Here is a 109,528-nt window from a genome sequence, read left to right on the forward strand (position 1 = left end):
CCACGAGCCCAAGTCACATGTCACCAGGGAAGGAGCAATACATTACTGGTGCCATTATGAGAAAGTTTGGTCTTTGCTATCGTGTGTTCGTTGGCTTATCACCTCTTGAACCTGCAAAGCGTTTACTTTGCATTTTGTTTCACACGTTAACCCCGCACATTGGGCTGTGGTTGGACGTGCCTGCCTAGCGCACATTTCTGCAAAGTCTTAGTGCTGGCAGGTTTTCGTTGGCGTTCGTCGCAGCAACGCAGGCACGGCATGATGGGGAAAATATAAAAAGATTTGACGCAAGCGCGTAGGAAGTGCCAAAAAGACACCCTAGAATGACAGAGGCGGGGGGGTGCTATATATCAAACTTTGAACACGAAGGGCTCTCTTTTCTCCATTTCCTCACTCGCATCTCTGGAAAGCTGGAGTACTTCGTAGTGAGAAATGGGCGTATGTAGCATCTATACTCACATACGGCATCGGCCATTGAACTTTGACGGCCGCTAAAAGGCATAGAGAAGGGCACAAGGAGGGAGCAACACAACCAGTTGTTTAACCCAAAGTTAGACCAGCCCATTTATCACATATTTTCCAATTCCTACTGTTGAGCTTTTCGTTTTAGAGTCCTTGGGCTGATTGATTCCTCGATGACGATCAACTCTGCGACCTCAGGCTAGGCCGATAGTACTAGTAAACTGGTCCTCGCAGTCATTCTCGATTAAGGAAATCGTTGCGTTTTCAAGCGCTGACGTGTTTTGAAAGCGCCACCCGAGAAAGGCTTGCGCCTAGAACGATGGATGGCTTGGCTCTGGAAAGAAGGATGGAAAGTAGACTGCGTAGAGGATGGAAAGTAGACTGCGTAGAGGATGGAAAGTAGACTGCGTAGAGGATGAAAAGTAGACTGCGTAGAGGATGAAAAGTAGACTGAGTAGAGAGGAGCGCAAGGCTTTAATATTGGTAGAATAGCCTACTTCCGGCGCCCGCGGGTCTCTTAGACCACCTTCCGATTCTCGTCATTAGGCTACTGAAGGCCGTTGTCAAGGTTAGGGAGTGACTTGGTTGCATGTAAAGCGGAGTCCACTACCCGTGGTAGAGGCTCGCTAGGCAAGGTTCCGGGAGGGGGAAGATCTTGGGTAAAAATGCCGGGGTGATAACGGCGGGGCCTTGATGTCTCTTCCGCGAGCATCATCGATGTCGATGTCATAGCATTAGCTAGGATCTACTCTCGATCATGCTCGAAGAAAGCAATAGTCTCGCCTTCAAGCGCTGACATGTCCCGCTTCCGCTTGCGCTCGTTGGCCTCCCAGCGCTCGCGTTTGCACCTGAGGACCTGTGTCGTGGCGGCTCCGAGGCTCTTATCCGAGACTGTCCAAGCCTTGACCTTGTCGTACGATTGGGCGCAGATGGAAGTCTCTTGGATGTGCCCGACTTGGTTGCCGAACCGCCGCGGCTGCGCTTTGGGTTCGGGTGTTCGTACTCAGAGTCGCCGTAGTACTCCGAGCACTCGTTAGTGTTCTTGACGCTGCCCTTGCAAGGCGTGGTGTTTGCGCAGAGCGTGATGCTAGCATCCCGGCATGTGACTCGGTTCTCCTCATCGCGGGCTCTCGTGGGTCAGTGGACCTAATCGAGTTGCAGCCCCTCGATGTAATATGGGCTGGAAAGGTTGAAGAATTATTATAGTCAAGGGCACAAGACGCTCCCTTTTTAGCTGGTATGATTGAGCGCTGTGACTCTTGAAAGTACTTGCCCTCAGTCTGATTGCTCACTGCTTCAACTTTTGACTCCAAGTTAAACAAAAAAGTAAAGCTTAAGAGTTATCTAGGCAATCAGACGTGGCAAGAACAAACCAGACTAGATTTCAGAAACCTCTCCGGCGGTTCCAAAGTCACAAAGTCACTGAAGCACACATTCCGACTACCTGGAAGTAAATAATACTACCTCAGAGTTTGCTGCTAGGGATGAAAGCCACGTCTACAAAAGGATATTTACTCCTATACGGATAGATTGGTAACGTCACTATGTTAGTTCAGGGCACTGTGACAGCTTAATGGAGATGGAGAATTGGGGGGGGGAATGGCCGCGAGGTCCCACAATGGCATGGTCTCTCAATCGGCGACCAAGTTTCTAAGTAGAGCAAAAAACTATTGGAGTTTAGTGCATTGGTCTATCTAACTATGTTAAAGCCCTTTCGGTCATATCGCTTAATGAAAATTTGATATATGTACAACTATAGCCCTCGATTTCCTCTTTCCCTCCCTATTTCGAATGTTTCTTAGCCATGTGGACCTCGCTTCAACCAATACCTGGATTTAGCCAGCCTACCCTATTTTCCTACCCTCTATGAGTAGAGCTGTTCAATCTAGCTTTCTTTGCGAGCCTTTAGTGTATTAGAACCCGGATCGCGACAACCTTGGCAGTTTTAATGTATTTGGATTCTGTGCTGTCATTTTTCAGACCCTGTTCACCCCTAGTTTCATCAACCTGATCCGGGTTAGAATGGTCTTGATCTCCGACGTTTCTGCCAATTCATAGCCCACTTTCTCGAGCGCCTGGCACTTTTTTTTTCTAGCTATCGAGTTCGAAATTCTGCTCTTCTTTTTTCGAGCTCTTTGATCCCCTCCTTCGCCGCGCTGAGCTCCTCAGTTATGGACGTCGTGGTCTGTGGTTCCTTGTATCGGATATGACCTGATTTCGCCAATTCACTCTTTGCCAACCCACAAGCGCGCCAGTGCTAGCCTCAGTGAACTGGGCAGCAATGTGCTCGTCCGTTCCACTCCCTGTTTGGCTTGTCTGTGGGTGCAGGGGTACATTAGCCGCCGCCACCGTATCCAACACCAGGAAGCCTTGACCGTCCATTTCTTCCTTGTTCGTTCTGCGCTAAGCTGGTCCTGGATTCTCCGCTGTTTTACGGCAACGTGGTTCGCGTTCATGACTTTGGATCTCTTTCTGTCATAACCTGTAGGGTAGACAAAGTTGACAGGATCAATCCCGCAGTACCATGGATGGTTGAGCACGTCTGCAGTTCTCAGAGGATCCGTGGGTATCGACTGCCTAATCCAAGGCGCGTGGTACCGGGCAAAGCATGCGTAAAGGTTAGTCTCGGAGTCGCGGCGATTGGAGACCAACCGGTATGCTGACGGTGCTTCATTGTCAGACTGCCTCGCTGCCAGAACTGACACACCGAAGGGTGTGTACTCCTCGTGCGAAACGAGTCTAGACCCGCTCAGTCCGGGATTGAGGCCCAGGTTGTATCACATGAGCGGCGGTTGCCCCGTCTCACTCTCCATCACCACCAACGGCGCCCTGTCCTCGTCCAGACTTGTGCGATGTTGGACCTGAGTATCTTCAACGTTGAGGCAGTGCCGTTCTCTGAGGACCTAATGGTCTACACCGCGAAGAAACAATATATCCTTCAGCTTGACACCGCCGCCAAAATTTCTGTCACCTTGCGAGTCCTGACACTGTTCTTGTTGTAGATGTACCACGTTGTCCCCGGGGCGTCATCAGGGTCTGTCACCTTCTGGCGGGAGATATGTCTCAACTTGCCGACAATATGTAGCATTCGCGACAGGAACATCTCAGGGGTTGGCCGATGTTGTCGGCCGACTAAATCTGTCAGAGGCAGGCTAAAGGGCTTGGCAGCTACTTGGCGCTAAAGAGATTTCATTGTATGGTTGTCGGCCCAAATTGGCCAGGACCTGAATGTTTAGGGAGGGACCTGAATGTTTAGGGAGGGATCTAAATGTTTAGGGAGGGATTTCCTGAAGGTACGTAATAGCTGGATGGTCACTGAAAATGGGGATGTTTTTGGCTACCGAGATGCCATCCTCGGCACGAGAATTGTTCTATTCTTTTTATAACCATCCAGTGCCCACGCTATTGACTCCAGTCCCGTACTTCTCACATTGTCTTTCGTATAATTTCAATGCACTGCAACCCCTATCTGAACTATCTCATCTCATCTAACCCTTACGGTCCCATGAACTACTAAGCCAAGCTCTAATCACAGGAGCTTTGGATACACATACCAAGCAAAGACGGAGCCGCAAGGCTCTCTCCGGCTCTACATTTAGGTAACTCTCTATTTGCACTGTCTATGTCTACTTTTTCAGTACTCGCAAGTACTCAATAATTATGCCTACCGTGTAAGGTGCGCGTCGTAATTCGGTGAGCAGTGCTCCTATCTATCTAAGTGCAGGTAAGTCGCATAATCAAGGTCGCCCCCTAGTTTTAGAAGCTTACAATGTTCTTATTTCGAACAAGAATGAGTTAAATGAAGACACCCACTCCGGTTCAACGTAGAACCTTGATTCTGGAGGATCCTTTGGGTAGATCAGCTACCTCTGTTAGATACCCGACGTGCGCGCATCAGGCGTTGTTGTTTGTCCCCCACGCGGCACATAGCATCTTATGGCTACACGGCAAGGGCCGGCAAGAGGCACAGCCCGAAGATGTATCCAATTCGGGAATCTGGTTAATATAGTGTTGCACGCGATCGAAGTTGATAGCGCATTGAATTGTCCGCTCAATAGGTCTAAAAGTACAGAAAAGAACGCTTCCTTATACTCATGGAGAGAAGGCAAGGGAGGCGTTGTAATCAGCCCGAAAGAGGGCATTCCGAATGAAATGAGGACATTCCGAGTCAAGAATGAAGGAAATAACAAAGAATGAAGGAATCTCAGAGGCATGTCAACCAGGGCCTGTCCAATTCCATGAAAAGTGGGTCAATTCCAGACGACATATCCCTTCGACCGCGAACGTGCAACAGTGACAAATCGACAGGGGTTTTCGGCCAATCAGACCACCTTTTGGAAAGGTACATGAGTTTACTAGTAAATTTAGCTGTGAAATAAGTACCAGCACAGCCCCACTATACATAATGCTACATCACACTAGCGGCAGCCCTTCCTCGTCATTTTGCGCTGCGCATTTCCCGATACTTCCCCAAGAGCCTGGCTCTTGTGACGGGCCCCTTTCGAGCAAATGACGCAGCGTGAGCTTGCCGCGATGTACGAATTCATGCTGCTCAACGGGAATAGTTTCATTCCGGTTGTCCAACGGTGTGCCAGCCCGAGCCTGCTTCCGCGTCTTGACTTGTAGCCCAAAGGTCCCAATTAGCTGTTCAGAAAGCAGCTGCCGTCATTCTAGATGACTGGCGGCACAATCCCAGTTGGGCTCCCCTTGGTCTAGTAAAATGAAGGTATTCACCGTAACGACGTTTAGTAGGTAATCCCACGCGAGGGCCTGCCATCCGCTCCGCCGAATCGACCGCCCCGAGGCGTAATACGCCCTCATCTAATCCCCAACGTCAACGCCGTTCATATAATGATTATACTCGTCGATGAAACTCGGGATCGGCAATTCTTTCCGGGCGTCGGCCCCGAATACCTTGCGGGCAGCCCGTCCAGCAGTAGATGAAGCATTCGGGCGGCGTCGGTTGCGATGACGTAACTGGTGCCGTCGTGTACGGTCGAGAGCGCAAGAACGGCAGCATTATCTTTCCACGCAAACTGGTTAACCTAAAACACGGGGAACTTATTAGGCAAATTATAAAGAAGCCGGAGAGAAGCCGGAAAGAAGCTAGAGAGAAGCTAGAAAGAAGAGATACCTGTCCATCGGCTGTAGGGATGATTCTGAGTTCCCCCCACGGAAGATCTTTCATTTCGGACGCCTTAAGTGCTACGAGGGCTGCGTGAATACCGCTATTTGTACGGCAGGTGCCCGCAGCACCAAATCTGTGACTACGAAGGACTCGTAGCAAGTTTGGAGTTGGAAAGAGGTTATCTAGGAATACTTGATATTTAGCTTTTTGTAGCAGATTCAATAAGGTAATAACCACGGCTTGGGTCGGATTGAGGCCTTTATCTTCTAAAGGAACAACCTGTGTAACGGGGATAACGGCTGCTGTGGCCAAAAATGTATGTAGGAGGCTTCTCCTTTTTTTCTCGGTCAATTTGACGTACCGCGCTAGCGACAGGGGTGGTGTGGGGCCCAAGATGTCACTGTTGCACGTTCGCGGTCGAAGGGATAGCAAATGCATTGCCAACCGACCGAGCCGCTGAGCCTCAATTCTACAGCTGGTTCCATCATACCTCTAGGGGCAGAGTATCTGGTACACTTTTGAGTAACCAATTCTCCCAGGAAAACACCGCCCCGATACCTCCTTCCGTTGAGCGGCTCTTATCAAATACGGGGGCGGCTTCTTGCTGTTGGATTTTACATTCAGACCGAAAAAAAAAATGAAGTGTTATCTTCTGTTCAATTTCTCTTCTCCTCCCCTCTGGCTATGCCAGAGGTGCAGGTTTTATACATATGAGTGGTGGCGAGCTGTGTGGCAATTTTGGCTCACATCAGCTGAATAATCTAGTATTTATCATCCACTAGAAGATTCCATATGGTGAATTCAACACTTGCAGCTCTGCGGCGTTTCCAGACCAATCGCCACTTTGGCCGGTTCCATGGATTGCGGTACGCCACTTTGGCCAACCCCATGGATTGCGGTACGACACCGGGTGACGGCTTCACTAGTCCTCAGAGTGCTCCAGGTCCGGGACGGTCGAGGGCGCGGCTGACTTGCCTACGGATCCGGGCAACAAGATATGCCTTATCTGACGACCTCCATGTTTATTTATGGATCAAAGGCGGATGTGGAATCGTCCCGGGCCGTAGGGGACAAGATCCGCAGACCGGCGACAGTGCTCTGAACTGGGTCAGTATATTCGCCGATCAAAATCCCCGATGGTTCGGAAGGCTCACTAGCTGCCGCGTATTTGTTGTTTGTGATTAGAGAGCCTGGAGGTGGGTTACTTGATAAGAAGTACTTATCGTGGAAGAAGGCTTTTCGTCTTACTAAGAAGTGAGAAATAGTATGTTGATTGGTTGTCTTTGGCGTTATCAAGCTCGTAACGGGGATACTTCGGACCAACTATGGTGGCTTACTGCAATGTGGGACGAGTAGCGGTAATGGAATGAGAAGAAGCCACTATTCGCGTGTACCCCTGAGGAGGAACCGAACTGTTGGTTGGCGCGGTTGCTGGCTTTTGAGGTAAAGCAGATGTTGGGTTGACAATGTGTGATATGCATTCGGTAGCTAATTCTAGGAGGGGAAAATCTCCGTACTAAATGTGTGGGCGAGAACCCGTGCACGGGTCTGCAGCCCATGCACCTACCAGCTGGGGCTAAGCCCCGCCACAGCAGACGTAATGGAAACACGCTGCTAGTTGCTAATTGCTCCTTCCAGTCAAAGGCTGTACATTCTCACTCGTCCACCGTCAAGAATTGTACGATATGTGATATTCTTGTTAGGCTCATTATCAACGACGATTCCGGAAAGATACGAGCGGTGAATATGGACACTTTCACCAGATCACATATCATTGGATCACATCGCAAGATGTTTCATCGCTCAGCGTCACACACTCCGCTTGAGACAGGCGCGACCAGCTTCTCCATCCCAGAGCTACTCTTCGAGTTGACTGTCCCAGCAACTTCATGCGGCGGATCCGGCCCCTGAGCGTGTCCATCCTGTGCGCCACCGGCCCCTACACGACGCTCGCCGCCACGCTGTCCCCGACCGCGCACCGTTACCGCCTAAGCTCGGCCGCCTCGGAAGCAGCAGCTCCTACCTCATAGGCTCGGTGGAGAACGGGCCGTTCCGGAACGATTCGGTGCCTATTACCCAGGGGGCTATCAGGTCCGAGATGCAGGGCAGTGGCACGTTCTAGCTCAGCTTTGGCGAGAACACGCAGCAGTTCCAGCCGTTCAAGGGCGCCGGGGCCGTCAGCTCGTGGAAGCAGGCGCTGCCGCGACTCGTCGCGCGGCAGTTCGACTACACGTCCGTCTCAGACTTGGTGCTGCACCTGCGGTGCACGGATGTCGACGGCGGGCCCATGCTGCGGAGCGCGGTCACGGTGGCGTTCTCGCTCGTGCCGGCCCAAATCGCGCACGTGGGCGCCCGCGACGGCCCATGGGTAGGTCTTAGTCTTTGTCAACGTTCGCAATGGAGCTTCCAAAGAGTGGCTCTCGTTCCGCGCCGTGCTCAGGGTCTTCAAAATTGCTCCCGAGTGATCCCGTCCGGCTGTGCGCTTCCCACTCATAAAATCAATATTGCCTACCATTTTGCTAGCGGTCGTCCAAACAGCCCAACCTGTCAAGTTTAGCGGTCAAGTTCAGCGTGCTTGGTGCTTTCTGCGAAACAGACTGCCGGGCGCTGATCTAAGCACATGCATGTCAATACATGGCCGCGGTTGATCGGCTTGTTCGGGTGCCACCCATCCTTGTTCAACTAATTCACCCCTTTGGCCAGGACAGACCTGTGACGGCAGCCCAAACACGTGCTCCCGGACGCCATTTCCTAAATTCGTCTTCTAGGGAATTTTCATCAGCTTGAATCACTGGAGGACGAGATCTCGCACCGCCTCTCCGCTCGCTGCCGCCTGCCCGGCCATGACGTGGTGCACGAACGCTTCTCCAACCACGGAGTAACGGTCCGAAACCTCGCTGGACCGAAGAATATAGGGCGTTTTCGCTCCGGCTAGCACCCATATCTCGTCGCCCGGGCGGGCACACTCCGGCACCAGACTCATGCCCAGGTCGTCGTTGCGGGCGACTCGCCTGTCGGCCAGCCCCACATTTATGTACCGCGCCAGCTCCTCGCCAGAGACGACGGCCATGGCGTGATGCTCGCCGCCATGCTCGCCGCCATGGTCAGAGGCTTTTGCAGTCTGGCTACTGTCGATTACAACCTCGGCTTGGTTCGTCTCGGCCAGCTCTTCGGCAAATGCCAGTGCCAGGTCGAGCTTGACGGGCGACAGGAGGGGCTCGGTGCTGAGCAGCGCAATCAGGGGGCGGAACAGCGGCATGGGTGGCCAGTCGTCCGAGTTCTCCCGGACCCTGCGCTGCCAGTCCCACTCGTCGCGAGGCCGGGGCTCCAGCAGAATCTGGTCGTCGACCAGCGTGGCCTCCACGTAGCCGAGATGCAGCTGCCACAGAATGTAGCCGAGTGTCAGGGAGTGGGCCTGTGTTGGTGAGAGATTCAAGGAGTTTATCTGGTCCCGCCACAGCGTCCTCGATAGTAACTCCAATCGGCTGGACTCATCATGAGGGGCGTCTTTGTCTTCAAACCTGTACAGGGTGCCTTAAGTCAGCAAATCCATTGCCGCCTCGTAATTAGACCGGATCGCAGAATCTATATGCTTTTGCCACTCACCGTGATGGATAGCTTGGAGCCATGCCGGCCGCCAGCGGCGCGAGACTAGCCCAAAATTCGATGGCAAAACTGGAACCGGCCGACAGTGCGGCGACAGAGCCTATCCGCACGCCCCGAGCCGGCAGGTGGCGATTGCGTTGCACCGGCGGCAACAGGAAATGCAGCCCTGCAGACGCGTCCCAGGCGGCGGCAGTGTCGTCAGAGTCGAGAGGGGTATGGGTGTGCGGGGCCGACCAGTCCGGAACCCAGGACGGAAGACCCTTGACACGAGTCTCGTCTTCCTGTTCCTTGTGCTTGAGGATGGCCAGGTCATGCGAGGACTGGATGCTAGACCACGCGACGTCGAGATACAGCTCGGGGACGGGAACCTCGTAGTCGACGCGACGGATATCCGGGCACGCCTCGAGCTCGGGCGAGTTCTCATCGATGATGCTGAGAACGGAAAAGACTTTGTCTCTGGGATCCGAGCAGAGGCTGCTGCGAAACAGGCGCAGGCACTCGACCAGGGCGATAGACCTGCCAGCCTCAGCAAAATACTGGCGTGCGTAGCGGACGACCATGGCCGAGTCCTCGACGGTATGTCGGTCCGGGTCCAGGAAGCGCCGGTACCTACCTGGGATCTCGCTCGGGGCGAGATAGGTCAGGAGATAGGACGGGGTCAGGATTTGGAGCCAGCGCGTGTCGTGCAGGAAGGAGTAGGCGGCCGAGAAGACGTGCCAGGAAAAGACATGGGCGCCGCAGAGGAAGACCAGCTGGCGCGCCTTGACGACCTCCTGGATAATCCAGGCGCGGCGAAAGTAGTTGCGCTCGACAAAGGCGATCCAGCCAAGCCACTCATGCATGGGCACCGGGTCCATGGCCAGCTGCCGGCTGTAGACGCCGGGGTTGCGGATGTCGAGCGGCAGGCTGCTGTCGCGCACCGCGGCCAGCGCGCTCTCGGGGACGGCTGAGAGCCGATTCAGGACCCGCATGGCGTCGTCGGTAGTTGCGTCCTCGGGGCCGAGCCACACGATGACCGTCTCGGCCCGGCCGTAAACGTCGCCCATCATGGCGACCTGGGCGGCGCGCTCGGCCAGGTCGTCTTGGTTGATGCAGATGGCATCGATCCAGATCAAGGCCTGCCGGGGGATTCCCAGTCTGCCCGGTGCGGAGGCGGGGGCGCGAAGGGCTCGGAGGGCGCTTGCGAGGTTTGGCCTGACAGCGAGTGGCTTTCCGTCGCAGAGTATGTAGGAATCTTCCATCGACATCTCTGGCGGGAAGGCCAGTGGGGAGCTAGGATCACCCCAGGTGTACGACAGAGCGTCATATGGCGGTGCCGTCTCGAGTTGGTGAGCCTGGATGGATATGGACACGGCCTCGTCTTCTGGCCCGAGCTCGACGTCGACAAGACGGATGCATCGGGGGCCTGGAAGCGGATGCATGCCGCGCCTCGCGCCTCGGTGAGCAATATCGGTCTCCTTCCGAGTCAGGGGCTGTGTGCATGCTTAGGGTAATCTGGTCCCCAGGTGCCTTCTAGTGTGGCAACCATTGGGAGGAGCGGGCGGCTGGCGGGTGGCCGTCGTGCAGCCAGGCGGCCAGGCAGCCAGGCAGCAGCCAGCACTGAGTGGCTTGCAGCAGTGCGGGCATCCATTAAGGTTGAGTGCGCAGAATTTCACCCGTTTCGGATAGCCCTAACCCTGCATTTCTTTTTTTATTTTTTATTATTTTTATTAATTTTTTTAGAAGGAATGGGGCAGAGAACTCGTTTTCTCCAAACGCCAACCCCACCCCCACCAACCTCATTGACAAACTCCACTGTGGATGACACCGTCGTTTACAGGCCTGTCAGGCACGCGTTTCAACACTTCTATTCCTAGCAGCCGTCCGAGACCACACAACACTTCGCTCTAGTCGTAGAGCTCTTATTGCAACCCGTTCGAATCGATAGTATGCTCTACTCTACGGCCTCCTCATTGGCCTATTGGTCTAGTGTAATATCATGTATGAGCGGCTCCGCGCGCTAGTGGATTTTTCGAACGCTATACCCGACGCGATTATCAAGGTTAACTATTCAAATATTCGTTAGAACTAACGTAGGACGTCTAATATACTATGAAGAGTATCGAACAGCCGTGGAGATGCTCCAACAATGTCGTTGATATCCTACTGCCCCTCGACGCAATGGGAGTTGCCACGAGCTCACCGGCTCGAGAGGGATAAGGCGGGTCCGATTGAAACAGAGCGATATGTTTGCACCATGGCTCCAGCACCATCCTCCCTGCAATATGTGAATTGTGCTGAGCTCCTCTTGACCGCAGTTGCACGTCCTCTTTTCGTTGCCTCGCACGGACTAGAAGGCAAAGGCCACAAAGATATGGGTCGCAGTTCACCACGAGGACCAGAAGAGAGTGCCAATTATTTTCCTCGCCGGCGGTAGCATTCATTGATTTGACATAGTCTCTAGTTGCATCTTGATCTGGTGTGGGACGCCATAAGGGTGCGGCGGCGGAGTCAGGATCTTCCGCCTCAATCTCTTTGTGCTGGAGCGCTAATACTTCTTACCGCAATTTAGAAACATGGAACAGGTGAGTATTCTTGTTCATCATGACCCCTTCGCGCATTCAATCAGGTTTACAGTATACTGCAGAAGTCCACGAGAGCCAATTCATGGTAAGCAGCATAACTCCCTTCATGGCTATCATACAAACATAGACGCGTACTTCTCGTTTAGATGTAAGCCTGATTATTATTTTGTACCTTAGGAATCGCAGGAGGAACAATACAGCTCCAGGTACATTTCTTCTAGATATGCCGAGTCGAGTCGCAGTTGTTGGGTTCCTAACTTTGACCAGGTAGCTCAACCATGACGCCATGTCGATCAACGCGGGCGCCAGAGTAAGCTTCGCTAACTATCCTAATCCAAGTTACCTTACCTTATTTAATTTAGTCTAGAGGGTTACTAACCCACGATTAAGAAGCTCCGCGCTGACAAACGTAAGAACGAGCTTCACTCCGTAGCCCACTTCACAACTATTAACAAAATCACTAGCCACGCAGAATGAAGGTTGCAGAAAGGAGCCGTCGATGATGGCAAAGCAGGGAGAGCCGAGGGGTTGGCAGGGAGAGCCATGCACGAAGTCGTAAAGAGTGGCATTCTCATTGTGTGGCGCACTAATTAGTGCGTCGGGGAGTGTGCATTGGCGCGGTGAGGCTACGGCAGCAGTAGACCGAGCCTACGGTGTAAAATTCTACTTCTTTCAGCTCGAACCGTTCGCCAGTACCCCAGTTCTTGGCCCAACAGTTGCCTCGAGTCTCTGGGGCCGTTTCTCCTGTGTTACCACGCGTGCAACCTGCCTGAATGCAACCCAGTGATTTGCTTATTATTGACCACGCAGAGCCCGGTAGGAGGGGAGCATCCGGTTAATATCACCCATGTGGCGCAGCAGCAATTAATTGGCACAGTATCGAAGAGAGAAGCGAAGCGCGTCAAGAGACCACGCTCGCATTTTTCTTACCCCCCTCATTCCTCCTTTTCTTCGAATTTAACCTGCAAATGAGTTAACTTCTTCCTGGTCGAGTTTCTGCCCAACGTTTGTCACGACGCAAGTCGCCGATTCGTCTACTCTCAGCCGGCCAAAGAGGAAACGTGGACGTCCGGACGAAAAGAAACCAGGGGATGGGGAGGCCGGGAGCGACAACGCAAAGAATCTGGCCATGCTCAGCGTCCCACAGCTTCGTGTCGTGGCAGCCGTAACTGCCGCTGCGATGTTGGTCCGTTCATTTATTACCTGTCCATTCCTTAATTTACCTTGGGGGGCGACTGCCTTCCCGATTGTTTCCTGACTCATGTCCTCACAGACGGCGGCGGCGACGGCGATGGCGACGGCGACGGCGACGGCACAACAATCATGCACCAATACCACCTTCGCCGTCGCCCTCCGCAACTGCACAATCTCGTCCGACGTGACGGCATGGGGCCATCTCGTCGAGGTCGGCACCCCGCCGCAGCGCCTCTGCCTGGTCCCATCAACCGTCGTCAACTCGACCCTCCTCTCCCAAAAGTCGCTCTGCGCCATCTCACAAACGCCAGCGCTGTACCAATGCGAGGCCCTCCGAGGCGGCTTTTTTAATGAAAACTCGTCGTCGACGTGGACGACGGCGACGCTGGCCGACGGCAACGACACGCGTAACAACCCGACATGGGACTACTTCAACCCGCCCGGCATCACCAAAGTCGGGTACGACGTCCTCAACTTCCCCAACGCCAACGTCGCGCTACAGGGCACGGGGTTGGCGCTGAACCAGTACGGCAACAATTCCAACGCCGGCATGCTGGGGCTAGGGATCGACTCGGTGTTCCTACAGGATGCCGTGCGGCAGGGCGTTTCTGGGTCGCGTTCGTGGTCGCTCGACGCCGGGTCATATTCGCTGGCGAACCCGCGGAACGGGGAGTTGGTAGTGGGTGGGTACAATGCTGGGCGAACGGATGGATCGTTTTACTGGACGGCGGTGAGTAACATGGCGGGGGACCGGCCGTGTCCGTTGCGGACAAGGATGGTCGACGTCAGCGTGACCCTGGCTAATGGGAGTGTCGTGCCCGTGAACTCGAGGGCCGAGATGGTCGAGGCGTGCATCGAGCCTTACGATAACTTGTTTCGCTTCACGGCAGGGATGCTGCTCCGCTGGAAGGAGATCACGGGGTTTAATGACTCGCAATTGGGGGTCTATAGCAACCAGGGCGCGGCCGAAGGACTGAATTTGTCGTTCACGGAGTATGGACTGCCGTATGCGATGGATAAGGTTGGGGACTGGTCGCTGTCCGTCAGGCTCGATAACGGCTATATAACGACCATGCCGGCCTCGGAGCTAGTGCGCCCGTTGCTGGGCTGGGACCGGCAGGGTAACCGGGTGCCCGTACCGGGGATGGCCAACTTGCAGATCTTGAATAAGCCGACTGACGTGGGCGAGGTGCCGACGCTGGGCAAGATCTTCCTGTCACGTGTAGGTTCCCTTTTCTCCTTTAGCACATGATAAGCTCCCCTTCTCCGATATTGACCTAAATCATGCAGAGCTACCTCGCCGTCAACTACGAGACAGGCCGTTTCGGTCTTGCCACGGCTGCCGTACCTACCCAACCGGACAAGTACATGGCCCTGCCCTGCAAGGATAGCAACAACGGCACGTCCGGAACGGGCTCCTCGGGAAGTGGCAGTAGTAGCACCAACCTGGGTGCGGTAATTGGTGGCGCCGTGGGAGGAGGCGTGGCCGTGATATTATTAATTGTCCTCGCCGTACTGCTCTGGCGGCGCAAGAGGAGAGCAAGACGAGTGGAAGTGGCCCACGGAACCCTGCATCCGCTACAGCAAGACATCGACCTGGGATACCGGCCGCCGACGCCAGTCGTCGAGGGGGACGCGCAGAATCGCGTGTTTGAAGTCGACTCGCAGACCACTGCACCTGGCTCACCATTCTTCAAGCATAAGACGCAAAACAGCAATCCGAGTCCACTGTCGGCGGGCGGTTCCTTCTTCGGGGACACCAGGGCTGTCTCGCCGTATATCAACGAGGGCCAACCGCCACCAGGGTCCAGACCGTTGCATGCCATGTCGCAGAGCGCTTCGTACGAGACGGCTCATGAGGTGCCAGGTTGAAAGTTGGCCGTGAGCGAGAAGAACATATGGAATTTGTTTTATCTGGGTTGCCGAAAACGGGAATGGAGTACGGATCGAATTTGACGGGCATAAAGCGCGTAAATCTCTTGGCAAAGGCTAGCGAGCGTAATATTCTTGCCTGGTAAAGAAGGGTAACACGGCGCCATAATTAAGCGCCATAATTAAGCGAGAGAAATATGCTGCAACAGTACGTAATAAACTAGCAAGGAGCACTTTGCTCTGTAGCTCGGCCGGCCCTTAGTAAGTCTTCTCACGTGTCAGTTCGGCGCTATCGGCGCGAACTTCGCTCATCAACCATGCAGCTTGGCATGATGAGTCACTCGGCATCGAGTTAACGTATTCGACTCTTTCGACCGACCGTATTTAGTCCACTTCTCCCATCACCTAGCAGCCTCAGTTAATCTCAAATTATCAACCTCGCATTGCTTTTCAAGATTCACACCAACTACTACAATGTCCGAAGAGGCTTTCAACTTCCCAACTCATCCAATTGCCAATGTCAGGGCGAAACTGATACCCTTCTCAGTAGGTTTCTCTTCCCTTAATTATAAAGCAAGGCTCTAAACTCCACCCCAACAGATAGACCACCATGCCGAAGAATTCTTCATCCAGACCGCCCCTCACCCCGAACTCTACGCGCACATGCCCTTTGGCCCCTTCTCCAGCAAAGCTGAGTTCATCTTTGCCCTGACCACCCAAACCAGAAACTGGTTCACCTACGCCATAGTCGACAAAACCCGCCCCCCAACAGCCATAGACAACGAAGGCCAACTCGCGGGCGTCATCGCCTTCCTGGACACATCCCCCACCCACCTCTCAACAGAGATCGGGTTCGTCGTCATCTTCCCGGCCTTTCATCGCACTCACGTCACCACCAACGCTGTCGGGCTCATGTTGCAGTTCGCCTTGGGTGATGGCGGCATGGGTCTGCGCAGGGTCCAGTGGAAGGCGAGCGCCGCCAACGCGGCATCAATCCGTGTCGCGGAACGCATGGGGTTCCGTCGCGAGGGTCTGCTCAGGTGGCATTTTGTCTTGCGCGATCAGCCGGGTGCGAGGGTAAAAGTTGGGAATGGGCAGCCGCTGCCGCCGGTAAGTCCCGAGACGCTGGTTGGGAGGGATACGGTCGTGTTGGGGTTGTGTTGGGATGATTGGGAGCAGGCGGCGAGAGAGATAGTGGAGGCTGCGATGGCAAGGACTAAGTGAGAGATGCCGTGGTTGGTGGAAAATGAATGGGGGAATGGGCCCAAAAGTCCAAAGATGAACCGAATCGAGACTCTATCTTGCCATTCGCATGTTCCCATTCGCCTTTTCGGTGACACCCTGCCTTTTCCCGGCGAAGCTCTGCCAAGCCGCTCCTGCCTAAGGCCGTCAGACAACTTGCCCAAGCTGAGCGTTAACGCGATCATAAGTGAGGGGAACCGCGATCGCGACAATCCGACACATTTTTCCTATTGGCAGCGCGTATCTATCCAGGCCCCTAGCATAATTAATCACTTCGTTGCCTACTATTCAGACACTAAGGTTGTATGGACAAGGCGGAGGAACGCGAGGAGACCTATAGAGGAGAGGTAAGTAAACCGTTCTTTGGTAACCCCTCATACCTTCTGGCATGAGCTCTCTTCCTTAACCATGTAGCCTAGTCACTATTAGACCTCGATAGTACAAATTACAATCACCATCGCCATTGGTTTCGGTCTCGAGGATACTGGTGAGTTTCTCATTACGTTTAACAAATCTACACAACGCTATATAGATAATAGGGTCGTATTACAGGTTATCTAGCATCTATTATTTATGCTCAACTTAGGCCCGATGCTTGCCGGTATGCTCAGGGAAATCAACACGGTTTTACGTCACTATGAAACTGATGCCTCACGTTTTAGATTAGCTATGGGGTACCATTTAGGATGTCGGCCAGTCGCTCAAGAAGGCAGGGCCGACACAATATCCTTGATCAGGACCGTCGACAACTAGCCGAATACCCAATCGCAGAGGGTCCGGAATAAAATCCCCTATGAGGCGAGCCCGCGACGGCTACGTCGCGTGGTCGCGTATGCGAAGGACAACATTACGCTTCAATATGGTAATCACGTACTGAGTCAGATACCAGTGGGATGATTATCAGGTATTACACGATAAATTTGGCCCTTTGGCCCCCCTGTTGTCATCCTCTACTTTATAACATAGGTGGCTAACATTAAACGCTCTTAGACCTAGTCTAAACCAAGCAGCGTCTATTATTTTGCGCAGTCAAGCTAGCCTTTCATCAAGCGAGTCTTCCAACCTTACGGCATATTACTTTCGTGGCTGAGGCCGATGCCGCAGCGTTGTAGTCCTGCATAAACAACATAGATCTGAATCGTGTCGTAAGCCCAGGCTGCTTACAGATAGCACCTTCCGAGCAAGGATTCGCAATCTAATAAAATGTGACTCTAGGCTAATCATTACTTTATCCTCTGTCAAACATCTAACCGATCCTCGGTGAGTGAAAAGGCGTCTAGGGAAACACGGCTAGTCTGGACGGCTAAAACGACCAAGGTCGCCATAACATCAAGGCCGCCATAACATACTGTCTCGAAACCATAGGGACTGGAACTAGGAATCTGACGAGATCTGGCTACTTGTCGCGTCAGTCTTCCCACAAGGCTGTTCATCTCTGTCATGAGATATCTAACTTTGTTCGTCGCTTTAAGTCCCGCCGAAGCCGGCTTAGAAGTTGCGGCAGAGTTACTTCTTGATCTGGTGCTGGATCGACTAGACGAGGACGATCAGGCTCTCTTTGGTTCTGGCAGCGAAGCTGGGACGCCTCTGAAAAGGACGGTTCTCGAACGAGCGAGAGCACTCATAAACGCCCATGAGGGAGACCCCGAGAATCTCCAACACGTAATACAGCTGCCACGACGAATCGGATTGACTGATGGCCCGGAGAAGGAAATTATCAGCGGAACCATCCAACTAGCCGCGTAAGCAGTGAATGTGACCTGAAAGGTCCTCACTGGTCTAGACTGCATGTCTAACTGATGCCGAAAACGGTCCTACAGTAGCGACATTAAGACAATCTTCCAGTCGTTAGTATCAAACCTGACCGAGATTTTATCGATGCAAGTGCAGCACGCGGCATTTTCAAGTATACCACTCAGTGTAGGATCATTCTGGGGAGGCAACGTATTTCTCCACTGCTTCACATCAACCTTGCCCGACTGACCTTGAAAAGGGTGTGTTAGTCTCAGGTATTTTACGTCACATCCCTACGTTCTCAGCCAAATCCAGACATTTTGCTACCAGCGCCGGCTCGAGGTCTTGCTTCTGGATTCCGGGTAAGTGAACCTGAACACTCCTGCATGTGCGACCCTGGCTAGAAAGACGTAGTATCAATACTAGGATCACCGTTCTCGGATTCCTAGAGCTCTAGGAGGCGCTCGAGGCTCTGTAGCTACCGCGCTCGGGATTGATGTGCCCCCGGTCCCATAGTCTGTGCAAGTGACGCCTTGTCACTACGGGGTTGTCTGGTGCGAATGTTTCGGCCCTGCACGTCACGCCCCAGAGAATATACAAATTAATCCGGCAGACAATGAGAAACAAGCTACAGGGTGTATTGAATGGCTAATTAGAAAGGGTGATCCGATCTTTCCCGCCGCCAAAAAGCTACGACAGGAAACAGTCCAGTTGCAGAGACGATACACTGAGCGAGACATCGCAGCAGCAACGAGATCAAAAGTGATTTTCGTAACGAGCACCGCCGATTCACCTCCTCATCGACCGAGGAATATCGAAGCTAAGAGTACATGAAATTACCACCTCCTAGGACAGAGTCTACGGGTCTCCCCTAAAATCTCACTCTCCAAGCTTCGTCTACTTTTCTTCCCTTCCTCGGTAACCTCTAACCACTAGTCGATCTGTACTACCCACTTCCATTAGAGCATTGTCTCACGCACAAGCGATAGCAACTACAATCCTTAACCTTGAATACCCACTGGCGAACATACCAGAGCGCGAGCGACAGAAGCAAGAATATAGACGCCACTTCCTCGCCAAGACCTACTTCCAATCTTTATATCCGCAGGAGTTCGATTACGTATGGCCAAGGTAAAGATGACACTAAGTTGCGGAGATACGCTGCTCGCCGAGTACACTGGGCTTCTGTAATGAGCATGTGCGCGGAAAATTGTTGGGAAATCTTGGTCTGGTTACTTTAGGCGCGTTAGTTATTTGCCGTAGTTGATGTTTTGCAATATGCGAAGCGGACTCACGTAATCCCGTTTTTGTGTCCCTAGACTAGTTCTAGATGCATTTCGGCGGTGAACTTTTGCATCCAGCTCAGCCGCAATGCGTTTCCACCTGCCCAATCATGGCCGAATGATTGGCGATAACACTGCCTGCCGCATTTTCATAGGCTCAAAATTTGAGCAAGAGTGACGCTCAAGAGACAATTCCACGCCTTTTGACGCTACGCATCGTGAAGAGTGGTCGGCTTGGTGCCTTTCCAAGTAGGCAGTAGACCCACAGCCTATGGGCACTTACCTTTTAGCTGTTTAACAGCTCATTGTTGTGATTCTCACTTCTTCTTCCTGGATTGTTACTCGTGCGCTGCGTGTCTCCTTTGGTCATAGCACTGTCCGCTAGTCTAGAATGTTTAGCGTGATGTTAACATGAGTGTTTATTGTAAGAGGTAGTTTGGTTAGGCCACTTCTTCGTGTGTTTTGCGTGTTCAATGCTGATGATGAGATATGTCGTAAAGTGAGTTTTTGGACTAACAATTTGTGTGAGAACCGCCGCTAAAACTGTTAGTGACTTTGCTGCTTGCACACCCCATTTCGGATACCACGCCGTCCGATCCACGTGGGGCATACGGCGCCCTTCGATACGTCATCCCGCCAAGCCCGGTTCTCGTCGCTGTCGCTACTAAGCAACCTTCCGTGTGGTAGCAGAACCTTGTGCCAAGATTGTTGTGAGACATTTCAGTTCCGATACCCATCGCCACACATTGTGTCTTTGCCTTTTATTGCCCTGTAGCCAATCGCACCGACGGCCAAATGACGAAGTCCGGACGAAATCTGCCCCTGAGCACACAGGGGCCCCTCGAATGCGCCTTGCGGGGAACCGTGCTTCTCAACCACCCTTACTTCAACAAGGGCTCGGCGTTTTCCAGCGAAGAGCGTCGCGACTTTGGCCTGTCGGGTCTCTTGCCACCAAGCATCCAGACCCTCGAGCAGCAGGTCAAGCGGGCATATGACCAATACTCCAGCCGGGCTGATGACCTCGCCAAGAACACCTTCTTAACATCCATGAAGGAGCAGAATGAAGTGCTTTACTTCAAGGTATGCATACGCGACTCGCAAGCAAGTTTAACCACTCATTCAAAATCCCTGCCCGGGCGGTTGCACAAAACAGGGTGTGGGTTTTGGGTCGAACTGTGCAGTAGTTAACAATTACATGCTGTTACAGTTGATCCAGGACAACATCCAGGAGATGTTCAGTGTCGTCTACACGCCAACCGAAGGCGATGCCATCCAGAACTACTCACGCCTGTTCCGGCGACCGGAGGGCGTATTTCTGAACATCCACGACGTGGACCGTGTCCGCCACGACCTGTCCAAGTGGGCCACGGCCGATGACATCGATTACATTGTCGTGACCGGTAGGAGAAGCTCCCTTGTGTGTCACGCCACGCATCCCGGCGCGTGGGCTTTCCCAAGGCTTAATACTGACGCCAGCCTCTAGATGGAGAGGAGATTCTCGGCATTGGCGACCAAGGCTGCGGCGGCATCTTGATCTCAATCGCCAAACTTGTCCTCACGACCGTGTGTGCGGGGATCCACCCAAACCGCGTCTTGCCGGTTATCCTTGATTGCGGCACAGACAATGAAGAGCTCTTGAAGGATCCGTTGTACCTGGGCCTGCGGGAGAAGCGCGTCCGGGGCGAGCAGTACGATAACCTGGTTGACACCTTTGTCAAGTCGGCGCGGGAGCTTTTCCCGAAGGCTTACATCCACTTTGAGGATTTCGGCCTGTACAATGGTGCGTCCCTCACTGAAACGATGCCTTTATATTAAATGGCAAAGGCTCACGTTGGACACCTAGCACGGCGCATCCTCGACAAATATCGTCCTGAAATTCCCTGCTTCAACGATGACGTTCAAGGAACTGGATGCGTGACGCTGGCTGCCATCATGGCCGCGCTGCGCGTGTCAAACCTGGCACTGGGCGATCTTCGCATGGTCATTTTCGGTGCGGGAACTGCCGGCGTTGGAATCGCCGACCAAGTCCGCGATGCCATATCAACCGAGGGTGGCATTAGCAAGGAGGAGGCTGCCAAGCAGATATGGTATGTGCCTTTTGATCACTGAAGCACGGCAGCTAATTAATTATTTCACCACAGGCTGGTCGATAAGCCTGGAATTCTCACGGCCGAAGTTGAGCACTTGTCTGGCGCCCAGAAGGGCTATGCCAAGGCAGAGGACGAGTGGAAGGGCAAAGAACGCAATTTGCTCAGCGTGATTCAGGAGGCGAAACCAAACGTGCTTGTCGGCACGTCGACAGTGCCGAAAGCGTTCACTGAGGACATTGTTCGCGCCATGGCCTCTCACGTTGAGCGGCCCATCATCCTGCCGCTGTCCAACCCGACGCGCCTCCATGAAGCGGTCCCCGCGGATCTGCTGGCTTGGACAAATGGCAAGGCACTTGTTGCCACCGGCAGTCCCTTTGACCCAGTCCGGGGCCCGTGGGGAGCTGATGGGGAACAGATTGAGATTTCCATTGCCGAGTGCAACAACAGCGTCGTGTTCCCCGGCATTGGGCTTGGCTCCGTCCTCTGCCAGGCCCAGCGCGTGACAGACAAGATGCTCGTGGCGGCGGTGAACGGCGTGGCTGAGCTTGGCCCGGCCATCCAGGATAAGGACGCGACGGCACCGCTGCTGCCCGGCGTCGGAGCAGTGCGCGATGTCAGCGTGCGCGTGGCCCGCAAAGTCATTCAAGCAGCAGTCGAGGAAGGCCAGGCGACTGAGAAGGAAATTCCGACAGATGACGAGGAATTGGACGAATGGATACGCGAGCAGATGTGGGACGCAAAGTACAGGCCGTTGAAGTACGTCGACATAGAAGACGCGAGCCCGCAAGCCAAGGGCGACATGCGCGTGGTGGGAAGCTTGGAAGGCAAGAAAAATTAATTAGGCACAGCGGATTGGTGGGGTATTAACAGGCATCCGGCAGTATTTGCGTGTAGTCTGTTAGCGTCTCTGCAGCCAGCGCATTGGACACCACATCAGGCCTATTCGCCAAATCCTTTTCGCTTCTTCCACAGTTGCAAATAATAACCTTTGCATTACAAAATGAACGCACCCAGAACGAAATGCCTATTGTAGTGATCGTTGATAAAGGTCAGGCGTGGCACAATGTTGCATCAAAGGGTTAGGGTCAGCATAGCGTAGCAAAAACGTGCCCCGCCAACCCCACAGTCTAGTCCACGTGACCTGTCACGGATCGGGTAGGGTTTTCGGCCCACACCAAAAAAATTACCGCGAGCGGCCGACCCAATTTGTGATTTGCACGAAATTTCGACTCCCCATCGTCAAGTCGACATCTCACACCCAGACCTTCGCAATGGCCAAAATTTCGTGAGTACATCCCGCCTGTGTGCACACAATGCTATTTTCCGACTGCCGACGATCTCGCCGCCTCGGCCGAATGATCGCAGGAGCGCTGTCCGAGTCGCACGGAGCGAAAGCCACCGCTAGCTAAGCTCCAGAAAAAGAGTGAGAGACAGCGCTCCTCGAAATTCTAGGTCTTGGCGGCAGAGGAGGATTGTGCTTGGATTTTGGGACTGGAATCCTCTCTACGAAAACATCCCGCTAACGACCATCTGTGCAGACGTGGTGCCCCCGGTGGCAAGCTCAAGATGACCCTGGGTCTCCCAGTGTGCGTTCGATCTATCCTCGTCCCGTTCCTCGAACAGGGCGCCCGGCTGCCACGAAGCAAATACTGTTGCGACTGCGCCTGAGGACAAGTTTGGGGGGAGGCAGGAAATTGCTGACAACGAAACAGTGGTGCCATCATGAACTGCGCAGACAACTCCGGCGCGCGTAACCTCTACATCATCTCCGTCAAGGGTATCGGTGCCCGCCTCAACAGGCTGCCCGCTGGCGGTGTCGGCGACATGGTGATGGCCACAGTCAAGAAGGGAAAGCCTGAGCTCCGGAAGAAGGTCCACCCGGCCGTCATTGTCCGTCAGTCCAAGCCGTGGAAGCGCTTCGATGGCGTCTTCCTATACTTCGAAGACAACGCTGGTGTGGTAAGTCTAGTTAATAATCCACCCACCCTATTTTCGAGTTGCGGTGCTCCGCCTTATCGCCACTATTATCGCTCTCGATCAATAAATCGGAATAGTGCTGACTGCCTCGGTCCAGATTGTCAACCCCAAGGGCGAGATGAAGGGCTCCGCCATTACCGGGCCCGTCGGCAAGGAGGCTGCGGAGCTCTGGCCCCGTATTGCCAGCAACTCTGGCGTCGTGATGTAAAGGGGTGTTTGGGAAGGAATGGGTTATTGGCTTGCGAGTGTTACGTCTTGGGTCGGGTCGTCCCTCGCCTACAAGTCCAGGGCGCTAAACTCAGGTGCTTGGCGGTTTCCTGAAAGGTCGCCCTTTCGTTTATCTCGATACGAAGTCTTTTCTTGTCCCGGGTTGTGCCGTGGGTTGTGTAGATATGATCGGGTGATAATGATCGGTATGCTCTCCAGCCGTTCACCGGATCCGGCTCCTCACTACGATAGACACTGGCTCCCGGCCCGTCGTCCCTGTGCGCTTACTGTCTTGGGGGAGCGTCTTCTGATAGCCCAACTTCCCTCTGTCTCAGACCGCACACACCAGTTTGGTAGATGTGGTCAACCCAACCTTGGCAGCGATTATCACAGTCGAGTGTAGTCCATGATATAGTCGATGGATCATGTCGAACCAAGTGCCAGTCATACATGCCCCTTCACTAGAACGAGAACCAAGCACCCGTGGCATCCCCTCTCACCGTCACCATGGTATCGGGAAACCAGCCTGGGGACAACAGGGCCTACCAGATCTAGGTGCCGTGCATTGTCTTCTTCGTCCTGACGTCGGCCTTTGTGGCCTTTCGCATTTGGGCCCGCGTCAAGCTGAAAGGCTGGTCCGGCTTTGGCTGGGATGACGGTACCATTGTGGCCTCCTGGGTAGCCATTGCCATGCTGCTGTCAATTGCCTGTGGAATGGAGTCTGACGCTTTGCCGTGGCCAGGTCTTTGCAACCACCGTGTCGGCGCTGATGATAGCGTCGTGCGCGTACGGCTTCGGCAAGCATGTAGCCAACCTGTCTCGGCAAAACAAATCGATGGCACTCAAGGTACGTATCGGCTTCCAAGGGGCGATAAGGGCGTCCAGCCTGGCACGGATCCGCTGGCTGACTCCGAACAGCTGTTCTACGCGGCCCAGGTCTTCTACAGGCACACCATTAACCTGACCAAAGCATCGATTCTCCTATATCTCCGCATGTTCGTGACCAGGCAGTTCAGGATCGCGTGCTGAACGCTCCTGGCCACTGTCCTAGCGTACACGGTTGCCACCACCGTGGCCTCTATCCGGCAGTGCTCGCCGGTCCCGCTGGCCTGGGACAAGACGGTCCCCGGCGAGTGCATCAGCATGACAGACTCCTGGGGCGCCAATGCCGGGTTCTCTATCGCCACCGACATCCTCATCCTAGCGCTTTCCATGTATCCCACCTACTCGCCGCACCTGCCGCTGGACCAGAAGGTGGCGCTGATGGTGTTTTTACGCTAGGTCTGTTGTGAGTCTTGCGTGTCTTCACGATCATTCGACGGAGAACTGATCTTGTTCGCCCGCTCTAGCACGAACGTCACCAGGATCCTCCGCATGCAGACGCTCAGCTTCTCCGCGACCGGTCCGGACATCACTTGTAAGCTCCCGCAGATTTCCATTAGCCCAAAACACGAAGTTTGTCTGGCGCCCCTTTTCTCTTTGCTAGGGGACATCGACTCGTCGATCTAGACCATGATCGAGGAGAACCTCACCATCATCTGCGCGCGCCTGCCCGTGTGCAGGCTCCCGCTATCCTACACCTTCTAGACGCACTTCTCCGCCTCGTCCTTCTCGTCTTCGTTCTCCAACCCCGCCGCTCGCAAGCACAACCACTCGGCTGATATCGGCGGCTCCTAGTCATCCAGCAAAGCGTCAGGCTCGCGGAATTCCAGCCACGGTCCAATCAAGCCCTCACAGCAACCTACATGGCCGCCGCAGTCGTCAGCAAGCCAGCACGGTGCGGCAGGAACGCAGCTCGAAAACGACATTGTCGAGATCCCGCCGGCCAGAGCGGCCGGTTGGGCCGAGGGTGAAGAGGACCTCACGGTGCGCCAGCCGCCGCGCATCGCTGCTCCTCGGCACAGCACGGCCGCGTACCGTGGCCGCCGGCGGTCCGAGGATGATCTCGAGCTTGACCTCGAGGATGGAGGCCCCGATGCGGTGGTCCGCCAGGCCTTGAGGTTCTAATCTGTCAGGGACAACAGGGGGTGATGGCAGTGTTTGTGTGATTGCTAAGAGATGGGTTTGGGCTGGTTTGGTTTGGGTCCGGGTTTATATGGCCAGAGGCGAGGTTTATTTCTCGGGGATTGGCTTGGTTTGGAAGGGGTGGTGTTGGCTTAGGCGCAGGGTGCGCTTCAAGTTCCTCCTTCAGAGGATCGTGACAGAGGCTGGACCTGAACCTTGAATGTGGCCTAAATTTGTCTTTCTTCCTTCCCGGGATTTCTCTTTTGCGTTTTTCTCCCTCGATCCTTTCTTTTCGTTCCTTTCCCTTCACATCCCGATTTTATAACCCGACCAACCACCACAAGCTCGAGGCTACCTCAACGGCCGGCATTGGCACCGACACAAACGAGCCTCATACATCCTATGAAGTCACCGACGCAGTCTCGTACCTGCAATTCGGGCTCTGGGACGGCAGCCTGACCGTCGCCGTCGTCTTCACCGACCGCGTCGACGGTGTGTCAGCGGTCAAGCACGCGCCACTGGGCATGACCATCAAAGAGAGATAGACCGTTCGCGACGCAGCAGCAGGCCCGGGGAAAGAGACACCTGATAGCGAGGTGCTGTTGCAGGTCGAGCTCGTCGCTGGTCAGCCCGTCGTGTGGCTGACGGTAGGTATGATGGAGAAAACTACGACGTGTACATTGAGAAGCTTGGCAAGCTGTTGGAGACATCAGAATGACATACGTGAAAACAAACTCCGACTTAGTTGAAGTGGCAATACCTTTTTTTTTTTTGCTGCTGCTGCTCAATGAATTCTTCTCGCGGCTTTTGGTCAAATTCGCTTCAATCACTGGTTCCATTTTGATCCTTAATTACAGAACTGGCCAGGGTTGATGGTGCTGTCACGTCACTGTGGGCCTTTAAATTCGGGAGCGCCGAAGGCTTGTTGAATTTGCGAAAAGTAGGGCAGAATAGACCAGAGGTCAGTCAAACTGACCTAGCGATTAAGCTATTCAGACATTATCTCTCTGCTTCTCTTAATCAGCTTCGCCCATCATCTGAGTCCTGGCGTTCTCTACACGAGTAAGTCGACAAAAACCTCCTACTCAAACTTGCTTGGCCACGTCAACAGCAGCACCGTGGATTGAGAAATAAAATATCCTCTCCCAGGCAGGTTTGTAGTATTGAGGGCCCGTTTTGACGTGAGGGGGAGGCCTGTGACTTAAGGATTTTTGCCTGGAGCCTTGAAATCTGTTTTAGAGTAAATATTGGTCAATTCCTGGACTACTCGTTCAAGATATTCATGACGTGATCATGTGTAGAATCTAGACGACCCAATCCCATTCATTAGTATTTTCAAATCCGGTTCAAATTAGGCGGGCCTACGGCGACGAAGGAACGCTCGATGCGCCATGAAACAAAAGAGGCCCGGCATTAAGTGGTGCTGTGGTCTCAACACTAGTAGCTACGCGACACATCATCAAGTGCAACGTGGTCAACTAGCTGGCTAATTATGTGCACCGGTCTACCGTGAAGCCATGAAATTCTGTTCAATATTTTATGCGGCATTTACCACGATTTAGTGACGAGGCAAGGAAGCTGATACACAAGCGCATTTACATTAAGCATCCTCAACCCGCTCAGACAGGCAGACCGGCAACCATCATAGCCACGAGGATATTTGAAGGTAGTCAAAAGTGCGGGTTCAAGTTATGGCAGATGGGGGCTAGAAATTCATCACTTCACAGCAAATATCTAGACATGACTATTACTGTTCATCTCGTGCCTTAAAGCCATATACCAAAATTAGTGCAGATTAATCACACCGACAACGCCTACTGTCAGCTACTATTTGGGCATACCGTCTCGCTAACCTATTCCTGTTTTCTGCCGTCTGCTGCCCTTTCTATGCGGCAGTAGACCCCGCTATCCTTGACAATATGGAGCCACACTCATGGCAGTTTGTCGGGCGAGGCGGGCAGCGGCCGATCCTTCAAGCTCCAGAGATGACCATCGAGGCACGATTCACTTGCCTACCCATAATTACGCAGGTCCAGAGCTGGAGATCCAACGCCAGTCGAATAGAGGCTCCCACACATTAAGAACTCACTTTACGCCTGCCTATTTTACCAGATAGAACTCGATCCAAGAGGCCTGGGCCTTGGGGTCAAGAGTGCCGATTGCCGGTTGCCGGTTGCCATACTCGCCATTACAGTGCCCTCGACATCTCGGTCAGTAATCACACTACCGCTCTTCCTAGTACTGACGAGCCAGCTGTGGGTGGGGGGGGGGGGGGGGGGGGGCACAGAAGTGGGTCCGCGTCCCTATTGTCCCCCCCGCCGCGCCTGCAAAACCTCCAGGCGGCGGCAGCATTTTATTCTCAACAATAGGAACGCGCAGCTTCTATTCTTTTCGTCCGATGTCTAGAAGCTGTGAGTCATAGACCCAAACCCTGACCTTTACTGATTAAGAATTTTTTACCTCGACTGCCTGTGCATAAAAGCAGGCCTCTCCTCCCCGCCGCCCTCCGACTTCTTCTTTCTTACATCGCACTTCACACTCTTCACATTTCGGCCTTCACACTTCGATCTTTTCGCTTCCTTACTCGCTTGATTCCTTCAAGGTAGCAAACCTTCTTTTCTTCTTGCCTGTCTTTACATTTACTTGCTTTCCCTTTTCACATTTCACCTTCTTCCTTCCACCTTCTGCCTTTTGCATTTTAGCTTCTACCTTCCACATTCATATCTTCATTTCATACCTTCCACCTTCTACTATTCGCCTTTTACCTTCCACCTTCCTCACCTCTGTTTGCACTTGACATTCAGGTAAGCTTTCCTTTCTCTTCTTCACATCTTCACATCTTCACATCTTCACATCTTCACATCTTCACATCTTCACATCTTCACATCTCCACATTTTCCTATCGCTCATCGTGGTATTTTTCCCTTCTTGCTTTCCGTTTTCATTTCGCTAACTTCAGCTTACTTCATTCTAGAGTTCGGTATTCAACATCCAGCAATTCGGTGACATACAAGGCAGTGGAGGATACAAGAGGAGGATACAAGTTTGTGTTGGTGTTGGTGTGGCCGTGGGTCGCCGTACCTCAGAACTTAGCGGGTGTTACTTGGTACCGACTGCCACGGACCTTCTCGTCAAGGGCATCTCTTCTCATGAGGTGCTTATGCTTGGCGGGTCGGCATCTGCGAACGGCCCCTGGCCCCTGGGGCCATCTCTTCTCATGGGGTGGCTTTTTCCCGGGGGACAGGGCACCTGTTGTTCGACTTACCCTTCTGGGCTGGTCGTCTGCCGCTGTGTCCCCAGACTCTGCCACCACTGGACGGTGTGCAGAAGGTACTAAGCCTCGACTAGAGCGGTTCGGCAGGCAGTGTTAGGGGCGTCAGGTCTACGGACTCCTCACCATGGGCCCATCTCTTCTCATGGGGTGCCTGCTCGGGGGGCGAGTGGGCCTGGCGTCTAGACTCCTCTGGCATTGCCGAGGGATGTTTTGGTGCCTGTATTCACGGATCTCTCACCATGGGCCCATCTCTTCTCATGGGGTGTCTGCTCGGGAGGTTCGGGTTCCTTGTGCCGGCATTCCAACGCGGTGTCAGCAGGAAGGAAAGCTCCTGTTCGAAAAGCGCCACCCGTTTGCCGGAGTTACCCACCGAAGCGAGTGTCCGGGGAAGCGTGAGCAAACGGGGACAGTTTGAACTGTCAGTGTAAATGGTGAATCTCAGGGGTACTGGTGAGCGGGCGGGACCTCCCGTGAAACCATCCTCAAGTTCTGTGCCGGTGGCAGCACGGTCTTATAATTTTTTTCATTGCAATCTTGGGCTAAGGCTTGGAATGTAAGGAAGAAGATCTTGCTTTTCAATTATCCGTGCTATGTAGGTAGTGACGATAGTGTACAATTGGAACGTTACTACGCCGTTCCCTGATCGTTGTCTGTCTACTGGGTACTCAGTCCATCATTTCCATGTCGTCCTCATCACTATCAGTATCCCCTTTCTCGCCTTGACCAACACGCCGGCCCGAATTCCTGGAAACAAGCGCCTGGCGCTTTCTTTTTGGCTCCCTCCGGAGACCCATCTTGATGAACTCGGTGTAGTACTTGAACAACTGGCCCATCCTCTCTGCAAGTTCGTCCTGCTGCGCCCCTGTCAGGGGCAGGTCGCCCGCTACCCGCTTGATACCCTCCTCCAGTCCGTCCCAGCCCTCTCCTAAGTCATGAAACACCTCTTGAGATTCGACGGGGGGGGAAAAGTCTAGTTGCCAGAGCATGGTAGTCAGTGCTAGCCGTTAAGATATAGAGCCATCTTGGAAAAAGTGGTAGTATACTGACCTGGGCTCGGGACGACCAAGTCTTCCGGAAACAGCATTCCCCACAGCGCAAGCCACGTGTTAATCTTGGAGTTTACCGTTCTGCTATTAAGAATATCCTCGATCCTGCTTGTTATGCCATCCTCGAAGTCCGGGGGAAGTGCTAATGCGTGGCGGCACATATCCTGATTTGGTTTGGCCAAGTGATCCTCGTATCCTTCCTGAGTCTTCATGTCCTTTTTGCATCGCGGACAAACATACACGGTCTGCTCGTGGAAGTTCTTAACGTGAAGTCTAACAAAATAAATCAGCACCTGTTGTTAGTAAAGTATGAGGGAATACTGACTTGAGTTGTGAAATTCCTGGGAAAGACTGGACAGCACAGCTTCGGTGGTCTCGCACGTTGAAGCGGAGAGGATTTCTTTTTCTATACGGGCAAGGGAGGTTTGTATCACTGTGAAGTGGCCTTTTGCCGCCGTCAAGAGGGCCTAGGTTTATGTCACTCTCAGGTGGCCTCTTGACACTTGCGGGGAAGAGGTCGCGAATGTCGGCTAACGACGGCTCGAGCCTTGTCTAAGTTCCCTTTTTTGTTAGGCTCGTGACAGAAGCACTCTCGGAAGTCTGTGTAGTTATTGGGGGCGGTAGACTTTGCTGAAAATCTGTAGAAGAAACTTTAGTGTGCTTTTCTGGCCCGAATACCGGAACTTTGGGCGGATGCGATACTCGGTTGTAGCTCAGGGACTCGAGAAATAGTTCGAACCGGGACAACCCCGCAAGCTTCTTGCCACAGTTAGCGCTGCTTTTCGAACGCGTCGTAGTAGACACTACAGATCGACTGTCTATGTCGATGGCCGAGTCCGCGACGACCCTCTCGGGCGGGACGTACGAAGCGGCATCAACCTCTGTTTTGCTGTCGCCCGCTATTACGCCATCCTGCAACCGGACCACGTCGTATTGCTTGTAGATGGTTGATACAAGGTTGCCGGTGGTGGCAAAGCCCACAAAGGACACAGCCGGGTGGTTTGGGAGCATATGCCACACGCCGAGCGGTAGGTTTAGAAGCAGCAGTGTAGAAAAGCTGCCAAACCAGCCTTCGACTTTAATGTCGACAGCCCTGGGCGGTGCTTTGAGAAGCCACTCGGCCCATGTTGGCGGCTCTAGGTTCCCTTGCAGACGCACACTAACAATGACCTGAGGAAACTATTCGTCGGTGATTTCGATAATCTCGTTCTCTTCGCCAGGCCCGGCGCCAGTTGAGCTCGACAACGGACGTGCGGCGGTAGTCCGGCTACAGGCTAGCGGGGGCCCCATCACCTGCGCGGCGGCAAGGGGAGCAATAATTATGGACTCGTGCTTCTGAGACACAAAGTAGTGGATTGGTGTCCTCCTCCGGGGCGGCTCGAACCTGGGACGGCACTGCTCGTCCAGAAGCAGTCGGCCGTTGCCATCCTTCAGAAGCTTGGGTGTGTACCCGGCGAGGCCAGCAAGCATATGTCCGTGGAGATCACTAACGGAGATTGGACGACTTTCAGCGGCCGCTCGGGCTAGCTCGTGGTTCAGGAGATATGTGAACGAATTCTCGCCCACCTCTGCAGCAATGGTCTCGAACCCTCCGGGTACACTTCCCTAGCGTCGGTTCGCCTCTTATATGCATACCGGTGACCGGTCAGAAATCTCTGGAGCGAAGATGCTAGCGGGGATACGAATCTTGACTCACGACCTCCAAACGGGATACGTCCCAAGCTGCCGGCTCGGCCGAGCGTGGCCGCCATAGTAGAAGATGAAAAGGGACGGTGGGGCCTGCCACCTCTTGAGAACGGCTCTCAACTTCTCGTCCAGCTCTTCTTGGGATTGACGGACAGAATCTTCCACTTCTCAACCTGAAATCTATACACACTCCGGAACATCTGCCCGAGATCGTCCAGTTCAGCCTCGACGCCAAGATCATCGTCCTCCCAGCTGACGAGGAAGGCCATGCAGATTTGTACCTTGCGAGCTTGGCATGGCTGCGGCTTTTCCAATTGGCGTCCAGGGCCCTCTGAAGATCGTGTGTGAGGTCACCCAAGGCAGGGTAGTGGTATGCCGAAACTGATGTGTCGTGAGTGGTATTGCTCGACGTACTCGGCCCCGGCTCGGACAAATTGGGTGGATCGTCGGACGAGCTGCCTCGGTCGGTAGAAGCATCGTCACAGTGGAAGTCCTGGGATGCAGTGGGGTCTTGTCGGCTCCGCTTGGGAATCTCGGCTTGGTCATTTTCGTCCAGTTTTCTCTTCTGCCGGGATGTAGAAAAGTCTTTGAGCAAACCTCGAAGATCTATATTTCACCGTTTCGGCTCTGATTATGGGCTGGCAAGTAGTCTCCTCAGGCTTGAGTGTGAGTCTGTTCTGCACATGGTCGAAATCGCGAGGGAGAGTAGCGAATTTTAGGAGAATCAGCGGCGCTTGTGGGTGGCTGAGGCTGGGCCAGTGATCAGTGTCCTGTTCGGTGTGTGTTTGAGGCAAGGCTCGGCCAATCCGACATCGACGCTAACTAGAACTGGGAAATGGAATTTAAACATGGCATAGACCATTTTTTATATCGTGTGACATGTTCCTCATTAGCGAATGAATACAATAATCAGAAACGACGGTGGCAAGCCAGTCGTTGACTCGAACTATCTAGTGCCTTATTGGCTCAGTCGATGGCAATGCGTATGCGATCTCACTCTCTATTTTTTCCCGGAACTCTTGTTCGGTGATTTTCGGTGGCGAGTACGAGCAGTTGAGGCCCATGGCGACTATCTTCTGCTGAATCATCTCCAATTTGACCCAGGGGTACGAGGTCGGGGATATATCTTTTGTGATCCACACTCGCTCGGGCTCATACTTGATATGAATGTTGCGCAAAGGTGCGGCATATCGCACGGCGTCATGCGCCAAGGACGTCAACCACGTCTCAACCTCGTCGTCAATCGATGTCCACTTGTAGTCCTCGTACGAGGAATAGAAGCTACTATGGCGGGCGTCCCAGACAAAGGTTTCCAGGCTCGGGCCCAGCATGACAAAGGCTTTTGCGAAGCCGCTGTAGTTCAGCCGTGGCGTCGCAAGAGTAAGCTGCTTGAGAGCTGTAAAGTCGCCAAGGTCAAGCCGGCCTTTTACGACCTGGTGTTCTCCCAGGACTCCGATCTCCAGGGTCTCAAGCGTTGCTCGATGGGGAAGCAGCATTTGCCGGACGTCGGGGAGGTTTAGGCGAACATCCTCGACGTCAACATTCATGATGAAGTGCTCGAGAGTTCGGGACAATGACGCAAAATGTCCAATACTGTCCGGTGTCCCGGTGACGCGCAGTCTCCGAAAAGAAGCAGTGCCCATCTCGTCGTCCGTCACGCGCAGTCTGCAGAGTGAGGTAATCCCCGTTGGATCTTGTGTTTGGTCATGGACGCTGTTCTGCGCCTGTGTCAGCTGACCCGGGGCTCTGGGGTCCAGTTAGAGGCGCTGGCTGCCATTTGCAAAGTAATTACCTCATCAGGGTACCAGGGAATGCTGACATCGACCATATCCAGAACCTTCAAGTGCTTCAGGCGGCAGACCTGGCGCAGTATGTTGCGGGCCAGCTCGGGTTTGTTGGCGATCTCCAAAAAGGAAATCTGGAGGTACTGCATCGTGGAGTTGTTTCCTAGGACATCAAGAAGCAGTTTTGCGCACTCGGGCTTGGAGTTGACGGGATTGTTGGGGGTGAAGGAGAGACAAGTGGCCGTCTTGACCTTCAACAGGGTGTCGGGTTGGTTGGTGGTCCACATCTCGGTCCAGGCCGACACGTCCAGTCTCCGGCAAAGCTCATGGCGAGGCGAGGAGGGGCCGGGAGACTGGGAGGAATCAAAGACCAGCGACTCGTAGAGCAAGGGCAGGGCAATGCGCAGAAAGCGTCTGCAGACCAGCAGGAGGGGGAAGAAACGCTTTGCATCAAAGGCCCTGTGGTCGTGGCTGCACCGGAAGTGACAGAACGGAGATGGGCACCAGCAGCGCGTCTTGAGCCCCACCAGCTGCAGTACCTGGAGGAGAATCTCGTCGGGCAAGACGACGATGTCCGAAATTAGAGCCGCAGCCTGAGCCATTTTGGGCCGGCCCACTTGGTAGCGGTCGGTCGGATCGAAGCAGATAAAAACGCCGTAAATAACCGAGAATGGCCAACGAAAACAAGAGTTCGTCTCAGGTCAAGCAAGGAGGGCGTGGCTGCCTGCTCAGGTTGACGTTTTTTGGAGCTAGTCGGCAACAGAGAAAAGCAAACAAGAGCCGCCTGAATCCAGCTGGCAGCTTGCCTGACAGGAACGAAGGAGGCCATGAGGTCGCGCGGCACGGCCGCGGGGCAGGCATGTGACTAAGCGCAGACGCGACCACTGGCAGTTTGCCACCAATCTCTTCCTTCCCTCCCTCTCGTCATAGGCCGCGGAAGGAGCCGGTGCTGCCCCCGATGACAGAAGTGCCAGGCGGTTATGCCAGCTGTCACCGCCCATTCCACCTGTCCCAGGGGCAACTTGCTGTGCGTATTGTATATGGGTGGGTCCAAGTGGCCCCACCTATCAGACCTTGCCGTCGTAGTGGCTGGCAATCTTTTTGACTTCGTTCCCAGGAGCCGGGACTTTGTTAATGTACGACGGCGATGCACCGCACCGCCAACCTTATTCCCTGGCTTCAAGCTGGCATGGTCTCCGAAATTTCTGCATTCGGCTCTATCGGATTCGGAAGATGGCATCTGATCGGTTCATCCTCGCCGAGGCTTGCTGATTTCTTGGTTTGAAGCGACCATAACCATGACTGTCAAGATAATCGATAATCATGTTGTCATGCGAGCCAGATCAACAACACTGTCGTCTCAGATTCTTGCAGCAGCGCGAGTCCGACCCTGGTTTTTGGGCGGGCAGTTCCTAGCTTACTCATGCCCTCCATGAGGCTCCAACAAGCGGCGGGTTGGTGAGCCCGACGGCACAGCTAACCCCGTGTCTGCCTGCCCGAATCTGTTGGCTTCAACGCACGCAATTGCTACACCTGCCCTCACCGAGACTCGTCGAGTCGGTTGGTTTCTGTACGCACATTCAGCACCCATGTAACTTTGCTAGCTTCAAAACATGCTTCCAAATCTTGCCGCCGTCTTTGCCCTCCTTGCCGCCCGTCTCTGTCTGGTGAGCTGAGCACCCAGTCCCCACCCCCGCCGACGACTTCACAGCACTGACCAAGCTCACATTCGACCTTCAGGCTGCTCCTCAGTCCGCCGAAGTCAGGGCAGTGCCTGGCCGCGGCCAGACACTCTACTGTGGCGTGTTCACGACAGCCGACAAGACGTCGGTCGAGACCATCGTTGGACTCCCCTCCATGTGGAACGAGACGGTCTGGGTCGAGCCGCACGGGTGCTACCGCGCTGCGTGCTCTGGTTCATCCGGCCTGTACATCTGCAACGTGTGTATTCCAGTCTGTTCATCGCGCATGGGCAAGTTTGTCTCGGAGCGCTGACGGCAACGACACCAGGACGACGAAATCGGATACAACATCCGGGTGGCCTCGATCCTCCAAGACGCCCAGAAAATCCTTGACATGTGCTGCGCAGGGTCGCGCGACGTCGGCCCGCAGTATCCCATCGCCGGCCAGCAGTTCACGGGCGTGACCAACACGATCGTGGCGCTCGCCGACTGCCTCGGCGATCCGACTGCCAAGCCGTCCCACTACGCGGACGGCCAGGGAAATGGCGAGTGCAAGCAACATTTAGGCTGAAGTGAGCCTGCTGGAAGTGGAGATGGATGATGCCGATTGAAAAAGAGTGCTTGTTGTTGGCACTTGTTGCAGACTTTTCCTAGGGCACGACGGACGCTTTATGAATTCAAGGATATTTCATGCATGTCTATATGTCACTTCAGAAAGTCCCGACTAGAGTTTGTTACTCCGAATACGCCCTGTCCAAACCGAGCCATACCAGCCAGCCAGGCATTGGAGTGTGAAAATAATGAAATGATGAACTGAAAATAAAACGACTGAAGGATCTAGACATGCCCCTTTTCCCAAACCTAGCAATCCGAAATGCTACGATATGCTACGCTATGCTAACCAACTCCAAAAAGACCAGTTCATTCCTCGTCCTCGTCCTCGTCCTCATCCTCGGTGTCGTCCTCGTCCTCGGCCTTCTTGACGCTGGTCCCGGCATCCCACAGCATCGCCGACAGGGAGAGCACCATGACGCCGCGGCGCTTGCGCGACACCTTGGCCTCGACGGTGCGCTGGTACTCCTTCTCCCAGGGCTCGGCAAAGGTGACGGTGTTGGTAAGCTGCAGCGCGGCTCCGCGCGTCGGGCTGCGGCGGTCCCCAGCCGCGCCGCTCTTCTTGGCCGCGCTGAGCGCCCGCGCCGTCCACGATGACTCCTCCTCCTCCGCCCCGTAGACCTCGGGGTTCGTGATCTCGATCTCCCTCGTCTTCGGCAGCCCGGGTGGTGGCGGCGGCCGCGCCGGCGCGTCCGAGTCCGGGTCGTCTGACGGCACCACCGCGGCCGGCGCAGGGTCTGTGATGACCCCCTGCACCTTCCCGGGGGCGTCCCACAGCTGCTGGGCCTGCTCCTTGAGGAGGACCGCGGCGGCGCTGGTGCTGGCGTCGGTGTCGGCGGGTGACTGCTGCTTCTTGGACGGCCTCCGGGGCGGGAGCAGGTCGACGAAGCAGGCGTCGGACGACGAGTCGACGAGGATGCGCACGACAAAGCCCGTCTGCAGGTGCTTGTTGAAGAAGACGACGGCGGCCAACTGGTACAGCACGCCGCGGTCGGCGATGCCGGCCAGGCGCAGCGTGCCGAACTCGCGGTTCCAGTGGTGGTGCGACGAGTGCGCGGCCCCGACGCCCCGCGCCCGCACGTCGACGATGTCGTAGCCCGGCGCCGTCAGGTCGTGCGCCTTCACCCACACTATCTCTTCGGACTGGTCCGCCCGCAGCAGCGTCGCCGCCCCGTTGGCAATGTACACGACGCGCGGCCGCGGCGCGCCCACCAGCTCCTTGCCCGTCACCCACGTGCGCTGCTTCGTGCGCGTGCGCAGCAGCACGTTGGGCATCTCCGTCTCGGCCAGTAAGATCCCCGCGCGGCTGCCCACGTCCGCCTGCTGCTGTTTCTTGCTCGTCGTGTTCTTGCCGTCGTCGCCGTTCTGGCAGTCGAGCACCCCGATGTATGTCTTGTGGCTGGTCGCGTGCGCGCCGCTGACGGGGATCAGGCTGAGCTTGATACGCAGGCCCTTGTTAGTCATGGCGAAGTCAACCGCATCGCCGCGCTGCGTTGCGTCGAGCTTAGCCGCTGCCGGCACGGCCACGCGCTCCATGCCCGCGAACTCGCTCGGGGACTTGGCCAACACGCCCATGGTGCCGCCACTCATACCCTCGTGGTCGAAGCCGTCGTTGCTGCCGTTATCGTCGTCGTCGTCGTCGTCGCTATCGGAATTGTTCATGAGGTGGAAGTGGTGGTAGTGCGGCACACCCTTGTCATGGTGGCCGAGCGTGCCCCAGGCGAAGATGGTGTGGTCGTCGGAGCGGCGGATGATCTCCTCCTGCAGGCGCAGGAAGGCGTTCTCGCCCTCGCCGTACAGAGGCATCATGTTGATGCTGAAGATGCCGAGCAGCGAGTAGGCGGCGTCCTCGGTGCGCGTCGTGATGCGGCCGGCGGCCCAAGCCATGCGCCGCGCCACGCTGGCCTTGTGCATCAGCCGCGGCTCCAGCAGCGTCAGCTCGTCGATCTTGGTCGCCTTCTCGATCGTCTTGGCCAGCGCCGACTTGGTGCCCAGCAGCTTCCAGCCCTTGCCGTAGAAGACGACGTTGCGCGGCGCCAGCAGCTCCTGCAGTGTCCATCCCCTCGTGAACCACACGCTCTCGGCGAACCCGTCCTTCCACGTGCGGTAGCCCTCGCGCGAGTCCTTGGACACGTCCTCGAGGTACGCGTAGCACACGGCGGCGCGCTGGTACCAAGTGAACATGGAGTTGATGGCCTCGGACACCTCGGCGCTGTTAGACCTGTCGATGCAGCACGTGTCGACCCAGAGGTAGCGGTGGCCGTCCCGCGCGGCCTGCTCGCAGGCGTATGTGATCTTGGCGTATCCGGCCTTGAGCTGCAGCGGGTGGGGCAGCGCCGAGGGGACCAGCGCCCGGAAGCTGTCGTCGTCGTCGCCCGGGTAGGCCTTGGTCATGGCGGTGGGCGTCGACATGCGGTTCAGGGGCGAGGGATGACCGCGGAAGGCGAGCAGCATGGACGAGAGAAGCAGCATCCTCACCGTGTCGGCCTTGTCGGTCGGATGTGGCAGCTGGGGTATGCGCTTCTGTTGGTCGAGGCGGTATTTGGCGATGACTGCCATCTCGGGCAGGGTCACCTCGTCGCGGCTCCATCGGTGCGACAAAATCGCGTAGGGCGGAATATCAGCGCCACAAAACTCTTGGATCTCCAGCGTCGACACATTTATTAAGCGCATTTTTTCGGCGATAGCAAGCAGTTGACGTTCAATAGCTCTCCAACGAGCCTTCACTACTGGTCGAGCTCGTTCACGTTGGGGGGATTGTGGAGTGGAGAGAAGAAACCCAGGGGTCCAGTCTGTTTACAGGGGGACCGATTCTGAAGCAGTTTTAGATGGAGTGTGTGCAGTCGTCGTTGCAGGTCCGGTTGCGCTGGACCGACTTGAGGCGCACCACCTGGCGCAACTAACGGCGTGCGCTAACAGACGTGTCAGTGCCTAAGGCATGCACCGCTGCACCGGGTGCAGTCGGGCACTTGGGTCGGAATTGGCAGGAGACAGCTGTTGATTTGACCTGTGGGCTTGGCTCGAAATTCTGGCATCACGACACTGGTCAAAATGGCTCTTGTTCGTGTTGCTGGTGACACTGGGCAGATACCAGGCAAGCAACTCGCTGGGCGAGAAGGCTTGTGCAACGTGGCGAGAACAGGCTCACACAGCACCACACTGTCTCTGTATTCGTAAATATTATTTCTACAGATTTTCACCTTCAAGCCGTCAACATGTGCAACGAGCTTATAAAAGCCTTATTGAATTTCCGAATACGTGACAGTCAGTCATTACCGAGATCAAAACTTCTGGTAGGCGCTAATCAGGATTCATGTGAGGGTGCGTGGAAGATTTGCTACAGTGCCTGATGATGCCCTGGTCAGAGCTCTGAATTTTTCACTGCTAAACTAGGGCACTGTGCATTTCTCTTCTCAGTCGTGTGTTTCAAAGACGCAGCATGACTTGTCACGCTACTCTAAGACCAACCAGCAACTTTCGCCAGTGCCTAGCCTAGTTTCAGACAAAGTCGCCGGTCTCAGCACAGCAACCAAGGCTTTCTTCATCAGGATCAGTCCATGGCAACACAAAGAAGCTGAATTTAATTCACCCGCTGCAAATCAACACCTAAACCATTGAGCCAAAGACAATGTTCTCGTAGACAATTCCACGTGCCTCTTAAACCACAGATACCCCTGGATTGACTTTATAGGGTAAGTTGCTCCCATCACCAATCTCTTGCCCGATTTTTGTCATTAGTTTATTCGCCGTCTCTGTAGAGAAGCGACTTGCAGTGATAAACCTGGATTTACTCTCTCCAGTTTAATGAGCAGTTGGCAACATACCCTACCGGTTGCAGAACTTCACAAGAAACAGCGCAATGTCGCGGCCATCTAGAGCCTCCGACAGGCCCCAGACGCCCGCCGCGCAACCGGTCAAGGGCGTCGGTCTTCCGATCCGGAAGTTCGTCAACATTAAGAGCCTCAACAGGTCCAAGATCCGCAAGCTATGCAGGGTAGACCGCGAGATACAGCGGCGGTGCACCATGTGCGACTCGGCGCCGGTAGAGAAATGGGCGTGCCCGCGGTGCAAGCTGGCACGGTACTGCTCGTGGGAGTGCCAGGTCGACGACAACGAGTACCACGTCAAGATCTGCAGGGCGTGGCGGCTAGGGGGCGACTGGCGCAAGCGGCCGTCCAAGTGGTGGGCGCGCGCCGTCGTGTTCCCGGCCCAGACCGTCACACCCATCGTGCGCTGGGTGCGCATCACCGAGTCTCCGAAGAAGGACAAGAAGAAGGCGAAGGACGGGAAAAAATTGAAAAGGAAGAAGAAGAAAGACGGCAAAGAACGACGCGTCAAGCCGCTCCTCTATATCAAGGATGGCGAGATCACCGAGTTCCTGCGCCAGCTCAAGCGGCAGTACGACTACAAGCCAGAGCACCGGCTGCGGTGCGTCAACTCGGGGCTGGAGGCTTACAGGCCCGAGCGGCTGGGCCACGGGCTGTTCCTGCTCGAGTGGCGGAGCCGGGAGGGCATCGACGTCGAGCACGGGTGGGCGAACCAGAGCATCGCGGGGCTGGCGCCGCCAGGCCGGCTGCAGCAGTGGACGGGGCCCGTGGTGTTGCTCGCGCTCGACCTGCGCCGGTGCAGCGTGAAGCGCGGAGCCTTCCTGCCCGACGACGTCGACATGCGCGACTTCCGCCACGCCGTCGACTACCTGCTGCTGAACCCGTGCAACCCGTGCCTGCCGCACGACGCGATCGCGTCCAGCCGCCTCCTGCGGTCGCCCGGCGACCCGCCCGCCGTGCACGCCGTGCACGCCGTCAAGCTCAACGACGTCCACAGCACCGTCAACGTCATCATGGGCGTCACGGAGCCCATCGAGGACGACGTGAATGTGCGCGCGAACCCGTACGACGTAGGCGGCTACCACGACAGCGGCAGCCGAGGTGGCGAGTCGGTTGTGCTCGAGGGCCCGTCGACCGTGTGCGTGGCGCTGGGGCTGGACTGGGTGGTGCGCACGCCGCTGCAGCACCACGCGAGCGTGCAGTGGCTGTACGAAGACCACCTCGACAGCCTGCCGTGGTTCACGCGCGTGCTGACCGAGGTCTGGAGAGTCGACGACAACGACGCGACGCCAACGCTCAGGACGTGCAGCCTGGCCAACATAGCCGGCGACGGGTTGCTCGTCATGCACGCGTCGGGCGCCAAGATCTGCCGGGAGCACGTCGAGGCGCTGAAGGAATATCTCTCGCCTCGGCCCGACGAGGCCGCCGAGGACAGCGTGAGGGCAAAAGTCGCGGCAGACCCCAACGGGTTCAGGACTTTCTGGGACAATGGCGCTTTCTGGGGGGGCGACTATTACGGGGACATGCCGTCGCCCTACGATGCGCGTCTGTTCGGCCGGGGCGAGCCAGGTAGCAAGTCGTCCGTTGTCTGTGGCGACGTTTTTGCGCTGCTTGACGTGGCCGATGCCGAAGACCTGCGCAATGACATGCTTCAGAGACGCGTAAACAAAAACATTGGCAACTAAACTCAGGCTCATATTAACTGGCTATTAGATCTACTAGACCGTTATGTAATTGCAAATCAATACCAAGACCGTTGAATTCCCGTGACGTTGACCAAATACTCCCATTTCTCGAATTGATGTTCCCCTGTGCCTGGCGAATAACTTCAGGTCTAGCTTCAATACCTCGGAGCAGTGAGCGCTGAGCGGTAGAGCATCCGTGGATAGATCCACCTATTCGTAGAGTCTGCGGTCAGTTGCCAACACTTGCTGCATTGCCGGGCGGTCCAGGCAGACAAGACGCTGCCACGGTCGTTGTGATGACGTACGTACTATGATAACCTAGCCGTGTCATTAGGCAGCAATGCCGCTGACACGCCATGGGATTCACGACTCGCGGGCGTGGACAGAAAAGCCCTTTTTGCGGGTCCACTTGGAGACTTCAACGCCGCCTTAGTCAGCCAGCCAGCACATGCTCGGCTGGGCACCCTAGGCCTTGGCGAAATAAAGGAACAAGACTAAAAAAAGAGCTCTTAACAATGCTCCGGGGGCTAAAAGCAAGTAAAAAGGCACTAGAATACTTTGTCAAGTGTTAATCGTATTTTCAGTTACCCGTCCCTAGGTTACTCTTTCCACAAACATTATGCAATTAGTTAGTAACTCGTGCCAATGACAACAAAGTTCAGTCATTATTCTCAACAAATTCTTTGAAGGCTCTAGGCGTAAATACGACAATAAAATAACCAGCCACGAGTAATCAAATTGATTCAATAACTGTATCTGCCCTCATTGATCCCAGTCACATGCGAAAATTCAAGTTATTAATTGAATAGGACAAAAGTGACGCGAGAAAACTTTACTCTCTGTCGTCGACAGCGACTTTGTGCGAATAATACACGATACCTGTCTGCCATTTCCAACTTCTTCTTCCCTCAATACTTCCAGGCCGCATGTTCACATGAGCCAGTGGCAGGGAGATAACATTTCAGAATAGTCGGAAGCAATTAGAAATGGCGCCACCGAGGTGTCAAGAAGAGCTCAAGTTCCTGGCATTATCTGGCCCTCGACGAAGCAATACTCAATGAAAGCTAAACGAACCACCATCACCTTCCTGATGCCCATGTGCTGCCCCATGCCAACTATCCTTTTGTATGTATAAAGAAGCAACAAGGCAATCAACCCGCGGTCAAAATGTTGCTTTGTAAATGTAGCATGGACAAGAATAGAAAGAATTATTCCTACACGAAGAAGCCCATCTAGACATCGAGGCTGGAAACTAGAAATATCAGAGAGGAAAAGAGAGACCTAGAGAAAATGAGACACCCGGGTCCGATTTTGAGAACATGATGGGACCATGCTGATGCGAGACTAAGAGAGAACAGAAAAGACAAAGAAAAACTACCCAAATGCAACAAGAATGCCTTACGTGTCATTTGTGTCCCAATGCCCCTCAACAATGCCCCGTATTCAGACCCCTTATCGAAAAAATATGCTTTTTACCAGACCACCCCAACAGGCAAAAGAAAACGAAAAAGGAAAAACAACCGGTCTCCCAATAATAAGAAAAACAAGTAAAAAAAACCATAACGAAGAAGTCGTTCAATACGCCTTGTCGCTTTCCACAGAAGACATGCCGCAGCCTCTACCACAAAGAAACCAAGCCAGCCTCCTAGGAAAATGCAACACCATTAGGCAAACGAGAGCCAAGGAAAATGGATAATAATCGGCCGCCAGGGTACAGCAGCCAAGAAGACTCTTGAGCCTTCGATCCACACCAGGGATATCGTGGTGTGATGAGGTTTCACCCCCTGCCATTCACGCCGTTCGATGGCATGATATGGCGAGAGACTGTGGATTGACAGGGTCGTGTCAATGTATACAAACATGTTCATGTCATGTCGAGGGAAATGCAGCTAGGCCGTCAGACGAGAACAAAGCTTCCGTCCTTTTAGTCGTACTATTTTGTAAAGCTCCGCTACAGCTCTTAGAAGTCGTAATTCCGAAGCCGAGTAACTGTGCGGAGACATTTTCGCAACTCATGTTCAAGCAACCGGGCCAGAGGGTGGGGGATGCGGATATGCGAGAGGTTGCTGCATCAGGTGCTGTGGCTGCCGGAGTGGCTGTAGTGGGTGAACTAGCAGCGGCAAAACCGGAAGGTTCGACTGAGGAATCGGCACGAGAGCCGGTGTGTTGGGAGCAGACGGTCCCGCTGAAGTCGGATCTGGGGTCTGGCTCGGGTCCGTTCCGTTGGCAGCTTTCTCTGCCTTCTTGATCGCCAAGGTGGTGCGGCGCTTTTCGACAGCCCCTTGCATCTCGCCCGAAGCCCATCGTCCTGCAAATATACCGTCAGTAAAGTTACAAAAAGCACAAGCACCGAGTTATCACTTACGTCTCATCGACCAGCTCATCTTCTCTGACTTGCTCATTTCAGCATAGGGCTTGTCGCCCATGTCGGGATTGGGGGGCTGGACAGGCGGCTTCACATCAGCGGGTTTGGGACCGCGAGAAACCTTGGCTGCCGACTTTGCGCTCGGGTTGGGCGCGATGTTTGCCGGTCCGCCGTTACGAGAAGAGGCTTGCGAAGACATGCTATTGTTCGTAAGCTTGATCTTGGTGATCGGCTTCTTGATGGCGGGCGGTGCCGCAGGAGGTGGAGGTGGAACACCAGGCTGGAAAGAAGGCGCCGCGGTGAAGGTATGTAGGTACGGGCCCGGGGGGCCGCCCGGCGCCGGAGCCAATGGCGGGTTGTTGAAAAAGATGGCCGGTGCCTTCAGCCCTCCGACAGGCAGAGGGGCGATCGGTGCCGGGGCAGCAGCCTCTACCGGCTGGCTCGTGGCGATCTTCTTCTTCGGTCCACGCTTCTTGGGCTCCGTATTCTCCGGCTTTGCGACAGCGGCGCCGCGGGTCCGCTTTTGCGGACGAGGCCCTAGCTCTGGGTCGTTCTCTAGAGCAAAATTCCGCTTTCGCTTTTCGCGAAGAGAATATGACGATTCCAAGGTCTCCGCCGTGTTCACGGTGGCCTCCGACGAGGCAGTTGAGGGCCGCGACTCGAGCTGGGTATCTGCCGGAGACGGGTTGCTATAAAATGACGAACTCGCAATCTCCCCGCCTCTAGATGTCCGCTGCCTCTTGGTATCCTTGTCCGTGGTTCCATTTGTGGCAGCCGCGCCGCGACCGCGTTTACGGCCTGGCTTCGGCTTGACCTCGAAATCTTCGTCATCGGTCTGGCGGTCTGCGAAGCTTGCCATTGCGGCCTCTTCTTGGCTCAACAATGTCTGTTTGCGGGGTCTTGGGCCACGCCGCCTACGGGTGGTGAGCTCCAAGGCATTCTCGACACCTTGCATCTGGTCCAGATCCTCGAAATCATCGCCGTTGGCGGCAGAAGTGGCAGTCTTGCGTTTCTGACGTCGACCGGAGGGGCCAAGGGGAACAATGCCAGTGGGTGTTCCCGAACGACTCGGGTCCTTGCTCTGGTCTGAAAGGTTGCGTGGCTTCCGCATGCGCTTTCCTTCAATCACGTTCTCTTCGGCGAGTTCTGCGCCTTTCTCCGTCCGCTTGCGCTCGCGAAGGCGTGTCTCTGGCATCTCCCAGCGCTGCTCGTCAGGGTTCTGACGGCCAACCAGGGTGGCATGGTTGTTGTGCTTGAATCCATAGGCCTGTGCCATGATGCGGTCTTCTCGCCGCTGATGCTCATACACCAGGTCATCGATGTAGGGCTTTGGAGCCCGAGGGCCGCGAATCTCAAATACCGGCGGGCCTTTGACTGCCTCGTCAAAATGGCGGCGCCAGGGAAGTGGCTCATCCGGCTTCTGGCGGTTCTCCCAATTGACGATGGTCTTGTCATTGGCCTGCCGACGCTTGGCATTATCTTCATCTTCGGTGATCTTCTTGAGTTCCTTGTACTCCTTCTCGTAGGCATCCATGGTCTCAACAATCGCGGCCGCAATCTCAACACGTTCCTCCTCTGAACGGCATTCATCCAGGGCGCGAACGAAATCGGCTGGATCGCGAAGCTTGGGGAAGACGTATTGCTTCGACGGGACTTTGGTAACCTCAACAGGCTCCGCGGGGCTTTCAGACTTTCCATGGGTATCGGCAACTTCCTCATCGCCCTGTCCGTCCTCTGCGGCCTCGGCCTGACCAGCAGAAGGATCTTCGTCAGCGGCCGCCGGCGACGGTGCAGCAGTGCCTTGCTGGAACTCCCGTGCGACAGAGCTTCGAGGAGTCTCTTCAAAGGACCCAGCAGCGACTACGGCTGGGCGTTTCCGCACCTTCTCTGTGGCAGCGGCATGGTCAAGCTGATCTGAGACCGGCGTGAGCTGGTCTCCAATTGGGGTCTCGCCTCCGGTACCTTGGGCGGCCTTGAAATTCCGAACGCAGTGGTTGTTGAACTGGACCATGGACATTTGAGGCAAGTTTTGCTGTTTTCGTCGCTTGACTTCTTGTTGGTACAAGGCGTAAAACTCCTTCTGCCTCAGGGGGCGGCGGCCATCCCAATTTATTTCTGCGAGCGCATCGGCAGGAGTGCCCGCGCGAGTTGGGGTTGGTGTCGGTATTGGAGTGGCTTCTGCCTTGTCTTTGATGTCTAGTACCACCCGCTCGGTGAAAGGTGCAGGGTATGCGAGGTCTTCGTCTTCGTAGGGTGCCAGGTTTAGTGCAGCTGCAAATGGCCTGTCAAGGTTGTAAATTGTCTGCAATTGCGGTAGTCGCTTTGGTTGTGTAGGCTTCTGAGCTGGCGTCGACCGACCGATTGATGTAGCTGCCACAGGAGCTGCCACAGGAAGTGCAAACTCGGCTGGTCCGTCGAATTGGGCGGAGGGGAAAGGAGAAAAATTGGTGGAGGGGTTTTCTAGGGACTCAAGCGGCGCGTCGGGCGCGACAGCAGACTGAACAACTTGGGTTGTTTTTGATTCAGGCCCCGCCTTGTCGAGCGCCAGTGCACCTGCTGCATTGTGAACAGCGAGCTGTTGCTCGTGGTTGTCCTCGTCGGCAAGGTGCACTTTTGCAGTTTCCGCCTGCGCGAGATCTTCGTGTGCAGCTGGTTTTGCCGATTGAACCGCAGAATTGGCGAGCAAAGGCACCCCCTCCAAGTCTTCTATATCTTCTAGTACAACCACGTGACTGTCTTCAACGGGTGCGGCGGTTGTGAAAATTTCAGGTGTGGAGGTGAGGGTAGGGGGGTTTGTGTGTTGAGCTCAGGATGATCGGGCTCAGGTGTAAAATTTCTAGCGGGACTGATTTTTTCGGTCTGGATTTGCTCGACTTGATTGATTTGCTCTTGAGGCCCAAGGTGAGCTGAGAGTGAAAGGTTTGTGGTTGTCATGTCAATCTCAGCCTTGCCGTCAGGCTGCTCCGGGGTGAGCCCTTTTTCAATCGCCTCATCAGTCTCAGGCGCAAATGACACGGCCCCTTCGACCTGAGGTACGATTTGCGGCTGCGGAGTTGGTGGCTGTGATCGTGGCTGGACACCGTCGCTCCCATCCGAAGTTGACGGGCGCGACTCGGAATCTGATAATGTCGAGTGGTCCGATTCCTCATCCGACTCGTCCTGTCCATCAATGGGAATGCCAACAAGGATGGTGTCCTGCACATCATTGTCGGAAGGCTGGTCTATATACGTGTTTACTGGCGTGGCCGGCTTCCTGGCTGGTATTCGCCGGCGGAATGAAGCGCCACGGGCCGCTGCTGGGGACTTGTCGGCGCGGCGACGCTTTGGGATGGCGCCGGCGTCTTCCACCTCTGGCTCCGATTCTTCTTGGGCGCCCTTGCGCTTTCGACCGCGAAGAGACGGGGTAACGGCAGGCTTGGCGAGTAAATCAGCCTTGCCAGCCGTGAGAGCGAGGTTGTCATCAATCTGCTCCTGGGTGTAGTCAATGCGGGCACGTTTCCGGAGCGAGTGACCGCCCTTTGAATGTCCCTCGTCATCGGCGCCGCCATCATACGAGACCTCAAAGGTCCGGGCACGCTTGCGAGACGACGGACCAGCCATCAGCGGGTTAGTGGCAGAAGTTGGAGTCTCGAAACTGAATGAAGAGCTGAAGGTAGCGCTGCGCGCGGGGCGGTCGCTGCGAGGGGTGCCGCGGGACGATGACAGGTCTCCTGCTGCTGCTGCTGCAGGCGTGGTGGCATCAACAGAGACGGGCTGATACTGTTTAGAGCGGCCGCCTCTTGCTGGGGCAGCGCCGGGAGTTGTACGCGGGGGATGAGATGGACTAGCGGCAGCGGATGAAAAGTGTGCCGGGGTGACCGGGATGAGATAGTCTGAGATGTGTTGTTGATGTTGATGTTGTGCCAGGTGATGAGACGAAGGGGGTGGTAGAGAGGCTCGCTTCTTTGTCGCGCGCCCGCGACCCCGTCCACGGTCCATCGTGTGCATCTAATTCAATGGACGCGCCAAGGGCACTCGCACACGGTGCAGGCGGGGACTGCAGACTTCAGTCGCCGAGGGCGTTATTTTGCGTGGTCGCGGCTGCCGTTCAGTCTGCTGAGTGAACAGTGTGCAAGCAACGGGATGTGAGGCGAAAAAAAGGGAGGCGCACTAAGCAAGCTTCCAACGCTGCGCTGCGGTCAGATCCAACACCCGAGTCCGGCTAGCTGTCTGTGTCTGGCTGCGCTGTTAGAACGAAGCGCCGCTCGCCGCGCCAAAACACGGCCGTCCAGCGACGCCAAAAGTGCGCTGCTCGGTCGGGAGGGACTGTGGAATGCCAGGGCTTGCTCGGCCAATTGACCGAGACAACAATAGCGAGGTGGTGCGGATGGGTATCTCGTCACAATGCTTGGTGCGGCTTGTCTTCCATGCGTGTAGATTTCTGCTCACGTTCAATTTTGGATTGTTCCCGAATAAGCCCACCCACGCCGCCCAATGGGCGCTTTGGCACCCGCGCCGCCCGATTGCCCCACCCGCACAGCTGCCAGCCAGCCGCCTCGCTGTAACCGGCGCGGTTTGCCTCTGTGAAAGCTGCCAACATTTGCACCCTCAGCCAATGGCGCGCCCGGAACGTCGTCGGCGGTAAACCAACCCAGCTTCCAGTGATCCACCGACCTCCAGCGCCCCAATTACCCCCTGGAAATCGCCCTGACGCAAGGCGGCACTGCCCTGCCCTGGCCTAGATTACGATACCGGACACTTGGGTTTCTTTGAAACGCGGATACCTGGGACCGGAGTTACCTACTCGGGAGTGTGTAAGCCGACAGATGGGGCGCAAAGTCTCCAGGTTACCGTATTCTACCTGGTATTTTATTCCGTTGTTAAGGTTGAAGATATTTATGGTGCATCAGACAAGTGAAAGGTTTTATTTAAGTCGACTTTGGGAAAAACAGATATTTTCAGTATTCTCTCGCACATGCAAGCGTTCGAGCGTTGTCGTTGTCAGTTTGTGCCTGACATTGCACGGGGGTACAGTACGAAGTACGAAGTACCTTGTGTGGCTATGGTACTCCGTTACTTACGCCGCAACTGAGCTGAGGCCGCTTCGATGGTTTGGGAATCTGCATCACAATCTATCCCCACTTCAGTTCTCCAGACGCGACATTGCAACACCACCACCTCTGCTCAAATATAAACGTAGCCACCACCACAGCAGCAGCAACGCGCGACATGGCTAGCAAGCGCACCAAGCCAGTAGCCCCCACAGACGACGAGCTGGGCGAGCTCTTTGAGGGCATCGGCGACGATGCTGCCCCCCGCAAGACTGCGAAGCCCGCGCCCGCCAAAAGCAAGCAGCCGGACGATGACATCTTGGCCGAGCTCGAGAACGAGCTCGGCGACACGACGCCTGCCCGCCCCCACACTCCCCGGGTCCGCGAGGCCGCGCCAAAGACGTCTCTAGCCAAACGCGCCTCGACAAACACCCCCCCTCCCGGCGCCGACGCACCTGCCGCCACGCGCAAGTCCGCCGATAGCACCCGATCCTACCATGCCAGCTTCACCCCCAGCGCCACGAGCTCCGAGCTGCAGGAATCCGAGAGAAAGGCTCCCGTCGAGCCACCACAGCCTGCAGCGGCTCCCAGCGGTGGTAGCTGGTGGGGAGGCCTGCTGTCAACCGCGACGGCAGCCATGAAGCAGGCCGAGGCCGCCGTCAAGGAGATACAGCAGAACGAGGAGGCCAGGAAGTGGGCTGACCAAGTCCGCGGCAACGTGGACACTCTCAAGGGCCTTGGTACGTTTTTTTTTGCATCCGCCATTTGTCCTGGTCTCTCGCGTCTAAAAGATAACGGTGACCTGCTAACCAGCTTTCGTGCTGCCCTGTAGGTGACGAACTCCGCCATCGCGCCCTACCGACCTTCACTAACATCCTCCACACGCTTGCGCCGCCCATCTCGTCGCACGAGCGCCTGATGATCCACATAACGCACGATCTCGCGGGCTACCCATCGCTCGACCCGCTCATCTACGGCGTCTTCAACCGCGTCATGGCCCAGGTCGAGGGCGGTGACCTGCTCGTCATCCAGCGCGGCCAGGAGTCGTCGGTGCGCAGCCCCCCCGCCTCGGACAAAGCCGGCGCCGGGTCCTTCTTTGCCGGCCAGTCGGCAGCCGGCTGGCGCGACGGCCCGTGGTGGCGGCAGGCAGACACGCCGCGCGATCTCGGCGCGGTCAAGGGACTAGTCGAGGGCACCAAATTGTGCCGGGCCAACGCCGAGGGCTACGCCAATGACTACTTCGCGGCGCATGGCGGCATTGAGGGCGCGCGCCAGCGAGCTGTCGAGCCCGTCAGCGAGAGCAACCCGGTGCGCAGCTCAGACCTGTTCCTCTCGGTGCAGGCCCTCACAGTAGCCGCCGACAAGGGCCTGTTTGCCGGCAGCACGGCGACCGAGAAGGACAAGGCCGACTCGGCTGTACTCGAGGAAGACGACGAGGACGCCGATGGTGACCTCGTCTGCTTCGCCGTCTTCATCCTCGACCCCGTCCACGAGATCCAGTACTCGGCCGTCAGCCAGAGCGTGCCCGCGCGCTGGATCCGCTGGCTCGACGCCTCAGCCGCGCCGCTGCCGCAGGCCGCCAGCGAGGAAGGTTACATCAAATCCGAGCTCGACCGCGTGCCCGACGAGATCCGCGAGATTGTCGAGGGCGGCGGCGTCGATCCGCGCGAGTGGGTTGCCGAGTGGGTCGAGGAGACGCTTAACCTGTCCGTCGGCGTCGTAGCGCAGAGGTATGTCGCGCGCCGCATGGGCGTCGGCGAGGGCGGCATCGGTAAGGGCAAGCAGAAGGTCGAGTCTGTGCTCGAGGACGGCGGCAGCGAGGCCGCGCGGGCTGGCCTCATCTGAGAACGCTTGCTTAATGGACTTCGTGTGGTAGCATAGTGTTATCGCCGCGCCTTGTTACTTCGAGCTCATGGCCTCAGAGTTGTGTTTGTCCTTCATTTTGGCGTTGTAGTAACTGGTGCAATGATTTAGGGTTCGAGGGCCTCCTCCCGTCGCTTACAGCTTGAGCTGTTATCTTTTATATTGCTAGTATCGTTGCGTCGCGCAATCAGTATGGATGGATAGGCATGTCCATAGTTGTCATGTTCTTTAACGTCATATCCAGGAACTTGGTATTGAATCAATTTTCTGTTCCTAGGAGCTTTGTCCATTAATTAGGTAACTACCTAGGTAGGTAATTATCCAGTCACGGCTCGCATTCATACTTTCTTCCAGAGGTGTCAACCAGCAATTAGAAATGCGTGTTTGTGAGATTTGGCCGCCCGAATTTGATTCTTAATAACAGTGAAACGCGTTTGTACAACTAAGAATAGAGGGATGCTGGCTATTCATTTAGTTTTACCTTGACCCCAGAAAATCGAGAGCTGGAGACTGCGGAGATCGTTGATATCCGTGATCTCTTTACAGAACAATTCTTTTCCACTTGTCCGATTACCGGGGCAGAGGAGACACAAGTACTAACTCCCAGTGGTAGTTACACAAAATCATACTTATTATTCTTCATCGCAAGCCGCGTTTTGCTGGCTGTTTTAGGAAATTCACATGATTTTATTCGAAGAGGAGTTGGTGTGCCGTAGCACTTCCCATTAGCCTGGCCTTTATGAGCCTGTAATAACCCATTTGAGTCTACAAGAGAACCCCTTCAAATTATCGTAACAAGACCAGGTGCATGTAATTAATTGGGATTTTGGTATCTGATTCTAGCATACCTAGCGAGCACGTTTAGAGTTACCGAAGTTCCAAGCTTTGGGTGTCCTTTATTATCTTCTTCTCTTGTCTTTTTTCGATCTTCTTGCACGTCGTGATTGGAGTATGGAAGTAGGTTTGTTTATTCGTTTCGAGACTTGATAAATTTTCACTTTTATATAAAAATTTAACTAAATTCGTTTTTGTCCGAGTGAAACCAGGTTTTGTGAAGAAAAAGTCCGCTAATTCTTCCTTTTTTTTTTTTTTTTTGTTTTACAAATGCTCGTTTACTTAAACAGTAGGCACAGCTCAAAGAAAGCGTAGATTTGCTATTTGTACCAATTCTCTACATCCATAATAAACGTCTTGGGCCTAGCAGGTTTTTATAGCTTATAGTCGTTTTATCTTTTTCGCTCTTTTTTTTGTTTTACCTTGAATGCTATTTACGCATAGTGTGGCTGTGTCCGTGTGCGGGATCCATTATTTCCGCCAACGGACCATTGTTGGATTTTGAGTGCATGCAACCCTAACATTATTTACGCTACATTCGGGGTTGGGTTCCTTTTTGGAGAGCGTAACAATAGTGCGAGCTCGATCTGCAAGCTTTGGAGGGTAAGCCAAAGGATTTGAAAGTATCCGGGGTTCAATTCGTTGCCTGCCGCCCCGTCGGAAATTGCGGAGTTGAATCCTTCCTGCCGGATCTCCCGCTTTTCGAGTCACAAGGACTATGACCCCCCTGTATTTTCTTCCATTCCGAGACCCTGTTGCAAAATTCCACGTCATCCTCGGATCTGGGACCCAGCATAATAACTACTGAAAGAATCAGTAGTCTTTTCCCTCTTTTCAGGACCGTTGCAGTTTCACGGCGATTGGATAGTCCGATGCCTGAATATTTATTTGCGTGTGACTGTTGAAGATGTGAGGGGCCCTTAAAATTGTTCACAAGGGGGAGGCGACAGGTCCTGGAGCCCATGGTCTAAAATCATGGTGACCTGTCTCCCTTGTTGAAATGCCCAGCAGAGGCTTTTCTTAGCTAGTTCATTTATTCACCGTGATCCCATTATCGTCAAGTAATTATCCCGCACTGCGCTAATACTTATTTCGGCATTGGTGAATTGAGCAGTGCCTCTAATTTCTTTTGCTTTTCTCTCCAATTTACGGTTGACCATGCAGAAAAAGCTAGCCAGGGTGTATTGTTGCGTGATATTTTCTTCGCATTGCCACCAGAAACTGTCCAACAATTCCAAAATAGAACAAGGGCAGTTTGAAATATAGTTTTGTGATTATAAGGAATGTTGCAGTTTGGTAATGATTCAAGGCATTTGCTCAAGAAGTAATATCCAACGTGTGGTGCCTGTCTAGCAGCACGTAGATAATTAGGAATGTTTGGCTGTATCCGTACTGTGCTCAAATCAAACAAGGAGAAATTGACTGAAGTGAGGGCTGAGGGAGTCATCCGTGGCTCTGAAAGCTCGGTTTTTTCATTTTTATTCTTTTACCTCTTTCATACCTCTGCTAATCTCAAGGCTCAAGGTCTCTAGTGGCAGTTTAAGTATTTAGGCTGCCATGTCACTTGTTTCGAACAGCGAATATCGAACATTCCGGAGAGTTGATTAAACTTTTCTACAAAGTCGAAACCAGGCGCAGCTAGAAAATTTGAGATGTTTGCTTCGGTGGCCAACATATGCGCGTGGCTAAAATAGTGCCATCTCTAACATGTCTGTCCGCTGGCCGCAACCGACATATTCAAATCGAGGCTTGCTTTTCGTGGTGTGTTTTCTGTTCTTGAGGACAGGGTTTGACACACGGCGCTCACATTCCTCCCCTTGTGTTATTCGGCTCTCGATACGGCTTTCAAGTGCACACTAGCCATGGAAAATATCTCGTTGGACTCATCCATTTTTTGTGTGGAATCGAGTAGATAGTATCCAAAGACTGTTTTGACTAGTTTGGAACCAGGAGAACAGAGCGAGACGAAGAAACCCGTTGGGCAGCGGAACCTGCTGTTTCCAAGAGCCGCTGAGCATCGACATGATCGAGCTTTGAGTCCTGCTCTTCACTGACGTCGCTGAAAAGCAATCCTGTTAGCATCCCTGAAGGTCAGTCGCTCAGGGTTGAGAACGTACAGGGTCGCTAGCTGCGTGGCAAAGAAGAAAACCCTGGAGTAGGCAGCTAGCACGGCCTCGAACTCGGACACTGTGCCGATGACGATGGCGTGGACAAGAGAGGTGACGCCGGCCTGCTTGACCTCTTCGGACACGATGGAGATGGTCTTGTCGCAGTCGGGCAGAGTCTGGACTAGCACGGCCTGCAGCTTGGCCGAAACGACAGACGCCTCGGCAACGCACTGACCCAGCTGGTCGACATGCTGGCGGAACTGCTGGAGACGCGTCGACAGGAAGGCCAGCTCTTTCTGCAGGGCAGGGTCCCTGGCACTGCCGTCAGCGACGACAGTGTCGACGGCAGCTGCTGTCTCGCGTGCCTTTTCGGCCAGGCCCGAGCACGTGACTGCCACGCTGGCAGCGGAAAACGGAGCAGGGTTCTGCATTATGCCTGTGGGGTGGAGATTTTGAACGGCACCGCGACGGTAATACCTTAGCAGCCGTGTCCGGGTGGGATAAATGGGGGAGGGAGACGCAGGTGAAGGTTAATTTGCTTCTGCTAGTGATGGAAACCCCCATGCGAAGCTTCGATGGGACCAGCCCAACTGGGATGAATCGGGTGGAGTGTGGAATACCGTGGGGTGTTTTCGGGGTTGAAAAGGCGGGGTCTCGGTGACGAGAAAAAGATGAGCGAGTCAGATGACTTTGCGTTAAAATTTCAACCAGCTGGCTGAAACCGGTGCAACACGGCACTACGGGCTGGTTAGACGAGTTTTGAGCGTATCAAACTAGCAGTTCAAATGCCGTGAATCCATGGATATTGCTTCGCGGATTCTCATTAGACTTAGGTGCTACGTAGTACGCGAGGATGGGGAATAGTGTTCGGGAGGCAAAGTCAGCGTGTCATTCAGGCGCAACCCTAACCCTCTTGAGTGTCCCCTGAGCCCAACTGACAATCCGAAAAAAGAGAGAATGAAAGATAAACAAAGATAGGTACCCAGTGAGTTCTTGTCTCCATAGACACATTGAATGGTTCCGGGAGAAACATGGCTTCCAATTTATGAGTGAGCCATCTAAGCGCCTGATTACTATGCAGAGAGCCCACGGCAGAGGACGTCTATCCACCCTAAAGACTAGAGCCCGAGAGATAACAAGGACAACGCGTCTCAAGCTGACTATCGCTTGTCCTATGATAACCTACCGTCAGCTTAGTTTAGATAGATTTACAAGCATATTAATTGAGTTAGCCGTGGAGCCCAATCAAAACATGCACTGGTTCTACACTGCCACTGTAGCCCAACTGTCACTGGGCTATTAGCTCCCATGACAAAGACATCGCCTCGTTCGAAGGTAAATGGCAATAATGATATTACTCTCTGCTCTGAGTAAAATACCTGTTACATACCTAGCTATTCAAGAACAACCTGAGGCTTGCTCTCACTACTACGCTGCCATCAATCTGAGCTGCACGCAAAGACGGTCGTGTTGGGCACAGAGGTGCTGGCCGCGCACTTTTTGACGTCCTCCTTGAAGCGGAGGCGGAAAGGTGGGCTCGGGGTGCCCTAAGTGTGGCACTTGAGCTAGTGGCCAAGGTGGGCTTGGCCGCGCTCGGGCTGGGGCTCTGCAGCCACAGGTCGACAATGAGGCCCTGCGCTCACGATCAAACACGTAGTTCTGCAGGTGCGTGCCAGCCTGCGGATTCTACACGTCCTTGGGCAACTTCTGCGCCAATTTCACCCGGCCACCCTTGAATGCCCGCGCGTCGCTTATCTTCTCGTACTTGGTCTGGCACCTGTGGCGGAGCCAATGGTCAGATGTTGCTGCTTCGTGGCGGAAGTGGGTGTCTATGGTAGTGGCGGTGGCGGTCTGCCCTAGGGTTGAAGCACCAAGAACTGGTGTAGTATTTGGGGTACCTAAAATAAGACGACAGTATGTCGGCGAGGTTGTCGAGCGAGCAAAGAGTGTATGGGATCTCAATGAGACAAATTTGGAGGATGGACGAGGCGGATAGAAAATCTGCTCAATGTCGCGTTTAACAATCCGGGGACGATGACGACCAACCTAACACTACTTTATACCTTTTGGGCACAGCAAAATCCTGGACATGCTGCGAAGACCATAACCACGCCGCCGTTCAAATCAGGAGCTCAGCCAGTCATAGCCTCCTCCCTCAGTGCCCGGCCAGTATTACCATGAGCACATTCATTTCTAGCTGGAGGAATTCGTTCGAACTATTTCAGAGCCACTTTGATGAGTTGGCTTGGTCGCCGGCGTCGCCGATTACACGGAGGCCTGCTCAGCCTCGTGGTTGCAAGGGATATTGAAGCTGGAATCTGCCCTCTTCCAAATCGAGGCCGCCCTGGAATATGCCGCAATCTCCAACGTACAGAAGCGTACAAAAGCCTTGTCACCCCCCGCAGCCCAGCCTTGCAAGAAAGCTTCAGAAAGCCACAGATGCGTCTTGCCGTGCGTTCGAGGTTCAAGCTGCATCAGACCGCTACCAGTTTCAGACCAATTGCAAAGCAAATTACATTCACGTTCCGGTATCTCTCGAAATCCAAAGCGCTCAGGACTCAGGAGTTAAAACCTCTCGGAGCACAGAAAGGCTATTAGCAACAGTTATCATCATTAGATTGCTGAAGCAATGTCATTTTCCTATTTCCTTTAATCTTTTTCTCTTCCCTCTTTAATGTTCTATGCTTGAGTTATGATGTAAAAAAAAGTCTGAACTGGTTGATCCTTAACGTACAAACAACTGATTGTGATAAAGCAGTCGATTCGACCGAAGTTCAACCAATTACCAACCCAAGGCACATAGAGCCCAATCCAGGCATCACTCAAGTGCATGGATCTACGTGCCATACGGTGACGTCGGGGACTGACTGGCGGAAAGTCATTCGGAATTAGACTCTCCGGCTAGTCTAGAGACTTGATGAGAGGCCCACCTCATAGTAATTGGATAAACGGTCTAGAGAGTAGAAGCTAATACGGCGGCAATGGCCGCTCTATACACTGGGCTGGCCCCCAGGGCAGGTCGGCACACACAGTCCTGCCTGAATGTCCCCTGCCAAATCACACGACCCGCCGGCGACTTTACCCGGTTTCTCTCTACGGTCGACCACCGCCGCCGGCTGCCAAGCCACACACCCGCTGCAAAGGCCTCGACCCGAGGACGGGGGAGTCGACGGGGTTACCAGGCCGCCGTTAATTAGCCTATATTTGCTTCCTGGGATATATGTTTGCTGTATTGGACAGTCTCTCACTCACCTGGAGCTTGGCGCCAGAGAGAGGCAGGAGATGAGAGGGCACTGTTCTGCTTGGAACACTAGTAACCATCTCGATTTGTGATTTACCCCCCCCCCCCCCTTGCCCAGCTGCCCAGCCATAGCATGCATACAATGGGTTCCACATACAAGATTGTCGTTGCCGTCTTGCTGATCGCCAGCAGCTGGGCAAACGCGGCCCCAGCAGCATCCGGCGACAACAGCGTCAGCAGCCCGAGCCTGGACCGGCGGCAGACGACCTCCAAGTACTGCGCGTCGTCGGGGGTGTGCTACCTGCAGATCGTGACGTCGGGGTCGAACCCGACGTTCCGCATCGCCATCCCCGACGGCGCGGCGGCGCCCTTCGACACGCTGCTGCAGATCATCGCGCCCGTGTCGCTCGGCTGGGCCGGCTTCTCGTGGGGCGGCGGCATGACGCTGAACCCGCTCACCGTGGCCTGGCCCAACGGGAACAAGGTGACCGTGTCGTCGCGGTGGTCCAAGTGAGCCGTTCTTTCCATCCTTTGGTCCTTGGAGAGAGTATGAGATATTTAAACCCCCAAATCCGAGATTGCTGACCATTGCTTCCCTTGTCCCTTGCGCTACACAGCGGCCGCACACTGCCCGGCCTGTACAGCAGCGCGACGTACAAGACGCTGAGTTCGTCCAAGAACGCGACGCACTGGGCCGTCGAAGTAGCCTGCACGGGGTGCAGCCGGTGGAGCGGGGGCTCGCTGACCACGAGCGGCAGCATTAACACGTTTGCGTGGGCCATGAGCCGGACGGCGGTGGCGCAGCCGGCGAGCACGGGCAGCAGCTTCTCCATCCACAACAACGTCGGCATGTTCTCAGACGACCTCAGTGCTGCCAAGACGCCGTCGAGTGTGTTTTCGCAGTACATCAAGAGCGCGGCGAGCTCTTGATTTGTTGGGAACGGCCCGTTGCTGAACGGCTAAGGTGGATGGAACTTCAGCAAGGAGGACTACTAAGAGTGTAGCGGCGATTAGGCGAGTCGATTGCATTGCTGGGCGCTGCATATTATGATCTTGAACAGTCCGAGAACACGTGAGGGTTCAAGAATGGAACTCTGTTCAACTAGATATCAAAGTTTACTCGATGAACATCTCCTGTGCTATTTTCTCATCCGGCAAGTGTGTGTGATTCCTGGAAACCGCAGCCATCATTTCGCTAGCAATGCGGGCTGACCGGCGGCTGTCAAATAAAGGGAGACGGTGTTCAGATGGAGTAGATCACATCGCATCGAGATAAGACAAATAGTTATCTACTTCATTAGAGTATAACAGTAATAAGTGTAGGGGTTGGAGCAACCCGAGCTGGATAGCTCCAAAGCCCCTATCCCGAGAATAGCTACGGGTGGCGACTAGTTTTAGGTGCGAGCACTGCTTGACCGGTGCCGTAGACCAAGTCACAAAACACACAAAACAAACCATGACAGAAGGTTAACTACAACCGGAAACCCAAGAGAACGTTAAAATGCGAAATCAATTTCCAAGACCTTGATGCGAGCATCAGGAAAAATACACGGATGTAAAATTTCAAAACGCCACCGGTGCAAGCGTCCTCGAGCAGTGCCACTGCCAGTGGCATAATATCAGTGTCCATGCTAACCCCATGCCTATGCCGACAACCAAAAGTGACAACCAAAAGTGATACTCCAACATAATTAGTACTATGCAAAGGCCCCCACCGCAGACATGAGGCCCGCACCCCCTACGACAGCAAGGAAGGCGCTCACCCTCCTCCGACCACGCAGCGTCGTGTAACTCTTTTCCGCCAAAAAGTCCTCGGCCAGCAGCTGGACCAGGCCTGCAAAGAGCAGCAAGCCGCTAGAGATGGCATTCATAAAGCCGACCATGAGGAGACCCATCTGGCTCATGGGGTCGTAGAACTGGTGGATGAACAGGCCGATGGCCTGGCCGATTGGTGTTGTAGTCCCAAATGCCACAACCATGAGCCACGGCCGCAGGGATGACTTGGGGAAGTGGATGGCAGCGATGCGCGTGCCCAGCGCAAGGCCCTCAAACGATTGGTGGAAAGCGATTGCGGTCAGGAAGACAGCAAATGTCGGGCCCGTCGCCACGGACAAGGCCATGCCGATGAAGATGCTGTGGAAGAGGATGCCGGCCTCGAGAAGCACGCATTGCAGGAGCAAGCGTTTCTGCTCTTCGGCGTTGGGAATCTGCGCCGAAGGCTGTGGTTGGGACCTCGGCTTTGCACAAAAGGACTGCTGATTCAACGGCTGCGTCTGGAGGTCCAAATCGTCGTGCCCGTTTGCGCCTAGTTCGTCAAGGGTGAGTTCAAGGTCAAACGAGGCTCGGTCGGGATCGTCCCCCAAGTCAACACCCCGCTCCTTCATGCCCGCATCACGCGGTGTCTGAACCCTCGGCGTGCCCCCCGGGAGAGGAGAAGCACCAGCGACCAAGCCGTCCGAGGACCCCACATCGTGGAGAGCGATGTTCGCGGGCCGGTGCTCATGGGCCCGAGAGCTAGAGAACACTTCCTCGTGCAGATTCGATGCCAGGCCATCACGCTCGTCAACCGACTCATCCTCCCATATGTTGTGTGAATGCGAGTGGCCGGCCCCGCGAGTGGTAAGATACGACTCGAGCGCAACGACGACAAGCGCGGACACCATGGCTATAAGACCGGCCAGTGGCTTGTAGCCTTTGCTGAAGGCGTATGGGAGGCATGGGTCGGTCAGGGAGTTGAAGGCCGTCGGCAGGAGGTGGACAAAGGCGGTTGCCATGAGCACGCCCGTTCCAAAATGCTGACAGAGGAAGATCAAGGTTTTCTGGCGCTTGCCGCCTTTGGTCAGTCGGCGGGAGACGATGGGGAAGCCGCAAGCTGTCGCACGGGCACGCTGTCAGTCTCGAACGGAAATTTCGTATCTGGGGAGCATCCCACGACGCGGAAAAGGCAGGATGTGCGACATACCCACGGTGCTCAGTAGCAGAATCAGGAACAGGGCAAATACATGCAGCCCGGTATCGTACTCCCCTCTCTTCCCAGAGCCGCACTGCGGCCGACTGTCAACATCGTCGCGTTTCGAGAGCTCGGCGCGGAGCCAGTCTGTAGGAATCGAGGACCACGAGAAGTCTAGTATAGTAGTATGTGCGCGTGTTAGCTGTGGCGGGCAAGATCGGTTGTGTCACGGCCACGTCGATCATGAAGTTGCGCTCCGAGATAGGCGTCGACGTGGGGCCGAGAGCGAGATAGAAGACGCCCATCGGTCGATGCGCCGCGATGTTTTGGGGGCAAGCACGGACGGGAAAGGAATAACAAGGACTAACCACTCGCTCGGAGATTCAGTGTCTCCATTCTCCTTTAATCGAGGTGGTCTCGCCTCGGGCATGTTATCCTGGCAGCCAGGGTGCCAGTTGGGAATCGCGACAATGTCGAGACGTTGCAAGTTGGCAGTTTAGAGAAAGACGATACGTCCGTAACTGCCTGCAAGTTGGCCCACATTCCAGGTTCTGGAACACTGAGATCCATCCGCCCATTCCCAGCGCCCCATCCCCTGACCCCAAATGGGTGCCTGCCAGCCCGTATTTTTTAGCGTCGTTCGTAGCGGCGTTTCCCGCCTGCTGCAGGCCTAGCCCCTGTAGCGGTTTCTTGGGCAGGCATCCACGGGCGGGCTGCCGCTGAAACCGCCAGCTGGGAGGCACGCGCCGCTGCGCCTCCTACTCTTTCTCACCAACAACAGACGAAACATGGCCGCGGGAGGTTGCATGCGGCTCTTTTCTCCCTGCAGCACCATTTCAGCGCGGCGCAAACTCCCTCGTCCGTGTAACGACCGCTGGGCACTTCCGTTTCGCCAAGTGCCTCAATGCATGTTCTCGCGGCACAATCGCCGATGCCAGGAATTGGAGACCGCGCTGCTGCCAAGGGTGAAAGAGAAGTACGATTCTTGCACCTCACTTTGCTCTCCTCTGTCCCCCCAATCGCTTTTTGGGGCGAGAAATTGGAGTATTGAATTGCTCTAGGCAGTAGCTGGCTAGTATCGAATAACTCAACCTTCGTTACGCCGTCCCGCCGTCCCGCCGTCCCATCTTCGAGACGCGCCTACGGATACGTACATAGCTATCCACCGTTTCCCGTTTCTCGTTCCCCGCTCCCCGTTCCCCGTTCCCCGTTCTCCGTCGTTGTCCAAGGCGCTCGATTGCCTGAGCGTTCACGATGCCTTCGGGACGGCCGTGTACCATGGATACGCCGTCGTCATTGGCGATCCGTACGATCCCAGGCTGTTATAGTCCTTTGTCGTTGGCGTCCCAAAGAAGATCTTCTGCACAAAGGGCAGGATGGAAGTGCTGTGTGTTTTGAACCCGTGTCAGCTCAGCGCTCTCTTTTTCGAGGCAGGGGAAAGAACTTACAAGCCGCTCATGTCACAATGTCCGCCGCTGCGCACGCTCATGCCAATCTTGTCGCCGGCGCCCAACCAGTCGTAGACAAGCTTGGCCGCCGGGTAGACGATGACGGCGGTGGCCTTGCTGTTGGTGAACTGATCACCGGTGCCCTGGTCAATAATAAGGGCGCGAGGCGCAATGGCGGCGGCGATGGTGTGTGCGTCGTACGGCAGGTTCTCGGCGTGGTTGACAAAGGTTCCCAGCTTGCTGTCACTCCACCACCCGGCCCCCGACTTGCTGTTCTCGAGCGTCTCGTCCTGGCCGCTCATGGCGTGATACCGGTACGGCCCAATACCCTGCACGCCCGCGGACATGGGCATCGTGAGCGTGATGCGTGTGTCCAGCAGCCCGGCTGCCAGCGCCCCTTTCCCGAGCCGCGAGCACCCCGTCACGCCCACCCGCGTCGAGTCGATCTCAGGCACGGTCATGTTGAGCCCGTCGAGCGTCCGGTGGAAGCCCCATGCCCAAGCTGTCAGGACGCCTGCGGTCGGGTTAGTTGCCGCCGGTCTTTGCCCCGTCTACCATGGTCGTTGACACAGTTCATTCTGGACACACGTCACGCACGTACTCACCAATATCCCGCCCCTTGTACACATCCCAGAACGCGCCCGTCTTGGAGTTGCTGTCGGCCGCAACCGACGTGTAGTCGAACCCGACAACCGCAATGCCCGCGCTCAGGTAGGGCGCGTTTTGCATGCCGCCGATGTTGATGACCACGGGCGCCTTCTTGGAAGCGGACGCGCCAGAGGGCAGCGTCAGGGTGGCCTTGAACTTGCCCGTCTTACCGCCGGCCGTCACGGCAATGTTGACCGTGCTGCCGCTTCGCGTGGCCTCGACCTTCTCTTGGCTGTGGTCTGGGTAGTAGCCGAACTGATATTCCTGCAGCAGCTGCAAGATCTCGGGCTGCCGGCACTTGTACCACTCCTCGGGCGTCTGCACGCGCTTCTGGCCCTTGCCCGTCATGACATCCTGCGCAAATGTCGAGGACGACGCCGCGTTGTCCGTTGTCGTGTACTTCAGCGGCAGGAACGGGTCCGGCATAGTCGACTGGACCGGCAGTTGCTGCCACGTTGGGAACGGCGATGGGATCGCGGCGCAATCGACGGCCGCGTTGCTGCTGTCCTGCTGAGACTCCACCGCGGGCAACGCCGCAGCGCTCCCTGCCGCGATGGCGCCGATCAGGAGCTGGGCACCGGTCCGCATCGTTGATCCCGTATCAAGAACTCTCGGGGGTGTACAGATCAGTGTAAGCCCGGTCCGTGAGACGATTGCGTCACATCACTGTTCCTGCGAGCGAGGCGAATGTGCATGGGAGGCCCAAACAACCACCCCCCTCCCTTCATATATATTTGCTCCGAATCCCCATGCCCTCCCATCGTCCGAACATGCACTCGCAATCCTTGCCCCGGATTGCTTGGCCCGTGTGGGGTAGGCACATGGGAAATAGATGGACGCGCCTCGAGCAACTGTTGGCGGGTATTAGCCAGATTGGATCGGCGTCGTAACTGCCGCCATATCCGCCAGAAACAATATCCCCGGCGCCGAAAGGGGGCCATAGAAAAACAATGGGAGTTGCTGGCAGGGTGGTATTGGTTTCTACTTGCGTATTTTGCCATGAGTGAAGTGTCGCGTGCGATTCCGCTCTCCTGCCGGCGAAGACAAGCCCTGCATTTTTCGCGCCGTGTCAAGAGGTCGGGGGTTACGTGTGCGGTACTATCAAGGAGAGTCGCTGTGTAATGCAAAGCGGGAACTGATCGAGCGGTTCACACAGAGCCAAGGGCTGGGACGACGGAGACTTTAGCCGTCCCCCGCCCCGAAGCATTCCATTCGGGGAATTCTGTCACAATGCGGTGTCTCAGTTACGAAGCACTTCCCGCAAACAAAATACCGACTGCGTTTTGGTTGCTGTCGCAGTCACAGCCTGCACAGAAAATACATGGAGCCAAAAGAGAATTACCAGTCACCAGTCACCAAGTAATATTGATCGTGTGCCAAATGTGTCAATTGCCAACAACTACCTAATGCATGCCTGTCTGGTATAACAAGTTGCGTCTCTGCGCTGGCCCTGGTCTCCCAGGTTTCCAGGCGGCACCACGAGGAGGTGCAGAGTCCGACTTCGCCGCCCGTCCTCCTCTTTCTTTCCCCCCACGGGGCCTTTTACTCGGCTTCCTTCCACCGAAGATCTCACTGCTCGCTATCTCTGCTGCTGCTACTGAATCCCTGGGTCGATCTCGCATACGGTAAATGAGGGTTATAGGCAGAGGTACAGGTAGAGGTACAAAACGGACAGGTAGGTGATGTGACAACATAAAGCCCGTAGGCAACAAAGAGATAGGCTTGTCCGGAGGTCTTCTATGACGAGCGTAGGGTACAGAGGCCGGCTTGTCCCAAGGTCTTCTATGACGGGCGTAGGGTACAGAGGCCGCAAGCATGTCCAGGGTCTTACATGACGAGCGGAGGACAGGAGCTCGCCGGGGACGCGTCCAGGGTCTTATATGACGAGCGTAGGACTAGCGTCGAAGCGTGTCCAAGGTCTAACGACGAGCGGAGGACGACACTTATTAGAAGAGGCTGGGGGGAGGGGGGGGGGAGGGGGGGGGATAAAGCCCGTAGGCTAGAGGCTTGTCCCAAGGTCTTATGTGACGAGCGTAGGGTACAGAGGCCGGCTTGTCCAAGGTCTTATATGACGGGCGTAGGTACAGAGGCCAATGAATTGTCCAGAGGTCTAAAGACGAGCAGAGGACAGGGGTCGTAAGACATCGTGCCTCTAGGCAGAGCGGTCTGGGGGTGCCGGGTGAGTTGCCATGTTCACGGTCTAACGACAAGCGTAGAACACGGGCCAGCGAGGCATATCCTGGTCTAACGACAAGCTATGGATAGCGGCCACAAGCCATGCCGAGTTGCCGAAATCGGTCAGAGGACTGGGTGGGTCAATGTTTCGAGACGAAAACAAAAGGCAGACGACGCCCTACCAGGGTCGCCAAGACAAGGGTAACTGGCTACGGGCGGAGGAGCGATGCCGTCAAACGTCAGGCAGAGCGCTTAGGACCGGTTCGACCTGTCAAACGGACCAGGTCTCATCCCCGAAGACGGTCCCAGAGCAAGTGGGTCGCCGTCTCGGAGGCGGCGATGTCTTGAGCGGAGACACCACCGGATTATTGATCATCTCCAGCGGCCCACGCCGGCTGGTTTCTTCTACTTTCTGCGGAGACTAGTGGGCATCCATATCGCTTCCATTCGATGTGCACCAGGACTGGAACGAACCCTGCCGTTGGGCCGTGTGTCGGACTCACCTCCGCAGGGAAAAAGTTGCCCACTGTGTCCGGCGATGACGACAGCTGCGCTTGACGAAAATAATGGAAGTCGGAACACTGGGGACCTGGGGGCTGCTCGGGAATCCCACGACGAACCGCTCCTGGGGAGGAAGAAACCGGACGACAACCAGCCTGAACCTGGCGACGCCGAGAGCCCTTGCCCAGGGGACGGCCTGGCGCGACTTGAAATAGGTATCATCCTGGGCCCAACCAATGGAAAGCCGAGCAACCAAGTAATATCTGGTGCCTCGACAACCTCTGGCCGGAGGATGACCCCGGGCCCTTTCCCAGCCAAAGACGAGCCGACGACAGCCAAAAGTGAAAAAAATGGTGCCGACGGCCTCTGAACTAGGGGGTCCTGTTATGGTGCGCGTGATCCAGACCGGTCCTTTCTCGGCCAAAGAGAAACCGGCGACGACCAATACCGAAGATTAGCGCCGCGATAGCCTCAGACCGAGGGACGACGCGAGCGAGCAAGCCAGCCCAGAAAAAGAGTCAAGGACAAAACCAGTCCCTGGCCCCTCCCCGCAGTGATCCTTTCTTGTCTTGTATCTGTCCGAGCTCTTGTTGACCCGTTCCCTCCCCTCGCACGATGCAGGACAGACGGAGCGTTGTCAATGGCGTCTGGTGGTCGCCTACAAAGCTGAGAAGAGAGCTGCCTAGGCGATGGCTCTGAAAATGGCCGGCAGGGGATATATTGGTGTAGTCGACATGCCGCTTGGGGCCATGTGATGATCGTGCCACTGGTGTCAGTTGACTTGCGAAGTGCGGTGACATGTTCAGGGACCGAGGCCCCGTCCGATGATCGGTCTGACCGCCGACTCCGCAAGCTGAGGTCCCATCAACGGCAGTGACGCCCGTCAATGGTTGGCGACCTCGGGCGTCTCCGACTAACCCCCAAAGCGGCGACCCCCGCAAAGTGGGTTGGCGAAGGCGAAGGCGGGGGTAGGGAGGCTCGGCAAGAGGCGAGACTCCCGCGCGGCACGGTTGTGCCGGCGAGAGGCCACCACCTCCGGATGGAGATGGCGGTGCTTCTTGCTGGGGACACGGGTGCTGCGCGCCTTGTCGATCTTAGCGATGACCTTGGCCATCGCAGCTCCCCACTCGAGCTCCCTTAACTCGGCAAGATACTGGGCTGCCTCCAGATCTTGCTCGGGTGACACCCCCATCACCGGCTCGTAGCCCCCCGACAACGCAATCTCTCCACTTTCCGATTCACGCTTAGCGCAGGCATTCGCCTCACGCAGCTCGTAGATGTCCCGATTGTATTGCTTCCTGTCACGGAACTTGGGCGGGTGGACTTGGCCGGTGATCATACACCGCAGCTTGAGATCTTCCAACCCGTGTTGGAAGCTGACCTGTTTTTTGCTCGCAGAAGACGACACCCTTGATGCCGATGACTTGAGACAGCTCTTGCCAGGTCGAAGGCCGCTGCGATGCGGCGGAACGCGGGGACTGCTGATCAGCCCCGAGACGCGGTCCGCGATTTGGGACGGAAGGGCCACAAAAGGACCCGAGTACCCGTCCCCGGAGGCCGGGACCGCTGCGCGGTTGGCTCCCATGTTGTCTAGTAGACTGGCCTGGCTCCAGAAGGGGTGGCCGCAGATGTCATCGACAGCCCGGGCCACTAGGCGGCTGTCCTCGTCGTCGTCATAAATGCAAGCCTGGCCGCGGCGACGAGACCGACTGAGGCTGCGGTTAGCAGAGGAGGGGGCAGCAAGCTCGGCGGCATAGCTTGCCGAGGAGAGGGAGAGGGGGTTGACGTATGACTCCATGAGGGCGGCGGCGGGAACGGGACGTGGGATTGATGTGACGCTCGAAAGGAGAGAGAGAGAGAGACAGAGACAGAGAGAGGTAGTGGCTGTGCGCGGGACGTGTGATTGACGTGACGCCCGGGAAGAAGGGAGAGAGGAGAATTGGCGATGCGCTGGGTCGTCCTTGACGCCCGAACAACAAAGAAGTTGACGAAGAATCGATGTGGCGTTGACAGAGAAAGTAGTGCTTACGTGACAGTCAGAGTGTATAGACGAGCAGATCGATGGAGAAGAAAGAAGAAGAGAAAGGAGAGGAGAGCCGGGATTGGACTGCTATTAGTACTTTTCGGAACAGTGACAGACTCATACGGTAAGTTCAGTGGCGTTCAACGTTTGTGGCCACCTTAGCAAACTCAAAGTTCATCGAGCTTCGAGAATTAAACCGTTGATCGGCTATTACCGCTGACGTTAACGGTTTGATAATGTAGATATTCCCTCAGTGTGGGGCGCGGATAACTGTTGAAAACTTTACCTCGGATCGACCATAGTTGTTGGACACATGTCGGACGTCTAAGAAAGTCTACATATCAAAAACGCCATCTCATGCAGAACTTTAATACTTGTCGCCGGTTACATGCAAGGGGGCTAGACACCAAAGAGGTGCCGCGCGAGTAGGTGCGGTAATAGACGCTCTTTGATAGAAGAGACGAAAACCCCAAGATAACATAGCCCCTATAGGCATTGTGCGGGCCTGTGTGGACCTCCAACGGATAGTTTGAATACAAGAGAGGCTGAGATCGGCTGAAAGCCAAGGACGACTGGAAATCGAATAAGTTTGTCGGTATAACTCAACTATGTAGGTTTGCGCGTGATCAGCCTGGTCCCGGGAAACAAACATGGCAGACTTAAAGCTCGAAGCGGAACCTAAGGTACTTGCCTCAGCCCCCCTTTCATCCCTATTAGACACCGTGAACGCCGTGTACACTGGGCACTGTAGGCAAGAAGAAACTTTGTTGAGGCCCGAACTGATGCTTCGGGGGCTACAGAGATGCGGATTTCTATCCGGTCGCCGTTAGAAGACTAGAGCAGTCCGGATTGTTCCAACGATGTCAAAGCTTTGGAGACAACAACGGTCGAGCGTCGGCACGTGCGTAATAGAGTTCCTCGCTGCCCTGGGACACGATCATACCGTACAAATGTCGGTTTGCGAGTGGGCAGAAAGCCTAAACGGCTCGTGGTATCTAGTCGACAAAGCACCTTACCTAACCAGGTGCACACTTGGCTTCCCTGTAAGCCGAGGGCCGCTTAAGAAGTTTCTGGTGACTCGTCCACGAATCCTTTTAGGCAAACTTCCGTCTCGCCCTTCCCAGAGTATAGTTGTGGGTGCTCGGCGGTTCGTCATTTCTTCGGAGGACGGCAACCTAGGTTGGACGAGGAGTCAGGACAGTTTGGATTGCTTTGGGCTGTTTCGCTACCTAAGTAAGGTAGATAATTACCTAGGTAGCCTTCAAATTGGCGCTGCGATTTCGACATTATAGTGGTGAATTCGCAGGCTCGGCAGTTGGCTGTGAACAGCGGATGGAATTGGCACGACCTGCGCAACACGGACAATCGGTCATTTGCGACCCAGCATCTCATTAGCCCACTACCAGAACTTGCTGGTCAGAGAGTTGAGTCGCACAGAAAGGTAATTGACGGGGTAATTATTCTTTATTTTCTCGAGAAGGCCGGAATTCATCGTCGAGCCGTATGTCGGTTGGTTGTTGGCGCCTATTCTGCCCAAGGTGCCTACCAGATTATCACTGACACCGGGAACTGAGTGGATGTCCGTTTTCCTGGTCTAACGCTTTCCATCCAATAGGGGTGGAGAAAAAACGTTCGATTGCTCCTCTAACCCCCACAGTCTCCGCTGGTTCTGATAGTGATGCGGAATTTTCCAGCCATATGCAGAGTTTGCGCATGACTCTCCAACGAATCAGCAGGCAAGATGGCCGAGCGGTCTAAGGCGCCACGTTAAGGAGTTCCAAACCCTTAATCTCAGTTTCCGTGGTCCGAAAGGGCGTGGGTTCGAATCCCACTCTTGTCATCAGAGTTTTGATTTTTGTGAAGTCCATTTTGTGTCACCTGTTCATTTTTGTCCCCGTTACCGCGCCCTGAACGGCAGCATAATAACTTAACTTCTTTATTCTCAATCCTTCCTCCCCCCTCACCGCCCTATCATCGTTCACCGCCGTATTGCATGGCAGCCACCCAACGGCCTGCCGGGAATTAAGGAAGCATACCGGGCACTAAGGAAGCCCGGCAAAGTCAAATCGACACTATTTGTGACGGCCCGCCTTACGCAGTAGGGATGTCAATGGTCGAAGGCAGTAACGAATGTGGATTTAAAGCTAAGGAAGGAAAAGAGGAAGCTATTGCAGGGACCGCGCAGGGCGCGGGGAAATAGGTGTTGGTAGTCAATCCCTGTCACGTGCGCACCGTGATACTATTTACACTTCACATGCCGGCATTTGTGCGCGCAATTGGTGTTTTAAGGTCTGTTGCGGCTAGGTGGCCTTTGCAGGCTTTTCCTTCGCCAAACAACCCATTTATCGAGATTTCCTCTGACGATTCGAGCTCCTTAGCTCCCTCACCCTCGCCCTCGCCCTCGCCTCGCCGGCCCATTCCTGTCGTGACGATTTCTCGCCTGCGCCTTCGGCCGGCTCCGAGGAAGAAGCTGAGGTTTACGGACCTGAAGATATATAGACTATTGATGCCGCCGGCGAGCCTAAAATAGGCTCTGTGTTGCACGTGATCGTAGTTGACAGCGGATAGAATTGTTTGTCTAAAAAAGGTCTATACGCAAAAAATAAACAAAGGAAATCTAATAGTACCTGTCACGAAGGAGAGGATTCGACTGGCATAACACGCAGTATAACCGTAACCTGTATTGTGGAATCTAAAGCTAAAGAAGGAAAAGGAAGATGTTGCGGGGAGCGGGCAAGGCGCGGGGTTCTAGGTATGGTGCGGACCACGTGATAGGTACGCACAGACCACACTCCAGCACTACGTCATTGACACCACGGCACCCGCCGTGACAGTACCAGGAAGTGAGCGTCATAGAGGCCTTCTTAAGGTTCAACTCGGTTGTGGCTCGGTTGTGGCTTAAATCTAGGCGACACTCTGCGTGTCTCAACTGCCAACAGCTGCCAAGGTCCCCAGGTAGGTGCGAGGAAAAAAGTAGTAGGTGCGTACATCAAAACTCTATAAGAAGAACATATCTCTTCTACTTACCGAAGAAACTTGGCTCTTCTTGGCTTTCTCAACGGCGATACTAACGACTTTTAATAGCAATAACTACTTTATCCCGTCTATATAATAGTTTTATTCCTTCTTATAATAGTTTTTTTGTCCCGTCTATAAGTGGAACCTCGCTATTAAGACAAAGAGAAGCAAGCGATTTTCATTTCTATTTAAGTCCCCTAATCTATCTCTTATTTACTTATCTCTTCATACCCTTCCTATATCTACCATCTCCAAACCCATATCTATAATTATCTCCACCATCATCCTATTTGTATGTCCCTCTAACATGGCCCTCCAAGCTCACCTGTACGGTAGAAGCTCGCTACAGGTTCTCGGCTCTGTGAGGACCCGTCCACCAAACTGGCCCTCAAGCAGCCAGAACCGCCCAGAACCCCCGGGCCTATCAGAAGCCTCCTCGAGGCCCCACCTACCCCACTGATAGATGAAAACTTATTCGCGAGCACGCGACGCGTTGTTGGACTTTTCCTTCTTTCCCTCCTCAGTTTAGAATCTTCGTCGATAGCACCCAATGGACTGAGTTCACCTCAATGCCTTGCCCTGGTCGTGACAGGCTCCGGTAATATTTCATACGACGTTATGGTTTATCTAGCTTTTACTTCGGCCGCTTCGGCTCTCTGGTCGGTCGGGTAAGGTAGCAGCATCGGCCAGATCTATGTCACTTACAACGTCATATCGGTTCTCCGGGGATGGCGGTTCCAGGTCGCTATTATCGCCATATCTCTGCTTGTATTCGCCGCCAAGTTTTATAAAATAAAATCGCACGCCGATACCCGAAACAAAGAGACTACGAGCAAAGGACGGATTTCCCGGATGCAGATGGAGATAGAACTCGAGAAACTAAAAATGGAGATGGAACTGAAGAAAATAAACTTGGAGCTCACTTACCATATATAGAGCTCACCGCTCAACCCAGCTGCAACCCAGCTGCTCTTCGACCTTTGGCTGCGAAACCTTTGGCTGCGAAGCCCCAAGCTCTTCTATTCTTACGTAAAGCTGACCAGATATCGACGATAACCTATTATATAATCCAGCCTCGGCAAGAGCTTCAATCTGGCTATCCTCATACTAGCTATCTGTCCGATCGCTATATCTCACCGAAACCTGTTGAGCATTAATTAGATTTCAAAGCGTTGAAGGAATGGTGGTTATGGAAAGGTTTAACGGAAGGTTTGAAGCTTCCATGGGAGGGATTCGAAGGCGATGAAGGGCGGCAGAACGGATGATAATAAAGAGTAGAAAAATTGGATCAGAATGGGAGTTCGATTGTGTGTGTGATCTAAATCCAAAGGTGGAAAAATGCCCCCTTATGATACCAGCTTGCATCGACTCAGTTGAACGGAACTCGTCTCTGTTCAAATCGCTGGTGGAGCAAATGATCACGGACGTTTCACGAGTGGAAACTATCATCCTGTTCCTTCAGCGAACCTGTCCGTGCAATCATGAAAGAATAGGAACAACGGGCTAGCTTGAATTCGGGCATGTCTTTGCACCAGAGGCCATGCAAGTAATTTTGACTCGCAGTTCATCAGCTAAATCGAGCAAAATTCAAATGCAGAGATGGTATGTTATGATTTGCTGCAGTGAATAGGTATTTTAGAGCACTTGTGCTTGGATGGACGCTACCGCATCCCTAGTCGTCAGGGTCGTGGTCTACCGGGTCTCTGCCAAGCTCGTGCCTGAAACCCCCCAAAACCCCCAATCTCGGATGATTTTGGTGGTGCCAAGAAAGGGGAAGCAGCGGTGGAGGGGGCGCGGAGGGCCCAACCGCAGCTGCGGGGAGCTCAGGGGTTGTTGCAAAACAACCGCCTGGCTAGGCGATACAGGGGCAGAGGGGATTGTTTGCTGAAACACCACGATCCCCGAGCTGCTGAAACAGGCACAATCAGCACAGACAGCAGCAAAAATGTTCATCATCGACGACGCGTATCTGCCATTTCTCATTACTACTCGTCGCCCCGGAATTCTTTCCGTCGAAGACCAGCAACCCCCGCCGGCGATCGTTTTCTTCAATACCACTCCACGGCCTGGGGCCGTTTCGATACCCATTCTCTTGCCCCTAATTTTGTTTTCTGCCAGGTGGTATCTCATTGGCACGTTCTCCAGTCGCAACCTTCCATTTGCATTACTCGTAGTTTCTCTGGCCAGGAACTTCGACGCCTTTCGCCCAAACGAGGAAAATCGTGGAGAGGACTCGCTGTACAAAGCTCAGATGCTCAGAAAACCAAGACTTCAAGCCAGTCGGAAGAATGGGGGTAACAATTACGCACACATGCATCGACGTCAGGTGAATCTGGACCCCGGTACGGATCTGGAATCTGGGGACGATTTGGACGATGTGGATGATGGATCTCAATCTGATGTGGGGGACGAAGGCGATGGCGATAATGACGATACCACGCAGACCGGGAAACTAGACACACCGGAAAAGACGGACAAGCCAGAGAAGACGGACAAGCCAGAGAAGACAGACAAGCCAGAGAAGACGGACAAGCCAGAGAAGACAGACAGGCCGGTGATGGAAGTCCCAACACTAACAGTGGGAAGGCCGGGCTCGACGCAACCAGCTTCACCACCAAAACCGTCGCCTGATCTTGCAAGTTTAACGTCTACAAGTCAGGCGCCGACTGCTGCGCCAACCTCGCAGACTCCCAGCTTACCGTCTCCAACAGAGACTTTGTCCCGAACCAGCAGTACGGCATCCAATTCCCGTATCGGAGGTGGAGGCCAAAGTACCGCTCTCTCGTCAACTACGCTGACCATTTCGAGCTCGGTTTTGTCATCCAACACAAGCACGGGAAGCACATCCATCCCATATACGCTCGGCTTCAATACGTCTTCAGTATCTGCAACAAACAGGCGTTTGGTCACAACAACCTTCTTTACTTCCACGAAAAGCAGCACGGCCACGGAGAGTGCATCACCGGGCACGGCAAGTGGTGGATCGGCGAATTCCGATGTAGGAGGGGACAGACTGCCTGTGCAAGACGACTCGGGGGGTGGAGGGCTTAAACCCAGTGCCAAGGCTGGCATCTCCATCGGCACGATCGGTGAGCACCTCGCCCAACTTCGGTCGCTTCCAACGTTGAGGGGTTGGTGTAAAATACTGACAGGACTGCATTATAGCTGCTGCCGCAATCATCGCCGCCGGGTTGTTCATGTTCTGGAGATGGTATCGCGCCCGCCGTGACCAAGCACGCACGGAAAAAACTCTAGATGCGCCACGCGATGGTTCCAGGAGCAGCATGGAGCAGCCACAGGATGCCCGGACACAGTCTCAGATTATGGATGACTTGTTAGCATCAGCCTACGCGCACCAAAATGGCCGTTCAGTATCCGCAGAGTACCTGGTGGGCGCATGTGCAAAGAGCGCTGGCGCAGCCAACACTGACGGAGGTCTTCCAACCACATTTCTCAATGCCAATATCCGCTCCTCCATCGCAAGCTTTCTGCGACGCCACCACCCGCTACAGCTGAATCCGCTATACGGGCGCAACAGCGTCATGTCCACGAGCAGCCAGGACCCCATGTCTCCATCGTCCACGGCCCACACCGTTCCACCCGTCCCGCCGATGCCTGAGGCGCACCACTCTGGTAGCACCAGCAGATACTCCTCTAGCGTGTATTTGCCAACCGGCCTGCCACGGCCCCCTGCACCGCCGTCGGCCTTCCTGGAAAGCAATATCACCAACAACGCTATGCCGCCCAGGTACCAGTCCGGCTGGTCAGACTCGAGCGCCGGCGCTGCGAGCGTGGCCACGACGTCGGACAACAACACGGCAATTTTATATATGTACGGCAGCACGGCCAACACAGATACCAATGTGGGACCACAGCCTCAGATACAACCGCGGCAGCATAGCTTGGTCTCCCCTCTGTCGCCAACAATGCAACAGCCGCCGCCCTGGAACGGGTCACGCAGCTAGAATGATAATTTCATGTCCCAGTATTGCGGGATTGTAAATATGGCCTTTTCTTTGCCTATATAAAAGCACTTTCCCCTATCTTTACCGGCGCAAGGTCTGGCCAGGTGTTATGCATTGTGGGGGAAGCCAGGAATGGGTTCTGGCAATAATTATCCGGCCTTTTCTTTCTACGTTTCTGAGGCCATCTGGAGGCTTTTTGAATAATGAGGAGCCGGCCAAGAGAGAGACACGACAGCAACTAATATAGCAAGCACGCAGTCTTTTCCGAATAAAGTGGCCGGGCATCTCGGTTACCAGATAGTAGATGCCACGCAAAACGACAGCCCTGCGAATCTATCTTTATGTTCTAGGGAAAACTGCAAAGTCGTGCAATACGGAAGCCATCGGGTCCCCGATCGTTGGTAATCACTGGCCAAAGTAGCCCAAGCATGGATGTGCAAATAATCCCTGCCAGACAGCCGATAACACGGCCAACTATCATCGCGCTCAAGGGTCGTCGTATTCTCCTATTTGTTGGTTCATGACCTAGCAACTAACGGGCCGAACAATCCGGTAGTGCACTAGGCAATGGTTGAAGACAAAAGGATCATGTAACTACGCCAAGGATTCGGATTCTCTCTTCCTTTTTCGTCCTCTGTTCAACTCCATTTTCTACATCAAATCCTTTCAATATATCTAAAAATCGCAGTCACTGATCGCAACCATGGCTATGCTTCCTTCTTCGACACAAGACGGCTATCTTCCGTACCTAATACTCTACCCGCGTGCGCCGTCCGTCAACTTTTGAGTTTTCTTTTTTTTCGGGGTTTTGAGTTTCATTTTCCTCTGCCCAATTCCGTCACTTGACATATTCCGGTACAGACGGTCATCACCGGCTTCGGCTACTCGGCATGGTGCTACTTCACGAATCCAACGACATCGCTCGCCGTGCTCCAAGGCCCGGGAAGCCCGCCCATGGCTACCCTGCTGGCCCACGTGTACGGCGTCAAGAACGTCTACACTTGCCTGATCCGGCTCTACGCCGTCTACCATCTCCGCAACCAGCCGCTGTACGACCTGGCTATGTGGACATATGCGGGAGTGATCCGGCTATACGTCACTGAGATGTTAGTCTGGGAAACTGTGCGGCTAAGAGAGGGCTCTATCGCACTCGCAACGGCTGGGCCTGCATTTGTCTGGATGTTTCTTCACAGGGGCTGGTATCTTCACTGAGTGCATTCTTGGGAGAACCGTGCACCTTTTACTACGGATAATTTGGTGTAGCACAGGGAGTAAAGACTTTAGCATCCAAGTCAGTGACTTGAGTAACTACAATATCAACTTGTTTACACCAATCACTTGCATTATCGAGGCGGCAAAGTATTAATGGCTTCAAAGGGGTTTAAGTGGTTGCTATATTGCTAAAGATAGCTTAGACGTATTTTTTTGTTGCTGTTTTCGTCTCCGATTTTCCCTTTCGGTTGAGTGTAGCGAAACAAATGCAAACTGACATAAATCGGACATGCCAAACTAAGATAGAGCCTACCCAACAGAAAATGAAGACAGTAATTCGTTCAATAGCACTCAGCTCCCCCTTCAAATTAAGTCTGGGCAGGTCCCGCCTCCAGATCACGTTTCGGTTCGTCAAGCATCCAATCAAAGCTATAATAGTAGGCGACCGAAATGTACGAAATCACCATAACTCCCAACAATGCCAATCCACTGATGGCTCTAGGGCTGAGCGATAAATGGACCTTCTGGGTAGGATCATTAGGCGGGGTAGAGACATCACCTGCCGTTGTGCCGGCCTCTTCCCGGAAGTAAAGCGATGATTCCATGTTGCGTCGTATCTAGCTGAGGGGTGTTTTTGTGGGCAGAATTGTTTTCGAGAAGAGAGAGAAGACGAATGCAGGAGCGGGAAGATGAATGCGGGAGTGGATGAAGAATAAACCCACCTAATTGACGTGGTGTGATTTATATAGTCCCGAGTTCAATTTTGCAGACCCGTGAATAATATTGGAACAAAAGACAGCTGTGTTTGGAGAAAGTGGATGGAAATTATTCACCGGCTCAACTGTTGCATAGAATAGAGTCATTGATACAAGCACACAAAGTGTCAAATAATGGACGCCTTTACAGCGACAAAGCTGTAGTCAACTTCTTGCATGCTGGGTATGGACTGTTTTTTGTGCAGACTCTGGCCCAGGAAAAGGCATGTTTTCGGGGAGCCTTAGAGAGTTCTTCTCACGTCATTGCATTGGGGCGGGCTTCTATCGAGTCGTCGATAGAACTAAACCGTGCCAGAGACAAAGGGCCCTCCACCCCTAGTAACTGTGCAAGTCCGTATGACAAAAGGGAGTGCGAGCTGCATTGAGATGTCTTGCATCTCTAGTTGACGGCCCTACATTTTGCGTACCTGTTAGGACGGCCTGCGTCATGTGGCTTGAATGTGTCGGAAAGGGGCAAACGAGCACATCTCGGCTCCACGGCACCATCTGCCATAATTAATTAATCCAGGTACGGTCGGGGACGGATGCCCATCGCCTATTTACAGCGAAGCGCGATGATCCCTCGCGCTTTACACTCTCGTCCACAACTTAGTACTCGCAAGTACGGAGTACCAGTGATTTGCCTCAACTGTGATGCAACTTTTCAGCTTGCTGCACGGTAAGTTCAAGTGTGTCGGAAACTGCTTCTATTGGCTGCCCGGGTTGCAATTGCTGCGCTGACCAACAATTCAGAGGCAGAAAAAGTCTGCTGGCGCTTTGTGGCGGGGGGGCGGGGCATGCACCATGCGGCGGTATTCGAGGTTGGCCCCGCCTCCTACAGAGGTGCCTATGTGGCTTTTGCTGTAACCTTTCGGGCTATTGAAACCGCCAAGTATCAACGGCCGCCTGTCACGAAAATGATCTATCGTTTTGGTGTTGCCACACCGTCTCAAAGAGGAGGGGCAACTTGGCTAGAGGCGGCTGGGAGACGGACAACAATAGGAACAAGGTATCTTGTAGTCCGTGGTGTTTGCCCACGGTGCGGTCTCCAAATGCGGTCTCGCACAACGCAGGGGGCGGGAGCAGGCGTTGCTGCATGCATGGAGATCAAAACCGGAGCCCGAATCTCATTGCCAGTCACCACCAGCTGGCAAGCACCTCAATCACTTCCCGCCTGGTGGCCTGACAGCTGCAACAGGGGCCGTAACTCGCACATCCCATTTTTGAGGGAAGTTGAACGCCTGGTCCAAGTTTCTGGTTGAGAATGATCGCTGACTCGGGTGCGAGATCTCCACTGCAACGGGCGATCGTCATCCCATCTCTCCCAGCCAGTCTTTCTATCTCAAGTCCTGCTTGGCCTGGAAACTTAAAGTCGATACGTACAGCAACTCCAGAATAATAAGATGAACCATTGACAGAAGGGCTCGTGTTAGGTTTGGTGTACATACACTCGATTTTTCGCCGGCTGGGTAAGGCAGCTCTCAGCATCGCAGTCTACCATAAAAGGCACAGCAACTTCAAACATTTTACTACCGCGCCTCACGCTTGCAAACTTGCAAGTATGGTGATCGACAAAATCTGTGGGCCTAGCCTCCCATGTGAAGAGCGGAGGGCTCGTTGGGTTGACCGTGATGGCGCTTGCCAAATCGGGCAACCGGCTGGCGTTTTAGAGGTGCGCTTTCCTGGTACGGTCTCCAGCCCGCTTCGCTTTTTCGTCTTCCCGCGTTGGTTTGAACGATAATAGGTCCATTCGGGGTACGAGGGCTGATCGCGGACTACTAGCTTGAACTCGCCATGTTCACCACAGGCTTTGAGCTTTTGAGCAGTGTAACGGGAACTGTAAGTCAGCTGCAGCCAGCAGTCCGGCACCCGAGTCCCGGCCTCATCTGCGGAACTATCCGGAATATGGCGGCCCAACCAACTACAGGCGCCTAGAGCTGTGATGGATTGGTTCCTGCGCTAACCTGTCAACGGAAGGCAAGAATAAGGAACAAGATATGATCGCGATCAACGAGAAGCACCTACAGCAGTTCGGACCTTTCATCCCTGACAGCGGCCGCAAAGACCAGAGACACAAATCTCCATTGGCCGCAGATGTCCCCGAAGCCATGCACCTGCACTGAATGCCGAGGGCCGCCCCGGAGCTGGGCTGTAGATCTGAAGCCGCCCCATGGGATCGGCGTCGTCTACAAACCGTGCAGCCAAGGGGGACAATTGAGTCGCAGGGGGGTTGGATTCCCGGGCTGCCACCAACCCATCACCCATCCCGCCCGCTTTCTATGTCACTTCCTTGATTTCACTGCGTAACACACCGTTTATCAGTCGTTCCCCAGATGGGGCTCTCAAGCTCTACATAACTTCAAGGGGCACTCCTCTTTTCACTTGATATCTCACTTGAATTTCGCCCTCAAGCCTTACCAAGACTCGAAATCCAACCACTGTCTCTACTGATGTAAAAGTAGCCCGTGTTCTAGGTTACTAGATCCCAACTCTGACCTTTTACCTCCTCTCTCTCTGTCATCACACCCCCCACACGCCATGATTCTGGCACGGGAGTCGGCCAAGGCCGCAACCGTCGGATCGGAATTTGGCACCACGCCGGACACCAAGCCGGAGCTCAGGTTCGGTGTCGTCGGCATCTTCTGGGATACATTTGCTGCTGTCTGGACGGTTGTGCTGGTTGGCGGCATGGTCTCCCTCTGGGTGAACCGTCAGAAACCGGCGCTTAGACGGCGTGGCCTGACTCTAACATTTGCCGGTCTCGTTCTCCTTCATCTCTACTGGACCACTGTGCAGATCACCTACACCATAGGTCCTCTTGTACCCGAGGTGGCCGAGTACTGGGTCATGGGCCTGTGGTACCCCTTTGGCATCGCATTGTTCCAGGCAGGCAACAGCCAGTTTCTCCACGTTGCCAAGGCACAGAGCCGCTTCGCTCGGCCTCTGAGTCAGGCGAGCCAGGCAAGCAGCTGGTACAACGAAAACCATCACCCGAAAAAGAGCAACCTAGCCGGCCGGGTCCGCAAGATGGACTACTCGACAAAGATGTTCACATTCATTACCCTAGGCATGGTGGTTCAGGTAAGCAACCACAATTCCACCCTCATAATTATCTCCTTGCCCACCTAACAATTTCAGCTTTTTGTGGTTGTACTTTTCTACATGATGTCGCGCAAGTTCCATGCCGACTTCGGCGTTCCTGGAACGGAGGCACCCGGAAATACTCCTGCCGAGATTTCCATGCATCAGGGCAGAGGCTGGGAATGGTGAGGTCAAAATAGGTCCTGAACCCCGAGGTACACCAAGCTTACACAGTCGCTAGGATTCCATCGCTCTTTTGGCAGTTTCTGTGGGCGTGGGTTTTTGCGCCCATCATTTTGTGGAAGTCAAGAGGCATACACGACACCCATGGCTGGCGACTTCAGACAGTTGTCTGCTGCATCGCTGGGTAAGTGAAGGGGTCTGCCTCCTTCCCGGCCGGTGCAATCGCAATTTGACCAACAACCGACTTTACAGGCTCCCCGCGGCGCCCATGTGGCTGATTGCTCTCTACGTTCCCGCCATGGCACCCGTGAATGTATACTTTGTGCCACCTCAATGGTCAGTTCGGAGTTTCGCAGGCTCTTGGCGCACATGCTTGTGTTCCGCAGCGCAATTGTTGACAAACGCTGCAGGATCTGTATCTCGATATTCGTCATGGAGATATTCACCGTCTTCGTCCCGTGCTGGCATGTCTGGAGGGACTCGGTAATATCCAAGGAGACAAATGAGAATAACGAGAGGTGGAAGATCAATAGGGTTTCGGTCTCTGGAAGAGACAGCAGCGAGACGACACCGCCCCTAAGCCCCACGTCCACCAAAATCGGCGAGTCAAGCAGCTTCGACCCCTGGAAGAAATTGTCCATATTCGAGCCCAACCAGTCCTCAGAGCAGCCCGATATCGAAAAGTATAGCGACGACAGCATCTTGACTATGAAGGCACTAGAGCACGTCCTACACAAGAACCCCGAGCCGCTCCGCCAGTTCTCGGCGCGCCGCGACTTTTCTGGCGAAAACATTGCCTTCTTGACTGCCGTGGCTGACTGGAAGGCCTTGATCAGCCAAGATTTCCGCCAGGACGGCCAAGACGGCGTCACACCCGAACTCGTCCGCCAGTATTTCACCGACGCACTGCGCATCTACACCGACTTCATCAGCCCGCGCGACGCCGACTTCCCCATCAATATCGCTTGGCCCGACCTGCGCAAGCTTGAGGGCACTTTCGAGCGCGCGGCTCGCAGCGTACTGGGCGACGGCGACAAGAGAAGTGCCGCCGATGCCGTGTCTCCCTTTGCCGAAGTCGCCTGGGACTCGCCTCCTGTCGATCGCGCAGCGCAGCAGTCGCGAGGATCCGAGGACGGCATGCTCGACATGGAGGCGTCCGCGACCGTTGCCGCCCACGGCACACACACGCTCGCCCTCACATCTAGCAGTGCCACAGTCCTGGCGGCGGGTGCCAAGTTCGCCGTCTTCAAAGGCGACATTCCGCAGGCGATTGACGCCACCGTCTTCGACGCCGCCTACGGCAGTGTCAAGTACCTCGTGCTCACCAACACGTGGCCCAAGTACGTCCGCGAGCGACGCAACTCGGAGAGCTCGTCCGGCACCGCCCGCACTGACGAGACGTACGAGACAACGGGCTTCAAGAAGTCCATGCGCCGCATCTTGTCATCCCTAAAGCCTTTGATCGGTTAACGTCAGTGCTTTCTGTGTAGCTTCCCTAGACGTGACGTGTATGTGGATGATCCGGCGAGGGCCTGCCGGGTTGTCGGCGAAGACAAGGCAGGCGAGCCCATGCGACGACGGCGAAACCCAACGTTAAGGGTTTTAGATGCGGATTGTCCTAGATGTCTAATGCCTTTTTTTTTCTCTTTGCTCTTTCTCCCCCTTTATTTCCCTTCAATTTTGTCCCTGAATATTATTTATTATACCCAGTTTCTCTTATTTCCGGAATTCTTTTTCTTTCTGTAATAATCTGACGCAATCTTGTCCCCCGTTGTTAACTTCTCTGCTGACTTCCTTCGGGGTTGCACCATTTTTTGTATGACAACTATAGTCATTTCGAGCCTTGTAGGTGAAAACTTTGGCCTGGGCCATAACTCAGTATGTCGTAATTATATTCCAATTCTGTCTAATACCAGCAAGCGCAAATAGTTGCGAGACTTGGACTGTGCCGAGGACCATCGGGGTGAAGACGTAGGTACGTACCTATGTACGTATGTCGGATTGTGCAGCCCTTCGTAATTATCCGAACCAGGACTGTTGCAGCGGCAGCCACGGATCACAGGGACGAGTAAAAGAAACCACAGTTTTATTGCCCTTTCCATTCGCGTATTACGTTGTCCAAAGACAACTGCCGGCTTTCCCACCGGGTAACACTGAGCCTACGCTAAACATCATACCCAAACTCGAGATGGAAAGTGAAAGAAAACGTCCCAGTGTGCCGTCCGGACCTCCGCCTCACCCCTACCAGTTATTCACACCCAAGAAAATGATCTTCAGATCCACCGTAAGCACTAAACGATCGCGGCAAAAGAGCGCAGATAGGCCAAAAGTTCACGGGCCTTCCCGATCGACAACCCGCGAGAAGCCGTTCGTGAAGATCGAAAATGTGATAGGGTTTCGTGTCTGGGCAGGACGGAGGGCCGAAATTCCGTCTCACATTACGAAGAGCAGTTCCACTTCTATTCCGGGCAAGAAAAAGTGAGCACATTGTCTTTCTGTCTTGGGCCGCCGCCCTTGGTACAATGACAACTGTCCCAGCCACGTCGCCGAGGATGTAAAGGGGGAATGAGTGGGTGAGGTGGGGAACTAACTGAGAGGATGGCTGCAAGATAGCTGAGGTTTTTGCGACAGGTTCGACGCTTTGAGGATCTCGCGGATACTGTTGAGCATCTCTGTGTAGCTCTGCTGCGGGTCCCTCCTGAGCGCCTCGATAAAGGCATGCGACATGGCGCCCGTGGCCTTCGAGTTCACTTTCGTGTCGGCACTGCGAAAGGTGGACGACTTAGCACACGACCGCCTTTGGCCAAAAGGGTTCGAGGTTCGGGGTGGGAGGCTGTTTAAGATGGAGTGGAAACAGAAAGGAAACTCACGATGTTTGGTCGTCCTTGCTTCCACTCCACATAACAACGTCCGCAGCAGACGTTTTTGTCCGTTTGGTCTGTTCGTAGGCTTTATTACCTGTCAGAGCTGACTTGGCTAGGGACATAAACGTGCTGCCGAAGCTCTCTATGGCCTTGTCGGTACCGCCTTTGGCCAAATCGCTAAAGACCTGGAGAAGGCCCTGACCGGCCTCGGCAGCCAGGTTCGGTGTTTTGAGCACGCCTTGGGTGCTGTACAGGTAAGGAAGGTCCATCACAGAGCCCGAGTGGCAGCTGTCGAAGATTGCTGTCAGACGCACGCCAGCCTTTAGCGGCTTGACCACGACGTCGTGGATCTGGTCGTCGACAATGGATTGGTGGGTCTGTTCCCAGTCGACGGGGTAAATGACCTCATCTTGGCCATCCTCCTCGTCGCCATCCTTGTCCACTGTCTGTCCACCATGGCCTATGGTGTTTTGCGCGCCCGGTTAGCAGGTTTTCACTCCCCCTGAGAGCTGTGGAATACACATTAGACAAGCAGCTTACCGGAATAGTGTAAGAACAGCGCGTCGTTGGCTTCAGCACCCGTGACAAGCCAGGTCATGGCGCGCAAGATGTTGGCCTTGGTGGGTTGGAAGTTGGGATCGCTCTGGTCATCGGTGAGCATAACCATGTCTTCCGGCCTGTACCTGTGTTCCTTGATGAGGTAGTCGCGTAGGTTCAGTGCGTCGTTAATGCACCCGTGCAGTGGGCTCTTCTGGCCCGTGTAGTTGATTCCTATCAACAAGGCCTTGCGCTTGCCAGAGCAGTCAGAGTACTGGAACGTGTAGTCAATGCCTTGGACAAACTGCTGCTGGCCCGCTGGCGGACGGGCAGCGCGGGCTCGAGGGTAGCCGTATTGATCAAGGTTCTGCGGAGGAGAATTTGGCGGTGGGTTGTGCGGGTGCTGCGGGCCATAACCTGGCTGGTAACCATACGGTCCGCCCTGGTAGTACTGCTGAGGCGGTGGTTGCTGACCCCATTGCTGCGCAGGTTGTTGGTATCCATCGTACCCCCCAGGCTGTCCCCCTTGTTGATAATATCCGTTGTCTTGTTGTCTGTCAGGACCATGGTTTGCGCCGGGCCACCCGTTATATGCCATTGTGTTCGGAGAAGTTGAAGGGCGCAAAGGGATGGCGGCGCAGGACGAGTCTCGGGAGTAGACAGAGATCAGACTGATCGGACTCGGATAAATTTTAGGGCAGGTCTTGCTTGACCTTTGTGAGTTGAAGCAGAGGTTGATGATGGGAGAGCGGACGAGCGGGAGGCGTTTTAGTTTGTGCTTCTGTAAGGTTTGTCGGAGGTCGAACAACTCGGTTTCAGCTCAGCGGCGCCGTTGCCGCGCCATCACGTTGGCGCCCTCTCCGGAAGTGGAGGGGCACTTTTTTGCGCCTAGGTCGCCCCTCTCCCAACGCGGGGGGCGCAGTGGGGGATTCTCCAACGAGCTACGAGAGCACAGGGCAACGAGCTAGCACCCGACCCCGCACGCGTCAGCCCAATCCGTCTGACGGTCTCCTCCACAAACGTAACAAGAACACGACGGAATCGAATGCCATCATCCCTCTAGTATTAGTTGGCCAGGTGGGCTTTCGCTTGTGCAACCTAGGTAGTCCAATTTCTTGTTCATATAGGTATTGATCAACTGCTGAAACCCCAGCCAACGAACTAAGACAAAGGCATCTATCTCTCCACCCAAACAGCCAACATGCATCCCCGAAAAAAAGACTAAAGAGGTAGATTATTCGTCGTATGCTTCTTCGTACTCTTCCTCATACTCTTCCCGTGCTTCCTCAACCTCTTCACGATCACTGCTAGATGACGAGGCTGCATCGTCTAATGCCTCCTGATACTCCTCCCGGGCCTCTTGCAGTGACTCCCGGTCGCTGCTATCGATATCTTCGTCTCGCGGCGGCGGACTTTGGTAATACTCTGTCTGGTACTCGGCCGGCACGGGTGCGATGACTGGCGCGCCGCGGCGGTGTCCACCATGATCCGAGTCCGAATCCGAGTCTGAAGAGCCGGAAGAGTGTGAACGGGAGCCATGAGAGCCTCCGGAGCCGCCTAAAACCACAGTGTCATGTCAGTTCATGGCTCATTGGCTTATGATGTGGGTTAATATGCAGCTACTCACCCTGTTCATGCGACTTGAACGCTTTGCCGACGGCATCGATAGCCAGGCCACCTGCGGCGCCCTTGAGGAAGCCGCCGGGACCCTTGGTCTTGTTCTTTCCATGGTCGCCCGAAATGGAACTGTACCCGGCTCCGGGAATCGGATGAGCCGCCCCGCTGGAGCTATAGCCAGGGTTTTGGCTGGCACCGTGTACGTCATTGCCGATGCTCCGGGAGTGGTCATAACCAGGCGCTTCCCATTGCGAGTTGCCCGTGGCCTGGTCGACGTAATACCAGTGCTGGTATCGCTCGTCCCACTCCGGTACCCAGCCGGTCGGGATGGGGGGCTTGTCAGGGGGTGGTTGGTAGTGCGGGCGGGGCCGCTGGCTTGGAGCGGGCGCTGGCGCCGAGTACCCTTCGTAGGCCTGCGGGTTCGGGCCGCCGCCGCCGTATTGCTGAGGCGGCGGATAGTTTCCTGCGACCCGATCTCGTAAGATGACGCCATCCCAGACCAGGGACAGTACGGGGGGATATTTTCGGGTGGGAGTTGCGGGAAGCGCTTAATTACTCACCGTCGCGTGTTCTCTCGTCCTTGCGATCGGGCGCGAACCCGAAGCGGGAGAAATCGTCGGTCAGATTGTTGAAATACGACATGGCGATCTTGCGCCAATGTGTGGATACGAATAACTTCAGGTAGCTAGAACGAGGGAAGGGTCCGGCGATTAGGCCTTCCTGGTGGGATTGTATAGGACAACAACGAGTTATGAAGCAAAGAGTTATTTGCCGAGGATTGAAAAGGACTCGATTCGTTGTTATAATTATTTACTTGCAGCGCTCAGCTTCAGCCTCAGTCTGCAGCAAACATGCACCCTCGCCTCCCGGCCGCTGTGCTTTTCCAGCTCCATGCTCGCTGCCAACTAATGGACGGGCAGGGTCTTGAACCCCGCGGCCGCAACTCATAGGTACCTAAGCGAGCAAGTAATTGGGCCTTTCATGGCTTGGCGTCTGATAAGACCTGCCCACGGTGCACAAGGCCTTAGCGCGGGCCACGATCGTCGCCGCCTATTCTCTCCAGAGCCTCGAGCATGACAACCGAATTACCGCGGATGACCTGGAGAAGCAGTCAATTAGCACCTCTTGTGGCATGAAATTGTAAGCCAAAATTGTTATCAAAACGTACCACCATGCCGAGACTCTCCTTCTCACCACCTTCCTTCTCCTCGACCGCATCGTCTAGAACAATGTTCAGGAAGACCTATCGCCGGGGTTTATTGGTTAGTGATTGCATTCGTGCTTCGAGGGGAGGGCCGGGCAGGGTAGCGCACATCGTATCCACGAAGAACACCGATGACCTTCCGGCTTCCGTTGAGCTGGACGAACAGTCTCTTGTCGAGATACTGTGTAAGTGGGTCAGCGTGCTTCAAAAAGCTGCGACGCTCTGGAGAGGAGCTGTCACATACTTTCTTGAGTTCGGGTTGAGCGGGAGCCATTGTGCTGTTCGGTCGCAATTCTTCTCGTGCAGAAGCTTGAATGACGGTTGTGGATGCGGCAGCCGTCACGGTGTAGGCGCGGGGCGCGTCGCGGTTTCTTGGGGAAATTCAAATTCCTGAGGAGCTCGGGCCATGTGCAAGTGGAGAACTTCCCGATAAGATAAGGCTGCGGCAGGGCAGGCAAGCATGCTGCGCCAGTTGACGAGCTCTCGCACTCCGTAGTACTGTGCAATAAGGCAGACAACTACTCGGATTTTCGCAATTGATCAAAGCCACGCCAAAATCGGAACCGTTCGTTAAAACTAGATACCAACAACTCGCGATGAGCTCGTTTGGCGCGAAGCGCAAGCCGCGCATTATCCAAACACTCGACGACGAAGACGACGATGCGAGCCTTTTGATCGGAGGCAGCGAGGGCACTAAAGATAGTGAGTAGCCAAGCTGCACTGCCATAGCATGCTATGATACATCACTTTGCTGATACCATGAACTAAAAAAAGAACAAGCAAGCTGATGCGCTGCCCCAGTTCCCATAGCGCCGATCAAATTCGGACGCAACAAACCTTCTAAATCCTCGTCTCTCCGGAAAAGCATCAATTTCAACGACAAGGACGAAACCCACGCTGGTGATAGCAGCATCCTTGGTAGAGATGTCGGGACAGCTTCTTCGACCAACGAGGACGACGACGGCGCATCGTCAGTAGCCATACAGCCATCGCTCAGCCGTTCCGGCTCTACGAAACAGAAGAAACGGGCGTCCACATCCCGCCTCTCGTTTGGGCCAAGCGAGCCGGCAAGCACTATCGAAGGCGACAGCACCAGCGGACAGCCCGAAATTTCCACGCCCCGGAAGACGCTCAGTCAACGGGCGCTCGAGAACAACGCGCTACGTAAATCCGCTTCCTCCCAAGGCCTTGCCCTGCGCTTTGGCGCTGAAGAGGAGCGTCCGAGGTACAGCAAAGAGTATCTCGAAGAACTCCAGAGTTCGACACCCAACACGCCTCAGAACCTAGCGTCGCTACGCGTCGCCGACGACGGCGATGTTATGGACCTAGACCCGTCGGAGCTCGACGGGGCTCTGATCGTGCAGTCGCAAGACGTGACCTGGCGGTCGCCATCTGGCCAGGCACTCGTGGCACAGCGACCTCCGGCCAACGCAAACATCCTCACAGAGGCTGAGATCCGCGAGCGCAAAGAGCGGCGCTTGCGACTAGCCCACGAAGCCGAGTTCATCTCGCTCGAGGGTGGCTCGGACGAGGAGGAAGAGGGGTCTGGCCGCGTGTCAGTCCGGTTCGAGTCCAAGAAGAAGGCATCCGAGTCGCGGCTGATCGCCGAGGATGAGGATCTCGGTGAAGGCTACGACGAGTTCGTGTCGGACGGCGGGCTCGCGCTGGGCCGGAAAGCCGAGCGCGAGGCGGAGAAGCGGCACCGGCAAGAGATGGCGGAACTGATCGGCGCCGCCGATGGTGGCTCTGACGCGGAGAGCGACGACAGCGAGGCAGAGCGGCGGGCAGCCTACGAAGCTGCACAGCGACGGGCGGGCTTAGGCGGTCTGCATAGACTAGACGATGAAGGCGGCATGGATAGCGGCGGTGGCGTCAACATAATCCCGCGCATGAAACCGCTGCCCGAGCTGCAAGATGTTCTACAGCGTATGCGCAGTCTTGTGCAGGGCTTGGAGGACGAGGCGGCGAGGAAGCGGGCGAGGATAGCAGACCTCGAGAAGGAACGGGCAGAAATTTTAGCCCGTGAGAACGAGGTGCAGGAGGAACTGAACAAGACCAGCGCCAAATACCAGGCTGTCATGGGCAGTGCTGCCGCTGCTGGTGATATGGCCAAGCTGGTGTCACAGTCGCCGCTGAGGCCATTACCGCCTGGCATGGCGGGCGACTTTCCTGTCGAGCGCGGTCTCGAGAGCTTTGGTACTCCAACCAAGAGACCAGACGTGGAGATGACTTGAATGAGTACTGGTTTGTCTTAACATTTCACAATGAATATATACGCGATCGTGAATTCATGCTCTTATTTAGATCAATATAGCGCAAGGGGTGGTCATCTGTGTCCTTGTATGCTTTCTCCCAAGGGCAGCAGATAGGTCTAGAAAAAAAAAGAAAATACGGAGCACTCTTGCTGCTCCCAAGAGAAATGTACCTTCACCAATGCCAACGCCGTGTAGCGATACAACCAATATGGTACAACCGGCAGGCCGATAATGCCTCCACTGATTACACTTGCAGGCGCATCTCGTGATGCTTGCCCAGCTTCCTAAACCCACATACCATAAGCATGAACCTCTTTGAAACGACACGCCTGTTTGCAGTAACACGGACTCAACTTCTCATTCGACAGGTTTCCATTGTCCGCTCACCCTACTTTGTCCTACTCACACCGGCCCCAATGACGCCAGGCAGCTGCTCCTCGCCAACACTAAACAGCAGCCCGATGGCAGCGGTGACGACGCCAACGATGGTGACTGTAAATCCCGTGAGCAGCCAGAACGGCACGCTGATGTCCTTCTTTTGGCACATGCTGCCGCCCCAGTATATCGTCTGATTAAAAATCTCGCCACCCTCGATCGAAGGCACGCACGAGCAGCTGAAGCACGCATTTGTCGAGTTCTCGCCATATTTGTTGACGCACTGGCCGTGACTAGTACAGTTGCCGGTCCCCGCCATGCAGCTGTTGAACGTGGTGAAACACTGCGGCGCGGACTTAAATTTCTGGGGCCGTGGGCGCTCGTCGTCGACTACTCCTTCGTCCAAGGCCGTGGGTGGGGCACTGGTCGGAAACGAGACGGTCTCGTCGGCAATCACCGTCTCGGACTCGCCGCGACGACGCAGGTCGGACTGAGCAAGCCCTGCAGCGGCGCTCCAGTCGTTCAGCTTGGACGAGCGGGTCGATTCCGGCATCAGAACAAGCACTGCTTCGAGGTCGCCGACCCGAACAAACTTGCTCAGCCGGGAGAGATTGTCGAGAAGAACTTGGAACGTCTCCGGAGACTATAACTATAGCGTGAGCAGGCTGACGGCAGAACAGAGCTGTTGAGGGGTCAATATTGGGTGTGTAAATACCTTGGCGAGGTCGTATCTTACAACCGAGGACGGCCCGTCCCAGCAGTTCATGTTGGAGGGGTTGATGACAGATTTGACGTCACACTGTGATGCAGAAGATATTCCCAGATTCTTGAAGAGCGTCATCAACCGGTCGTTTGCCAACGCGGACGGAGGGTCGGATATAGTGAAAACCGTATGCTGCTGTTCTTCGCCGAGCGCTCTCTCTAGCTGTGTGGTGTGCTGGGGGGTAACCCCCTCGAGGATAACCACAAGCTGGGCCGCCTCAATCGTATCTGGTTCCACAAACAGCGGTGTTGGGTTTCGGCCGTACGTTGCGATGTACTCGACGACTGTCTCGGAGTCGAAGGAGCTGGGGATATCGCGCAAGTCGCTGCCATAGCGGTGTCGCGATGTCTGCGCGGGCGATTAGTATATCTTGGGGCAAACATCGACGGGTGATTGACGGACCCTCTGCAAGAGGATGTGGCGTGCGACTTCCTTGGGTAGCGAGTGTCTCTCGGGCGAGGCGCTCTGCTGCTTGTTCTGGAAGACGAACACGTCGGCCCGCTGCTGGGTTGCTCCAACGGCAAGCCCTGGCAGAGCTGCCGCTACGATGCCCGCAAGGATCCTCATTTCGAATGGCGCCCGGGGAGATGTGGCTGGGGGCGTCGAGAACAATTTGGAGTAGGCTGATCGATTGATGGTTTGACGCTTGGTGCCGGGACGCTTGGTGCCGGGTTGGAGCTTTCGATGTTCCCGTCTTGGAGTTGACGTTGGCGGTGCAGGGGATCCGAGCTTTGGGGGCCGCGGCGGTCCACCTGGCCTGAGCCACCTCCGTTGTTTGCCTGCCGGGAGCCGACTCCCAACATACATACAGGGGACGAGCGACCTTGGTGCACAGTGCTCAGACACTGTTTTGATACGAACCACTTATCCGTAATACCGCTGAATCAGGTAAAATGCATCTATTTTAAATAAAATAATATATTACATGAGTCTCCGGAGAGTTCCTTTACTTGTTCGGCCTGTAAATCAAACTGCAAAGGCGCACCGGAGTGATCTTTTGTTACACTGTTTGTTGTCCGCGTCATGGCGTCTCGCCTCGCCTCGCTCCCACACCTTAGCGGTATTGGCCATTCGCCCAGTGTCTGACCCCACCAGACTGATTCGCACTGTCGAGGCTCTTGTCGCTCACACTGTACCCTGTGCCCGAGCCAAGTCGAAGCCACACTGAGTTGGAAACCCGACGACGGACGTGGTGCTTTCGGACCTGGGCACTCTGCACAGAAAGCTTACTGGCAAAGGTAACGGCACCTGCATTCCTTTCGCCATCTCTTCTTCAACCCGACATCCATCTGAACCCATTTGCAACTACCGACTTCCTCTGCAAGCGGGCTCCCCCGGCGAGTGTCCTGCGCGCTGGATCGAGCACAAGCAGTCTCGACGCCTTCCCACCCTCGCTTTTCTGCCCGCAGCGGCCACGGCGACGGCACGCCGTCTCTATCGCCTCCATGGGTTCCATTACCAGACCGTTGAGGGTGATCTTCCACAAGACGAAATTATCTCTTCCAAAGGACGCCCCAACAGTGATAAGGGTTCAGAGGGTCAGGATTAAGAACGTGTCCCGACGGAAGTACGAGACTCACTCAACCGCGCCCCGCCCCCCCTCTCCCCCCCTTCGCCTTCCTCGCAGAGCCTTGCTGACAGGGTGTTTTCCGTCAGGCGAATCCTGTTCTGGACTTTCAACCTCTACCTGATACATTACATAACCACATACACCGTCAACATGTTGGAGGAGGCCGAGAAAAATGATCCAATAGTTAATGAGGAGCCGGTGAACCTCTTCTTCCCCCTGCCGTTGACTACCAAGGTCCACCCACCGGAACCCTACACGGGTAACAGCCCGGAATGGAGGGAATTTGTGAGGATATCTACGGACCGTGAGCTACAGAACAAAATCAGAGGTATGAGACACGGGAAAGGCATGGCGCAAGTTGCCAAATGGCTGGCTAACCACCTGGCTAGATATGCTCGCCGGCATTGTACTATCAGCCGCATCCAACAATGCGCCGCTCGTGTCGAGGTGTGGCAAAGACTTGAAGCTGAGGAGGGTCTGGATCGATCTCGACTATCCGTACAAGGCTCCGCCCGAGTTTGAACGATCTGGGTATGTTGGGGCCAGCATTTGTGGTTTAATGAGCATTGCGCTGACATCAGCCCGGTCTGAAGCATTCTTATTACGGATGACACGGTCGAAATTGCCACGCGACCTATCGCGGCGTCGCACGCCAAGCTGCTGGAGCGAATATTCTGGCCTCAGCCTATGGCGCTGTCGTTTTGGGAATTCGGCAAGACTTTGGTGCGACAAACAGCCAGCGACGTTGCGAGGTACTTTGGCATGGATGTTCCCGGGTCCTCTGGGAACTACGTGAATGGGCCGGCACCTGGCGGCCCTGCAACCCTTCCTGCATCTCAAAATGCCCAAGTGCAGAAGGCGCTGGAACAGCTTCGGCAGCAGGCGACGAAGCGGCCGGAGGAGGTTAAGAACCCGGGTGCGATGACAGCAGAAACGTCACCTTCAAATACAGCTGGCAAAGTCACAGAGGCAGGGAAAGTGTCTGGCGAGCGCTTCACCGGCGAGAACAAGATACGCAGCTTCACCGACAGTCCGTGGGAGGCGTTCAAGAAAAAGTACAACCAGGTATGGAAGCCAACAAGAGAGCTCCCGCCGCGCGGTTGTGTTGCGGTCTCTGGCCTGATTGAACTCGAGAGTTCGAAGGCCTACGTCGTTATTGACGTCTTTGGCTGGTACAACCCGACGACAAGGAAATACGACGCGAGGAGCCTATGGATGTCGCTTAGGAAGATGCAGTACAAGAAGCAGGCTCCACTAGCCTGAGCTGATTCGGGTTTTCCCGATGGCTCAAGGCGTTGGGTTTGCTGACACGGCTTCGGTAGAAGCATTCTCCTTTCCTCTCTGATACCCACTTAACCTTTTTCGGCGTGTGCGTGTGCCAAAAGCACAACCACATTACCACCACCAGCATGGAAGCGGCGTTTGATGATTCGGGGGGGCCAAATTTCGATAAGAAAGGATGTTATTCACCAGCGGGATTGAAAGCAGCGCTCTTGGTTTTGCACTTTTATTTAGATATCATAGACACAGCCTTCTGTGAAGGCTCGGGGCAGGGGTCATGGCAACATTCTGAGGTTTCGAAATCGACAGCGTCACAAAATATATCTTCCCAATTCCGTACACCTACCCAACCATGCCGGCAGCAGTGACGGCAGGCCAGGAAAACAAAGGATATCAGCTAGACGGGCGCACATCAAGACCAGCATATTTACCAGAACAGAAGGGAGTCACGGATCATATCTGCCTGGGCCGCGCAGCTGGGACACAGGGGTCTGCAGAGTCCGGGTTTCCATCTCCTTGACGGGCTTTAGACTGGTGAGAACATGTCGATGGAATGTTTTGACCTACCAAGGTTCGAAATGCGAAAGCTTAATCTCGAGCCGTGCCAGCAACAACTCAGCGTTCACGCGCTAACAGGCGACCGGACGGAGGAGACGGCGAGAGTCCCGGCCGTAGTTGAAGAGAGTTTGACAGCGAGCTCCCAACGGCCTGCCGTTGCGAACGAACCGAACTTGGCCGTTCATGCACACCCGAGGTGTTCTAGCCTCCATACCATGGGTAAATGGCAGATACCCTCCCCGAAACCGTCCAGCGTCACTAACGTACAGCCTGCAGGCACGCCATCTCTAGTATCAGGAGATACAATACGCCCAGGCCAGAAATATGAGAGGCAAATAAGCTTTGCCTCTTTCGAGTGGAAGAGACAGCATGCCACCTGCTCTCGTCCTATCCCTCGAAAGGCAATCGAGCGTCAACCCCCGTACCCGTCTAGCCAGGACAGGAGCATCTCGTGCGTTTGGGGAGCCAGAGCCAGGCCACATATGCACATCATGGAGCCCGCTGGGTTAAAGTTTGTAGCGTGCATCTACAGGTTCCTGTCGATACTAGGGGTCGCTGCTGTCATAGCTGGCACATCCTTTTCTCATGGCCGTATTGGCGTCCTTGTCGGCTTTCCGTTCCGCAATTCTAGTCCCCAAAGCATCTGCCACTACTGCTGCCAGTGCCCAGGAGACAGCCTCGACGGTCTTGTCGAAGCTTGTCGGGATCTTGGGCTCAGAACATCTCGCCATACCCCTGCCCTGCGGCCGTACCGCCCCCTGGAACGCTCTCGGCCCTCGACTTCGAAAGTTAAGGCCCCGCCCTGTCTGTTCATGGATTGTAGGGCCGTATTCTCTAGGTTGATGTTATACTTGAGCCCAGTCTGGCTGCTTTGGAGATATAAGCCGGAAAGATCTCATTCTAGTTGCTTGTCATTCGCGACTTGTGCTTTAACCACAGATTTCACCGTCACTCATCGGGATTCGCATTCGAGTCGAGTTGGACACCCCCATACAGAGAGACCTTGCTGCAATGGAACCGCCAGTTGAGGCCCAGAGCCCGGCGATGCTCGAGACTCAGAACCCATTGATCAGAAGCATTGTTGCTATCTCGGGGAAGTGCGCTAGTTCTGCGCGAACCGGCAACATCTCGTCGCCACCGCCGCGGCTGAAAGGGCGTACTGGAGGTATAAATAGGGACTCGGTTGGCCCAGACGAGAAGTCGATCGTGACGACTCTGGCCCAAGTTCAAGACGGGAACGAGACGTCGACCACGCCATCGCAAAGCCATGTCTTCACCAAGCGCAAGAAGTGGCATCTCGTTTACATCGTATCGTTTGCCGGCCTGCTGTCGCCCCTCTCGAGCAACATCTACTTTCCAGCATTGGGGGTCATCGCCGATGTAGGTCCAGCAAACCGGAACCCCAACCCGCCCTGCCTTGATTATTGACACTCGTTTTGGGGAAATTCTAGGAGATACACGTCAGTGTGGCTCTGATCTCCCTTACGGTGACGGTGTACATGGCCGTTCAGGGCGTTGCACCATCGCTCTGGGGCCCCCTGAGTGACACGCACGGGCGCAGGATCACCTTCCTGAGCACGTTCGCCGTGTATCTCGTCGCCACGATCTGCCTGGCATTTAGCAAAAGCCTGGCTGGCTTGATGGTCTTTAGAGCTCTCCAGGCGGCTGGAAGTGCTGCCACCATCTCGGTTGGTGCGTATAGCAAAGCTGTCCCTCAACCCTCACCGTCTGCAGCTAGACTAACTCCTTGCTCGTGGCATGGCAGGTGCTGGTGTCATTGGGGATATCACGACGGCCAAGGAACGCGGTGGATTTATGGGAAGCTTTGGCGGCAGTGAGTGATGATAACCCCTCAATGCCCGCCGGGGGGGGCTTAGTTTGCTGACCGAGTGGGATGCACAGTCCGCATGCTGGGCCAGTCAATTGGCCCCGTCATTGGAGGTGTGGTCAGCGAGTACTTTGGCTACCACGCCATCTTTTGGTTCCTCTTTATTCTCGGTTCCGTCGCACTCCTTGTCGTGCTCCTCTTTCTTCCCGAGACGCTCCATCGCATAGCTGGCAACGGCACGGTGCCCCTCTCGGGGGTCAACCGCCCCTTCATCCACCACTCCCCCGGGGGGCATTACTGGCAGGAGAAGACGCCGAGTTCCTCCGAGGACAGGGACGAGGAGATCGCCTGCACCGCTCCCAAAATTTCCATGTCGTCCATATTGGCACCGCTTCGCTTTCTCTGTGAGAAGGACGTGTTTGCCACGCTCGCCTTTGGCGCCGTGGTCTACGCCATCTGGAGCATGATGACGGCGTCAGCGACAGCGCTGTTCCAGCCGCGCTTCCACCTCAGCAACCTCCAGGTCGGGTTAATTTTCCTGCCCAACGGCGCTGCGTGCGTCGTCGGGTCGTGTCTCACCGGCAGCCTCCTTGACCGGGACTACCGTGTTGTCGAGAACCAGTATCGCATTGCCCGCGGTCTCCCCGCGGACGTGCTGCTGGACCACAACAAGCTGACCGACTTCCCTGTGTCACGCGCGCGGCTGCGGTCGTCGTGGTATTTCGCCATCCTGTTTGTGCTCGCGGTGGGCGGATACGGGTTCGCCATGGCCAGCCCAACGCTCGACTCGAGGCAGGGCATGGCGCTGCCGTTAGTGCTGCAGTTTATCATCGCCTTCACGGCCACGGCCATATTCACCCAGAACAGCGCGCTGATGGTTGATCTGTACCCCGGCGCCGGCGCCAGCGCCACGGCCGTCAACAATCTGATCCGCTGCAGCATTGGCGCCCTGGGCGTCGCCGTCGTTCAGCTCATTATCGACGCACTCGGCACTGGGCTCGCGTTCCTCGTCTTGGCCGCCATCTCGGCCGCCATGTCACCACTGCTCTGGCTTCAATGGACTCACGGCGAGGAATGGCGCAAGGCGCGCATGAAGCGGCTCGCGTCTCGGGAGGCGGAAAACACAGCTGCTTAGCAGATGAGGGGGGCGAGAGGACAAACTAGGTGGAGCCGAGTTTTATATTTCTTTGCGCATCTTAACGGAGAATAAGAAGAGACGTGTATTGATGACTCATGCTGAAAGAAGTTTGTTGGTGGTAATTACTGGTTTTGCCGTATTCAATCATGATTCATGAGACACTTGCAGATAGAGTCTTTTATTTCTTTTTTATTTTCTTAGATCTAATAGATGGTGCTCGTGACGAGCCCCAGATTCATGCCCTTAGTGTTACTTGTTAGGCGCAGTTCTTCTAGGCTTGATTGTGACATTCTTTCTAGTACAGTTTCAACGTGTAATTAGTCTGTTCAGGGAATAATAATGGGAACAACCAAGTTGACAGGCAGATATAATTATCTAGGTAGGCCACGGCATGGAGAACAGCTGCATTATTCGACATCATTTCTCTACAGGGACACCCACACCCTTCCACAGGAGCCAACCGGGGACGCGGAGTGCATCCACCGAAGCGGCGACAAAGACGACAATTTATCCGGTCTGAGGCACAAAGGACACACAAGGGGCAGCCACCACCCCGGAGCGACTGCAATCTGGGCAATTCAGCCGGCCACAAACAGCAATCAAGCCAAGCTTTGCAGTGTCTATTGTATCAATAGCGCCGAAAGAACCATCGCATAGTATTCCCCATCTCCTGCCGCGAGATTCCGCGCCGGACAGGGGCACGCATCCCGGGAGCACCCAGACGCATATTTGCGCTCCGCTATAAATAGGAAGATGGTTAACGAGGCTCCTTTTAGAAGGCTCCGGGAAGCGAGCCGGGGGTTGCGTGGTCGCCATCTTACCAAACGCCTGGATGCCAGGAACGTTGCAGCTGCGAGCCGACAGGAAAGCTCCAATCTATCTCTACCTGTGTCCTAAATATGGACCTGGGTCAAGCCATAAAGCCCATATACCTACTGCGGTGCAAAGAATGCAAACTATCCTGGGGGTGTGATTTGGCGCTGTATCTCATGTCCTTGGTTCTTTAGCAGCAACAGCGAAAGGTCGGTCATACGCGCCTGGATAGATTCTCACGGACAGGTCACCGTGCAGCCCTCGCCATGCGGAACCCAACTCGGCGACTGCTGCTTCTCCTAGCAGCTGTCACGGCACGGACGGCATTGGCGTCGCCCAACTGCCCGCCGCTGGGCCCCGTGTTTGAAAAGCCGCAAAATTTCAACTCGAGCGCGGCGATACGGTCGGCGCTGGCCAACCTCACGCAGGCACTGACGGCGCGCGACCGAGACAACTCGGCCGCGGTGCTGGCCAACACGACCAGCTACAGTATCGAGGTGTTCAGCACGAGCGGCGACACGCCCGTTGTCTTCAGCTGGCACCACACGGCGTCGGCGCTGGCTGCCAGCAACTCATCGGCGGCCGGGGTCAAGCGCGTCGACTCCAGCACCGTCTACCGCCTGGGCAGCCTGACCAAGGTCTTCGCCGTCTACACCTGGCTCGCCCAGGACGGCGACGCCAAGTGGAACGAACCAATCACCAAGTACGTGCCCGAGCTGGCCGCCGCTGCCGAGAGGGCCAAGGCCGAGAACGACCCCGTCAAGAACGTCCCGTGGCAGGACGTCACCATCGGTGCACTTGCATCGCAGCTGTCGGGGGCCATCAGAGACTGTGAGGCCTGTCCTGTGCAATAAACATGCTTGCTGACAGCGAGCTGCGGCTAACCACCTTGTTTCGCAGACGGGCTGCTGGGCGAGCTGTCGCAGCAGATCAATCAGAGCACGGCCGTGTCGCTGGGGCTTCCACCCCTGAATAGCTCCGACCCGATGCTGAATCCGTGCGGCCAGTGGCCGCTGTGCAACCGGACCCGTAAGGCCCCAGAGGCGCAGACCCAGCCCCTGATGAAAACAAATTTCTAATTAACAATAACCTGCAGAATTCTTCGACGGGCTGCTGCAGGCATACCCGTCGTACGCGCCCTTCACAACGCCGGCGTACACCAACACGGGCTTCCAGGTCCTGGCGTACGCGCTCGAGAGCATCAAGGGCAAAAGCTTCAAATCCATGATGCAAGACAGCATCCTGAGCCCGCTGGGCCTCAACCGCACCTACTACGACAGCGCGCCCGCCGAGCAGGGCGTCATCCCTGGAAACGCGTCTGACTCGACGTGGTATTATCAGCTAGGCGACGAAAGCCCGTGGGTCTACCCTTTTCTTTTCTTTTCTTTTCTTTTCTTTTCTTTTCTTTTCTTTTCTCTTTTTTTTTTCTTCTCCATTTCCCTCACGGCCCAAATTCGGGAGGTTTACTCACGCCAAACAGGGCCGGGAATATGTACTCGTCGGTAGGCGACCTGTCGGTGCTCGGGCGGTCGATCCTGGGGTCGTCTCTCCTCGCACCAGCGCTGTCGCGGCGGTGGCTCAAGCCGGCAGCGCTGACGTCGGAGCCAGTGGCGAGCGTGGGGTACCCGTGGGGGATCCGGCGGGTGATTCTGCCGCTGGCCAACGGCAAGCGCACCGTTGACGCGTACAACAAGGCCGGGCGCATCGGCTTCTACTCGTCGCTGATCAACTTGCTGCCCGACTATGACGTCGGCTTCTCGGTGCTGATTGCCGGGCCCGCCATCCCAGGCAACAGCAACTTCAACCTCGCCGACTTCATCGGCGTGCGCCTCGTGCCCGCGCTCGAGGCCGCGGCACGCGAGCAGGCCAACGCCAAGTACGCGGGCGACTACCGCTCGGTGTCGACCAACTCGTCGCTGCGCCTGACCACGCAGGACGACCGGCCGGGGCTGGGCATCGAGAACTGGCTGAGCAACGGCACTGACATGCAGACGACGGCCGTGGTGCTGGCGGCCGGGTACACGGGCGTGCAGCCGAGCATCCGGCTGTACCCGACGGGGCTCGAGACGGTGCGGGCCGACGGCTCGCGCAGCGCCGCCTTCAAGGCCACGTTTGAGGACGTCGGCCTGCCTGCCCGCAACGACATGTTCTCGACCGACTGCGGCAGCTGGGTCACGCTAACGAGCGTCACGTACGGCACCCAGTCGCTCGACGAGTTCGTCTTTGAGATTGACAGGGCCGGCAAGGTTGTAAGCATCGAGTCTCCGGCTTTGAGGGTGGTTATGCAGAAGACGTAGGTAAGGCAGTCGATGGCCGCGCTATTGCTTGTGTAATTATTTCGGAGTCGTTCAAAAAGAATAAAAAAGGGAAAGAATTTAAAAATTCTTGAGTGCCAGGAATTGATTGGTTGAGTCTGGAACCGAGACTCTGACTTGACATGGGCGCGCATTATCGTATACGAGATAATGCTCATAATTGTCCAGGGTTTATGTCATGCTGTTTAAAACGAGGCCCGTTAACACTTAACCCTACAGCAACGCCTTCATCCTAACCACCCCGCCCATTGCTTTCGGTATTTATTATATGATCTGCAACGGATAAGAAACTCGGGTTTGTAAGGAACTCTCTGTGGCATTGTTCTGATTTCATCGAGGGTCACCCTTTCTTTTTCATCTTCATCTATAATTATTTATAACGTGTGTGATAAGCGAGATGAACAGACAAGCGAGTTGAACACTTTTGACGCGACGCGCCTCCTCTCTACAAAACACCAAATTCCTCAACAAACTCAAATGTCTCTTCCTTCATACGAAGCTAGGGTGAATTTGGCCCTCAGGGCTATTCAAAACGACCCAAAACTCAGTATTCGAGCTGCAGCAACAACATATCAAGTCACGGTAAATACTATACGCAACCGACGCGACGGCAAACCTGCACGACGTGATACTCCAGCCAATTCGCGTAAGCTTACGGATTTGGAAGAGAAAACGATTGTTCAGTACATCATTGAGCTATGTGCGCGCGCATTTCATCCCCGGCTTTCGTACGTAGAAGATATGGCCAATCGATTGCTACGCGAACGCGACGCGCCCTCTGTCGGTACACGCTGGGCTCACAACTTCGTCAAGCGCCAGCCAGAACTTCGGACGCGTTTTACGCGTAAATACGACTACCAGAGGGCCAAATGCGAAGATCCAAAAGTTATTCGCGAGTGGTTTGCGCTTGTGCACAACACGAAGGCCAAGTACGGTATCCTTGACGAAGATTTGTACAATTTCGACGAGACCGGCTTTATGATGGGCATTATCATCCCCGCTATGGTAGTTACTACCTCTGATGGCCGTGGTAGGGCTAAGCAAGCCCAGCCTGGTAATCGAGAGTGGGCTACAGTCATCCAAGGAGTGAATGCTCTAGCCTGGACTATCCCACCATTCATTATCTTAGCTGGGCAATATCACCTTGCTAACTGGTATCAAGAGTGCAACCTTCCGGGTACCTGGCGTATCGCAACAACCGACAATGGCTGGACTACTAATGAGAAGGGCATGGATTGGATTCGGCACTTCGATTTCCACACAGCATCTCGTACGAAGGGAATATACCGACTGTTAATTCTCGACGGCCACGATAGCCACCACTCCGAAGAATTCGAGACTTACTGCCGGGAGCACAACATCATCACACTCTGTATGCCTCCGCACTCTTCACACCTACTTCAGCCATTGGATGTTGGTTGCTTTGGGCCGTTGAAGAAGGCGTACGGCTGTCAGATTGAGCAGCTGATGCGGATGAACATCACACATATTAGCAAGCTGGAGTTTCTTTGTGGGTTTAGAGAGGCGTTTTTTGCTTCGGTTACGGAAAGGAATATCCAGGGGGGGTTTGCTGGAGCCGGCCTTGTGCCGTACGATCCAGAGAGGGTGATATCCAAGCTGGATGTGCGTATTCGGACTCCAACACCCCCAGCTACAAGCCCAACTACATCGCTACCTTGGGTCTCCCAAACGCCACAAAACCCGAGAGAGGCTGCCTCACAGTCAGCGTTCATCAAAACTCGAATTTCCAACCATCAGGGCAGCTCTCCAACACCAATGCTGACTGCTGTGGATCGATTAGCTAAAGGTACGATGGCTATGATGCACGAGGTGGCTCTTTTGCGTACAGAGGTCTCAGCACTTCGGAAGGCCAATGAGGGGCTTAGTAAGCGACGGAGAGCCAAGAAAACACGTGTTCGGCTTGGAGGATCACTTACTGTACAAGAGGCACAGGATCTACTGGATCAGAAGGCTGTGGGTGGGCAGTTGGTCCAGGAAACACGACAAAATGGTGGTGGTGCAGGGGGGTCTCGTACGAAGATTCGATGCTGTGGCGTATGCGGCAAGCCTGGCCATAATGCACGTACGTGCAAGGAGGCTGCAGAATCGTCTGATTCATCTGTTTCCGATTCAGTTATTGTTATTTCCTAGTGTTGTGGTTGTGTAATTGAGGGTAGTTGTGGTGAGGTTGTGGAAATTGTTCAACTCGCTTGTCTGTTCATCTCGCTTATCACACACGTTACCATCTAGGATTAATTTACGATTATGAATAACGCCTAGAGTAACTGCGCCTCTAATTATGTGTGCCGAGATGAATAGGTATTTAAGGAAGGAAACGATGATTGTATCCTATTATTAGCGGAAGCTGGGAACTCTTCCGCCGTGTTCCGTGCCTTTGGGGGTTGTTTATGTTAGCTCAGTTGGCCCCTGATACGGGAATGGCCTCAATTGCGCGTGTCAATTGTTGACACGGCCCCGCACGTGCATTTGGCACGAGCACCACTGTATAATTACATAATCAGCACCATAGAATAGCGTAAGGCGGGCAAGGAAGCGGTGTGTACAGGCAGTACTATTCTGCCGCCTACGTGGGGCATATCCTCGCGGCCGGGCACACAAGCTCCCTTTTCCACCTTCCAACCTTCTACATCATACAAATTATACCATCTTTGGTCACCACTGCAGCTTTCCCTATCAGCCCCATTATACGAGGGGGGGGGGTTTCTATACATCTATTTCACTTTGTGGCAACATGAGCAAGGTTGTTCCTTAATTGTCCCAATTGACTCCCGGTTGCCCTATATCTATGTCTAGGTCTAGTTACTGAAAAGGTTATGTATACCCCCAACCATCATGCTCCTGCATGTTTTCCTTCCCATCCTTCCCATCGGAATAGTTACTGAAAGGCCATACCCCAACCATCATGCTCCTTCCTACATGTTCTCCTGCATGTTCTCCTTCTCATCCTTCCCATCTTTTCTTTTCACGGCGATGTAGACTGGCTTCTGCGGCCCTTGTCAACCGGGACCGCGCTGAGGTCTCGACCGCTCCACGCGCCGTCCCAGAAGGTGAGCAGCGCCCAAAGCTTGATCAGGCTATGGAAGTAGCCCCAGCACACCTGGACCGGGAACAGCCAGATGTCCTGCGGGTGCCGCCGGAGGTAGGCAAAGACCTTAACCGCCTTCGAAAACAGGATCCAGGCGACCAGACTGCCCATGGCGAGCCGTGGGTAGGCCGCAAACCACAGCGACTGCTTTAGTAGGTATACCAGGGCCGGGTCGACAACGGCGGCAAAATTGGTCAACGAGGTCAGGAAGACGGCGTAGACGCAATAGGGCTGGCTGATGTAGACGGAGCGGTCCGTGAACAGGCTGCACGCGTTGGATCGCCACGTCGTGCGGGACCAGCGGCGGCACTGGCCGAGAAACTTTCGGTAGGGCGGGGAGGCCACGCCGACCGTCGTCTCCATGAGGGTGTGAGTTTGATGGTTGGGAAGCAACGAAATCAATTGAGATTTGGTCCAAAGTTCTGTCACGAGACCGTATTACGATAATAAGATCCCCTAGTTAGTTAGACTTGAGTTCTATTGAGAACTAGGGCTTGTACAGAAATCCACGGAACAGGCAAACCTCGCCGTGGTAGCTAGAGCTCCTTAGACAATGGTATTTGTCTCGATATTTTCTGACCGGTTTGCATTGGCACTCTGTAAGATTTAATTAGACTAGGCACCTAGGTAGTCTTGGCAACTTGAATATCCCATCCCCTTTACGTGTCTTGTGCTGGGGAGCGGACGAAGGGAGAAATTGGAGTACACATACTGCTGAACTGAAAAGGACTGCTAGGAAATAAGAATATAGTGGGGCGACTGGATTTGTTCGCTAGCAGCCAGTGAGTGACTCGACATGTCTCTTGCTGCGTGCGCTCGGCCGACAGCAGTGGGCGGGAATCTCAATTATCTGTTCACGCCGGTTTTGATGCCGCGTTATTTGCAATTGGCGGTAGGCAAAGTACAGTGCGGCGAGGGCTAAACACGAGGCGATGATGCCAAAGACCATGGCTTGGATTGTCTTAGGCTGAGGCGATGTCAATCCCGGGCCGCTGTCTGGCGGTGATTCGGCGGTGGGAGCACCGAGAGCGTGACTGGGCTCGACTGCGCTGGTAGCCGTGCCCGGGCCATGGCCACGGCCGGCGATGGCTTGGCGGGTGCCATTGGTTTTTGGTTACTGTGGGCGGGAGCCTTGAAACGCAAAAAGTCGAGTACCTTGGGAAGTGCTAGCGACCCCTAGGTATTCGTCCGTGGGTCACGTAGGTACGTTACCTACGACCATACTTGGGTGCCTAAGAGGTATTCGTATCTTGTTTGGGCTTAAACTAACTTGACATGCAATAAATTCACAGTACGGGTTGCGCTCCCTAGGTATTCTATATACCCCTACGATAGATATTCATTCTCCTTGGTCATTTCACAAACCCTTGTCGTTCTGCCTGCCCACTTAGACTCGAAAGTGCGATGGCGACGACCTTAGCATCTTTCCTAATTCGACCTAACGCTGCTGCGGCTTCAGCATGGGTGTGTGAGGAAGTGCGACCAAGAATTGATTGGACATGCAGGGTTTGACGAGCTTTCCGTCGCACGCAGCCCCATTCCCTCTGGCATCAATTGCACCAACTTGCGAGGCCTGGCCTTGGCTAGAGCCAATGAAATCGCGTCATAGATCTGACCAAAGACCGAAAAGAAGAAGTGCCGGCTCGATCTGTCGCTAAACGTCTCACCTTTCAATTACGTCGCAAGTTCATCGCGTCGTTGTCAATATTATCCAACATCCCATACCTAATTGATTCCAGCTCTCTGGCGTCTGGCCGTTCTCTGGCGTCTGGCCGTTCCTTCCTCGTCCCATCAACCCCGTTATCTGCGCCTAGTTTCTCTATAGGAATTACCAATCAATTAGGTTAGCGCACGGGCCACACCCGCCCAGCACGTGGCGCAGCACGTAACCGTCGGGCACCCTGACTGAGCGTCTTCGTGTCCCCGTAGTTCGTTAGACATTGAAGAACACGAGCAACACAACCACCCCACCCTTTCGCAACAGTTATTATAGTGACTAGTACGAATGACCTTGTCATTCCAGCACTCTCTTCCCAAATTTTAGCCACGGCTCTTCGCTGCGGTGACGCACAGAGGAATCTTGTATGTTATTACCTGATACCAGGCGATCCAATTGGCGCGTGCTTCAGTGTCGACGTATCTCTCAACTCACCGCCAAGAAACCCCGTCATCATCTATGGATACCGAATCCCAATTCTCCCGACGCAAAAAAAAGCCGCGAGGCAAGCTGGACCTGTTCAAGTGCAGCTTTTGTCGCAAGGATAAACAAAAGGTGAGCCACAGTCGATTAATTACCTTCAAGTATTCTTTTTTCGCACCCCACACCCTGTGCTCCATCTAGTTCCGAATCCCGTGGCTTTCGGGGCTGTTGGTTAACAGAAAGCGGCCAAGTGCGAACCGCAAACCCGAGTATGGCCTGAGAAGTGTCACCGCTGCGAGCACAAGGGATTCGATTGCTCTCCTAGCACACGCAAGAGAGCTACGCGCCGCGGCGTCAACCCGGCACCAGTACCGGGTGGCATTGCCATTGCGCATCCCCCGTCCCCTCCCTCCCCGGTAACTCCTATCCACCACATTGATGTGGATACGAGCGCGGATGCGGGTGCGGAAACCCAGCTTCCTGCTGCCACCTGGAATTTGACCCAACTGTGAGTAGATCCGAGTTCTGAATCGGCGTGACGCGAGTTCATGATTTAATTGAAAGTGTGCAGAGCCGACGCCGTCAGCCTCTACAAGGTTTACTCTCGCGCAGCTGCCAGGTCAGCGCTCTGGATGATCGAGCTAGAGGAGATATTCCCAGGGTTCAGTGGCAGTGAGGAACTCGAGAGCTTTAACTATTCCACCTCGCACTTTTCTCGTCGCCTCTGTGACGCCATCACCGCTCGAGTAGCCGCACTCTCGACCCGCAGTGACCTTCATGCCAAGCTCGAAAAGACCATCCTCAGAAAGTCGATCTTCGAAGTCACCGACTTGCCGGCTGGTCGTGACCGCGACTATGAAGACTGTGACAGCAAGATCGCCGCAGCCTCCAACGTCATCCTTGACATGCGTGCGGAAAATGAATTCGGTCCAGCATCACTCTTACAGGAGACACTACTCGCTTGGACAGGCCCAGGCGCGGTTTCCGAGTCACCTGGCTCGAACGAGATGGTGTATTTTGAGTTGTGTGACGCATTTCGAAAATCCGTCGCGAACCTTCCGCTGGAGCTTACAGGTTCTTTCCGTCGTCACAAATCGATGTTAATTAACCCGTTTATTTTCGACAGGATCGACTTCGTATCGCCACTGCTTCATTTGGAAAAGGGCAACTGGAATCGGCGCGATTGTCTCGGGTCTTCTGTCCTCCATGTTGTTCTAGAGCAGCTCAGTCGCCGCGACCACACCGTGGGATATTATAGCCTGGGCTCGGTAGGACGCTCAAGACTGGTCGAAGCCATCACCAATTATTACGAAGAGGCTTTCGACAATCCTGACGGAATTGGCCGATCGGCCATTCATCTAGCCACACAATACAGACTCATCGATGTCGTGACTGCCTTTTTGAGGGCCAGCTTCGATCCCAATGAGGAAACTCTTACAGGATGTACTCCACTTCACTATGCCGCTGCCATTGGAGAGGAGGTAATATGCCGGGAGTTATTAGCCTACAATGCAAATATCAACCATAGGGACATGTATTGCAGGACGCCACTCGATTACGCCGCTCGAAAAGGCCACACTGGTGTCACTCGTCTTTTTTTGGAAAACCCCAGAACTAAGGTCAACATAAAGACCTTGAGCGGAAACACAGCCTTGATGTCTGCGTTGCGATGGGGCTCGGAAGGCAGCCACCAACCGTTTCTAATTCACCCGGATGTTAACTTCAACGTCGAGAACGACATGAGTGAAACCGCTTTGCACCTGGCCGTCGACAAGATGAGTGTGGCGGTGGTTGAAGAGCTACTCCCAAAGTGCGCCAACTCCATCAACAGGCAGGACGCTCAAGGCAGGACGCCCCTCGCCATTGCCGCTGCAAGTCGGCGCGAGCAAGCATCAGACGTGTTGCGAGCTCTGCTACGGGTCAATAGCATCGATGCCAGTTTGACCGACGCAGACGGGAAGACGCCATTGCACCATGCGGCAATCGTGGGCAATATGGACACGTGCCGCCTGCTGGGCTTCCGCGTCGACAGCGGCATATTCACCATGTGTAAAGTCAAGAACCGCACCCCTTTCGACTATGCCGCACATCACGGTCACTTGCAAGTTGCTGCACTGCTTCTCGAAATACAAACTCGAGTTTCTTCCCTGAACGCAGTCCTTGCATACGGGCTTCCATCTTAGATACCCAACCCTCAACCGCTATTTATTGATTCGGATTCCATGGCTCGGGCAGGTGCGACAGTATATATTGAGTGAGCCGTTTTTCATTTATAGCTATTTAAGGCTTTTTGTGAAGGATGCTGGAATTGCTGCAGTCCTTTGTAGCTGTATATGATAGGGACATAGCTGCTTAATATGATAGGCTTGAAAGTTGGACGTACAACACGAAAGGGAAGGAGAACATAAATCGCACCACGTCCAAGGGTTGAAATCCTACCCAACTAATTTCTTGTTCGTTAATTGTGCTCACAAGCTCCCACATTTATTTTCCATCTTTTTTCGTCTTGAAGAAAAACACACAAACTTTATTCAAATCTTTCCCAGGACTTCAAAAGACAGGAAACCCGGATAAGTCGGAGACCGAATTGATTGCTCCAGTCGCTGCGCCATGGAATGTTCCGGGCCTCTACCGTATGCTAACTGGCCAAATATGCTAAAAAAAACCCCAGCCTCTGTCATCGTCATCGTGTCATGATAAGTAAGGTACGGAAAAGAAAACAGCAGCACCCATAACCATGCGCCTCCCCAATCTATGCCCCAAGAGAAAACGCCGTGAAAAGGATGATTGAAACCACGACAAGACAAAGCAATTCATAACATCAAACGAAAGATCTGAAGCCGCCGGACTGGCCGCTTCCTCGTAACCGAGCTCGCACATTGATGTGTCCGCGCTCAGGGCCGGCGTCGACTGTCTGGACGACCCACATGGATCGTCTCTTTACCTCTCGCGGGAAGGCGGGCCCTGCAATCCGATTGTGAGTTTTCCAGGATAAATAAATTTAATGAATCCATGACAATTCGATGGAAATAAAAACAAATCACGCACCATTCTGCCAGAGACTCGGTTCCGTATAAGCTTTTGGCAACGGCGTTGACATCCCTTGGCCCGGCTCCTCCGGGACGGACGGTTCGGTATAGTAGCTCTCGGGTTCGTCGGTCATGGAGAGATATGACTGCGGATTTTCCGACCACTGGTCCATGTACTGCGGCTGGAACTGAGCTGCTTCGGGCAGGTGGACTGGTATAAACGGTGGCTGAGGGTCTGAAGCCGGTGGTGGTGGTGGTGGTGGCGGTTCTTCCCAATACTGCGGGTTTTCGTCTCCTTCGTGAGCCATTTCTAGTCCTCTATGCCTTACAGAAGACCGGATCGGGCATGAAGCTGAACTAGACGCATAGCCAAGCTCTTGGTTCTGTGAAAGTCCTGTCGCATCGGCCCATGCATACGCCTCCATTTTGTTCCACCTTCTGGCGGCCGTGTCGATGATTCGCTGCTCAAGACCCGTTTCGAGCCTGATACCCAGCAGAGATCCGAGAAAAATCAGGTGGTGGGCGAGCATCTGGCACAGGTGTTCCTTCATGACCAGCCAGAGCGTGGGGCTCTGCTGGAACTCGACGCTGAGCATCTGGGGTGGAAATGTCGGCGAGTCGGTCGTGTGAGCAGACGAATAGCCCACGGCCAGCACGACGCCCAACACCATCAGAAACAGAACCTGGCACGACTCGCGGCCGCACTTGGCGAGGAACTGCGGAGTCAAGACGCGGTCAAGCTGCTTCATCAGGCGGTGGCCCGACATGTGGCTTACGGCACAGAGGTCTCGCTGCCGGATGTTCCTGTCGCCGTGCCAACCGCTGTGCACCAGTGACGTGGCGAGTAGGAAACGGCGGAACTCTGTGATGAAGCCGTCTCCGCCACCGGCCTCGTCCCGGAACTGCAGCGAGAGCAGACTGGAGCAACACAGGCCGACGATGCTGCCGTCGGGCAGGTTGAAAGCCGGATCCATGAGCCATGAAACCAGCGTCTCGTTGAAGTTTTCCGGGCTAGAGTTGAAGGTGAATTGGGCAGGCGTGGCGATCCTGGCGAGCAGGCCGCTCATCCTCGACAGAACCGTCTCGAGCTGCATGCTGACTGCGGCCCCGGCCTGAGTGGGACCAAGGAAGATGTTGACGTCGGAAAAACGCGTTCGCACGCAGTAGCAGAATGAGAGAACCTTCCTCTCGACTCCCTTGACAGCAGATCGTAGACAGGGCTGACAGGGATTTCCGCTGGAGCACTGTAGACGGGATTGTTGGCGCTCTGGAGCCGAGAGAATGGCTCGCCCGAATCGGCTTACTCACCTGGATTTTCAAGACTCGACACCTCAGACAGGCACGCCGACGTCGGACCTCGCTCACTTTCTCCTTCTCCTGGGGCGTAAGCTTGGCCTTGGTGCGCGGGTGGCGGCTAAGAGGGGTGTGCGCTTGGGCTGGGGCCGGGATTGCCCGGGACTGGAATTGGAAGCAGTGGAGAGAAAGAGCCAGCGATGGAAGGTCGGTTGGAAGGTCGATTGGGACTGGGCCGAGGGAATCCTGACCCCGTGTCGTCAGATGGGTCATGGAGCGAGGGTGAGCTTCTTATGTGTTATCGAGTGACTGCGGGGGATCGTGAAACCGACGGGCCGGGTCATGGCACCTGAGGTCCCGCTCCGGTCGCTTGCTAATTGCCTGGTAGCTAGCTGCTCAGGTGTTCCTGCTAGTAGGTTGGCTTGCTTTTGCTTGCGTGTGCGTGTGTGCGTGTGGCGCGGCGCTTTTCGGCCGTCTTGTCTATAGCGCAGCGAACCAGGTGGGCTGAAGTCCCAGAAAAGAGTCTTTTTTTGGTGGCCAGGCCTTCTTGTAATAGTCGCTAGCAGGATGAGGCTGGCTGAAAGTGGCCCAGTTTTGTGCCACCAGCAAGGCTGCGGCATGAGACAAGCAACACCGAGATGTCCACAACCGGTTAGCCCTTGTTGCACTCCTTCAGTCGCTCCCTACAGAGAGATGCGCTTAAAAACGCGCGCAACATTTGGGGCGGCGGCCCGGGGGGGCGAGGTGGAATTGGAGATTCCATTGTGGATTGGGGATTGTGGGTGGATTGTGGTGTGGGCTGAAGAAACACCATCCGATGCCGAATGCGCCATCTTGTCATGCACGCGGAATAAGATCCGACAAACTGGATATTTCGAGCTGCCGAGGCGTGTCGGGGGTCGACAATTGCCGCTCCCACCAAACCACCCGAATTGCATCATGTGCCCTGGGGATGCACGGCGCTGGCTGAGCAGAGAGAGCTGTGTGATCCATATCCATGATCTAGTCCTGGGTCCCCGATTCGGCACGCACTCCAGCTCTCCAGCTGTTCGGGCACCTCAAGTCGACCCCATAAAATCCAATTAGATACCTAGAGCGCTGATAGTGCGTGCAATTTAGTGACGGGCGGTCTGCAACGAACAAGAAAACGACAAGAAAAAGCGCTAAGGAAATCGGACATTGCTTAAATCGCCGTCCAGCCTAGATGGTCAGGGCACCAGTAGACCTATTCCAGGTAAGGTAGTCCCAGGTATGGAACTTCAGCACCTCAGCACTTCAGGGCTTGCAGGGGCCATGGGTCGTAACGGACGGGCCTCTGCAAAGCGACACCGAAAATGCATGCAGTGGGATGCAGGAGTTGGCTTGGCGTGCCCCACCCCACCACTCGCCTGCCCCCCCCCCTCGCCGTTCCCCGTGGGGCCAAGCTTGTCAAGCGAGCCAGTTAGGGCCGCGACTGCTGCTTTTGTGAGCTGAATCCTTTCACAGGCGGCACCGGGCAAGCTGAAAACCCCTGCACCGACCAACAATGACCCTTTGGGTCTCGCGTGTGCATCAGCCAACTTCCTTGACCTGTGAACCGTTGCAAATGCATCGCCCTTGATCGATTCCCGAACGCCTCCTCGCCGTCATCCTTCCTCCTCTTCTTCACTCTACGCTTTTAGCGTCCTGCTCGTGTCTAGGAACTTGCCAGTGTCTAGGCCGTATGGCCTCTCCGCAAATGCAAATTTTCGGAGAACTTTCCGCACCGCCCCTGGAGGCGTCTTGTCAAAGTCGCCAAGACACGAATCCATGGCGTGTGTGTGCCGCTGACGAGATGGGCCAGGTCCCACGTTGCATCAACCGTCAACGGCGACAAAACATGATGTTGCACCGCAGGGTGTCTAGTAAGAATGGCGCCCATCATCGGCAGACAAGTTTCATGCCTTCTATATGTGGCTACCCACCCGAGCCACCCGAGCCACCCTCCTCGTCTCCTCGTTCTTCATGTGTCAGACATTGCCTGCGAACAAGTTTCTTGGGACCAAGGTTGTCATATGACTGTACCGTATCCATATCTTGAGTAACTAATGTACCCACCACCCTGGAACCTCTCTTGGCATCATCCATGGACCCTACAATTCCACGTTCCAGCATGCCAGGATGTCTTGCCAGATTTTGACTCCAATCTCGTCGCACTGGTGCTGACTGTACGGAGGAGTGGCCCAGTTCGGGTCTGATGGTTCGTCATGTTGGCTAGCCGGATCGGATACCTTGGCTGACGGTCGGTGCTCGGCGCCAGTCGACCCACGTGGGAAATGACCGGGGGCGGAGAGCCCGTCCATTATCTCGGCCACCCGGGGTCCGGGCGAGCGAAGCTGACAGACGAAACGCTTCAAGTCGCAACATGAATAACCACAAATGTCTTCAAAAATATTTTTTATCGATTGGCCAGAGATCAATGACCAAAATGCCTCAACCTTGCAATAATGTTTTGCTGGAAAGCC

General features: G+C 54.8%; 35 protein-coding genes and 1 non-coding gene across 36 annotated transcripts; 20 read left to right on the forward strand and 16 right to left on the reverse strand.

Moving 5' to 3' along the window:
• Positions 1 to 1,207: 1,207 nt before the first annotated feature.
• Positions 1,208 to 2,844, reverse strand: B0T26DRAFT_747043 (uncharacterized protein; the record flags this gene model as incomplete). The annotated part of the gene is made up of 2 exons (XM_060444788.1): positions 1,208 to 1,438; positions 2,707 to 2,844. 2 exons carry the CDS (start codon positions 2,842 to 2,844, stop codon positions 1,208 to 1,210), a joined length of 369 nt encoding a protein of 122 aa, XP_060304106.1.
• A 1,458-nt stretch (positions 2,845 to 4,302) lies between these two features.
• On the reverse strand, positions 4,303 to 4,740 carry B0T26DRAFT_98820 (uncharacterized protein). The gene has a single exon (XM_060448187.1). It carries the CDS (start codon positions 4,674 to 4,676, stop codon positions 4,335 to 4,337), a length of 342 nt encoding a protein of 113 aa, XP_060304107.1. The 5' UTR covers positions 4,677 to 4,740; the 3' UTR covers positions 4,303 to 4,334.
• Positions 4,741 to 7,479: 2,739 nt separating this feature from the next.
• B0T26DRAFT_747044 (uncharacterized protein) lies at positions 7,480 to 8,206 on the forward strand (the record flags this gene model as incomplete). Its single annotated transcript, XM_060444789.1, has 3 exons — positions 7,480 to 7,553; positions 7,718 to 7,958; positions 8,114 to 8,206. The coding sequence occupies 3 exons, from the start codon at positions 7,480 to 7,482 to the stop codon at positions 8,204 to 8,206; spliced, it is 408 nt and encodes a 135-aa protein (XP_060304108.1).
• Positions 8,207 to 8,378: 172 nt separating this feature from the next.
• B0T26DRAFT_747045 (heterokaryon incompatibility protein-domain-containing protein) lies at positions 8,379 to 10,617 on the reverse strand (the record flags this gene model as incomplete). Its single annotated transcript, XM_060444790.1, has 2 exons — positions 8,379 to 9,111; positions 9,197 to 10,617. 2 exons carry the CDS (start codon positions 10,615 to 10,617, stop codon positions 8,379 to 8,381), a joined length of 2,154 nt encoding a protein of 717 aa, XP_060304109.1.
• A 2,434-nt stretch (positions 10,618 to 13,051) lies between these two features.
• On the forward strand, positions 13,052 to 14,826 carry B0T26DRAFT_747046 (aspartic peptidase domain-containing protein; the record flags this gene model as incomplete). The annotated part of the gene is made up of 2 exons (XM_060444791.1): positions 13,052 to 14,176; positions 14,245 to 14,826. The coding sequence occupies 2 exons, from the start codon at positions 13,052 to 13,054 to the stop codon at positions 14,824 to 14,826; spliced, it is 1,707 nt and encodes a 568-aa protein (XP_060304110.1).
• Positions 14,827 to 15,059: 233 nt separating this feature from the next.
• B0T26DRAFT_98969 (acetyltransferase) lies at positions 15,060 to 16,212 on the forward strand. Its single transcript, XM_060448188.1, has 2 exons — positions 15,060 to 15,376; positions 15,431 to 16,212. The coding sequence occupies exons 1-2, from the start codon at positions 15,301 to 15,303 to the stop codon at positions 16,048 to 16,050; spliced, it is 696 nt and encodes a 231-aa protein (XP_060304111.1). The 5' UTR covers positions 15,060 to 15,300; the 3' UTR covers positions 16,051 to 16,212.
• A 3,529-nt stretch (positions 16,213 to 19,741) lies between these two features.
• On the forward strand, positions 19,742 to 22,176 carry B0T26DRAFT_691218 (uncharacterized protein). Its single transcript, XM_060441112.1, has 5 exons — positions 19,742 to 20,165; positions 20,293 to 20,485; positions 20,569 to 20,865; positions 20,929 to 21,172; positions 21,227 to 22,176. The coding sequence occupies exons 1-5, from the start codon at positions 19,881 to 19,883 to the stop codon at positions 22,011 to 22,013; spliced, it is 1,806 nt and encodes a 601-aa protein (XP_060304112.1). The 5' UTR covers positions 19,742 to 19,880; the 3' UTR covers positions 22,014 to 22,176.
• A 178-nt stretch (positions 22,177 to 22,354) lies between these two features.
• B0T26DRAFT_99003 (60S ribosomal protein L23) lies at positions 22,355 to 23,572 on the forward strand. The gene is made up of 4 exons (XM_060448189.1): positions 22,355 to 22,460; positions 22,714 to 22,761; positions 22,888 to 23,134; positions 23,250 to 23,572. The coding sequence occupies exons 1-4, from the start codon at positions 22,447 to 22,449 to the stop codon at positions 23,358 to 23,360; spliced, it is 420 nt and encodes a 139-aa protein (XP_060304113.1). The 5' UTR covers positions 22,355 to 22,446; the 3' UTR covers positions 23,361 to 23,572.
• Positions 23,573 to 31,964: 8,392 nt separating this feature from the next.
• B0T26DRAFT_99171 (uncharacterized protein) lies at positions 31,965 to 34,063 on the reverse strand. The gene is made up of 2 exons (XM_060448191.1): positions 33,189 to 34,063; positions 31,965 to 33,087 (listed from the first exon to the last, which is right to left on the reverse strand). Exons 1-2 carry the CDS (start codon positions 33,753 to 33,755, stop codon positions 32,320 to 32,322), a joined length of 1,335 nt encoding a protein of 444 aa, XP_060304114.1. The 5' UTR covers positions 33,756 to 34,063; the 3' UTR covers positions 31,965 to 32,319.
• Positions 34,064 to 34,766: 703 nt separating this feature from the next.
• B0T26DRAFT_671406 (uncharacterized protein) lies at positions 34,767 to 35,406 on the forward strand (the record flags this gene model as incomplete). Its single annotated transcript, XM_060439319.1, has 3 exons — positions 34,767 to 34,820; positions 34,894 to 35,094; positions 35,164 to 35,406. The coding sequence occupies 3 exons, from the start codon at positions 34,767 to 34,769 to the stop codon at positions 35,404 to 35,406; spliced, it is 498 nt and encodes a 165-aa protein (XP_060304115.1).
• A 389-nt stretch (positions 35,407 to 35,795) lies between these two features.
• Positions 35,796 to 38,120, reverse strand: B0T26DRAFT_605731 (heterokaryon incompatibility protein-domain-containing protein; the record flags this gene model as incomplete). The annotated part of the gene is made up of 2 exons (XM_060435816.1): positions 35,796 to 36,089; positions 36,204 to 38,120. Coding segments are annotated over 2 exons (2,211 nt in total), but the record flags the coding sequence as incomplete, so codon positions are not given.
• A 1,186-nt stretch (positions 38,121 to 39,306) lies between these two features.
• On the forward strand, positions 39,307 to 40,959 carry B0T26DRAFT_671408 (uncharacterized protein; the record flags this gene model as incomplete). Its single annotated transcript, XM_060439320.1, has 1 exon — positions 39,307 to 40,959. One exon carries the CDS (start codon positions 39,307 to 39,309, stop codon positions 40,957 to 40,959), a length of 1,653 nt encoding a protein of 550 aa, XP_060304117.1.
• A 2,018-nt stretch (positions 40,960 to 42,977) lies between these two features.
• B0T26DRAFT_671409 (uncharacterized protein) lies at positions 42,978 to 47,302 on the reverse strand (the record flags this gene model as incomplete). The annotated part of the gene is made up of 3 exons (XM_060439321.1): positions 42,978 to 43,267; positions 43,325 to 45,950; positions 46,199 to 47,302. The coding sequence occupies 3 exons, from the start codon at positions 47,300 to 47,302 to the stop codon at positions 42,978 to 42,980; spliced, it is 4,020 nt and encodes a 1,339-aa protein (XP_060304118.1).
• A 1,011-nt stretch (positions 47,303 to 48,313) lies between these two features.
• Positions 48,314 to 50,743, forward strand: B0T26DRAFT_763429 (maintenance of telomere capping protein 1; the record flags this gene model as incomplete). Its single annotated transcript, XM_060446421.1, has 3 exons — positions 48,314 to 49,094; positions 49,187 to 50,147; positions 50,710 to 50,743. Exons 1-3 carry the CDS (start codon positions 48,533 to 48,535, stop codon positions 50,741 to 50,743), a joined length of 1,557 nt encoding a protein of 518 aa, XP_060304119.1. The 5' UTR covers positions 48,314 to 48,532.
• Positions 50,744 to 52,784: 2,041 nt separating this feature from the next.
• B0T26DRAFT_99298 (uncharacterized protein) lies at positions 52,785 to 53,818 on the reverse strand. The gene is made up of 2 exons (XM_060448192.1): positions 53,169 to 53,818; positions 52,785 to 53,110 (listed from the first exon to the last, which is right to left on the reverse strand). The coding sequence occupies exons 1-2, from the start codon at positions 53,588 to 53,590 to the stop codon at positions 52,987 to 52,989; spliced, it is 546 nt and encodes a 181-aa protein (XP_060304120.1). The 5' UTR covers positions 53,591 to 53,818; the 3' UTR covers positions 52,785 to 52,986.
• A 2,378-nt stretch (positions 53,819 to 56,196) lies between these two features.
• B0T26DRAFT_634955 (uncharacterized protein) lies at positions 56,197 to 57,330 on the forward strand (the record flags this gene model as incomplete). Its single annotated transcript, XM_060436678.1, has 3 exons — positions 56,197 to 56,244; positions 56,663 to 56,910; positions 57,018 to 57,330. Coding segments are annotated over 3 exons (609 nt in total), but the record flags the coding sequence as incomplete, so codon positions are not given.
• Positions 57,331 to 57,764: 434 nt separating this feature from the next.
• On the reverse strand, positions 57,765 to 59,926 carry B0T26DRAFT_691253 (Zinc/iron permease). Its single transcript, XM_060441113.1, has 3 exons — positions 59,719 to 59,926; positions 59,363 to 59,524; positions 57,765 to 59,272 (listed from the first exon to the last, which is right to left on the reverse strand). The coding sequence occupies exons 1-3, from the start codon at positions 59,744 to 59,746 to the stop codon at positions 58,098 to 58,100; spliced, it is 1,365 nt and encodes a 454-aa protein (XP_060304122.1). The 5' UTR covers positions 59,747 to 59,926; the 3' UTR covers positions 57,765 to 58,097.
• Positions 59,927 to 60,133: 207 nt separating this feature from the next.
• B0T26DRAFT_842029 (uncharacterized protein) lies at positions 60,134 to 62,034 on the reverse strand (the record flags this gene model as incomplete). Its single annotated transcript, XM_060447559.1, has 3 exons — positions 60,134 to 60,735; positions 60,799 to 61,312; positions 61,404 to 62,034. 3 exons carry the CDS (start codon positions 62,032 to 62,034, stop codon positions 60,600 to 60,602), a joined length of 1,281 nt encoding a protein of 426 aa, XP_060304123.1. The 3' UTR covers positions 60,134 to 60,599.
• A 3,001-nt stretch (positions 62,035 to 65,035) lies between these two features.
• Positions 65,036 to 65,920, reverse strand: B0T26DRAFT_747059 (uncharacterized protein; the record flags this gene model as incomplete). The annotated part of the gene is made up of 1 exon (XM_060444792.1): positions 65,036 to 65,920. The coding sequence occupies one exon, from the start codon at positions 65,918 to 65,920 to the stop codon at positions 65,036 to 65,038; it is 885 nt and encodes a 294-aa protein (XP_060304124.1).
• Positions 65,921 to 67,880: 1,960 nt separating this feature from the next.
• Positions 67,881 to 67,985, forward strand: B0T26DRAFT_t19. Its single transcript has one exon. It is a non-coding gene; the product is annotated as a tRNA-Leu (tRNA).
• Positions 67,986 to 71,108: 3,123 nt separating this feature from the next.
• B0T26DRAFT_763442 (uncharacterized protein) lies at positions 71,109 to 73,172 on the forward strand (the record flags this gene model as incomplete). The annotated part of the gene is made up of 5 exons (XM_060446422.1): positions 71,109 to 71,128; positions 71,282 to 71,741; positions 71,804 to 72,161; positions 72,208 to 72,252; positions 72,329 to 73,172. 5 exons carry the CDS (start codon positions 71,109 to 71,111, stop codon positions 73,126 to 73,128), a joined length of 1,683 nt encoding a protein of 560 aa, XP_060304125.1. The 3' UTR covers positions 73,129 to 73,172.
• A 659-nt stretch (positions 73,173 to 73,831) lies between these two features.
• Positions 73,832 to 74,340, forward strand: B0T26DRAFT_671417 (ergosterol biosynthesis protein-like protein Erg28; the record flags this gene model as incomplete). The annotated part of the gene is made up of 2 exons (XM_060439322.1): positions 73,832 to 73,903; positions 73,990 to 74,340. 2 exons carry the CDS (start codon positions 73,832 to 73,834, stop codon positions 74,338 to 74,340), a joined length of 423 nt encoding a protein of 140 aa, XP_060304126.1.
• A 3,293-nt stretch (positions 74,341 to 77,633) lies between these two features.
• On the forward strand, positions 77,634 to 79,829 carry B0T26DRAFT_633161 (uncharacterized protein; the record flags this gene model as incomplete). Its single annotated transcript, XM_060436515.1, has 5 exons — positions 77,634 to 78,176; positions 78,234 to 78,361; positions 78,418 to 78,543; positions 78,612 to 78,695; positions 78,770 to 79,829. The coding sequence occupies 5 exons, from the start codon at positions 77,634 to 77,636 to the stop codon at positions 79,827 to 79,829; spliced, it is 1,941 nt and encodes a 646-aa protein (XP_060304127.1).
• A 1,116-nt stretch (positions 79,830 to 80,945) lies between these two features.
• On the reverse strand, positions 80,946 to 82,643 carry B0T26DRAFT_798871 (caspase domain-containing protein; the record flags this gene model as incomplete). Its single annotated transcript, XM_060446958.1, has 3 exons — positions 81,764 to 82,643; positions 81,230 to 81,683; positions 80,946 to 81,156 (listed from the first exon to the last, which is right to left on the reverse strand). Exons 1-3 carry the CDS (start codon positions 82,356 to 82,358, stop codon positions 80,946 to 80,948), a joined length of 1,260 nt encoding a protein of 419 aa, XP_060304128.1. The 5' UTR covers positions 82,359 to 82,643.
• A 145-nt stretch (positions 82,644 to 82,788) lies between these two features.
• On the reverse strand, positions 82,789 to 84,143 carry B0T26DRAFT_691278 (uncharacterized protein). The gene is made up of 3 exons (XM_060441114.1): positions 83,938 to 84,143; positions 83,388 to 83,840; positions 82,789 to 83,317 (listed from the first exon to the last, which is right to left on the reverse strand). Exons 1-3 carry the CDS (start codon positions 84,017 to 84,019, stop codon positions 82,995 to 82,997), a joined length of 858 nt encoding a protein of 285 aa, XP_060304129.1. The 5' UTR covers positions 84,020 to 84,143; the 3' UTR covers positions 82,789 to 82,994.
• B0T26DRAFT_691281 (uncharacterized protein) lies at positions 84,144 to 84,984 on the reverse strand. Its single transcript, XM_060441115.1, has 4 exons — positions 84,826 to 84,984; positions 84,691 to 84,762; positions 84,546 to 84,620; positions 84,144 to 84,476 (listed from the first exon to the last, which is right to left on the reverse strand). The coding sequence occupies exons 1-4, from the start codon at positions 84,853 to 84,855 to the stop codon at positions 84,402 to 84,404; spliced, it is 252 nt and encodes an 83-aa protein (XP_060304130.1). The 5' UTR covers positions 84,856 to 84,984; the 3' UTR covers positions 84,144 to 84,401.
• A 193-nt stretch (positions 84,985 to 85,177) lies between these two features.
• Positions 85,178 to 86,815, forward strand: B0T26DRAFT_747065 (nineteen complex-related protein 2-domain-containing protein; the record flags this gene model as incomplete). Its single annotated transcript, XM_060444793.1, has 2 exons — positions 85,178 to 85,283; positions 85,383 to 86,815. The coding sequence occupies 2 exons, from the start codon at positions 85,178 to 85,180 to the stop codon at positions 86,813 to 86,815; spliced, it is 1,539 nt and encodes a 512-aa protein (XP_060304131.1).
• Positions 86,816 to 87,224: 409 nt separating this feature from the next.
• On the reverse strand, positions 87,225 to 88,541 carry B0T26DRAFT_631043 (uncharacterized protein; the record flags this gene model as incomplete). The annotated part of the gene is made up of 3 exons (XM_060436312.1): positions 87,225 to 87,854; positions 87,927 to 88,322; positions 88,377 to 88,541. 3 exons carry the CDS (start codon positions 88,539 to 88,541, stop codon positions 87,225 to 87,227), a joined length of 1,191 nt encoding a protein of 396 aa, XP_060304132.1.
• A 1,207-nt stretch (positions 88,542 to 89,748) lies between these two features.
• On the forward strand, positions 89,749 to 91,087 carry B0T26DRAFT_99618 (uncharacterized protein). The gene is made up of 2 exons (XM_060448194.1): positions 89,749 to 90,075; positions 90,138 to 91,087. The coding sequence occupies exons 1-2, from the start codon at positions 89,936 to 89,938 to the stop codon at positions 90,805 to 90,807; spliced, it is 810 nt and encodes a 269-aa protein (XP_060304133.1). The 5' UTR covers positions 89,749 to 89,935; the 3' UTR covers positions 90,808 to 91,087.
• On the forward strand, positions 91,088 to 92,448 carry B0T26DRAFT_99613 (uncharacterized protein). Its single transcript, XM_060448193.1, has 2 exons — positions 91,088 to 91,602; positions 91,660 to 92,448. Exons 1-2 carry the CDS (start codon positions 91,368 to 91,370, stop codon positions 92,409 to 92,411), a joined length of 987 nt encoding a protein of 328 aa, XP_060304134.1. The 5' UTR covers positions 91,088 to 91,367; the 3' UTR covers positions 92,412 to 92,448.
• Positions 92,449 to 92,762: 314 nt separating this feature from the next.
• B0T26DRAFT_99633 (uncharacterized protein) lies at positions 92,763 to 93,262 on the forward strand. The gene has a single exon (XM_060448195.1). It carries the CDS (start codon positions 92,883 to 92,885, stop codon positions 93,219 to 93,221), a length of 339 nt encoding a protein of 112 aa, XP_060304135.1. The 5' UTR covers positions 92,763 to 92,882; the 3' UTR covers positions 93,222 to 93,262.
• A 209-nt stretch (positions 93,263 to 93,471) lies between these two features.
• On the forward strand, positions 93,472 to 94,723 carry B0T26DRAFT_691300 (major facilitator superfamily domain-containing protein). Its single transcript, XM_060441116.1, has one exon. It carries the CDS (start codon positions 93,582 to 93,584, stop codon positions 94,344 to 94,346), a length of 765 nt encoding a protein of 254 aa, XP_060304136.1. The 5' UTR covers positions 93,472 to 93,581; the 3' UTR covers positions 94,347 to 94,723.
• Positions 94,724 to 95,428: 705 nt separating this feature from the next.
• B0T26DRAFT_633621 (beta-lactamase/transpeptidase-like protein) lies at positions 95,429 to 97,459 on the forward strand (the record flags this gene model as incomplete). The annotated part of the gene is made up of 4 exons (XM_060436551.1): positions 95,429 to 95,993; positions 96,063 to 96,191; positions 96,259 to 96,520; positions 96,643 to 97,459. 4 exons carry the CDS (start codon positions 95,429 to 95,431, stop codon positions 97,457 to 97,459), a joined length of 1,773 nt encoding a protein of 590 aa, XP_060304137.1.
• Positions 97,460 to 100,132: 2,673 nt separating this feature from the next.
• B0T26DRAFT_691311 (uncharacterized protein) lies at positions 100,133 to 101,152 on the reverse strand. The gene has a single exon (XM_060441117.1). The coding sequence runs from the start codon at positions 100,944 to 100,946 to the stop codon at positions 100,461 to 100,463; it is 486 nt and encodes a 161-aa protein (XP_060304138.1). The 5' UTR covers positions 100,947 to 101,152; the 3' UTR covers positions 100,133 to 100,460.
• A 3,064-nt stretch (positions 101,153 to 104,216) lies between these two features.
• On the forward strand, positions 104,217 to 104,705 carry B0T26DRAFT_616771 (ankyrin repeat-containing domain protein; the record flags this gene model as incomplete). Its single annotated transcript, XM_060436001.1, has 1 exon — positions 104,217 to 104,705. A coding segment is annotated over one exon (489 nt), but the record flags the coding sequence as incomplete, so codon positions are not given.
• Positions 104,706 to 105,544: 839 nt separating this feature from the next.
• Positions 105,545 to 107,318, reverse strand: B0T26DRAFT_634190 (uncharacterized protein; the record flags this gene model as incomplete). The annotated part of the gene is made up of 3 exons (XM_060436602.1): positions 105,545 to 105,687; positions 105,772 to 106,996; positions 107,061 to 107,318. 3 exons carry the CDS (start codon positions 107,316 to 107,318, stop codon positions 105,545 to 105,547), a joined length of 1,626 nt encoding a protein of 541 aa, XP_060304140.1.
• Between the last annotated feature and the right edge of the window lie 2,210 nt (positions 107,319 to 109,528).

This window comes from Lasiosphaeria miniovina (genome assembly GCF_030549165.1).
Source record: "Lasiosphaeria miniovina strain SMH2392-1A chromosome Unknown B0T26scaffold_1, whole genome shotgun sequence".
Classification (NCBI taxonomy): Eukaryota; Fungi; Ascomycota; class Sordariomycetes; order Sordariales; family Lasiosphaeriaceae; genus Lasiosphaeria; species Lasiosphaeria miniovina.

Bases quoted from the DNA above. Each gene is read 5' to 3' on its own strand.
- B0T26DRAFT_691311 (XM_060441117.1), bottom strand. From the start codon at position 100,946: ATGGAGACGACGGTCGGCGTGGCCTCCCCGCCCTACCGAAAGTTTCTC.
- B0T26DRAFT_99171 (XM_060448191.1), bottom strand. From the start codon at position 33,755: ATGGCTCAGGCTGCGGCTCTAATTTCGGACATCGTCGTCTTGCCCGAC. The intron at 33,088-33,188 runs GTCAGCATTCCC...ACACAGGCGCAG, and splicing joins AGGTTCTGGATATGGTCGAT to AACAGCGTCCATGACCAAAC.
- B0T26DRAFT_99298 (XM_060448192.1), bottom strand. From the start codon at position 53,590: ATGCAGAACCCTGCTCCGTTTTCCGCTGCCAGCGTGGCAGTCACGTGC. The intron at 53,111-53,168 runs GTACGTTCTCAA...ATTGCTTTTCAG, and splicing joins GCCACGCAGCTAGCGACCCT to CGACGTCAGTGAAGAGCAGG.
- B0T26DRAFT_691281 (XM_060441115.1), bottom strand. From the start codon at position 84,855: ATGGCTCCCGCTCAACCCGAACTCAAGAAA. The intron at 84,621-84,690 runs GTGCGCTACCCT...CCCCGGCGATAG, and splicing joins GTGTTCTTCGTGGATACGAT to GTCTTCCTGAACATTGTTCT. The intron at 84,477-84,545 runs GTACGTTTTGAT...CTGCTTCTCCAG, and splicing joins AGGAGAGTCTCGGCATGGTG to GTCATCCGCGGTAATTCGGT.
- B0T26DRAFT_99613 (XM_060448193.1), top strand. From the start codon at position 91,368: ATGTCGATGGAATGTTTTGACCTACCAAGGTTCGAAATGCGAAAGCTT. The intron at 91,603-91,659 runs GTAAATGGCAGA...TACAGCCTGCAG, and splicing joins TTCTAGCCTCCATACCATGG to GCACGCCATCTCTAGTATCA.
- B0T26DRAFT_691278 (XM_060441114.1), bottom strand. From the start codon at position 84,019: ATGTCGTATTTCAACAATCTGACCGACGATTTCTCCCGCTTCGGGTTC. The intron at 83,841-83,937 runs GTGAGTAATTAA...ATCGGGTCGCAG, and splicing joins GGACGAGAGAACACGCGACG to GAAACTATCCGCCGCCTCAG. The intron at 83,318-83,387 runs GTGAGTAGCTGC...CTGTGGTTTTAG, and splicing joins GTTCAAGTCGCATGAACAGG to GCGGCTCCGGAGGCTCTCAT.
- B0T26DRAFT_98820 (XM_060448187.1), bottom strand. From the start codon at position 4,676: ATGCCTCTGAGATTCCTTCATTCTTTGTTATTTCCTTCATTCTTGACT.
- B0T26DRAFT_99618 (XM_060448194.1), top strand. From the start codon at position 89,936: ATGCTCGCCGGCATTGTACTATCAGCCGCATCCAACAATGCGCCGCTC. The intron at 90,076-90,137 runs GTATGTTGGGGC...CCCGGTCTGAAG, and splicing joins CCCGAGTTTGAACGATCTGG to CATTCTTATTACGGATGACA.
- B0T26DRAFT_99003 (XM_060448189.1), top strand. The intron at 22,762-22,887 runs GTGCGTTCGATC...ACAACGAAACAG, and splicing joins ATGACCCTGGGTCTCCCAGT to TGGTGCCATCATGAACTGCG. The intron at 23,135-23,249 runs GTAAGTCTAGTT...GCCTCGGTCCAG, and splicing joins TCGAAGACAACGCTGGTGTG to ATTGTCAACCCCAAGGGCGA.
- B0T26DRAFT_99633 (XM_060448195.1), top strand. From the start codon at position 92,883: ATGGCCGTTCAGGGCGTTGCACCATCGCTCTGGGGCCCCCTGAGTGAC.
- B0T26DRAFT_691218 (XM_060441112.1), top strand. From the start codon at position 19,881: ATGACGAAGTCCGGACGAAATCTGCCCCTGAGCACACAGGGGCCCCTC. The intron at 20,166-20,292 runs GTATGCATACGC...ATGCTGTTACAG, and splicing joins ATGAAGTGCTTTACTTCAAG to TTGATCCAGGACAACATCCA. The intron at 20,866-20,928 runs GTGCGTCCCTCA...TTGGACACCTAG, and splicing joins GGATTTCGGCCTGTACAATG to CACGGCGCATCCTCGACAAA.
- B0T26DRAFT_691300 (XM_060441116.1), top strand. From the start codon at position 93,582: ATGTCGTCCATATTGGCACCGCTTCGCTTTCTCTGTGAGAAGGACGTG.
- B0T26DRAFT_691253 (XM_060441113.1), bottom strand. From the start codon at position 59,746: ATGGAGACACTGAATCTCCGAGCGAGTG. The intron at 59,525-59,718 runs GTTAGTCCTTGT...CTACTATACTAG, and splicing joins ACTGAATCTCCGAGCGAGTG to ACTTCTCGTGGTCCTCGATT. The intron at 59,273-59,362 runs GTATGTCGCACA...CCCGTGCGACAG, and splicing joins TCTGCTACTGAGCACCGTGG to CTTGCGGCTTCCCCATCGTC.
- B0T26DRAFT_98969 (XM_060448188.1), top strand. From the start codon at position 15,301: ATGTCCGAAGAGGCTTTCAACTTCCCAACTCATCCAATTGCCAATGTC. The intron at 15,377-15,430 runs GTTTCTCTTCCC...CCCAACAGATAG, and splicing joins ACTGATACCCTTCTCAGTAG to ACCACCATGCCGAAGAATTC.